This window comes from Triplophysa dalaica, chromosome 14 (assembly GCF_015846415.1).
Source record: "Triplophysa dalaica isolate WHDGS20190420 chromosome 14, ASM1584641v1, whole genome shotgun sequence".
In the NCBI taxonomy this organism is placed as follows: domain Eukaryota; kingdom Metazoa; phylum Chordata; class Actinopteri; order Cypriniformes; family Nemacheilidae; genus Triplophysa; species Triplophysa dalaica.
In genome coordinates this window covers 19931941-20076119 of record NC_079555.1, presented here as the reverse complement: position 1 = coordinate 20076119, position 144179 = coordinate 19931941, and the positions used below count along the sequence as shown (strand labels likewise).

The 144179-nt window shown below is 39.6% G+C and overlaps 4 protein-coding genes across 5 annotated transcripts in view; all 4 read right to left on the bottom strand.

Annotated features, from left to right (window-relative positions):
• Positions 1-37087: 37087 nt before the first annotated feature.
• On the bottom strand, positions 37088-95572 carry myo5aa (myosin VAa). Its single transcript, XM_056765926.1, has 39 exons — positions 95394-95572; positions 82882-82992; positions 82013-82184; positions 81789-81933; positions 80368-80524; positions 79374-79517; positions 75340-75421; positions 74238-74345; positions 73913-74019; positions 73562-73827; positions 72619-72700; positions 72349-72489; positions 71970-72095; positions 70440-70523; positions 66036-66194; positions 65828-65925; positions 65233-65319; positions 65045-65153; positions 64666-64877; positions 64417-64573; positions 62249-62488; positions 61500-61748; positions 60181-60274; positions 59703-59851; positions 58663-58773; positions 58428-58565; positions 58133-58189; positions 55979-56206; positions 54961-55061; positions 51808-52006; positions 48678-48771; positions 48450-48593; positions 46658-46812; positions 46322-46411; positions 43471-43621; positions 43105-43387; positions 42754-42928; positions 42236-42316; positions 37088-41741 (listed from the first exon to the last, which is right to left on the bottom strand). The coding sequence occupies exons 1-39, from the start codon at positions 95418-95420 to the stop codon at positions 41589-41591; spliced, it is 5466 nt and encodes a 1821-aa protein (XP_056621904.1). The 5' UTR covers positions 95421-95572; the 3' UTR covers positions 37088-41588.
• A 1423-nt stretch (positions 95573-96995) lies between these two features.
• On the bottom strand, positions 96996-100146 carry arpp19a (cAMP-regulated phosphoprotein 19a). Its single transcript, XM_056765930.1, has 3 exons — positions 99988-100146; positions 99020-99139; positions 96996-98598 (listed from the first exon to the last, which is right to left on the bottom strand). The coding sequence occupies exons 1-3, from the start codon at positions 100030-100032 to the stop codon at positions 98428-98430; spliced, it is 336 nt and encodes a 111-aa protein (XP_056621908.1). The 5' UTR covers positions 100033-100146; the 3' UTR covers positions 96996-98427.
• Positions 100147-102440: 2294 nt separating this feature from the next.
• Positions 102441-129327, bottom strand: atosa (atos homolog A). The gene is made up of 12 exons (XM_056765927.1): positions 128717-129327; positions 109624-109808; positions 109132-109334; positions 108925-109050; positions 107022-108609; positions 106807-106929; positions 105396-105484; positions 105121-105217; positions 104762-104920; positions 104476-104547; positions 103992-104191; positions 102441-103262 (listed from the first exon to the last, which is right to left on the bottom strand). Exons 1-12 carry the CDS (start codon positions 128811-128813, stop codon positions 103109-103111), a joined length of 3093 nt encoding a protein of 1030 aa, XP_056621905.1. The 5' UTR covers positions 128814-129327; the 3' UTR covers positions 102441-103108.
• An 11730-nt stretch (positions 129328-141057) lies between these two features.
• onecut1 (one cut homeobox 1) overlaps positions 141058-144179 on the bottom strand; it is a 9829-nt gene continuing 6707 nt past the window's right edge. For both annotated transcript variants that reach the window (XM_056765928.1, XM_056765929.1), the window contains exon 2: positions 141058-144179. This exon is cut by the window's right edge and continues 2166 nt beyond it. The gene's annotated coding sequence lies outside the window, so the exon portion shown is untranslated.

Genomic DNA, 144179 nt, shown 5'->3' with positions numbered 1-144179 from the left:
GTTCAATCTAACACCTGATTCTGAATGCACTCAGCACGTATCACTAATCAAGAGTGGTAATATTAGACTGGAAGCACGTTTTAGACAACCTCTACCCCGCACAATAAATCTGCTACTTTATGCTACATTTGACAGTGTTGTTGAGGTTTCAAATCGTCGTCAGATACTAGTTGATTACTATTAATACACCAAAAATGAATACTATACAGCTTACGACAGTGATGGATAAAATCTCATTCAATCAATTTTCTGGGTGTGCTACCGTACGACTACCTACCCAAAAATCAATAAAAAAAAACTCCAGGGTACCAGTCTTGATCTTATCCAACTGGCTTTGTGGTACTAGAAACATCTTTTCAGCATACTCCATCATTACTTATTTAGAAGTAATTAAACTGGTAATGAATGGCACTGCGACGCTTAGAACAGGTAGGAGAAATCCACCGTGCTGATTGATTAACCTTCTTTTACTTCTAAATCCAACCTGTTTGTCCGCGACAATTTTGATTTCATTTTTTCTTCTCTTCAGCTTCTGATATTGCTGTGATGTAAGTGGTACGTTACCATGAAGTACTTTTAGAGCCACTTCACACAATGTTAAAATGAACTCGTCTGTGGCTTCCTCTAAAATAATGCGTCTTTGTTTAGGTGTAGCTTTTAATAACAACTTTAAAAGAGCCAGGTTTCTTACAAGTCTTGCAGACATCTCTAATTACGTCAGTGTGTTCTTTTCTGAATGTAGACAACTGGATTTTGTGAGAGCAGATCTGTTCTGAGACGATATTGCTCTGGTGTTTTCGATTTAAAGTCGATCATTAGGTAATCAAAAGGAATGCGGGTAGCATCTTGATAACAATCCATAAAAAACTGTGTGCTTCTAGGATACATCTGTTTGGCCAGAACATTAATTTGGGTATTGTCTCGGGGGTTCTTGAACAATACCGGGTAATTTGTGTTCAAGCTGATTGTCCTACTAGCCTTGCCCTGACAGAACAAGTTTTGAACAATATACAATGCACTCAGATTTTTGTGGTGAACATAATTTGTGAACACTCTTTCAACTTCAGAATTACCACTAGCATCTTTCATAACATCATCCAAAATTTAAAAAAAAGATTTTGTTGGGTGGAAAGAAAAACGATCATTGTTAAGACTCTGCGGGATACCTTCTATAAATTTAATGTCATACATTTTAAACAAATCATCATACAAAGGTTGCCAGCAATCATATATATACACAATATTTTCAGTGTTTTCAGAAATCAGACTCTTGGCATTTTGTAGCAACATTTTGACAAAATACGTCTTCCCAGAGTTGGAAGGTCCACTTATTACACAGGAGAATGGGTGTTGAAATCTGAAATCAAACCCCTCTGTCTCTTGCACACCCCTATACCCAAAAACATTATTAGTACCCATAAGGAAGAGTTGTGTAATCAGGGAGAAGCTGTCGTTTGTTATAAACCACCTTGAACCTTTTAACAACTGATTTGTTTCTCAGTTTAAAGTTCTTTTTATTCCGGACAATACTGTCTGTGTGGGCGAGGAGGTGTTGAGTGTTGTCAGATGATGTCACATAGCTGTCAACAAGTCCAATTAAGGATTCGAGTGTAATGACTTTGGAATTAAGCGAGTTCAGCATAATGCCTTTACATTTCATCGTAACTTTACCCTTAGAAGTCCTATGGCCGTAGGTTTTTTGGCCTCCAAAAGCTACTTCTAAAAGAAAATCATCCGAATCAAGTTCATTTGTAAGATCACCTAAATAAGGCCCCAGCGGCGGTTCCCAATCTCCATCTCTAGACACGTAGATGACACTATCCGTATCACTATACAGTAGCCTATCCCCCAACCTGTCCATGAGGTTGTACAGCTCCAGCTGAGCATGCACTGTAGTAAACGCCCCGATGAATACAATAACATCGCGAGTCTCGTAAACGGCCCCTTTTAATTTGTTAATTGAACGTTGGGCAGGGTTGTGATAGATTTTTTGACGATCCAACTGTATTCCCTCTTTCTGATGATAGTCGTCGATGTACGCCTGTTTCTCCTCCTCAGTGGTTACGTCTGAGGGGTAGCCTGAGGCCTGCTGTTTAAAACGCAAAAATGTTTTCACATAACCGCCAAACAGACTATTCGATTTTTGTGGAAAATGCCATACCTCGAAAATTTTCAAAACTACATAGTTTTTCTCAATAGCTTTCAACAATTCAAGACTAACCCATGTCCCGGAAATAGATCTTTCCTCATCAGTGTGTGTGCAAGGCATAACTTTGCTTAGCTCTTCTGCACAGGTGCGACAAAGGGGAAACATGTGTTTTCCTTGACATCGGTAAGGTAGCACGGGATGGAGTAACCCACGGGGTGGAAGGACCTTAGCTTTGACTAACCCAAAATAATTTTCAATTTTTTGAAAATCCTTGAAGATAATTTCAGGGTGGCCAATGGGGTAGGGCCTTCGAGACTGAACAAATGGATACAGACTGGTAAAATCAACATACCTAATCTTGTCTCCCTCTCCCGCTTTGTGAAAAAGCTTGTAAGAAATTGTGCGGCCGCCAAACAACGAATCACATGGTTTCAATCTTTCAGGTGCAGAGTAAGTGGACATAAAGTGAATTACATCAGGATCAGTTCTCTTAAGCTCCCTCAGACGACACTCCCACATGACCTCAACATCAAGATTGTATGATTTCCTCAAACCCTCAAGCCTATCATTAAACATTCTCAAATGTATTCCATATGACAGTTTGGACTGTGGATTGATATCATCAGCTCTGAAACACTCCCCGTGGCCGTGAAAGTAGCACCCTGCGAAGTCAATTGCTTTCCTTACACCAGATTGTTCATAATAGACATCTACATAGAAACTTCCAAACTTCATCTCACCATGTGTCAATGCGTTGTGAATGTCCACATCACGTATCTTTTTCACATATTCAAGCCACTCAATCGAAACATTCGAGAATGTCTTGTGCTGGTGTATGTATGCATTATTATGTGTCAGGGCTATTGTGTCAGGGATGAGAAAGTGTGATTTGAACACGCCCATACAGCAGGATGCTAAAGTTGTAAAGCTGAATAGATCTACCTGTGTACATTCAATGAACTCCTTCCTGTACGTAATGCAAGCCTCACGAAGTAAAACAACATCATTCATGCAGTACAAACCAATCTCCTTCTTGAAGTCAAAGATCTTTCCTTTGCGTGTGTCATACCACTGGTCAAACTTAACCCTGGCACTGTCTGACATTGTCGAGTAGCCATAGTAATGTTTGGATGGATAGGGACCCTGATAACATTGATTCTCTGTCCGGTTAAAGAAGTGGGGAAAGTAACCCTTCTCTGTGGTTGTCAAATTAAATATGGCAGGTGTCTTTGCTAGGGCCATTGGCATAAATGAGAAACTGTCAATGTAACGTTGTTTGAAAGTCTCGTCATACATGAAAGTTAATCTGCAACCCTGAATGACTATATTAAGCAAGAGCCCCTCCTTGCAGAAATATTCTCGGATTAAGAAGTTATCAAAACCCGCACCATTGTGTGCCACAAATGTGTAGTTTTTATATTTTGGACGTCTAAACTGCTGGACGAACTGCTTGATACAATTCTCACCACCCCACTCAAATGCCTTGCCCCTAAATGTCATGGCACAAACATAATTTGCAATGTGTTTACCAGCATCGCAGCGTGTTTCAAAGTCATAAAATATGTATTTCCCTTTAATCACTTTGAATGGAACAGGTTGTATGAAACATTCATGTGTGCCCTCATGGCCTAGATCCACCCCGCAATAGAAACAACAGAGTGCTGGGCATTTATGGGGCATGGGTTTGCTTGTGGCTACATGATAATGCCTACCGCATTTGCTACAGTATTTGGTTGTGTCACAAGCTGATCTACCAGATCCATCACCAGAAGCCCTTTTATGTGCATCAAAACAATACGCTGATTTACAGAATCGCAAACGGTCTGGACAGTGTATTGACCTTTTAATCTGTTAGTAACACTGAATGTCATTGCATACAGAACAATTATATTTACAATCATGATTCAGTCTGCTTGTATTCCCTTTGTAACAGTAACTGCACACATAAGGCAAGCCAAGAAATGCCTTTACACATTCTATCATATGATAATGGCAGTCGTGCAGGTATAGAAACACTGTCTTATCATGTGGCTCTTCATGGGTTTTGTGCATCTCTAACTTTCCACCACTAGCCCTGTGAAACACCACTATCTTCAGACCTAATACCTGCTCAAACCTTGCAACATGATCGAACCCTACACATTGTTGAGACGTGAGACCTGCAGCAGTCTGTATATCATCAGCCCTGCTTTCTAAAACAGCATGCTCTTCCATGGGATCGAGAAAATGTGCTAAACAAATAGCACAATAACACAATTTGTTAGTCATGTTACTGGGTGAGAATAAGTGCATTCTTTTTCTCTTAAGCACTTCATCATGGGCTATATCAGGTAACTTCCTACGGGTCTCCCCACCATTACGACTTCTAGCTATGGATATGTGTTATTGCAAACTATCATCAGCCATCACCTGAACATTACTTTGTGCAACAGTTTCAAACTGATCTACAAAATGCCTATCGTCATAGTCATTACCGGGGCACAATAAAGCGTTCACATCCGATTTTAGACTGGGGCCTCTGAGGCTGATATTGATAAAAGATCCCTCACCTCCCAACTGTCTGGAAACCGACACAATTTCAGACAAAGCGTCTTGCACAAAAACAGTGTATGCGGCCAAATCTGTGGAAGTGATTTCCCTTAAATTAATATTTCTGTGAATCTCTAAACCATTAAAAAATGGTCTTGGGACAATTGTATAATCAGCTACATTACCCCCAGTACACCTTAGCATATCTAAATCATTCTGACTTAAATCCAGAGGGTTATCTGGCACCTGCTCTGCTGAATTATTAATCTTGCCATCACCGGTTTGTAATATATTAGATCGTCGTTCAAAATCCAGATTTTGCATCTGAATAATTTCCTCAAGCATTTCACATATTTTAGGGGATGATGGCTCATCTATTTCCTCTGGGAGATCCGGACTTTGTGATACCATATCAAAATTTCGATAGCCCTCCCCAAAAACTTCGATTTGCTGATCGATAATTTCTTGTAACTGTTCAGTTAGAGACAAATGCTCATTTCTACCTCTGAAAGTCCCTACGCAGGTATAAAACAACGGGTGGTTGGTCCCCCGCAGACTAAGACGTAGGGTGAGAGTCCCTACGCACATTTATTAAACACGGGTGGGTGGTCCCCTGAACTGAAGGAATTTATGTGTAATATATGTGTATTTAATTGCGTGTTGGAAATTATGGAAAATTGGAAATAATATTTTGTTTAGAATAATTGATAGAAAACAGATAATAATAAAATAATTGATAACTGTGTAATTAAGAGAATTGAATAACTTAAAAAAAAAAAAAAAAATGGAGGGAGGGAGAATTTGATAGAGAATGTGATGAATATGGGTGTTTGCTAGTGGAAAGCCAATGGGGACATGTGGTAAATATGGTGTTAGCCCAGACCGAGGTTAAAAATCAGTAAAAGGAAAGGAAATTGTTAGAAGATAAATGGAGTCAGATGTGTATTGAAAACGGATGGGTAGATCCGGAAAAAATGTTGGTTAGATTGGCGCCAAACGTTAGAGACATGTTGATGAAGAAAAAAAAAGAAAAAATATAAAAAAGTGGTTAGAAAAGAATAAACATAAAAATAAAGAAGTTAAAATGAAGGAAGAATTAAGACTATGGATATGCATTGCGCTTACGGAGACTGCTCTGAGTCCGGTTAAAAGAGAGGGGGGAGAAAATGTACAGACTAAGAAGTCAGGAAGTGAAAAGGGAGACACCTCTGAACAAACAGCATATTCCCCACCCCCAAAACTATATCAAGACTTGCAACTATTGACAAAACCACAACCGTATGACGCAAAACTGCAGCAAGTTATGGTAAAATTAAACCAAGGAAACGTAGTAAAGAATTGCCTGACACAATGTTTGATATAAATGAAATAAGACAGCAATTACACCAACTAACAAGATTAGTCAGTGGAACAGCACAACAGTTAGCCACCGAGGGAGAAGAACAGGGAGAACAAATTCCAAAAGGGGAGGGGGAAGAGGAGTGTGAGGAGCTAATAAATCACCACACACCCCCTGTTTCATTGCATTGCCAACAGAGTTTAGATAGTTCTGAAGGAACAATTGCAAAGTGAAGAGAATGAATCTCACTCTGAAACTGAAATTGGCTTAAATCTGTGCACAGACAAAATTGACCTGGTTATCTGCACTCCCTCTAGCATTAATGTCTGTACGTTCTTCTGTTAACAGGATTTCAGGCTTACACCATTTAAATTGCTAACAGGTCGATCTTTTCCAGGACCAACCACACCGCTGAGACCAGACACCATCAAACCGTTGTCACATTGTGAATATTTAGACAAACTAACTGCTCTGATCTAACACTTTTCCCAGCAAGTCACACCAGGACCTGAACCAGAACCTATTCCACGACCCACGGAGTGGGTACGACTGAAGACCTTCCGTAGGAGGTGGAGCGAACAACGGCAGGTCTCTGGAATAGACGGCTGTGGACCTGAGATCTCAGGTCCAAGAGAGGGAGGGTGTTGAAGGTGAAGTATAAGGGAGCGCAGAAAAAGGAACATTACAGGTCATACACAAGAAAGGTGATATTTTTTCAAGTCCACCATAGGAACCTCTAACGCACTGTGTAAGTGAAGATTGTGCATACGGGACAGGTATTGCAGTAACATTTAACAGTAGATATGGTGTAGAAAAAGTGAGAAAACAAAACAAGAAACCAGGGGAATGAGCAGTAACTCACGAAGAAGATGGTAGAACAATTTTCCATTTAATCACAAAAACAAAATGCACCGATCTCCCAACATATGAAGACTTTACAAACAGTTTAAAGCATATGAAAGACTGGTGTGTACAAAATAAAGTAAAAGAGTTTCAGTAACAAGGTTGGGGTGTGGACGGGATAAACTAGACTTTCAGAGGGTACAAAACATTTTAAGCAAAGTGTTTGCGAAAGAGGACATGGTGATAACAATATACTGATTATAATCAAGTTTATACCATTATCATTGGCCATTTCTGTTGTTTACTTAAAATCATTTATTTTGAGTCATTTATTCCAATTTTTTTTTAAACGAGTGTATTATAAAAAATTAACCATGAGGCGGAAATAGAAAAAAACTAAAACACAGCTGCTAAAAATCCAACTGGATTTAGCAATAGCCAATGGCCCGAAAAAGACCAAACAAATGCCTCAACACTCAACAATTGACCCACCTACCCCATCAGTTATTTCCCCTTACTTTGGGTATGATCAGGGAGGGAACTACCAAATAACCCCTTCACCAATGGGTCCCTGGGGAGGTTATAGGGGACAGAGGGGAGGTAACATGGGAAGTAGGGGTAGAGGGCGTTCGAAAGGTGCATGTTTTGGGTGTGGGGGCACTGATCATTGGATAAATGAATGTCCCATGGCAGGGGATGGTCAGTTTACGGGGCCACTTTGAGGGGGATGGGGTCCTCAGCAGGGTGGACCCAGTGGTCGTGGCAGGGGACCACAAGCCTCACGATACCCGGGGCAACAAAATCCGTCTCCACCCAGTTTTCAGGCGCCCATGCACCCAACATGGGGCCAGGGGGAAGACGCGGGGGATTGTTGAAGGGGCCCACAGAGACCCATCATGAGGGGAATGGCTGAGCCCCTAATGAACATAGTGGTTAACAACAGACCACTAACAGCTCTGGTAGATACCGGAGCAACATACTCCACAAGAGGCACAATCACTGACAAAGACATAAGTGATAAAACAGTGGGAGTTATGGGCTTCTCTGGTGGGTTAGAACACTGGCCAATGACTAAAAACCTTACCACTAAGGTGCCAAATCAGAGACTTTCACACTCATTTCTGTACTGATCTAATGTCCCGGTATCCCTACTGGGGAGATATTTACTCATTAAACTTGGAGCAAGCATTTTATGTTCAGAGGGGGAGTTGTGGTGACAGACGACTGTTCACCAGAGTACCAAAAATAAATAAATAAATAAATAAAAAATATATATGTTAATGTGCTATAGTCAGGCTAGGAGCTCCTTTAACATTAATAAGAGAAAAGGTGGTGGAGTTACAACAACAAGGTATAGGAAGTTTAACAAAAAGAAGAAGACACCACGTGTTGACAAAACGAGCTGCAGCTATCATTGATTTATCAATAAAAAGTCCCACATATATAGATGCCATAGGAGTTCCATGCGGTGTCCCAGCTGAATATTATAGCTGTTATCTGTAATGTGTTTATATAGTAATTAACTGTAATATATTATTTGCGCTATCTCATGTTTCAGTAAAATACTGTTTCCCAATGTTATTGCTAAACACTGCCTATTTTAAAGTTATTTACCCTGTAATTTACAGCAAGGTTTAACAGTGTACAGTTTTAAAAACATGGTTACTGCAGCACTTCTCATAAATGAGCCTTGAGTGATACATAAATGATTGGCATAGACAGGTAAAAAAATTCTGCTGCTGCTTCATGTCTCTCTCTTTCATAGACAACTCAAGATGAAGAATTTTCATTTTGACTTCATGTTCTTCTTTTAAATATTGTAATTTACGTTCCTGGAACTCTATGGCAAGTTTCTCATGAATGGTCACCCTTTTCCCTCTTGACCTGCTGCCTGGATTAGAGACTGCTGGATGCTGACTAATGCTACTGCAGGAGACTGGATGCTGCTGCATGTTGGTGCTGGCTGCTGCTGGATTCATTGAGCATCTTGACTGTTCCCTGCGCCCCCCAAGTCCTGTGTCAAGATCAGGTCATTTTTGTATGGAAAAAAATGTAGCATTACATTTGACTTCAACAATAAAGGTCCTTACATAATTTTTGTTACAACACATGACTTGCATTTAATTATGTTGGTTGGGATAGCACATGTTACTGTAAATGAGACATGTCCTATCAAATGAGTCTTTGAAAGATTCCTCACCTGAACTGTCCAAATGGTCATGATTTGGAATACCTTCCAGGGGTTGCTGACTTTCAATAATCCCAGCCAACAAGTCCCCCAACTCCTCTGTGTCTGGTGGAACTGGGAGTCCCCCACCTGTCTTGAAACGCTCTTGACGCGTAGCAGCAGTTGTTTTTTTCAGGTTTATTTTTATGTTTTTTCCACTGGACAAGATAATATATACTCTGAAGTAGGAGTTCACTTACTCGGGTGTACTTGCAGCCGATCGCACACTCCACGGGACTGTGCTCGGCGAACCGACCTCACACCTCGTACACATACGACAGTTGTCACCACTCTCAAACCGACAGTGCGTGCCGTTGTCCCGCAAGGCAGGCAAAAAGGCGGAGCCAACCTTCCCTCCATACGCCTCCATACTTCGGGTAGAGGTCACCACCCTTCTGGCAAAACAGGTATCGAGTACGTCCCTCAAAACCAAGATGTTCTGTGGGTCACGACCTTCACTTCATCGTTCACAAGAAAGACGGTGGGTTGTGCCCCATAGGTCTGCGTACCCTGAACTAAGCACCTTCACCAGCTGCTGTTCAGGGTGCTCACGATTGGTTCGTGGCAATCGACCTCAAGGACGCTTACTTTAATGTCTCGATCCCCCTCGACAGCGGCCGCTCCTTCGGTTCGCGTTCGAGGGGCGGGCATATCAGAACAGAGTCCTCCCTTTCGGTCTGTCCCTGCTGGTACTAAACTATCTTGACGACTGGCTTATCTTAGCACACTCGCGAGATCTTTTGTGTACACAGAGGGACCTGATGCTCCGGCATCTAGATCGATTGGGATTTCAGGTCAACCATGAAAAGAGCAAACTCTCCCCAGTGCAGAGCATCCTCTTACTCGGTATGGAACTAAACTCTATCACCATGACGACGTAGCTGTCCGCAGCGCGCACCCAGTCAGTGTTGACCTGGAGGCTCCTGGGACACATGGCATCCTCCACGGGGGTAATACCCCTCGGGTTGATGCACATGAGACCGCTTCAACACTGGCTACAACACAGAGTTGAGTTCCGAGGACAGCGTGGCACACCGACAGCAGGCGCATGGTGATGTTGCCCTGCTGCCCACGCACCCTAACCCCTTGGTCTTCCATGACCTTCCTCCGGGCGGGATTCCCCTCGGGCAGGTTACGAGGCACGTCGTGGTGACGACCGACGCTTCGCTGCAGGGGTGGGGTGCAGTGTGCAACGGGCACGCAGTAGCGGGGCGCTGGCGTGCAATTGCCTAGAGTTGTGGGCTGCTTTGGTACTCCCTGACCGAGGCCCCCCTCGGCACGGATGCCCTGGCGCTCAGCTGACGGGCGGAAGCACACCTCCCCCCCTAGGAGCCTCCTTGCACAGACACTGTGCAAGGTCAGGGAAGAGGAGCACCAAGTGTTATTGGTTACACCGCACTGGTTTAACCACACTTGGCTTCAGAGTTGATGCTCTGGACAGCGACTCCCCCTGAACCATTCCCCTGACAGAGGACCTGCTCTCTCGGGGGAAGGACACGTTCTGACATCCCAGATCAGACCTCTGGAACACCCATGTCTGGTCTCTAGACGGGACGAGAAGATCCTGAGATAGCTACTCCCCCTCTACGGCAGAGACCATCACCCAGGCTAGGGCCCCATCTACAAGGCGGTTACACGCCTCTAGATGGTGCCTCTTCTTGTACTGATGTCTCTCTCAGTGAGAAAGACCCACTGAGGTGCTCGAGCAGGATTGTGTTGTCCTTCTTACGAGACTGGAGACTAACATCTCCTCTCTACACTGAAAGTGTATGTAGTCGCTATCGCCACTCATCACGACTCAGTTGATGGAAAGTTTCTAGGGCAACACAACCTGGTCACCAGGTTCCTAAGGAGCGCGAGATGGCGGAATCCGCCTCATCTCCACTTCATACCCTCTTGGACCCTAACGTGGGTCCAAGAGCTTTTCGGAGGTTCCGATCCTCCTCACCTGAGTAAGACGGCCCCCCTGTTGGCACTCAAGAGGGTAGGGGACCTCCGAGCATTCTCTGTGTCCCCGGATTGCCTTAAATTCGACCCTGGTAACTCTCACGTTATCCTGAGACCCAGACTCCGGATACGTGCCCAAAGGTCTCACTACTCCCTTTCGGGACCAAGTGGTTAACTTGCAGGCGCTCCCCATCGGGGAGGAAGACCCAACCCCATCCGTGTTGTGTCCTGGACCGCACGCAGAGCTTTAGTAGCTCTGACCAGCTCCTTGTCTGTATTGGAGGACAGCAGAAGGGGAAGGCTGTCTCCAGGCAGAGGCAGGCTTGTTAAGAACAGGCATTCCATCCATCACTAAGCAAGCACCCCCCGGGGGTTTGTTGGGCAGAGCAGCCTTCCCCCTTAGGCCGGGATACCATATGAACTATCACAGATAGCTCTAACCGGACCTAGTGCTATCGGACGCAGTAACACCCCCCCGTGGGCTGTTCCGTCTTATATATCCTCATGGCAACGGTTCCCACACATGGTAACCCATGAGCTTCCCCACTGGGCCTCCACCTCGCGGTTAACTAACTAGTCCGCACGTTCCATGCGTTCTCCTCCAAGGACGAGACCATACTTATATCCACCATATTCCTCCCCATGGGTAGGAGGTGGCCTCTGCAGCGCTTCTGTGATTAAGAGCTGCGCTCACCTGGTGTAAACCCGAGCTGGACGGCCTCACGCCAGTAGAGAGCTAAGGCCCCGTCCGTGAAAGGTTACCGGTCAGGGCTGTACCCATCTTTCTCCAAGAAAGCTCTGGGACCCCCCGACCACCACACTGGAAGGTTACAGTTTCACGAAAGCTTCGAGCTGACACGCCCAGGCTTGTTACCTTCGCTTCGCTGAGATTGTGACGCGATACAGTGTTGTGGCGTTTTCCATAGGCAACCCCATCTGTCGTTCTCGACACAACGTCGAGAGACCGACAGAAAGGGACGTCTTGGTTACATATGTAACCTCAGTTCCCAAATGGAGGGAACGAGACGTTGTGTCCCTTATGCCACAAACACGTATCGCAGCTGCTGCAGTCGTGAGAGGCTCTCAGGCTCTTCAGAAAAAGAGGTAAATGAATGCTGCACGCCGGCTTCCTTTTATACCGGACAAATGGGGGCGGAGACCGGCATGCAAATTTAATTCGCCAAATTTAATTGGCCCTTTCTATAGTAGTCAGAGTTGATTGGTTCTCAATGGCGAGCCCCATCTGTCATTTTCGACACAACGTCTCGTTCGCTCCATCAGGGAACTGAGGTTACATACGTAACCAAGACGTTTTCCAGCCTCTAGTTATACTGAAACTACTCAGAGGGGTTTCCTTTCGAAACCAATCAGGTAAATTCCCGCTATCTCTTATTTTTTATTTTTTATTATCCAATTGTTCTTGTCTGCCACCATTATTTCTAGGTAACATGTTTGTATCTAATGGTGGAATTTTAACCTTTACTCAGTTTTTTTTAAATAAGTTGCCCTATAAAGTATCATAATGTCACAGGCCAGGGTGGCCTCCTCCCATGTCTCACACCACCCCTACTGAGCGTACCACCTTGAGGAGAAACCCAAAGACACCACGAGACCAGACAAGGGAATCAGTATAAACCGTTGTATTTCAATGAATTAAAATAGGCTAAATCCTAAAATAAAAAAGCACAGGCTGATCTGACTCTCTTCTTCGTCAGGCTGCATAGGAAGTTCACACAGCAGTTCCTCTTCGGACAACCAGGGGTAAGTAATGGGGCAGGCACTGGTAAGGAACTCGCACAGCAGTTCCTCTTCGGACAGCCAGAGGTAAGTAATTGAGCAGACACTGGAAAGGGATTCACACAGCAATTCCTCTTCGGACAGCCTGAGGTAAGTAATGGAGCAGACACTGGAAAGGGATTCACACAGCGATTCCTCTTCAAGTTAGGCAATGCATGAATATTCAACAAATCCTCTTCAAGTCAGACAGGATTGAGCTGTGCTCCGGTACAAAAAAGTGAACTCTGAATCAGTAGGGGGAAGCTGCCTCCAGGCATCGTAGTATTCAATATCATGACATACATTAATAAGCACCCTCGCTTGTTTAGAAGGGGGAGAAATTTCAGATGGAAGTTTATCAAGAGAGGGATTAAGGTGACAATTGAAATCTCATCCCACAAAAGAGTCCCCAGATGCCCGTTACATTAAAACTGCCAGAGTCTTGGAGAGAAAATCAGGGGAGTAGGGTGGGGGACAGTATAGATTCATAAATCTAACTTCTTTTCTTGCAAGTATCCCTTTGACAATTATATACCGGCCCTGGGAGTCCTTAACACAATCAAGAATCCGAAATACAAGCTTTTTACTAATTAGAATGGCTACACCCCTACTGAAAGAAGAATATGAAGTAGCGAAAACGTGCCCCACCCAGCCCCTCTGCAATTTAGCAGTATCCTTGTCCTCCAGATGAGTCTCCTGGAGAAATGCAATAGAAACATTTTCCTTTTTCAAAAATGACAGTACTGCCATCCTCTTGGCAGGATTCTGGAGGCCACGAATGTTCCAGGAACAAATCTTAATATTATATAAATCAGACACAAGACACAAAACTCTTTTTGCCATGAGGGGAGAATAAAAAAGGCAGAGCTGACTTACACTCATCCTGTACATCCCACGACCCATATTGTCAGATACATTGGACAGCTACGTTAAGCAGGAATAGAAAATGCCACACTGATACCCCAGATAAATCTTAAACACCTGCCATGTCCTGAGATAAACACATGAACTATATTGAACAAGCATAACAAATGCTCAACAGAAAAAAAAAAACCTAAAGGTCTTCCCCCAAATAAACAGGGCCTGTTCACCATGCAGACACCGTTCAAATTCACCAAGAAAAATCCTCCCTTATGGAGTGAACAAAATAAGGTAGAAATGTAATATTCATGTTATGAGCAGCCGCACCCCTCGGTTAGGAATTTTTTATATGTTCAAAGTCCAGAAAAAGCATTACATACCAGCCTGAGTGAGAGAACTACAGCTGACCGCAAAGTCATCATACAGGCAGAGAGTCAATGAAAGTGCGCGCCTCCTCCGGGGTGGAAAACCTCTTTTTGGATCCTCTGTGCATCACCTGCAGAGAGGCCAGGAAAAGCAGAGCATACTGCAATCCTCGCTCTCAAAGCCGCTGTTTAATCACGTCGTATGCCTTGCGTTTTTTCATCACCGTCAAAGAGAAGTAGCTGGAAAGAGAGACCCTGGATCCGTTGTAGATTATGCCACCGTCCTGGCTCGCCCGGCGTGCCGCTTCCATTACCCTCTGCTTCTCTCTAAATGCGTGGAATCGTAGCATGAGTGTCCTGTTGTTCCTGTTCTGGTCCGGTTTCGGTGCGAGGTTGTGCTGGGCTCTCTCCAGTTGTATGCGGCCGGCCATTGTGGTCATTTTAAGAACGTGGGGTAGCCATGACTCGAAGAAATCCACAGTCTGCCCAGTCTCCGAATCCTCCACCTCTCCGACGACACGAATGTTTAGCTCCCTGCTGTAGTTCTCAGCCATGTCTAGACTCTCCCTGAGGGCGCAGACCTGCTTCTCCAGCTCCACAATCCTTGTTCTTCAACTGCCAGTAGCCTCTGCTTCATCTAGTTGCTTGCTAGCGGCCTGGAGCTCCATAGCATGCTTGTGGAAAGGTCTCGGCCAGAGGGCTAAATTTTTTCATCAATAACTTTAATAATGTTGGAGCTCATTATGCTCCGTGCTTTAGCAAGGGCAGGGTCAAGCCCGTCTGCTCAACTCAACTCTATTTATATAGCGCTTTTCACAATTTTCATTGTTACAAAGTAGCTACACATGAGACACATTGACTATAAGTAAAACAACTAAGGCCATATACCTGTAAAAACAAGAAAAAGGTGAAAACACAAAAGACAGACATACAAATGGTCCACACACACAATATGCATACATACTTACACACATTGACATAGGTGCAAACACCCTTGCACACACGCACAGTAAAAGCACACATTTGAGATTGTTACACTGTACTTGTATATGTGTAATGACAATAAAGTTGAATCTAATCTAATCTAATAAAGGAGAGAGAACCACAGGTCAAATATCAAACGGAATATAAAATTCCTATATGCAATATTAATTATATTATATATTTATATTTATATTTAGTAATTTTTATCCAAAGCGACTTACAGTGTACTTATTACAGGGACAATCCCCCTGGAGCAACATGGAGTAAAGTGTCTTGCTCAAGGACACACTGGTGGTGGCTGCTGAGATCGAACCAGCAACCTTTTGATTTACCAGTTCAGTGGTTTAACCCACTAGACCACCATCTCCATGATGTGGAGAACTTCTGAATTCTAAAGCAGCCCCCCCGGCCAGGCAAATAGTGCAAAACAGTATGCAAACGGTGGCGAGGAACCAAAAACTCCAATCGAGAAAAAAAAACTCAGGAGAACTCAGGCCCAAACAGGGGATTCCAGTTCCCCTCTGGCATAAGCTGCTGCCTATCCAAAAGCTCAACAGTGCTTGCACAACAAGGCTAAATAAAAAATAAACAAACTTACTAATAAGGTCAATAATAGATTTAAGATTATCATAAGCAATCTAATAGCATTTGAAATTTTATAGTGAAATCGTGTCAAGTCGCCGCGTCCTTTATCCAGCTCTATCATCTCAGCTCTTGTCAGGTCACCGCTTCCCATTCTCAGCTCTGCCATCAGGTCTGGGAATGAACTGCATCCTGCGGTAACCTTGGAACAAAGAGACAAGACTGGCTGAGAGTAGAGTACTGTTCTGCACTCTTTGATGCACCAAGTACATCATTTGTTGTTGGATGTGTTCCTGTTCCTAGGAAAAGGATCTACCACCTGCACTTGATTTTGAATTCTAGGTCCAACTGACAGGACGCCTGAGAGCGTAATGCACGTGGAGGACTGTAATACAATAGAAGTTCACTCGAATACTGCGGCGCTAGACCATCTAGGGCTTTACAGGTAATAAGCCAGATCTTAAAGTTAATGCAATGCTTTATAGGTAACCAGAGCAAGGTTGTTGGAACCGGGGTTATATGCTCATACTCTTTTGTACGTGTAAGAACTCGAACTGCCGCGTTTTGAACCAGTTGGATTTTTTCTAATAGACCTGCAGGGCAACCACCTAAAAGAGCATCACAGTAATCTAGTCTTGATGTCATGAATGCATGACTTAATTTCTCTGCATCTGACAGTGAAAGCATATGACGTAGTTTAGATATATTCTTAAAATGGAAAAATGCAATTTTACAGCTGTTGGCGACATGGCTCTCAAATGACAGATTACTATCGAATACAACGCCAAGATTCTTAGCTGACGACAAGGATTTTATGGAGCATCCGTCAATAGTTAAGCAGTATTCTTGGTTGTTACGTATGGCGGTTTTCAGTCCAGTAAGTAACACTTCTGTTGTGTCCGAGTTCAGTAGTAAAAAATTGTTACTCATCCAGTTTTTTTAATCGACTATGCATTCCTTTATACGATCGAACTGCTGGGTTTCATGAGGCTTCGAGGAAATATAAAGTTGAGTATCATCAACATATCAGTGAAAGCTAATTCCGTGTCGCTTTATTATATCTCGTCGCTTTATTATTCTCTGTGAGAATGTGGATTTCGGCTGTGTCCCTTACATAACCTGAAATGTTTATATGCTTTGTTTTAACACATCTGTTCTGTCTCATGATGAGCAATACCCAAGAGAGATGTCTGAACCGGACTGGATGACATGAATCCGGCCACCATGTCCCTGAATGTTCTAGATGATGGAGAACAGGGAACTAAAATATATGCTGTCTTGACAAAATAATATGAATCCGAGGTCTGGTGACTTTCCATGACCGAATGTTACTTCCTGTTTTATGCTTATAAATATTACCCATTTATACAATAAACGTTGGACTCTGATTGAACTCGTGTCTGTGTCTTTCTTGGTCTCCGGGATCCTGAAAACTATGAAGGCTCAATCGACTCGACTCTTCGACCTTAGAATAATGAAGCTTAGATAGGGGGACAAAAAGTAATAATCTTACAGGTAGCATGTATAAAGTGAAGAGCAGAGGCCCTAAGACTGACCCCTGTGGTACACCGTACTGGACTTGCGATTTGCAGGACACCTCATTGTTTATTGCTACAAATTGAAAACGGTCAGATAAATAAGACTTAAACCATTTCAATGCCATTCCATTAATGCCGACGTACTTTTCGAGTCTGTGTAGGAGTATGCTGTGGTCAATGGTGTCAAATGCAGCACTAAGGTCTAGCAGCACCAATGTCATAAATCTCCATAAAATGGAAGGAAGGAGGCGGGAACCGGCAAACATTTAAACATTTAATAACAGAAATAATAAAAGCCGGCGGCCCCTCACGGACGACCGCCGGCGAACAAAACATGAATATAAATACAAAACACAAGAACATAAATGTAACCTTAACATAAGTTCGGGCCCGGTCCTCTCTCTTCGACGGTCCGGTCGCTCGTTCCTTTTATATGCTCCCTATCTCCTACGAGATTCGAGCCCGGTGTGCGCACAGCTGACGCTAATTCACAATTACTCACCGGACTCCAACCACGTTCTCGCCCCGCCTACTCTACTACATACCCCCATCACCCCTCACAGGCCGGGGAGTACCCCCGCGACTGTGCAAGCTCCCTCCCCCTCCCTCGGGGGGTGGGGTGGGGGGTATGCAGCGACGAGACGAGACAACGGAGACGGGAGCCCTCAGAGCGACCGGAAAGAGAGAGGGGAGAGAGGGAAAAAAATTATAGTCCGGTTCCATGACATGCTGCCGCTCGTTCTTCAACCAGTCGGAGTGCTCTTTCGCGGTGCCTTGCGGTGGCCCTGGGACTTCGTTGGACGGCACGACCGTCCGCCCCCTGGCGGCCGGCGGTGGCTCCTCCTTTATCTGGGAGTCGGGGCGGGTTCCCCGTCCCCTGCTCCTCCCCCTCGGGTGGACGGACGCAGGCTCCGGCCTCTGGCAGGCGGTGGCCGCACTCGGCACTTCCCGCCTCCTGCTCCTCCCCCTCGGGGGACGGACGCAGGCTCCGGCCTCTGGCGGACGGCGGCAACTCCCCCGCTCCCGCTTGGACGAAAGCCACCCCACCTCGACCCAGGGGTGCGGCAGCAAAGGTCGCCGATCCACCGAAGCTTTGACGGTGGCCGCACTGTGCACCCTTCGTCCGCGCTGCCCGAACTCTCCGGCACCGCGAGGCCCCTCGTCGGCGAGGACTCTCCGACAGCATGTCTCTCCTTCCTCCCGGGTTTCGGCACCAATGTAATAAAGCTCCATAAAATGGAAGGAAGGAGGCGGGAACCGGCAAACATTTAAACATTTAATAACAGAAATAGTAAAAGCCGGCGGCCCCTCAAGGACGACCGCCGGCAAACAAAACATAAATATAAAACACAAGAACATAAATACATATACAAACACTTGGGGCCCGGTCCTCCCTCCTCGATGGTCCGGTCGCTCGTTCCTTTTATATGCTCCCTCTTTCCTACGTAATTCGAGCCCGGTGTGCGAACAGCTGGCGCTCATTCACAATTACTCACCGGACTCGAACCACGGTCTCGCCCCGCCTACTCTACTACAACCAATAACTAAATACAGCCACAGTCAGACGCAAAAAGAAGATCATTTGTAACTCTGATCAAAGCAGTCTCTGTTTTTTTTGACATGCTCGAAATCCAGACTGGAATTCTTCATTAATGTCATTCCCATGGAGGAAGGAGCATAACTGAGTTGAAACTACTTTTTCAAGAACTTTAGATATAAAAGGTAAATTTGATATGAGCCTGTAATTCCCTAGTTCTCTTGGGTCGAGTTTGGGTTTTTTGACAAGGGGCCTTATAACAACCACCTTAAATGCTTTAGGCATATGTCCTAATGTCAGAGATGAGTTAATAATTCAATTCAATTCAAGTTAATTTATATAGCGCTTTTCACAATGTGTATCGTTTCAAATCAGCTTTACAGGGGCAAACAGGAAAAACAGATAAGTTAGAACACAGCACAGTGCATGGTGTTTATACAACGAGCAAGATCATTCTAATAAATAATATCTAATTTCTAAATAAATAAATAAATGAATGAATGCAATCTCCCGGTGAGCAGGCCAACACTGCCCTGCTGTGGCGAGGAACCCAAACTCCAATGATTGATTAATGGAGAAAAAAACCTCGGGAGAAACCAGGCTCAACCGGGAGGGCCAGATCCCGTCTGACGTGTCATAGCTGCACTCAAACTGCTGACATGTGATTAAAGTTTAGCATTTAATACCAGATATTGTAACTTCAGCATTAATAAGACAAATAGTCCGTCTTTGCTCTTGGTTTGGGATGTAGTGGTCTGAGCTGGGATGGTCTGATGGTCATATTTCTCTTGGCTGGTGGTGGAATTGCCTTAGATGGAGCTGGGATGGTCAGTCAGTCTGCAGCTGTAGCTGGCGTAATCTCAAATTGGGGATGGGCATCTGTCAGTCGTCTGGACATGGTGGAACTTCTTCCTACCTCGGGATGGGCATCCCGAGGTAGAGGCAGAAAGAGAATAAAGAGAATAATTAGCGTAGATGCTGTTCATTACCTATGCATTAAGTGCATAGTTATGCAATTTTAAAGACCTCTAATTGGGTTTGTTTCCATTTTCGCTCCAGTTTATGCGTTTCTCTTTTTAGGGCGCGAGTGGTGTTATTATACCATGGTGCTGTGATCTTTTCATTTATCCTTTTTGACTTCATAGGTGCGACCGCTTCTAATGCATTAGAGAAAATGGTGCCCATGTTGCTGGTCATGTCATCGAGCGATTCTATATTAGTTCGAAAGGTTATTAGAGGAGTCAGATCTGGCAAGTTCTTTACGAAACTATCTTTAGTAGTTGAGGTGATTGTTCTACCTTGTCGATAACGAGATATACAACTGATTTCTGCAGTGCGCAGTGTACATGTTGTAAGATGGTGATCGGAAACATTGTCGCTTTGTGGTTTAATATCGATATTGGTTAGATCGGCTCCGTGAGATATAATCAAGTCTAGGGTATGGTTAAGGCGATGAGTAGGACTATTGATGTATTGTGTTACACCACAAGAGTCTAGTAGCTCTTTAAATGCCACAGCTAATGGATCGTTAGCAATATCTACGTGGATATTAAAATCTCCAACAATCAGTACTTTATCAACATAAACCAATAGATCCGATAAGAAGTCTGCGAACTCTAACAGAATATTAGTGTAATGCCCAGGGGTCTATACACAGTAACCAATGTAAGAGAGACCAATGATTTTTTACTTTTGTTTGGAACTGTTATGTTCAACGCAAGCATTTCAAATGATTTAAATGTATGCATTGTTCTCCGAGTAACGGTAAGAAAGTCTCTAAAGATTGTTGCGACCCCACCACCTCGACCAACTGGACGTGGCTCATGAATATAACCGTTGCTTGGTGGAGTAGACTCATTTAGACCGAAGTAATCATTTGGCTTAAGCCAGGTTTCAGTGAGATAAAGTATATCAAAACTGTTGTCTGTGATCATTTCATTTACAATAACTGCCTTTGGATTTAGTGATCTAATATTAAGTAGCCCAAAATTTAGGCGTTGGTTTTGCTCATTAAATATATTGTCTTTTGGTTTAATCATGATACGATTTTTTCTCAGACTTTTAATTAAATTATTATTTGCTTGTATTTTTCGGGGGACAGACACAGTCTCTATGCATTTGAAAGCAGTTACATTCTTAACAGTAACATTCTTAACAGTTGGGTGAGAAGAACACAGACTATGGTTAAAATTTGTACGTACTGGTCAAATGGTGCGTAGCGTCTTTGAGATGTTGTCAGACAGAATTTCCGCTCCAATGCTGCTGGGGTGCAGCCCGTCGGGGCGGAAGAGCCTTGGTCGCTCCCAGAACAGATCAAAATTATTTACAAAGAGCAGCTTCTGTTCAATACACCATGACTTTAACCAATTATTACGCGTAAATAGTCTACTGAACTTTTCGTTCCCTTGTCGGTAAGCAGGAAGCGGCCCTGATACGAGGATCCTGGCCGTGGGCGATGCGTTGCGAACAGTGTCGACCAGACTCCTGAAATGCCTCTACAGGATCTCTGACAGCCGCATTCTCACATCATTGACCCCCGCGTGCAGAACTACGGCTCCCACACTTGCATCCTCCTTCAGAATCGCAGTTACCTGCGCAGAGACATCGAGAACACGGGCGCCAGGAAAACAGTGAGTACGCACCTTACCTTCATTGAAGGAGGCGCGTACGTTCCGGACGATTGAGTCTCCGATGACCACAGCGTTGGATTTCGTCTCGCAGAGGGCAACATAGCGATTTCTCGTAGAAATCTTGAAGACCGGTGGCGGCGGTGGGGGAGAGTTCATCGCTCCGGTCCTGGATTTCGCCTCTCGCCGTGTGTGTGCAGGTGCAGGAGTGAAGTTCATTTCGGCTCGTCGTGCTCTTGAAGCCTGGGATCTGTGCATAGAAACACACAGAGTAGAAGTGATAGGAGTATTACAATCACGTCGAGCACTTACCGCAGCATTGCGCGCTTCAGCCCGGGATGTTTCCAGCGCCATTTTTCGTTCTCGCAGACGTGTTTGCCTCTCGAGTAGGTCGTGGATCTGCTTCTCCAATACTTCCAGTTCTGACTGAAGTGCGAAGAAAGATTCATCATCTGCACTCAAAGGTAACGTTAAACACATATCTGAATCATTAGCCATTAGTGGTGTCATAATGAGAACAGTGAGTTAAGCAGTAGAGGCAATATTCAGAGACTAAAGGCTGGGAATGCTAACAGCCGGAGTGCTAATGGCGAACGGTCGTACAAAACAAATTTATCTGTGCGTTATATGACGATATTTGGTATGTGATACAATTAAGGATAGGTTTAACCCTCTGTGAGTTATCAATTTAGAACATAAATATTAAGAAATAACAGGAATAAACGATATATTTAGAAAAAGTTTGACGGAGCTCTGTCTCAAGCCACGCTCTCTCAGCAAACAGGTCTGGATAATAATACTAAGAAGAGGATCTATAATTTCCGGGAGCATTTCTTTCAGTAGTTTTGTAGGTATAGGGTCTAGCACGCATGTTGTTGATTTGGATGATCTAATGATTTTAGAAAGTTTATCGTGATCTACTGTAGAAAATAATTGCAATTTCTCCTTAGGGGTGCTGTAGTTAGTTTGTTCAGCGGGTTTCACTTCTGGTTGCATTGTTATAATTTTTTTCTCTAATATCTTGGATTTTACTAGTAAATTCATCACTGTTATGCTGATAATCAGAATCTGATGTCGCTGACGACTTATTTTTTTGTTCATTTAGCCACTGTATTAAATAAAAACCTAGGGTTGTGATGGTTTTCTTCTATTAGTGATGAAAAGTAGGCGGATCTAGACGTTTTTATGGCATTCCTGTATTTTCGAGTACTATCCTTCTATGATATACGAAAAACCTCTAAATTAGTTTTCTTAAAGTCTGCTCCATTTTCCGGGTCGCTTTCTTTATAGCCTGAGTGTGTTCATTATACCACGGTGTTGGGCTGCCATTTTTAATCTTCTTTAAATGCAGAGGAGCAACTGTTTCTAATGTTTCCGAGAAGGTGGAGTTAAAATTAATGTCAAGATCATCAACGTTTTTACTCATTCTAGAGAATTGAGACAATTCAGGCAGATTATCGAGAAAAGCATCTTTGGTAGTAATCGTTCTACCATATTTGTAACAAGGAGTTTTATATGCAGCCGTAGGCCTGTGAAGCAAACATAATATCAGATAATGATCCGAAATGTCTTCACTCTGCTGAAGGATTTGAACATCGTCTACATGTATACCGTAATATATGATTAAATCTAAAGTATGATTACGAAGGCGATTGGGTCCTGACACATGTTGACTAACGCGCATGGAGTTAAGAGTCTTTGAAAGCCATTCCCAAGGCATCTGTATCATTATCTACATGGATGTTAAAGTCACCAACGACAAGGACTCTATCTGCGGCCAGTACTAGTTCTGATAAGAACTGATAGATCCAACTATGAGATATGGCTTGTAGATTTTATAGGTCTAAACTTTGAGTCCAGTTTCACTAGATCTCTCTCCGTCAGGAACAAATTACACCTGGAGATATCAACTCCATGGTGAGTCAATCCTTTAACCCAAACAACAGGGAGATATAGAGCTGAAGGGAAGAACAGCAGGCAGGAGACGAAGTGATGTTAAATAGACAGACAAATGATTTATTGAATAATCTCAGTTGTGCGTTGATGCTCAGTCAAGCTCTGCCAAACTTCGTCTGACTAGAAACGGTTTCAATATGTGTTTTTAACCATTCAAGATTACAGTATCAAAACATTGTCTCATGACATTATTATGAACCTTGAGATGGAGACCAACGGATACTCATATCAGCATAAGACACAATACAACTCCAATGAGGTTGAACAACAGGAAAGTAAGGAGCAAATAATATGAATAGAAGTGATTAATAAAATAAAGGAATGAATATATATGATGAAGATTGTAATAAATGGGATAAATGAAATAGAATAATAAAATGAAATAAACAAGAAACAAGTGTATGTTTCTATCCAGATCTATCATTCCCCCCTCTTAATCAAATATGAAATAATTAGATTGTGTATGATTATAAATCTTAATGATTAAAAGCAAGCAACCTCTCATAATCATGACGAACCAACAACAACAACAAGTTTGGTTGATCAGGCCATACTTTTCCCTTCTCCGTGCCCTTTAAATGGACAGGTCATTTTCTCTTCCATACCGCATACTAGCATGAGAAAAGGGGGTGTGTCTAGTCTCAATGTGCTGTCGTCTGACCAGCATTGTACTTTTGACAAAACAAATAACTTCCTCAGAATTGTCTGGAATGTAAGAACAACACTCAGTACCAAATATTTACAGGCTCCTCCCTGAGAGGCTAACATTATATCTAAAGCCATTCAATTTTGTAGAACAACTTTTCTCATTGCATACATTTCAACAGAGATGTTGGCGATAGACTGAAGAGTACTGGTTGCTGTTTCCTCAAAAGCTTCCTGTAATGCCTGCACTTCAGTTTGTAGATCAGTCACTCCAAGGAATGGTACAAATCGCCCTAACCACTTTTCAGCCTTGGAAAGGGAACGCCTAGTACGTGTCAGGATTAAATGATGTCTAACATAATCTTCTGACACCACTCGAACTGCTGGTAAAACATAAGCCAAATAACACCTTCCTCTCCATCCCTTAGGAAGGAACAGATAGGCTTTGTAACCACAAACAAAGTGTGTGCCATTAGGAGCAATGAGTGTTGAATTTGTGATAAATGTCATATTACATTTAGAAACCTGAAAAGTCAGGTTTGGGTCAGACTGACTCCCTGCATTCCTTTCAAAACACCAGAAGGAAATGCCCTCAGATTTTACATTGAGTGCGAATTGGGTATTGGAGCCAGTATTATCATATTTAGGCAAATGCCAAGAGTTGTAATGTGGATAAGAGCAACCTATGTAGTAGCACAAAGTGCTTGTAACCTCTAGGTGAGTATTCCAAGGAAAATCGACCATCCTAAAGAAACATCTGTGAGAATTTAAAATTGTTAATGGTCTAACAACTGTGCATTTAGCACCAGCTTTACCTTATGATTTGGAACAATTGGAATTTCCAAAAACTATAGTATACGTGCACCCATTGAGGCCCCCTGTAGTGGCTGTATTTCTACCTCTTCCAAATATAACACTTTTGGCCATATATTCTTAACATCATCTTGATGTTTCAAAATTAAATAATCATACATTTGCAACAAATGAGCCGATAAAGTTTTTGATTTGTCAGAGGTTTTCGCTGCCGGCGGCGAGTTTGTATCCTCTGACACTTGCTTCACCTCACATTTGTTCCTGGTCTTTATATTAGTGTATTTTACTATAATTACCTATCATTGTCGTTGCCGACTTATTTATAACTTTATTTTGTAAATCTATATTAATTGAAGCGTAACACCGCTAGCATATTAGCGTGTTAGCTTGCCTTCTGTTTACATTGTGGAATATCATCTCCCCCTATTTGTCTTGTGTGCTAACTGTTTCTCTTTTTAAGCGTATATACTAAGACTCATCAAGCAACCTTGGTAAGTTAGGATTGCACTTCATACCCAGTGAGTTATGGCTTCTATTCCTATTGTTGTTACTTGCACCTCATGTCATATGTTTAGCTTAGCCTTCTCTGTCAGCGGTGAGGGTTTTACATGTGATAAATGCAGGGAAGTAGTTAGGCTGACGGAGAAGATCTTAGAATTAGAGTCTCGCATCCAATCTTTATTTGAGGATAGTAAGAGTGTTAGGACTGTAGAAAACACTTCGGATGCGAGCAATGTTAGCGCACACAGCTCGGTTCCGGTTGAAAATCCCCTGCAGCTGGGAAACTTTGTGACGGTGAGACGGCATAGTCGCAGGACAAAACATCACTCAACCGTTCCGAGTCTCGAACAGGTTTGCCCCACTCAGTGACGCACCGACTGAGAAACCTGCTGAAAGTGCCCTAGTGGCTAAATTAACAAGAAATAAGTCGTCATCGACGTCAGATTCTGATTATCAGCATAACAGTGATGAATTTATGAACTACTTCACGAGTAAAATCCAAGATATAAGAGAAAAAATTATAACAATGCAACCTGTAGTGAAATTCGCTGAACAAACTAACTACAGCACCCCTAAGGAGAAATTGCAATTATTTTCTACAGTAGATCACGATGAACTGTCTAAAATCATTAGATCATCCAAATCAACAACATGCATGCTAGACCCTATACCTACAAAACTACTGAAAGAAATGCTCCCAGAAATTATAGATCCTCTTCTCAGTATTATTAACTCATCTCTGACATTAGGACATGTGCCTAAAGCATTTAAGGTGGCTGTTATAAGGCCTCTTTTAAAAAAAAACCAAACTCGACCCTAAAGAACTAGGGAATTACAGGCCTATATCGAATTTACCTTTTATATCTAAAGTTCTGGAAAAAGTAGTTTCAACTCAATTATGCTCCTTCCTCCAAAGGAATGACATTAATGATGAATTCCAGTCTGGATTTCGAGCATGTCACAGTACAGAGACTGCTTTGATAAGAGTTACAAATGATCTGCTTTTAGCGTCTGACCGTGGCTGTATTTCGTTATTGGTGCTGCTAGACCTCAGTGCTGCATTTGACACCATTGACCACAGCATACTTCTACAAAGACTCGAAAATTACGTCGGCATTAACGGAATAGCATTGAAATGGTTTAAGTCTTATTTATCCGACCGTTTTCAATTTGTAGCAATAAACAATGAGGCGTCCCACAAATCACAAGTCCAGTACGGTGTACCACAGGGCTCAGTCTTGGGGCCTCTGCTCTTCGCATTATACATGCTACCTCTAGGAGATATAATAAAGCGACACGGAATTAGCTTTCACTGTTATGCTGATGATACTCAACTTTATATTTCCTCGAAGCCTAACGAAACCCAGCAGTTTCATCGAATAAAGGATTGCATAGTTGACTTAAAAATGTGGATGAGTAACAATTTTTTACTACTAAACTCGGACAAAACAGAAGTGTTACTTACTGGACCGAAAACTGCTATGCGTAACAACCAAGAATACTGCTTAACGATTGACGGATGCTCCATAAAATCCTCGTCATCAGCTAAGAATCTTGGCGTTGTATTCGATAGTACTCTGTCATTTGAAAGCCATGTCGCCAACACATGTAAAATTGCATTTTTCCATTTTAAGAATATAACTAAATTACGTCATATGCTGTCACTGTCAGATGCAGAGAAATTAATTCATGCATTCATGACATCAAGACTAGATTACTGTAATGCACTTCTAGGTGGTTGCCCTGCGGGCCTATTACAAAAACTGCAACTGGTTCAAAACGCGGCAGCTCGAGTTCTTACACGTACAAAAAAGTATGAGCATATAACCCCGGTTCTGTCAACCTTGCACTGGTTACCTATAAAGCATCGCATTAACTTTAAGATCTTGCTTATTACCTATAAAGCCCTACATGGTCTAGCGCCGCAGTATTTGAATGAACTTCTATTGTATTACAGACCTCTGCGTACATTACGCTCTCAGGCGTCCTGTCAGTTGGTAATACCTAGAATTTCAAAATCAAGTGCAGGTGGTAGATCCTTTTCTTATCTAGCGCCTAAACTTTGGAATATTCTTCCCTGCACGGTCCGGGAGGCAGACACACTCTGTCAGTTTAAATCTAGACTAAAGACTAATTTTTTTAATCTTGCATACACTACACCTCCATAATATTAATCCTCAGAGGATTTAGGCTGCATTATTTAGATCAACCGGAACCAGGAACACATCCAACAACAAATGATGTACTTGCTGCATCAAAGAGTGCAGAACAGTACTCTACTCTCAGCCAGTCTTGTCTCTTTGTTCCAAGGTTACCGCAGGATGCAGTTCATGCCCAGACCTGATGGCAGAGCTGAGAATGGGAAGTGGTGACCTGACAAGAGCTGAGATGATAGAGCTGGATAAAGGACGCGACAACTTTGTTTTTCCTACAACATTTCAGATGCTATTAGATTGTTAATGATAATCTTAAATCCTTAATTTTTATATTTTTATTAAGCCTTGTTATGCAAGCACTGTTGAGCTTGTGCAGAGGCAGCAGCTTTTGCCAGAGGGGAACTGGAATCCCCTGGTTGGGCCTGGGTTCCCCTGAGGTTTTTTTTCTCGATGGGAGTTTTGGGTTCCTCACCACCGTTTGCATATTATTTTGCACTATCTGCCTGGCCGGGGGGGCTGCTTTAGAATTCATACTTGTATTCAATGTGTCTCATGTACAGCTGCTTTGTAACAATGAAAATTGTAAAAAGCGCTATATAAATAAAGTTGAGTTGAGTTGAGGTTTTCGGGTCTCCAATTTGAGCACAACACATGGATTTAGGAATAGGTGTTTTTTGTACTAAATTAGCCAAAATCTCACCTATTTCGCTCATGTCATCTTGTTTAGCAATAGAGATCAGATCAGGTAATAGTAATGGATATGCTTGCAATTGCCATGAAGTAGCAGCTTGTGGAAAATATTGACATACCCAGCATTCAGATGCATTTATAGTTCTGGCATAGACGTTAGCCAAAGTCATTGCTGAATTGACTTCATTCTGAACTTCTAGCTCTGGATAATAGACCGAATTTGGACTAATACTTGGTAGGAAAACCAACACAAAGAACAAAATCCCTGCCATTTTAAATTGGGTTTATATCCTTCAGTGTGATAATTAAAAATCATCCATTTACCTGGCTTTGATCTAGATTCTGCTTTAAATTGTGTATGACAGTTATGTGATTTAAATGTCAAAATCCCTGTATCTGGATTAATTGAAGGCCAAAACAAATATTGAGTGTCCAACTTGGTCTTATTTCAGGATGTTGTTCCCATTGGTCAGCTTGAGTTGAAGTAAAACCTACAGCCAATACAGCATTGTCATATGACAGCAGTCTCACATTGCTAACAGTGGTCTGTGTAGTTCAAATTGGCTTTGTTCTTGAAATGCAGACACATAACCAGAGTTCACCAACTCTTGATAACGTGGTCTCTCTGTGTACTGATCTCGAGGTTGAAAAATAGAGTGACGCCCCACTTATTCAGTCTGCAGGTGGTTGACGCCACAGAGTGTTCTCTGTATGATAAGGCCTTAATCTCTCTGCAAACTGCTTGAAGGCTGCTGACAATCTGTAAAAACATAAAGAAGAGAGAAAGGAGACAGAGGAGATCCACATTCGAGGAAACACATTTATGTCAGCAAACGGTGTTGAAGCGTTGACCTTATTTTAACTATTTTGACTCCCTTGCAAAAATCAAGCAGAAACCGGATGACTAAGCTGTAGTTTGGTGTAAACTAATAACCCATCACCCTCCCCCTATGTTCATCGTGAGGGTGGCCCCCAAGTCAATAAAAGACAAGGTTCTTCTCACGACTCCATCCTACAGTGAATCGCCAGCCTCATTTTGATTTTTGGGAGTATGAGCTAAAGCTAATTAACAGTGACTAATGTTTGTCCATTTAGTCTTGCCTAATAATTTCACTGCAGAAGGTGTAACCAGTAAGACTACAAAAGGACCATCCCATCTTGGTTCTAAGCCTGAATGTTGCAGCTTCTTGACATAGACCATTTGCCCTGGCACAACACTATGCCCCCCCCCTCTTGGGGCATTTTCCAAGCTTCCTGAACCTGTTTTGAGCCTTTTGTATAGCCCCTTTCAAAGTCATTGTAGCGGAGTCGGCAGGGCGAGACCGTGGTTCGAGACCGGTGAGTAATTGTGAATGGGCGCCAGCTGTGCGCACACCGGGCTCGTCGAAGAGAGAGGACCGGGCCCGGACACATGTTAAGTTTATAATTATGTTCTTGTGTTTTGTATTTATGTTTTGTTCTCCGGCAGTCGGCCGTGAGGGGCCGCCGGCTGTTATTATTTATATTAAATCTTTATTTTAAATGTCTGCCGGTTCCCGTCTCCTTCCTTCCATATCTTGAATCGTGTTACAGTCATGCGGTACATTAAAAGTGAATCCGACATCAAATGCACATCAGCCTCAGCAAGATCCTCAACATTTTCATAAGCTTTTCGTTTCCCTCTGCTAATCTCATCCCAGTCAACCTTTTGCTGTTGTGCTTTTCTGCACCAAATCTTAAGCCTTTTCCATCATTCTATCTCTGATGTAGGGTTTGCCATGCCCTCATCATTCAAAACATCACCAAGAGCTTTCTTCACATTCCTTATATCTGCGGCTGACAGATCTTTTCTCACATCCCCAACCTCCTTTGACCATTTAAACACGTCTTTGGCGTTTGCAGGCACATAGTTGTAATGAGCATTAACACGTTTCCGTCCTTTTTTTTCTGAATATAAACTTCAGTTTTCTTTTGGCCGCTTTTAACATCAACCCTCAAGTGTCTGAGTCTTGCCTTTGAATCCCTGAAATTCATCAGAATCAGTGTCTGTGTCATAATCAGTATCACAGGATTTAAGGATTTTCCGTTCTCTTACAGAAGGAGGTTTTTGCTTCTCTTTCTCCTTTTTACTCTGTTCAAACTGATCTTCGAACTCCTTACACCTGTCCTGTAGAGTTGTTATTTCTACAGTCATAACTTCCTTCTCTTCGTTACAGTTTTCCAACTGGGATTTTAAATCATCACACCTATCTTGTAATCCCCTCAGTTTGCTTTCCATAACATTCTCCCTGTTATGGGAGAAGTAGTTTGTTGCAGTTTGAGAATCATCTGAAAGTCGTAAGTGTAATCGATTAATAGTGTGTGTGCGTCTAATTGAGTCTAACGCAGTTTCGTTCCCATTGTGTGCGTCCGCTGAGTCACGCTGAGTCACGTGTTAATAGTTGCGTTTGTTTTCGCGTGATATTGGGAGAAAGTGGAAGGCGTGTCCTGCTGAATTCAATTGCTAGACTAAACAGGTATATAAATAAGACTAACCACCGAGTGCAGCGGTCGCGTGCAGCCCTCATCGCGTGAAGACCGAAGAGAGTGAAGACCGAAGAGAGTGAAGACCGAAGAGAGTGAAGACCGAAGAGAGTACAGACCGAAGAGAGTAAAGACCGAAGAATGTAAAGACCGAAGAATGTAAAGACCGAAGAGAGTAAAGACCGAAGAGAGTAAAGACCGAAGAGAGTAAAGGCCGAAGAGAGTAAAGGCCGAAGAGAGTACAGGCCGAAGAGAGTAAAGGCCGAAGAGAGTAAAGGCCGAAGAGAGTAAAGGCCGAAGAGAGTAAAGACCGAAGAGAGTAAAGACCAAAGAGAGTAAAGACCGAAGAGAGTAAAGACCATCGACTCTACCTGTGCGACTCCACCGATCAAGGACACCGACAAGGCACTTGAGTATTACTGTTTTGCGCTTATACTATTGCACCTTATTATTCTCTTTATTCTCTTTTCTATATTTGTCTTGTAAAATCCTTCATTTTTCACTATGTGTTTTCAAATCCCCACTGTCATTACAACTCGTAAATCACCGGTAACACGCAGAAGGCCACGCATGGCTAATGCTACAAATCTACGCACTCTTTCAGCATCCAAAACTACCTCCATTACCTTTCCTATTGGTTTATGGAACTGCCAACCTGCTGTAAACAAGGCAGATTTCATCACAGCTTTTGCCAAACATTCTGGTCTTTCTCTTTTAGCACTTACCGAAACCTGGATCAAACCGGTGGACACTGCCACACCGGCTGCCCTCTCCAATAATTACACTTTCTCCCACAGCCCACGCATATCAGGGAGGGGTGGAGGAACCGGACTACTTATTCCTAATGACTGGAAATTCCAACAGCTGGCACCCTCTTGCAACAACACCGCCTTTGAATCTCATGCTGTTACTGTCATCCACCCTGTTAAAACACATGTTGTAGTTATCTATCGTCCACCACGGCACCTTGGACTTTTCTTGGAGAAGTTGGATGCGCTTCTGTCATCTTTCCCCGAGGACGGTACCCCTCTGGTGGTCCTTGGAGACTTCAACATCCACCTGGAAAAACCACAGGCTGCTGACTTCAACAACCTGACTGCGTCGTTTGACCTCAAGCGAGTCCCAACTTCAGCGACTCATAAATCTGGTAATCAACTTGATCTTATCTACACACGCCATTGTTTAACCCATCAATCCCTGGTCACCCCGCTGCACAAGTCAGATCATTTCCTCATCACTCTTGATCTCGACTTAACTTCTCCAGACACTACACATGCTTCCCCACTGGTCACATTCCGACGCAACCTACGATCACTCTCTCCCTCCCGCTTATCCTCTGCAGTCTCTGCCACTCTCCCACCCCCTAAACACTTCTCTCTCCTTGATGCTAACTCCGCCACCCACACCCTTTGCTCCACTAACCTCCTGCTTAGACATCTTATGCCCTCTCAGATCTAGGCCATCTCGTGCATCTCCTTCTGCCCCCTGGTTATCTGATGTTCTCTGTGAACATCGCGCCTCTCTCAGGTCTGCTGAGAGAAAGTGGCGCAAATCCAAAGAACCTACCGACCTCTCTCTCTATCAGTCTATTCTCTCTTCTTCGTTCTCTGCGAAAACCCAGTACTACCACGCTAAAATCAATAACTCTCCTGACCCTCGTACTCTCTTTAAAACCTTTTCTGCTCTTCTTTGCCCACCTACCCCCTCACCTCCATCGGACTTAACAGCTGACGATTTTGCGTCGTTCTTTGTAAATAAAACGACCGCCATCAGCAATCAATTCTCTGCGCCACCTGTAGATTCATCCGCTACAATATTAGGAAAGTTAGACCCTTCCTATCGGAGCATGCTATGCAAGTCCTAGCACAGGCTCTGGTCCTGTCTAGACTGGACTACTGCAATGTGCTACTGGGTGGACTTCCAGCTTGCACAACCAAACCTCTACAGATGATCCAGAATGCTGCGGCAAGAGTTATCTTTAATGAACCGAAGAGAGCACACGTCACTCCTCTATTCATTAAGCTACATTGGCTCCCTATAGTCGCTCGCATCAAATTTAAGACTCTGCTCCTGGCCTACAAGACCACCACTGGTTCGGCACCACCTTATCTTAACTCGCTACTGCAGACATATGTACCCGCCAGATCCCTACGCTCTGCAAACGAACAGCGTCTTGTGGTGCCAACCCAAAAAGGTAAAAAATCTCTCTCGCGCACCTTCTCCGGATCTGTTCCACCTATGTGGAATGATCTGCCTGCTGCTACAAGATCTGCAGATTCTGTAGCCATCTTTAAGAAACGTCTGAAAACACAGCTCTTCCGTCAACATCTGACTGATCTGTTCTAACTCTATTTTCTTCTGAAAAAAAAATGAATGAATGAATGGTTCTGTATACTGTGTTGGGTTATATGAGACCAGCCCTCTTTTTTTTGATTGCACTTATGCTTTTGTTGTACTTATGCTGTCCCAATTGCTTCTATTGCCTACCCCACCTGTAAGTCGCTTTGGATAAAAGCGTCTGCGAAATCAGTGGTTCCCAAAGTGGGGGTCGGTATTGGAGGGCGGGTGGTCGCGAGATGATTTACAGAAACTTAATTTAAAAAAAAAATTGTATATGTTAAAAAAGGTAGTAATGATGCGAGTATAAATTTAGGATAATTAAAATAAACTGGAAATAAAACTTCCCGACCAATATGACTGGATAAGGTCACCATTTAATGTAACCACGGCAAATAATCTGGCGTCAGATATGGAAGATGCGCTGATAGAACTTTCATCCGATCGAATCCTGAGGACGGCATTTGACAGCAAGACGCTGGATGAGTTCTGGGTTTTTGTTGCGCTGGAATATCCACAGTTGTCGAAAGCCGCATTGGATGTACTCATGCAATTTGGCTCAACGTATTTATGCGAAAAGACATTCTCCGCGCTGATTTACATTAAGAATAAACACAGTTCACGGCTTAACGTGGAATATGATCTGCGGGTGGCGATCTGCTTTGCTCCGCGCACAGCGCCCATCCATCACATTAGGGGTTTTTTCTGAACACAAAGTTATTGTTGTATGCGTGTTACAGGCAGCTTGTTCGTATTCTGTCTTTAAGCATTTCACAGTTATGGGATGTATTTGTTTTTGTCCATAATTTGTTAATAAAATAGCCTGGCTTAGAGATTGTGTTCCTTTTTGTTTTAGCTCTGTCAGTATGTAACCAAATCGCAAATCCTTACAAGCTGTCGGAGGAAAACACAAAGAGGAAAAAGGAGGGGGAGGAGGGGGGGTCGCGGGTCGTCAGCAGTCTAATATTGGGGGTTGTGGTCTGAAAAGTCTGGGAACCCCTGTGCTAAATGACTAAATGTAAATGTTATGGTTATCTTGGTCTATTTTCATTTCCCATTTCCTGCATTTAGACAAGGTAACAAGAGTCCAAGGAACCTGCCTTGAATCTCTTTTCCTCATTCTCTCAATTTTTTTCCATACTGTCCTGATGTCATTATGCTCCCAAATGCCACCTTTCTGAGCTTTGATCTTAAATGTTTCAACTATTTCTGCCTCTGTTTGTTTAGTGTCAAAACATTCAGATAATTTATCTGACAATTCCCCAACTATTTCGTGTAGTCTAATCTCTGCATCACCCTTACATCTTTTCGTCTTTAGTTTTGTTTCCTGACATTGCCATACCCATAATGAACAATTAGAATCAATCCCCTAACACACACAGTGTTAAACCACGTTACCGATTTACTTTTGATTCTTTAGATGGAGATGACAAACAACCAACTAACACTGCTGTAGGCGCGCCCCAGTTGCAGCAGCACGATGAGAAGACCTGCAGGGATTCCCTTCGTACCTCTCGTCCGTCCCAAGTCCGGTTGTTCAGCTGTCATTCCATCCTGCCGACTATGCCATATGATAGATCCAACTATGAGATATGGCTTGTAGATCTTATAGATCTAAACTTTGAGTCCAGTTTGACTAGATCTCTCTCCGTCAGGAACAAATTACACCTGAACATATCAACGTTGTGAGTCAATCCTTTAACCCAAACAACAGGGAGATATAGAGCTGAAGGGAAGAACAGCAGGCAGGAGACGAAGTGATGTTAAATAGACAGACAAATGATTTATTGAATAATCTCAGTTGCGCGTTGAGGCTCAGTCAAGCTCTGCCAAACTTCGTCTGACTAGAAACAGTTTCAATATGTGTTTTTAACCATTCAAGATTACAGTATCAAAACATTGTCTCATGACATTATTATGAACCTTGAGATGGAGACCAACGGATACTCATATCAGCATAAGACACAATACAACTCCAATGAGGTTAAACAACAGGAAAGTAAGGAGCAAAAAATATGAATAGAAGTGAATAATAAAATAAAGGAATGAATACATATGATGAATATTGTAATAAATGGGATAAATTAAATAGAATAATAAAATGAAAAAAACAGAAACAAGTGTATGTTTCTATCCAGATCTATCAGAACCCACAAAATTATTTAATAAAATCTCTGTGGTGCCCTGGAGGCCTTTATACAATAGCTTGAATACATTTTAAAAATGTTTTGTCCTTGGTACAAAACTTGTTGACACGTGAAGTACCATGACTTCAAAAGAATTGTATTTAAAATTTGACTTCTGAGAGATGCTAAAAGAATTATTGTGAAGTGCAGTGACACCTCCCCCTCTACCTTTTAGACGAGGCTCGTGTTTATAGTAATAATCTTGGGGAATGTATTCATTTAGAGTAATATAATCATCTGGCTTTAGCCATGTTTCTGTCACACAGAGCATGTCTATTTTATGATCGATTATCATATCGTTAACAAAAAGTGCTTTATTTGAGAGAGATCTAATATTAAGCAATCCGAGTCGTAACAGTTGATTATCTGTATTTTGTTCATGTATGATTTGTTTAACGTTTATTAAATTACTTTCAAGAGGTTTACGCATTATCATATGTTTGCTAATCCGTGGGACAGACATTGTCTCTATTTTATGTTGTTTGTGAGAAGGGATTATTACATGTTGTATATTTTGTGTATTCTGTAACGTGAGACGGCAAACAGACAGTTGGTTAAGCCATTCTGTCTCCTTCCTGACCTGGGCCCCAGGTAGTAAGCCTTTAGCATTATTAAGTCAGGTCAGGTCTGCCCTCAAAACTCTTCCAGTTATTTATAAAATCTATATTATTTTGCAGGCACCACTCAAGACAACCAGCCATTTAGTGATGATAATCTGCTATAAATCTCATCACCACGGTAAACAGTGAGGGGGCCAGAGAATATTACAGTGTCTGACATCATGCTTGCGAGCCCACACACCTCTTTAATATTATCTTTAGTGATCTCCGATTGACGGAGTCTAACATCATTTGTGCCGACGTGTATAACAATCTTACTGAATTTATGATTACCCTTAGCCAGCACATTTAAATTTGACTTGATGTCAGGCGCTCTGGCTCACGGTAAACATTTGACTATGGTGGCTGTTGCCTCAATGTTAATGTTCCGGACAATAGAATCACCGATCACTAGGGCACTTTCAGCAGGCTTCTCAGTCGGTGGGTCACTGATCGTGGCAAACCTGTTCGAGACTTTGATTGGAACGGTTGAGTGATGTTTTGTCTTGCGACTATGCCGTCTCACAGTCACAAAGTATCCCAGCTGCAGGGGATTTTCAACCAGAACCTAGCTGTGGGCTAACATTGCTCGCATCCAAAGTGTTTTCTACGGTCCTAACACTATTACTATTTTCAAATAAAGATTGAATGAAAGACTCTAATTCTAAGATCTTCTCTGTAAGCCTAACTACTTCCCTGCTTTTATCAAAAGTAAAACCCTCGCGTAATTCAGATCGTCAGCCAGTCATTGTTATCCACACACTGAGGGAATGATGGCTTGTACTGTAGTTGGAAATGTCTATCAGGCCTTTCCACACTGCTACAAGGTTGTTGGCTGAAAACAGCTTCTTCAGCTTTTCAGAATAGCTTCTCTTAGCTGCTCTTATCTTCTTTTTTTCAGCATGTTTTTGGCCTGTTTATAAAAGATTTTGTCCTCGCTTCCTTAAGTATCTTCTTTAGCCTGATGAAGCTGTCTCAATTTCATTGTAAACCATTGTTTGTCATTGTAGTGTTTTAATTGAGTCCTGTTGGGAATACAAATGTGCTCTGGAAGTCACAGTGTCAGTCATCTCATCCACAGGCTTTTAGGGCCCGTTCTATTTCCGCATATCTTTGCCGTCGTTGCTACAGGTTGGCAGATTTAAGCTTCTGTCTGTAGGTTTGGGAGAAGATGAACCAGGCAATGATCTGAGAGACCCAAAGCTGCTCTGGGAACAGAGTCGTATGCGTCCCATATTGTGGTGTAACAGTGATCCAGTATGTTGATATCTCTGGTTGGGCATGTAATGTGCTGCCTGTATTTTGGCACCTAACGGGTGAGGTTTGCTATGTTTAAGTCTCCAACAAGTCTATAATCAATGGTCCAACCGTACGTGATTGAATGGAGGCGGGGACTCATTTCCATAATATATAGTATAACAATACTTTAATCACTCGTCCAGCAAATGCATCAATGATATTATACATTTTACATTATCTCATGGCCATAAGTAAAGTGACTTTACCAAACAGGATTTAGAGCTAAGGTAGCATAGATCGAAACACAGTTTAAGTGATCAAGCTTTTGAGCGTGAGCACAGAAAACCCATCACAAATGAATATATGGTCGTTTATTAAACACTACTATACATGGTAAACATAATGACAATCGCATAAACAAAAATAAATACCTTAAACACAAATGCGCTAGGGAGCGCAGAGAGAGAAAGAGAGAGAGATAAAGTGAGTGAGAGAAAAAATTCATCTTTACAAAGAGGTACAAACTTTAGGCAGCTATTCTACAAATAGAAACGGATACTTGCGAGCTCTGTGCTGGACCAATATCCGTATGCCCTTGAAGAGATGGAGAGTTCAAATGATTCCAGAATGCTGTCCTGCTGAAAGTTGCGGGCCTCGTGACCGCGTGGCTCATCGAGGTGTGCGAGGCAGCAGAAGGGGGAGGTGAGAGGAAAGGTCCAACGATGCAACTTGAGGAAGATTAAAATTTAACTAACTCACTGTCTGTGTCCTCGTCGATATTTAAAATTCATGAAAGGGCATTCTCTCCCAGTTTGTATGAATCCAATTGTAGTTGAGCAGGGGAAAGGTTCTTTGTCCACTCAACAGCTAATTTGCACCTCCAAGTAACTTTACAAAATACCAGTCCAAATTATAACATAATGAGTGTAAGGTGTTCTATGGTCACACAACGAAGAATTGTAAAGAGAAACATTTAGATATAAAAAATGGGTCATGATTCATTTGAATGTATGAAAACAAACAAAGCCTGTATTAAACTGTATGTCTAACAGTTACATACTATTTAAAATGGCACGAGCGCCAACACACAACCTAGACATTTACATACATTTATAGGAAAGGACAGTTTAATCACATAAATTCCTATTTGTCTGAGAAGTTTCTCTGGTTAGCCTCAGATGTTAAGTTAGAGGTGAGCCAGAGAGACTTCTCACCTATACTTTGAAGCTTAGGAGTCGTAAATATCCCACGGAGAAACCAAAGGGTTATCAAAACTCTCAGTGAGAGTTCAGAACAGTAAAACCAGACCCCTGGTTCCAGGTTTTGCTATGGTCTTTTGATGATCAAATAGCCTGAACCAAAGGGAGTCTAGGGGTTTTATAGTGCGTCTTTCAATGATTCCGACCATTTGGCTTATGCTTAGGGTGTAGAGCTACAACCAAGTCCTTTTAAAACATAAAAAAATTATCATCACAGGAAAATATTTTCATATGCAATTTTAATGCTTAAAGAATAGGTGTTAGTTATCAACTGCAGTGGGACTTTAACGTAAACATTGGAGCTTGACACTATTTTTGTACAAAGATGACATCAACATTCAAAATGTATCTATTACAAAGTGATCACATTTTTTTAAAACATTAGTATTAAAACACATACAGACATTCAGTGGTGAATTTATTTATTTGACTTGAACAAGTTTTCATATTGTATATCAATGAAACTGCATCAATGAACAGATGAAATAATTACAGCTACAGGAATTACAAACCCTCTGGGTCCTTTAGTAAACATCCCCTCCTGAGACCTCGATCCACTAAGTCATGTACCAAACAAAGGAAACGTTCAGTTGATCTGCATTACCTACAGTGACTAACAATGTTTGTTTAAGTTGCGCTTTTCTACAAGCAGGAGACCAGGGTGATCATGCCTGACTCGATAAGCATCTGGCTGACTCCCATAACAATGATGTGCTTGTCATATATGACAAACCAATCAAAGGTACAGTAGAAGACAGTTCAGTTATCTGAAGTTTGACCAGGGCTGCTGGCGGCAAGATTAATATTAAAATCAAAAGATTTTTGGAGAAGGTAGGATGAAATACAGAAGAATGTGTGTGGAGAGGTTTCTACAATAAAAATCTAAAAATTACATTTCTGAATTTTCCATTTTATTTCAACATACGGTTTTATAGCTAGTGAAAAGAAAGAACACACAACACATAAGAACAAAATGAAACTGTTACAGTTACATGTTGTCCACTTTAGAGGTAAGGCTTAAATATAACACTGTAAATAAAATCATGTATAAACTAAAACATTACCATTTTACGTTCAGTTGTTTGTGTTCCAATACAACATAATAATCTTCTTCAGACTCAATTTGTAAATCCATTATTCTTCTATAAAAACGCAATAAACAACACTATACAAAGTAAACATCGCCTCAGTACACATTGGGTCAAATCATCATCATAAAGTTTAACAAATTATTCTTGCTAGTGATAATTTGCTTTTAAGTGATTTATACACATACACAGACACAAAAATCCCTTTTAGTGTCTGGTTTTGTTTGGCTAAAGAAAATAAAGCCTGTTTTCAAAGACAGTTACATTGTTTTAGAAAATTTTCATGAAACTTGCACAACCATCCTACATCAACAAACATATCTAGCCTACTGTAGATACATTAACTGCAGAAGCAAAATTGTGTAAGATTTTTATGTCTCAAATGGTTAATTTGGCTAATAGTTTTTCTTGTGCTAACCTTAATACACTGAAAAAAAGATTTATGCAAAAACCTTTTTGCCAATGAAATTACTATACACAAGTTTGCTTCTCATGTATATTTATTTAGCTTAAAGGATGTAACATTATTTTACAGGTTTTTTCTGCAGTGTAATGTATCCACACACACAGTTTCAACTCTACAATCACTGATCTCTTTCATACCCAGGACAGACATGACGTTGAAAAGGTCAAATTGAAGCTCCGAGTGTGATACAGGAAAGCCGGAAAGTACAGTGAAGTAAGGCATGACATGATCAGATGACAGCAAACTACAGTGGAGCGACATAGGTCCAACGCAGTGTGTTAATGGCCAATAACACACTGAACTAGTTTTAAACAACATACTGAACACAAAGTATAGGTTTTTGATGGGTGTTTAGTGTTACATTGACCTGATCCTGAACCATGTATTACTTATGTAAATGGAGTAATGCAGCATGACAGAGTATTTTAGTGTATGTGGAATGGACAACATGAGTGTAATAAGGTGACTGCTGTAACATCAAAATAAACAGTTTTACAATAAAAGCTGTCTGACATATTCAAGTAATACTGATATCCTGTCAGACATTAACACAAAAGACAGACGTCATATTAAATCAATGATATAACAGCACATGCTATAGAAGTAACCGTCATTTCTAATCGTTAAAATCATACAATAAATAAATAACTGAAGACTTCTATAAAACCTCTTCCAGTGATGGTAGCTTGGGGTTACTTAATAACTTCTTGGGGGACATCCAGTGTGTTGAGAAATGTCCAGGTCGTGTTTAATATACAGCCTTGACACAGCTTCACGAGATTCACCCACCTTGAGCATGGTGGAGGCCTCAAAAACCTCATCTAGGCACTAAGATCCCACACACACCATGCCCTGGGTCTGGACTGTATCATCTTTTGAAATGGCCCGATGATGTAAACTTTAAGAAAAAATGAAAGCTCACATAGAAGGCTCTGGGACAGCGCATGGATGCAGACTTTCATCCTCCTAGTTACACCAGACATACCTATTTTACAGCTAATAAACATTACGCACTACTTACAAATGAACATCTACGATAATGCAGTCAGCTGAGCTCAAAGGCTTTTTCTGATATACATAATAAAGGTTTTAGAGTACTAGCTTTGCAACTGGATATCCACATTAGCTAATAAAAATATGTGATGGGGCAAAGCACTAAAGAAAATACCCTAACATCATACATATTCATAGATATTTAATATGTATATGATTTTACAGCCCCGTGACAGTATTTTGGTTGTGACAGTGCTTAAAGACATTTGTGTCATGAGCCATTAACATCCCTAAAATGTCATATTTTAGGAGTGTTCTTATGAGAAACATGTCCTTTATTTCTAAAAAAAAAAACTATCTTTGTACCATTAAATGTATAATAATATAATAATGCACTCCTCTCATTTAGTCATCACTGTAATGGATCCAGATATTTTAGGATTTTTTTTGTCAAATTCCGTTCCTGAATAAGGTTTTACATTAAAGCATTTTCAGCATTAATTAAAGCAGTGCAACTGCCACCATCATGTATAAATAAATATCTTATAGTATGATATTTAAATATCTAAATGAAATATTGCATTAAAGAATAGCAGGAGGGTGCTTAAATCACAACAATGGACATGGGTTTTACCCGATTTCTTTAGATTTTTAAGGTCAAATATGACAGACATGTTTTATTGTGAGATTAAGCCTTTGATAGGATACATAAACTATGTGTAAAGAGAGAAATGGATTGGTGACAAAATCTAAATTGCATTCTCTTTGAGTGTGTAGTTTATTAACTTATAATTATTGATTTTATTTCTATATTTTGGTTCTTTGATCCTGCCGTGTGATTGGTGAGGTGATGTCTACACACGAGTAAGAAAGCCTATATTGAGACTGCCAGGGATTTGAATGGTTTCCAGGGCCAGTGAGGAAGGGTTAAAGGGGAAGGTTACGGGGTAGATGATTTTGGTGTCCATTAGCAGCTGAGGTGACTCCTTCCGATCCCTTAAACGGGTCTGAGAGAGGAAATCATGGCGTTAAAAACTGTAAGGTCAGGTATTTTGCTATACTTGTTATACTATGGTAAACATATACACGGCTGTCAGAGGACATGACGGCTTTGCATTATTTAAAACATTTGAAAATCCCAAACAAGTAAAATGAAGGAAGAACTGTGCTTGTTTGACACAAGCTCTTTTAAAATATATTCCTGTGCTCTAAAGGGGCTTTATCTGAATAAAGTAATATGTTAAAAAATAACTCACCCCTGCAATAAAACAACGGCTTGTAAATGCTGCAAACAGCGTTTACTTTATTGGGGGAAACTTACTTATATTTTACTATTAAATTTTTTATAACGATTTTATAACTCATCTTATCTTTTAGTGAGCCCTTTTTTCCATCAAAACTAAAAATTGTAATAGTAACTGATATCCTAACAAGAATCACGTATAAGGATATGGGATTTTTGTTACATATTTCTTATATCGGATCGATTTCTGATACATACCTGTATTGTTCTTATGAACAGTACTGTCACTCGCTCTTCAAACGCATTGACTGGCGTGTACAAGTTCAGCACTTTTACGATCTTAACAGAGAAAGACATACAGACATAATGAGTAAGTGTGTATGTGTAAGGGAGAGAGTGTAAGCTAGTATTTCTACACACCGATCAAAAGCTTGATGTCTGAATAATTGAACTGTGGCATATGCATTTGATTACATACTGCCACTTTTAGGAAATAAAAAAACTTCATATTTATTAATAAAACACTATGTTGTCAAGTTGGCAAGCACTTTTGAATACCTTTATTGGTTAAATATTTGTAAAACCAACAGAGAAACATTAAGGATGACCAATAGTAGTGATTTTTTTAAAAAAACTTTTAGTCTAACAGTGAGATATGTCTTAATCCACAGTTTTGATGAACTCATCAATTATTGTGAAATTTGTAAAAAATTAGTCAGTTAACCTAAACTTTCGACCAGTTAGGGCGAGAGATAGATATGGCTAGTGTGTGTTACCTGTGCTGTAGAGAGAGCGTTACACATGGAGCAGATGGCCTCTGCATCTTCATCGGTTTTCTTCTTTACCTGCAGCAGTTGTGCGGCCTGAATCAACGGCTCCAGAGTTTCTTTAGCGCCGCATGTCATGAGGTTCTTGTCTCTTAACCATTCCTCAAGCTGACTCACATTATACCTGAACACACACATACACACACACACAACTCTTATAATTGAGCAGAAACACAATGAAATATGACCAACAATTGAATCCCAAACTAAAAGCACATTATTATTATTATTATTATTATTATTGAGCACACAAAAGCATATCTGACCCTTCGCTAAAATGCAGTGTAGATCTATTCTCACCTGATCTGCATGCCCTTGCTCCAGGAGCACATGTCCTTACGCAGCAGCAGGTTGTTGAGCGTGACGGCGCCGATGATGTAAAATTGTTGTTTGACCACCTGCTTGATGAGCTCCGGGTCAGTCCCGTGCTGGCACATGATGGAGTGGAAGGTGTTGAGCTGGCGTACGATGGAGTCCAGCGTGTACGTGCCCTCGTCAGCAATGCTGGAAGTCCTCTTACGGAGACCCGTGGGCTTGACCCCTGACACGCCCTGAATGGTTTCGTGTTCTAGCATGCCGGAAACTGAAGCGAGGTAGACAGGCATAAGTACGTGGGGAGAGAGGGATTCGGAAACACAGAGAGACAACAAGAGGCCACTTTCTCACCGATCATAGGCTGCAGGATGTTCTCCATACTCTTGATGAGCTGCTGGTAGATCTGAATGGCCAGGTCACTCAGAACCTGCCTGTACTCAGCCAGGTCAAAGTTGGAGAGACAGTGTTCGTTCTGTTTAGGGGTATTATGCTTCATGAATTGCTGGAGAGGGAAGCAGACAAGAGTGTTTGGTTATTAAGACGGTGGCAATATGCATACAGTCTCTGAATAGGGTTGTCAGGCCACATTTGAGTGTTTTGTCTACAAAATATGCATTTCTAACAAGGCATTGTTGTCTTCTGGTAAAAATATTAACATATTCTTAAATCAACATACATTTACTCGACAAGGAAAGTGACCATACATATAGGGCCCTATTTTAACAATCTAGACATTTTTTTTACAATTTTACACTTGGTTATTTATATTAAGTCAAAAAGGGATGAACCCAACCATTGGGCTAACTAAACCCAGCAAATGGTTTAGATTTGACCCTACAATGGGTTAAAATAACCCATCATTCTGTGTTGAAACAACCCAGCATAGGTTAATTTACAACCCAGCGGGTTGGGTTCATCCCTTTTTGACCCAATGCTGGGTTGAAAATAACCCAGCATTTTTAAGAGTGATAAGCACATGGTCTGAAGCGCATGGCGAAGGGGCACTTAGGGCGTGTCCGAATCCACTTTTGCAAGTTTAACTGTCCAAAAGGGTTGTACCTATTCTCTTTTAGGGATAGCTCATCTAGTCATGATTTACTCACCTCTAAGGTTGTTTCATACCTGTATAAATTACTTTGTTCCAATAAACACAGAGAAAGATATTTGGAAGAATGATAGCAATTTGCAGTCGTGGGACATCATCCACAACATTTATTTATTTATTCTGTGAACACGCAATGAGATATTTTGAAGAGTTTAAGAAAACAACCCAGATAGCAAATTTTTGCGGCCCACATCTGGCCCACACCTTACTCCCCATACTTTACTCATCTGGCCCACATACGGCGTGGAATGATGGCACTTGTGCGGTCCGCTCCTGTTTGCCAGATTTTGGCCAAAGGCATGCCAAAGCTATGCCACATGTCAAACATCAAAACAAATAAAGCAGAGCTGAACCAAATATAAACAACAGTTTATTTCAATTCTGACCCAGATTTGTCCCAAAACCAACACCTTTCTGTGCTCCAGTTTGACAGAATTTGTATTGAGTTTCATTATTATTAAAGTGATGATTGAGTTATTAGTGATGAACATCTGCTGTTAACAAACAATCACTGCAGAAAAGTTCAAAAAAAGCTACAAAAAATTACCCAGAGAAACATAACAACTACAACCTGAAATACAACCTGAAATACAACTCAGCTAACAAAAATGTGTTATAAGAACGTTCCTTAGAGGTTTTTCAGATGTTTGATGTTCTTTTAAATGTTTTAAGAATGTTACCATCATGGTGATCAGTGTTTCCTTGGGTTGTGCTCTTGACACCTCAGCAAAATTTTGACTTATCTGCTGAAAGTGGGTTCTTATAAAGTGCACTTGTCATGGCAGAGCAAATGTGAACCTAACCAAATGGTATTGGTGGAACCACTGTGGAACCACTGTGGTGTTATAATGTAATTCTCTCATTTAGTTTGAGTGCTCAACTGTAGATCCATAAAGAACATTGTAAGATCAGGAAGTTTGATTGTATTTGGATATCTAGAAAGATTTGTGAAAAACTGATATATTATCAAACAACATTTTGGAATGACAAAGACATCAAGAATCAATGTATGAATCTCAGCAATGGTGAGAAACAACCAACTAACTCAGATAAAAGGCTTAACCGCAATGCATGCTGGGACTTGTATTTAGTTTCACATTATTCTTGAGTATCTAATTAAAGTCTATTTTTTGTACCTGATAAACATAAACTAACGTCATTCTTATATTTCGTTTCATAAAACAAGACATAATATCTTATGTCTATCTTATATACCTTCTTCGTTAATTAAATGTATCTTGATCTAAACATTTTTAGATACTTGTACTAGAAAACAAGACAAAAATGCTTAGTAAGAAGTGCAAAACCACCACATTTTTTCACTATATCCTTACATTGGGTTGAATGACTGCACAAAGTCACTGCACTTATTAACAAACTTTGTAAAAGCTCGTCTCGAACATTATGTTTCAAAGAGAATGTTCATTGCTATCTGTATTAACATATTTTGATGTGTGTGCATGACATAGTTTAGTTTTTTGTCAAATCGGAAGGTTATCGTCCTTTTAATCAAGCTATAGTAAAACATGTGATAAACAGATGACATCTCTAAATATGCTTGAAGAAATCCGATCACAAACTGTGGATCCAGCCCTATTCACTAGTGATCACCTCCCTGAGACTACACTACGTCTATTTGATCACATCTGGAAGACATTTGTAATACATAGTTTGCTCATCTGCAATATGTCTTGGAGACCTCTGCTGTCAGATATCATATTGATATCTATAAGTCTTAACGTGTGCTAGCTGGGCTTGGACAGATCTGATGTACAACATTCTACAAAGCGAATTAACTCCCTTAAACCCCGTTTTTGTTAAATCTGTGCATTGTGTACGTGAATGAACTGCATAAGTAATTGTACAGCAGTCTTTAGTGTCTATATTATCTCCATTATATCCTGTGCTCTATTACAGTTACACATTACAGTACAGAGAGGTTCAAATCCGCAAAAAAAACAACAACAAGTAGCAATCTAACAACCACAAGTCACCAAAAAAGCTGTAATATATATATAATATACACTACAATATTGATTCAGTCTCAAAGATAGATGCCATTGCCACACAAGTCTGTGAACAAATGTGAAATCTCACCTCATCTCCACTGTACTGTTTCAGGCAGTGAAGGAAGCGGCATGTGTTGGACAACCAGAAGGAAACCGTCTCAAAGTCATCGCCTCGTTTCTGCAGACAAACAAAAGAGTATTGAGAAACAAAACTTTTATTTCACAGTGATGAAAGTGAAACCCCTTATGAAAACTAACCGAGTTTTTTTTGCTGTAAAAGTGTAATAACCATGCTTTGGTGTATTGATTACTAATGGAAAAACATGTTTTTCTCTAGAAATTGTAGTAAAACCATATACCATGGTTAATTTTCGTAAGGGCTAGTTCTTGAATGATGTGTGTGTGTGTCTCTGTGTGTCGAGACCTTCAGGATCTTCTTAATGCTGTTGATGGTGGAGGTAAGTAGAGATCGCACTTTCTGGTCATCATTGACGTAGTCGGAGTGGCGCAGACACATGAAGAGAATATACGCAGGCAGACCCGGAATCAGATTGACCGCCACACCACGAGGCTTCAGCTCTTGAGATAATCACACATGCACTGATCAGACATGCAATGTTGAAAGTCGCATTTGAACTCGAGTTGCCTGCACCAAAGCCTAAATTGCATCAGTGTGTGTGAAAAGAGAGTGTCTAAGTACGTTATGCATTCCTTTTGAACACTATGGGGTGGTTTCCCGGACAGGGATTAGTTTAAAACAAGACTAGGGCTTAGTTAAATTAAGATATTTAAACTGTGTTTAAAAACATACTTCACAAAAAAAATTATTGAGAAAAAAACAATCACAATGATATATTTTCGGATACATCATTTCAAGTAGCTTTCGCCACCTCTAACATTTAAGTTAGGCTATGCTTAAAACCTGTCCGGGAAAACGTCCCTATATGTTCTGTTTAATATATGTTTAATCAAACCTAACAAACATATATTTTGTGAAATGTTCTGCTTTAAAAATGCCCACTTATTTATTTTTTTCAGAAACAAATTACTATTGAAGTGTCTTTTTAAACATTTGTGTAATAAACGGACAAGAACCAGCAGACTAGGAAACAGCTTTTTTCCCCAGAGCTGTTTCATTATTGAACTCTGTCCCCCACTGATTCCACTACCCCTCATAACTTTATCTTAATGCTGTTATTACATTGCTTACATTGCACTACAGGGCTGCCATGCATGACTGAACTGTACACACCAGTACTTCTTGTTATCTGTTCTATCGGACTGTTTACACACACATAGCATCATTTGCACTCTATACTGCTCACTTGCACACCAGGAATATTACACTGAATGCTCATTTGCACTAATGGACTACTCATATAACGGCATTACCTCATCTACTGCACTGTAACTTTCTACTGCACTGTAACTTTCATAACTGCATTACCTCATCTACTGCACTGTAACTTTCTACTGCACTGTAACTTCAATAACTGCACCAACTTCTCTACTGCACTGTAACTCATCTATTGCACTATAACTTCAATAACTGCATCTACTCATCTACTGCCCTGTAACTTCAATAACTGCACTAACTCATCTACTGCACTGTGACCTTAATAACCACATTAACTCATCTACTGCACTGTAACTTCAATAACTGCATTAACTCATCTACTGCACTGTGACTTCAATAACTGCATTAACTCATCTACTGCACTGTAACTTCAATAACTGCACTAACTCATCTACTGCACTGTAAATGTATAACTGCACCTACTCATGTATTGCACTATAACTTCAATAACTGCATTAACTCATGTACTGCACTGTACCTTTAATAACCGCATCAACTCATCTACTGCACTGTAACTTTAATAGCTAATGTCTGTAACTAATGCACACTCAAGTCACTTGCACTATTGTATAGTCTATATTGTTATCTGTTCATAACCACCTGTACATTAATGTTCACAGTATATAGCCTTCTGTTTATATTGTTCATAGTACATACCGACTGTCATATTTTCATAGTACATGCCCATTGTATAGTATTTTACTAATATTGTATTCTGTATTTATTCACACTGTATATCCTGCACTTGCTAATTGCACTTCTGGTTAGACCTAAACTACATTTCGTTACACTGTACTTGTATATGTGTAATGACAATAAAGTTGAATCTAATCTAATCATCTAATATTCTGTGTATTACCAAGTATGAGATTTTTGACCAGTTTCAGCTCATCCTCTTTCTTGTACTCGAGCATTCCCTGGAAATCTTTCTCTCTGCGAGGAATGTTCACCGGGTGAACAGGCTCATCAGTCGTCTGTCCTGGAGACACGTCCATCTGACCACCTGTAAGAAACACAGATTTACGTTTGCTGTCCTTAAATTTAAAGGACAATTTTAAAACACGCTGTCTCTAAACACGTGATGCACCTTCCAAGTCGTTGATCTTCTTGGCAAAGACTTTCAGCTGTTTCTTTAGCTTACGAACTGTCTTGTCCTGTTTCTCTAGCTGTTCCATGAGGTCCTGCAACATCAGAGACAGGAATCATGTCACTCAAGACACAATCATTCCTTCAATTGAATCTCTCTAACAGGAGGGTGAAAATAGGGTTGATTTTAGTAAATAAGTCAAAGCAGGTAAAAAGAGGATCTTCCAGTTCTGCGAAAGAGCAATCTGCAGTTAAGAGATATGACTTTTGTCTGCTCATGCAGGCAGAGAAAGGAAGAGAAAAAGAGGTGGGCAAATCACACAATTTTTTTATAAGAAATAAGTAATATTTAAATACTATTTTTATTGTGAAATCATTTTTAACACTACTCAATACATCAACCCAATTTCTCAATATGTAATGCAAAACAGTCACTGCTGTAACAAAAATCATCCAGTTCAGTTACAATGATTCATTTTTTTATGAATTAATTATGGGGTTTATTTACAGCCCCTCATATATTAATTATCAAAATATCAGTAATCAATTGAAATGGATTTGCCTCATACATTTAAAAACAGACTGACAAACTTAGTGCACCAATAATTCTTGCACAATATAACAAGAAATCCTTGTTTTAAGAGTAAATGTCGTGTTAATTTAAAAATTCAGTGCAACTACATTAATTAATAATTATTATTATAAAAGCCTTATATTATTTACAATCCTTTTTGCATTACAATAGTGAATTGAGTACCTAATGGGTGGTTTCCCAGGCCGGGCTTAAACCTAGTCCAAAAAACAACATGCATTGACATATCTTAAAATATATCAGTGCGATTGTAATGTTTGCTTGAAAAGTATGTGTTTGAAAACGACTTAAATAACTTTAATTTAACAAAAGCCTAGGCCTGGTTTAAACTAATAAACTGTCTGAGAATCCACCCAAATGTGATTTATTCCTAATTTCTCACATTAAAGTCCCAGTGAAATAAAAAAAATGAATTCCTATTAGTTCATGAAATATTTGCAGCATTTATTGTAAATAACTTGTCAATGTAGGTCATTCTCTTTTTTTTATCTTGTGCCCTGATAGAATCTGAAAATGCATTTCCGTCTTCTAGTTACTATCCATCTCAAATGATGTAAATATGGGGCATCCTATAACTCCCCCCCTTCAACTGTCAGTCTGCTCCCAGTTCCGTTTCAAAACGCAGCGACTGTTTTCATACATCAAATCGCAGTCAAAAACAAGCTACACCCACTATTTTTTCTCATTCGAAATTCAGTTTTACTCTAAAATGCGTCAGAATACGGAAGTAACAACAATCGCGACTTCCAGTTACTTCCCTGGGATTTTAAGTAATGATAATATTATCACATAGAAGAAATTATGTATTTTCATTTATTTTGGAGTTAAAAAAGTCAATCCATAATGTTCTTGACAGGTTTCGAGAGATTCACCCAGACAGTGAGAGAAAGAAAGATTGTAAAACTGTGCTGCTGTGCTGATTCACAGTGCTATGGGTTAAACGCACACAGTTAGAGCTGAACACACCAGCGATTCAGTGTAACACACACCAGTGTCTGTTAGTGGTCAGATACATGCGCACACGCATACACAATCCTACATACAACCATCCTCCGTAACATGCTGACTCTGTAGGCTTTGTACTCCTTTGGGTCGTCAGAGTGGAGCTCCTGTGAATAAAACATCTACACATCAGATGAACCGACTGAGCAGATGATGTTGTTACAGAAACCTGCCGGTCAGGAGTTTTTATCCACTTGTCTAGTCTGACGTCACACACCACCATATATGGAAGGTCATTTATTGTTTCCGTGCCCAAACGCCCAATAAGATGCTATGGGCAAATAACAAAAAATGCTAATATACGCCAATGGCGATCTAAAAAACCATTGGAAAAATGTGATCCTGACCTTTATCTTCGTAAGGAAATCCCACATGGCCAGTCAGTGATTTATGTTACATAACTCTTTCAAATATTGATGTCGTAGATTCCGTGAGTCTGGTCACTGTAGTGTATACTTTGAGTGAATAAATGTTTCACTTAAACATGTAATATGAGTAAACAGCGCTAATAAACAGCTGTTTAAGTTGTAGCCCCGCTTGAAATTAATAGACTAATAGACCCGAAAACTGTATTTCTTACCATGACCACATAACAACCGAATAGATTGAAGGCCTGTTTACACAAAGAATTGTAACTAGATAACACTTTTTACGGCTGTCCGTTTTTTTTTAATCATCATCAGCTGTATTGTTTTCATTATAATTTCTATTCTCTTAACTCTTTCACCGTCATTGACGAATTATCTCGTCATTTAAAAAAAAGAGGTTCCCCGGCAAAGACGAGTTATTACGGCAATCAGTGGTTGTACTGTTGTACAACATGTGGCGCTATTACACACCACTGGGAAAAATTACAGAATCCCAGAACCTAGAACGTATATGTTTTAGCGGTTTTTAATGATTGTTTCGAGTGTAATCTGTGCGGAATATTTGACAAAAAACGTTAATTATCTCCGCTGTTTAATCAAAATGATGCATTTTTGAAGAAACCTACCCACATCTACGGAGTGATAAAAAACGAACAAATGAAGATAGTATAGGGGGCAATTCTACCTATTAGCTGGTTGTTATTAGCATGTCTATTATTGGCAAATTGGCTGTTTATTAGTACTTATAAAGCACATAGTCTGCATGACCATACACTACATCTCTAATCCTACCCAATACCTAAACCTAACAACTACCTTACTAACTATTAATATGCAAGAAATTAAGCGTTTATTGGGGAGAAAGTTTTAGTTAACGGTTTGATAATAGCGAGAACTGACCCATATACTGAAGTGTGACCAAACCATATTTTCAATGAAAAGAGAACACAACATATTAACAATGGATTATGTCCATGGTTTGATGAAAAAGATGTCAAAAGAAATGATTCATAAAACCAACCATAGTGTGATGGGGATCAATTTAGCTGATGATGAATGTTTATTAGCTCACAACGTATCCCAAAACACTGGAAAGTCAGCGTCCAACAGTCACACACCATGTGTGCGTGTAAGAAAAGTGTTGCATGCCGTGTACTGTATGTACTGACCAGATTTTCGTTGGTGAGTCGCGTGATCTCGTGCTGTAGACTGGCCTCGATTCTGGCCTCTGGAGGAAGCTGAAGGTTCTGAGCCAACAGCTGCTGCTGACGGTTATTCTCCTCTTTCACACTCTGAAGATCTCCACGCAAAACCTCCACCTCATTCTCATGAGACCGTCGCTGAGCCTGGAGCTGAGACTCTAACAACCTAAAGACAGACAGAGATCCTGACTTTTAGTCTGACAAACAACTGAAATAAAGTGCCAGTTCATCGGACTCTGTTTCAAGACTTCAAGCTTTTAGGATAGTTCGGCCAAAATTTTGTATCTACTATAAAGCCATTATTTCCCCATTTATTAGGCACTTACTCAGTACACATTTTTGGGTGAACTATTCCTTGAACAAGAGCATTATCTAGCAGAATCTATTGTTTGCCATCAATAACAGCTCCATTATGGCAGTCATAATTCCATGCAGTTGTGTGTTAAATGTGGTGAGTATTTGCACTAAAAAACGTTCCCATTTCTGATACCATAAGGCAGTATGTGTGTTAAAGAGAACATTCTGCAGGCAACAGTGTGGAGGAAAACAGCAACAATGTTAGAAGATCGGGTCTTTATGACGTTGAAGAAGCAAAATCAGCGCACAAACGGAGGACGGAGAATATACATCTCTACACGCTCTCTCTGTTCTTTAACCTGTTTGTTTCCTTTAACCCTTGATATACCAGCCACAGTTCCCCATCCTCATTCAGCTTATGGTAGTCAGGGAAGGGAGATCTGATGGAGTGGATCAAAGAAAGAATTACGTTTTGCTGCAAAAAAATGTAGCCCTCGGAGGTGTGTAATGACACTTAAAACTACAGCATGGTGAGAGGAAAGTGTATCAGTGGATAAATGCATACAAGTAAATCAGAAGACTCTTTGATGAATATTAATACTGATTATGCTGGGAAAATGAATAAAACAGTGCACAGAACGGAATAAAAGCAAAATGATTGATAGAGAAATAATGTGGACATAGAGGTCAAAGGTGTAACAAAAAAGAACAAATGTAAACAAGAAATAAGTTGGTCATCCATTCGTAAAAAAATCCATTTACGGAATTTAGGTCATCAATAGCATTAAAAGCAGTCTGCCAAACGCCCCATATGCAGCTTCATCCACCTGAAAGCATCATTCACCTTACACCACATCACAGGACCCAGTGTGGCCATCACAGTCTGGTAAACCAGGCGCAAAGCCACTGCCAAATACCATCAAGCTGTTTTGCATCTGTTGTTAAAGGCAACGTCGCGTGCTTTACTCCCTTCATGCATATTGCAAATAAAACTAGAATGCCCTTTTCGAGAAATCCAATAAGAAAGATCAATAAGACCACCTGACTGCAGCGCAGCATCTGTCAGGATGCACAGGTTTTAAACTGCTTGGAAACTAAATGTATATTTTCTTTAGAAATATTAAGAGCCATTCTGAGGGAACAAATTACTGGATTGTAGTGTTTTCTTTTAGATTTTTTGGGGTTTATTAGACACGGCAATGGAGAGATGACAGGAAAGCACAATACTACGGAATCAGATAATCATGGCGAGGGGTTTTTGTCAACCATCTAGCTTCTCAAAAATTGTTTAGGTCAGGATTAATGTTCTTTGAAAAATTGTCTGGACACAAGAATGAAGCAGATTTGACCTTCTGCTCTGAGCTGCAAAAGCATGCAGTAAAAGCAACACGTCATGCCTGTCCATCTGTTACCTCAACCTGTTCACAAGCTCATTTACTTCTGTCGGCCTGCGTGTAAACCTGGGTGATCTGTGTGAGACAGAGATGAGCATCAACACAAACAGAAGCAAAGACAGAATTTAGACAGATGTAGAAAAAGAGACAGAAAACAAGACAGATAGAAAAAAAAGAGAGACAGACAAACAAAAAGACAATGAGAGAGAGAAATACAGAGAGATAGAAACAAATAACAGAAAGACAGAGAGACAACCAGATAGCAAGTCCTAACAGTGTATGTTGTGATTAACGCCCGTTTCATACCGCACGCGTATGCGTAATGGGATTGGAGCGTTGGGAGAGCGTTGGAATCACGTGTCCATTGTCCTTTCACACCGGCAGCGTATGCAAAAATGCAATTTCGCATTACATTATTTTAAAAACATCACTGAGCAAAATATCTTCCAGAACTTCATCAAAATGCTTATTTTATGTAGATTGTATAACTTTCCTTACCTAAGGAGAGAGCTATTGACTTGTGACGCGATCATTTTTCTCTTACACATGTGTTCTGATCATGTGCATTTCATCTACCTTAAATTATATCAGGTAAGTGAAGTGTACACAATTACAATGTAAAATTATAATCACGTCTAAATGAATTCTTGACTACCATTAGATGCCCTCATGTCACAACATATACATGTAGTTTACATCCGGTTCTTGGTGAGCAGATGACGTGGTACGTGCGTCCACTTGGAACGATAATCTTAATATTCTCCTGTAGTTTGTGATGCGCCAAGAGTTTTAAATCTTTTAGTATGAGCATGTTAAAGATTTTAAATAAGATAATCTGTCAAGATTCTCCTTATGTGTGTGCTGCAATCAGATTTCTTAATCAGTCAGGTTTTTAAAATCCTGCAGTCTAAGGGCAGCTTAAGACCGCCCAAATATATACGCAAGCAAGGTGGGCGTATCTTTCATTACAATTGCTTTGGAAACTGATGTTCCAAGTACGGTAAGAGGCGTTACATTTCTGCATACGCTTGCGGTATTCGATCAATCACTACATACTGGTTAGCTGGCCAATCATAGCACACCTCGCTTTTCAGAGCTATGAGCTTCGTAAAAAATCTGCGCGTTACAGAGAGGCAGAGCAAAGAGGAGATAAAAAACATGCATGGTATGTGGAAAATACAGCGTTTTTGGACCTTAAATTGTGTATACACCTTGCATTACATCTACTTCTGCTCCGCGCGCATGCGCTGCTTACGCTTGCGGTATGAATGCTCTCATCTGTTAACCTGTGTGTCAAAAAATAAGCGCTGCTTATGCGTGCATTGTGAACAAGCATAAGGCTACAGTTATATGATAAGAATCCCATGATGAAATTCATGTTTTGGAAGAATGATTGGGAGTCTACGAGATGCATAGGAAGGATATGTACCTGTTGGTTTCTTTCAAGCTCACGTAGGCCTGTGAGATCTCCTTGGCATCAGTCAGCTTCTGCACATCCTCAATGTAGGGCAAAGGTTCAGTCATCGTCTCCTACACACACAGGACGAGTACATTAACATAATGACTGCATCCAACTCTACTAATTTACTTGGGTGACAATCCTGTCAGACACTACTTGTTTGTTCTTGTGTTTGTATGTGTGTGTGTGTGTGTGTGTGTGTGTGCATTTATTTACAGGTAATATTTTCAAGCCAAATTTTTTCTTAAAGGGATACTCCGCCCAAAAACAAAAATTCTGCCAAGAATATCCCACCGTTATCCCGAACCTGTACACATTTACTTACTTAATGTTGCTTAATGTCAGCAACTGACATTTGCTCAAAGGTGACCTAGAACAGTTTGCTTTCCCTTAATTCTTCAAAATATTTAATTTCATGTTCAACAGATTAAGAAAATGATACAGTAATTTTTCCTTTTCCATTTTCCGTTTCATTTTTTCTTTGATGATGATGAAAAAAAATTGGTGAACAATGTTACAATTATTACATATACAGTAATAGAATTTTAAACATATTTTGAGAAGAAATCAAGAAATCAAGGATTTGATAATATTTTGGGTCAGGATACTCAACATATTCGCTTAATAGGATTAGTTGTTATAATCCCATTATCAAACCCACTAAATCAACCTATGAATGGTTTACCTAAATAAATAGATCAACAGATTTCGCAAACAATGAACAATTTTCATATTTTAAGATTTTAAAGGTCTTTTTAGGAGGAAGTCTGACATATCTTAAAATAGAGCTGAGCTTCTAATCTTAAATCAGGTATCAAACCAACATACCTTTTCATCCTGATGTGAGTGAAGAAAAAAAGACAGAAGAACAAATGAAGTTAGAAATGTTCTGATTTATGAAGAGAACACTGAAGGTAAAAGATATTAGTGCACAAAGATATGGTTAGAAGCACATCAGTATGTTCATGCAGGAGTAAAGGTTTCGAACCTTGTGCTGCATGGCCTCTTTCTGGCTGACGAGTTGTGATCGCAGGATGAGCACCTCCTCTTTACGCACATCCAGCTCCTCATTGGAAGCATTCAACTGATCCAGCAGAACCGTGTACGCTGGAGAACCCGGAGCGGCAGAACCGGCCTCGCCGCTGCCTCGCAGAGACTGACGCATCTGATTTAGATTATGTTTCAGCTTCTTATTTTCAGATTCCAGCTCCTGCCGCTGAGGACAAACCAGACAATCAATTCATTTATTTTAATCAATTATTATTGACACTTTATTTAATTAAATGCAATGCATATTTTTTGAAGTTTTAAGTTGAATTATTTGTATACACAAAAAGCACAAAAAATTTCTTAATATCAACATTACTACAATGTTCCAAGTACTATTCTACAGATGATATCTTCAAAAATAGATGTTTTCTGACATTTGATCTTTTTTGATATTACACCTTTTTGATTTGATATTACACCTTTTTAATTTGATATATTGATGTTTTCATTGTCTTCACCGTTGGTACAGCCAATTTACTTGTATATTACAATAATACCATATCTTAAATATTTCATACAATATTTTAAATTCTTGTTTGGTCTGCACTTCTCTGCATTGACAGGAAAGCTGGTTTAAAATAATGATCAACCATTGTTCTCTGGTTGGGCCTGGGTTCCCCTGAGGTTTTTTTTCTCGATGGGAGTTTTGGGTTCCTCACCATCGTTTGCATATTGTTTTGCACTATCTGCCTGGCCGGGGGGGCTGCTTTAGAATTCATACTTGTATTAAATGTGTCTCATGTACAGCTGCTTTGTAACAATGAAAATTGTAAAAAGCGCTATATAAATAAAGTTGAGTTGAGAGTTAAGTTGTTGATTTTGACACCAATTATTTGCATGTTTATGTGCCCGCTATTCAATATGCAGAAACAAATTTTTTATTTATTGTTATAGACCGTTTCATCGGACACGCATGCACCTGACCCCAGTTAACTTCCGGTTTGTGTTTGGCTATTGTTTAATAATATAACTTTATACTTTATTTAATTTATGTTAATATTGATTTATATTATTATTGTGTTGTATAATAATTGTATTTAATTAACTATTCGTTGAATTTTGTTGTATGTTCATATTATTAAATACATTTTTTTGAATGGGTACTGCAGCGTAGTCGCATTTAAACAAACCGTATGTTACATTGACATCTAGCGGTTGAACTTGGAATCGCAGTCCAAAATCTAAATACTGGGGAGACAATTTTAGCCAAGTAAAGGTTCTTCTCGGTTTCTTTTGATTGTTTGTTTTGATTGCACTTTATTGTTTGTGACTGTGTGTCAGAAGTTGAGGTAAGGGTCACAAAAGTGTGCATCCGCAGTAACGTTCGTTTATGTTGTTAAGATGAAACCATCTATACTGTTTTAATTTATAAAGAAGCAGGAACACTACTATTGAAAATAGGCAAAATAAATGTAGAAAGTTTTAATGTTTTAAAAGGAATCATATCATTATGAAATGCCTGCTGACACAATGTGGGCCATGAGGTAAAAGTTTCTTGAACACAATCTTAAGTAAATCAGATGTGAATTTTAGAAACCAGGAGACACTTGCAGTCACAACAGCGATGGAGTTGAACGGAACTCATCAGATGGCATCTTTTAATGGAAAATGCACAATGGACTGTCTAATGAAATGTGAAGTAATATATCTAAAGTATATAAATATAAATATTTTTCCTAGTTCTAATGAATGCTGTTTAACAAAGCCCTGTCATCACAAATAAATGTGAGCAGATGTGAACATATTTGTATGGATAAACTGCATATCAGGCATTTATGTAACACATCTCATTTGTGCAAAAACGGCTGTAATGTTTAATCAAGTTTCTTAATTAAGTAGGTCACTGTTGTTGTAGTCTTGTCTCCCTTCAGACATGTATTGGTGAATCCGATATTAGAAAAAAGATAATTGATTTTAGAAAAATGCTTAAATATCAGGAAAAACACAGTAAAACAATACATCGGTCAGTCTCTACTTTTTAAACAATGTAATATTGTAAAAAGCTCAAGAGAAATACTGTAAGGACCTGCAGACTGGAGTGGTGTGGGAGTGTCATTGGGCTTGTGTTTGAGTGTTTATCTGTTTTCTTTACCTTGAGAGATTCATACTCCAGCTCAGCACCACGAGCCTTCTTATGTTCTTCATCATCCTGAACGAAAGTAAAACATAATTTCAACCTTATGAACAACAGCATGTGTTTGTTAAATAAATGTCTTCACAAAGACAGTAATACCAGTACACATTTTTAAGATGAAACATTTTAAGGTCCCCATGAGCAATTTAGTTTTTTCTGTAGGATACAATATACAGTTAAGGGGTTGAGGATAGAATAAATAACATTTCATAGATAACAAGTCCACATAAGACCAGCATATCTGTGTGTTTACCCTGGCTCTAGCCCGCTGAAACTGCTCCTCTCTGCGATCGAGTTCGTGTTGCAGTGACTGTTTGTCTTGCTCTAGTTCAGACACTCTCTTCTGCAGCTTTAGGAAGAGCGACATGTCCAGTATCCCTTTTGAAACATCCTGGAGAGACAGAACAAAATGTATACAATATGGTACAAATTAACCATTTACAGAAGAAACTAATGAGAATAAGTATTAAGAATGATGTTTGTCTCACCTCCCCCCCGCGGGACCCCTCCTCTGACTCTGCAAACTCAGAGTATGTGCATTCGGATTCGTTGCTGCTGTGTGTGGAGTCTGTGCGTCTGTGGCCGGGTTTGGGAACGTTCTACAAGACAGACAGAACACATCAGAGGGCTGCTTCTGTACATCAGTAATTCTATTTCAAGACTCGCTAGTTTAATCATGATTAAGCTTATGCCCCCAAATCCTCACTGCATTCGTTCTTTAAAGAGTAAATATTTTGTGATTCTTAAGGTCCTACTTTGGTTTATGTAGTGTCCAACAGGAAGTTTATGTACATACACGGTGTACAAACACTTTCATTTCCTAATAATAGGCACTTATTATTAGCTTACATCTTGATCGACTCTCAAATGATTCATTCGGTGATTCATCTGTCTAAACCCCTGTTTTCTTTCAGCCTACTCTGATCTGATTGGACAGATCGTCTAGATTGCTGTGATTGGTCTAACGCATGCAGTGTTGCAAATGGAAGGTAGGCGGGCATTACACAGAGTGACGTAAATCTGACCCGGAACTGAAATTAGAACGACAGACGAGTCGAATCGTTCATGTGATTCTGAGTTGACTCCTTTTTTTCCCAAGCCAATAACTTTGTAATTCGTTCACTTTCGGCTTTACAACTTGGCAGACTGCTTACAATCACACACAGCAGCATTACACACAGCATGAAATGTTATTTTAAGAACATTAATATTTACTCTTTAAAAACTCTTTTCTATGAGTCTCTATCTGCTATTGGTCGTGAAGAACCAACCACTTCCAGTGGAAAATCACAACAAAAATACTACAATACAATTCTATTTAAATGCAGCTATATTAGCACAACAACTACTACAACGATGAGCTAGTCCTTAAACATTTGTGGTCATATGTCCCGTGTAAAATGTATTAACTGTCATGAAAACATTGCCTCGATATACTTTAGAAAATCTCAAAAGTAATAAAATAGGTCGGTGATATATGACCCAGACATCTCAGTTGAATGTGTGTGTAGTTGAAGTGAACGCTCACCACAGCCAGAGTTATCTCCTCCTTCAAATCGTCGTATTTCTCCTCCAGTCGCAGATGTTCTGTAAGCAGGTTCTGATAGCGAGAACGTTCCTCATTTAAATCGCTTTCTAATTGCTGGGTTTCCTCTTTTAGAGCCCTCTGCATTTTGTCTACAAAACACAAACATTGTGTGCTAAACACCATAACCAAACAGTGTTTACACTATCATCCGACAGACTCATCATTTGTCATATCCATCCCGTTCCTGTCACAATATCAATGTTGTACATATACATTGTAGATATAAGACATTTGTATTTCGATAAAACAGTTGCGTTCGGAATGGTTTGCTATCCATGAGAGCAGAGTGATAAAAGATCAAAAGGTTAAACAATAAAGACATTTTTTTCACAGCCTTTCTTTGCGCATGTTACCCAGGGTGTCAATTTTAGTAGAGGCCACCGTATATGACAGGTTATATGGCTTTATTAAGCTCTACCTGTAAACTGCTGGCTCTGCTCCTGGATCAGTCGGTTAAGGTTGTCTTTCTCGCTCTTCAGCAGGTGATTTTGCTCTTTCAGTTCTGAGATCATCTGTTTCAAACAACACACAGGCACAATAAGTCTCTGGGTTGACATTCAAAGTCTAGAATATTTGGTGTGTAATAATATAGGGCAGGACTAAATGTTGTTCATCAGGATTTGACTGTAAGGTGGGCTCAGAAGTATGCTTAAATACCCCACCCACATGACTCAAACCCCAGACACGTATCTAAAAAAAGAAAATATTATATTTGGAAGAAAGACTACAAAGAAACATAGTTTCAGCTATCATCTACCATCACTAAAAATATAACTTGAACTCATCCATCAGTCATGACAGTAATGTACAGACACTGTAGAATAGAGGTGTTTTAGTCAAAGGATCCTGGAGGGCTCTTCTTTTTCTAGGCAGATGACGGCAGGTTATTGACGTAATTGCTGTGTGTGGATTTCTCTATGTAAACAAACTCTGTTTGGTATACTGTAGATATTGTGTGAAACTATTACAAATAATACGTTTTTAAAGGGGGTATTATTAAACATTATATTGTAAGTTCATTGTAAACAATATATTTTTGTTATCTTACTGGTCAGATTTAGTTTTATGGTTAATGCTGCTAATAGAGCGTTGAGGTTTAGTTTGAACAATAAACCAGCACTCACATACTACTGACTTACATACAAACACACTAATTTATTATCAATATATAAATCAAATATAAAATAATGTCGGATTTGCGCATGAGGTGATTCTTTTTAAACCGATTCATTATCGGCATCGAATCATTAAGCATTTGAAAATCCCTCAACATGATACAACCAAACAATCATTTTACTAACAAACAAAACAAAAAAAATCTTGCGGAGGGATTTCCGGGAACACTGTGTGATGACTAAAAGGAATCAGTTTTTACTCGGCTGCTTGGTACACAGATGATTAAAGACTCAAAGGAATCAGTGAGTCATTTTAAATCAGCTCATTTAAATGAAGTACACAGATGAACCAATTTTATCTCAAATACTGTTCAATACACTGCAAATAGTGGTCGTCTGCTTTGAAGTCAGGTCAAGTGCAGGTTTGGCTTATGAGCTCATTGGACTCAGTGCGGGAGCTCATGATCAATAGTATAATTTATAAAATGACAAATGAGACACGTTTTACATGTTGGGACATGTTTTAGTTAAGAATATGACACTACAAGTCCATGAAGTGGCATTTGTCAGGTGAAGGCCCAGAGCAGAACCAGGCACATGTAAACAAACACACAGCCCTTACCTTCTCCATCTCATCCTGGTATTTTTGTGCCCAGTCCTCGATGGCCTTCTTCTCTTTCTGCGTGATCTGCAGGTCTTTGCGCAGACGTTCCAGCTCCTCCAGAAGAGTTGTGACTTTGTTGCCATTGCTTTTGGCCTCCTCCTCTGCCCCTCGCAGACGCTTGAGCTCTGTGCGCAGACGTTCGGACTCTGTAGCATGACTGATCTCCAGGCCGTTCAAGCGCTCGCTGAGAGCTCGGTTATCCTTGTTCTAAAATGAAACCGAAACAGGACGTCAAAGATAATGGTGTTTTTTTGTCATCTTCGAAAAAAATATCCGGCTGTAAATAATCGTCTGACCAGCTTCGATAAGGAAATTGTATGTATGTGTTGTTTGTCAAAGGGCTTGAGATACATATAAATGTTAAAGCCAGGTAAAGACTGCATGATATTCTTGTAATTTTCAGATATATTATAACAGCGAATGTTTAGACCAAGAGAAATCTTTTTTATATCTGGAATTACTTAATTATCCAAGTGGAAAAGTTATCAACGCGAGGAAACAACACCCCCTGACACAAAAGAGTCCCTTTTACATTACACTGACATCTGCAAACAATGAAATTTATGAAGTGCATTCTGGGAAGCTTTTTAAAAAGAAGCTCCATGCTGGACACTATCATTACAATACATTATACTAATCCATAACTAAAATCCAGCGTTAAAAAAAAAGCCACAGCATCCTCGCCGTGTTAGGTGTCAGAGTGGTACCTGTTCGTCTACCCTCCGCTGCAGTTGCATGATCTTGTTCTCCATGCCGATGTTGAGCTTCTTGAAGTGTTCGACCGATCGGGCCTCGATCTTGAGCTTCTTTAGCTGGCGTTTGGCATGCATTCGACGGAAGCAGCACTGAAGGTACACAATGGCTTCGAGCGACCGCTTGTACCACTGACGAGCCAACCAGCCACGGACCATCTTCTGAATGAGGACGGCCTTGTGCTCTCGCAGAAGCTACACAAAGACAAGACAGAGCATGAGGAAAAGGAAAAAACACACACTTTCACTTTAAGTGAAAAACATTCACTTAAAGTGAATTAATAGAAAGTAATAAAGAATGAACGTCAGTCCAATGGAATGTTCTCTGAGTTAGCCACCTCACACCTTCTGCCTTTTTAATCTGCAGATATTACACATCCTGTTTCTACAATCCACTGCTGATCAACAAGTACAGAGACAGAAGGAGGGAGAGAGTGCAAGAGAGAGAGAGAGAGAGAGAGACTGAGCAATTGAGCGAGCAAAATAGAGAGAATGATAATATGAGTCCAGCTGCTGTGGTCCATCAGTGGGACAGTCCCTACTGGAACAACCCGCTCACAGTGAAATCACATGACCACACAGAGAGATGAGTTCATCACAAAATCTCACTTTGTTGATTTGGATATTTGCACCCCAACAGTAAAGAGGAGAAATCTAAAGTGACATGACGTGATTGATGCTGTGTATCAGACACATGGTCTGAAATTTGCAGATATGATATGACTCTAGTCTGGGCAATCTGAGCTTGACTCTTACTTGTGGCGCTTGACACATTGTATGTGTTCTGAAAATATAATTTTGACCTTTAAATCAAAAATTATATTTACAATAATAATAGACATACGTCTAAATGTTTCCCCACCAGTTGCCAGTCAGCACCAGCTGATATTTGTATCATATTGACAAAACCTTCAAGGCCCCCAGAATATGTTGTATAAATAGGCAAATATTTAATTTATATTAACAGTCAAATAAAAAACTATTTTATAAATAGGGTTAAAAATGTTGTTTTTTGTTACCATTCCAGATTGGAATCAGATCAAAGATATAAAACAGATAAAACTTGTTTTTGATCTGTAGATGCTGTACTGTTTCAGAAAATGTGCAGCAGTGCCCCCACTATATAAAAGAGAAGTGTTGTAATTAATGACAAGATCTTGTCAACAGCAGGAAAAAAGTTAAGGCCAGTTTCCACCAAGAACAATAACTATAAAGAAAAAATAACAATATTAGCATCCACACCAACAAACAATAACGTTACAGTTAATTTAAGCTTGCATACTGTAGTTTCACATTTAAATGCATGAGTCTTTATGATAGAATATATTTGAATGGGCTGTCAATGTTTAATTGTTACTCAATAGTTGTAGTGCGCATTAATCATTTTAGGTTTTATAGTTCAATTGTGTAGTTATTTATAGTTCATGGTGTGAACAGTAGTACAGCAACAGACACAAAGTGCACCGAGTGTAAAACTTTATAAACTGTAGAGTACTGTTAGGTTCTTTGGTGGTAAACCATTAGCATTCATTTCTCCAGGGATGCAGCTTTCAGCAGTCATGTGTCTCATGCCTGAAATAATTCACTGGTTTCCAGTGTGTTAATTATAAACTGTGCTGCTAGCATCATGTGTAAACCTGCTGTATCTTTATCTCTCAGTATAGAAACCTAACCTCAACTTAATAATATATGCAGAAATGGGGTGTCCCAATATAGTTGTATTGACAATAAATATGATACTAAAAAACATAATTACAACAGTACTCTGTTAATAGGATTGTAAATAATTCAGCTCATGTTTAAAATGTTGCTTTAATAGCCACAACGGTTACAAACTCAATCTCTCAAACTCCCTACACTCTTATTTGAAGAATTATTCATAGTGCAAAAAAAGAAAACGCAAAATAAACAAAAATAAGGATGAATATGACTGATAGCATTATTTATTCATAAAAAAACACATTTTAATACTGTGATAATATTGGTATTGTGAAATCTTTGCCTATGGTAATCATGTAGTGAAAAGTTGATATCTGATAAGATAAAAAACAGTAATGGGGAGTGTGTTTGTGACTGCTGCACACATGTCTATAAGTTTGAGAGAGTGTATTCATATGGCTCACCGCTTTGTAAAGCTGTCTGGCCATGTACGCTCTGAGTATGCACTGCATGGCCAGAGCTGCAGCCTGCTTGCGCCTGTAACACGTCTTCTGAACATACATGCGCTGGTACTTCTGGATGACGATTGCGGCCCGTGTGCGACGCAGGAACTTTGCAAGACTGAAAACAGAAAACAATGCACATGGTCAACACATGGTCAGGTGCTTTTACAACACTTAATGGCTGGCCCCGCCCACTATGACTCCTCTCACCAGCGGGCCTGGTATCCACGGACGTATCTCTGGATAGTTGTGGCAGCGTGTTTCATTCGCAGGTACTTCTTGCGTGCCAGCCAGCAGCGGATTGTCTTCTGGATGCGGATGCAAGCAGCACGCAGCTTGTCTGCACGCAGTTTCTCCAGGTACGCAACCTGCCCCGCTCGGAAAAAGATCTTGGTTTTCCCGAACTGGTACTTATCCGGATCCTATTGGAAAACCAAAAAGTAAAGTCACAATTATTTAAGGCCAGCTTAAGAACAACTTTCAAAGTAACTCTTAGCAATAGAAAAAGTGTAAGAATTAAAGTTTACTTTAACAGAATGTTGTATTTTTTACTGGTGTTTCATAGGAAGAGATTGCTTATGCACAGTACCTGCACCAGTTTCTCCAGAACATTTTTGCAGGTCATCTTCTTATCTGTCAAGACATCTTTCTGTTTCATCAGGACACGATACCTGCTGAAGAACTCCTGATAGGTCCACCTGAAATAGGAAAACACGAACAATCATGATGTGCATGACAAAAGCAATGCAGTATGATGCTGTATGGATGTTCTGATACCTGGATGGGAAACCTGTTGCAGAGATTCGGATGGTTTCCAAGACTCCACATGCACGCAGCTGTTGCACTGCCCTCTTTGGGTCAAACCTGGAAATGTGCAAAAGCAGACCAGAACAATATCAGACTAGAAATATAAGCACGTCAAAACCTACATAGATAAACTCAGCTCAGAATCTGTACAATGATGACAGATTTAATCATGTTGAGTGATCTTTCCCTTTAAAACAGTTTGAACAAATGCAGAAATTATTCTCAAACCAGTCTTTTGTGAGATTTAATATCAAGAATTTAGACTTTCACTATGTTTATAAAGAATACATACCTATATGCATATTACTACATATATGGTGGAGACAAAGCCTTATGCTGTCATTTTACACTGAGAATTTACTTTCACTGCCCCCAAAATGTATTTCTACTGTATGCTATGTGCTGAGTAACTGTTTGTTGGACGTAACCCAAAGTGTAGTTGACATGAAAATAATTGATCACTATATGAATTCACCTCTACAGGTATATACTATTTTAAATTTTCAGACCACATTAGCACTATATGATGTGTGTGCTTAAAGAAACAGAGTGAAAAGACACTGACGTGAAGGCAAATTTGTGATCGTTGGGTTTGATGCAGCGAACATAGTGTGGTGTAGTTGCATTCAGTGTTTCCATTAGCAGCTGAAGAGAATTGCGGAACTAAAGAAGAAGAGAAATTGAAACAATATTCATTCTTTAAACTTTTCAGCCTTGTTGCTTTATTTGTGAAATAAAAAAATAAAAACAGTTTGATAATAAAAGGCCATCACCTGCAGTCCGACCGTCTTCTTGTGCTCTTTGCTGGCCTGGCCGGCTTTTTTCTTGTCTGGTTTGACGCTGAGACGTGTTCGTCCTCCAGGAGCCAGAGGAGCACCAGTCGGACTTGTGGCTTTCTCTTCATCCTGGAACAGCTCCACCAACAGGTCAAACTGGGAATTACAGCCAATACAAACTTCACAATCAAGTCTGGTGGACCAACGAATGCTCCTATAATATTATTAACCAAACTCTTTTTGACTTAAGCCCCGTTTAGACCTCCAGTGACAAAGCGAGGCGATGTCATTCATTTCAATGGTGACAGTGACCGTTGGCGACAGGAAGTGGGTGTCGATGAAGTTGAGATTTACAGAAGGGGAGCTCACGTCAGCCGTCTCTCGTCTGTAACTGCAGGTTTCTTTATAAATGTTTCTAGGACAACCAAAGCTATGGAACGCTTTCTAACATCTGAACGCAGCTTTAGTTTAAAAATGAATCAAGAGACTTCTAAGTGACTGTCATTAGATATTACAAATATAATTGAAATATTTCAACTTCATTTTAGTTAAAGGGGTGATTTGACAAACCAAAAGCGAATATTATTGTTTGTTTTAGATGTAATGCAATGTGTTTACATGATTTATTGTTCAAAAACGCCTCAAAGCTCAAAGCTCATCGCTCTGAAAAGCGTGGAGTGCTATAATTGGCCAGTTAACCAGAACATAGTGATTGGTCGAATACTGCAAGTGTGTGACAGGAATGTAACGCCTCTTACCATATTTGAAATATCAGGTTCCAAAGCAATTGTACTGACAGGTACGCCCACCTTACTTAAGTATACATTTGGGCGGTCTTAGTCTAGTCAAACCACGAACTGACGTAGATTTGTCGGGGTGTGATTACACGAGTTGTTTCAGGCAGGTCTGGGTGAGGATTCGATTTTAGATAGAATGCATCTTTTGTTCCGACACTTTCATTTTTGCAAATTTACGTGTTTAATGTGTTTAATACATGCATGGGCAACTTATAACACACCAAAAACACAGAAAAACGCGTATTTGCGCCATATGACCCCTTTAAGAGGCCACCTAGAGTTTGCTTATTTATAGGAGTGACGTGCGCATTTTTCAAATAACTTCTACCCCATGTCAGACACAAAATAATCAAACAAAAAAAGAAATCTCTTCCAAATAAGTCAGAGCGGTGTGTTTAGTCCAAAGATATTAACTAACAATATGCGCCACTGCCGTTACAATGTGTGGCGAGGAATGCAACGCTCAAAATGGCCGCTTTAGCTAAGGAAGTCATGCCTTCCAGTAAACGAGCCAATCGTCAATCAGCGAAGACTGACGATTATCTGGGGGGGGGCTCTCGTAAGGCGCTTGCCAGATCATGTCATGTTTAATTACTGAGAGGAAATATGCTGGTTAATCGTGATTTGTGATACGTAAATTGCTGCCCAGAGGTGTGCAAACATGGCCGCCGGGTTGCACGACTTCAGTAAACAGACTTTGGTGCAGTCTTTCTGCGATTGTGGCAACCAGCGTCCAAAAACATTATGTAACTGAGCTTCTATTTATGTGGTGCCATACATCACACCTAGTTAGGACACCGTTGTTAACTGTTGCCATTCATGTTCTGCTACAGGCACTAGATGCTGACGGGTTGTCACTCCAAAAACTTCACAGTGTTTAAAAGGCCTCTGATAAGTGAACTGTTATGCTTTGTAACTTGTTTTAATCCAAAATAATAGGGAAATAATCAGAGCATTATTGACTATGCACACAAAGACAAACAAATCATTATAGAGTGGGGGCAGTATTGAAGAGTAAGGGCCTGATGCATGAACAGTTTGTTCCCAGAGAGATGAAACAGCATACAGCGGCTGCAGGCAAAGCAAAATAACACAGTCTTTATGTGAATGACAGCTTTAACATAAAATCCCCACACACTTCAAACAAACTCCAGCTCAACACAATGCGGACGTGTTCGGCTGTAGCATTTTATCAGCATTTTTAAAGAAAATTGTTTGCCTCGAAAAAAAAAAAACAGCATTAGAACCCCCCAAAAAAATGTTTTTTTGTACAATAGCGTCCACACTCCTCAAGTTTATAAAAGGAGAAAAAAATCATAAGTATTGTGTGTATTACGTCATCATGACTTCACATGAAAATATGTATTACTTTTATGACACCTTTATTGTAGCTTGGGAAAAAGCTGTATTAGCCCCATTTCAAATTTCGCATCTAAAATCTGCAGAAAATGCGTGCAAAAAAGAAACGCCCTTTCTCTAGTCAAATAACCCGCGGTGTGCGCAACCTATTAAGTTGAACAATAATTGATTTCGATGCAAACCGTATATGCGTGTCTACATTTAAAATAACAAAATTGCACCCGCAAAAGACATGAAATGTGAATCTCCCCTTAACTCTTTAAATTTCTCCTCCATTTTAGAAAAGAAAGAAACCGATTTTGTGGAGAAAGAGTCCTAAAGATTGATCACTATTTAAAAGAAAAACTGCTGGTCCAAATGTGTGGCAGATATTGAGAGCACTGTGGTCTGTTTGATTGACCGGCGGATCTCTAGAGGCAGATTTGATTTTCTTGGATAGTCAATGCAGTACTGAGATTGTGTCCCTCTCATCAGAAAGCAACGGTTTGAACATGCTGAGAAATGTTTGTCTCTCTCTACACACATAGAAAAGGAAGGGGGAAGTACAAGACTGATGGTGATAGATGTAAAATGGTTTGTCAACATTGTAACTACACACAAGCATGCCAATAAAGTACCTTTGATCAAATTAAATGAATAGAGAGAGAGAGAGAAAGAGTGAGAGAACCTAAAGCATATGCTTAAGTTTACCTTCTGCAGTGGTACCGGTTGTCATGGGCACAAACAACACATAGACAACACAACACAATGAGAAAAAAAAATTAAAGATACACAAAATACATCAGTCAGATGTGTAAAATGAACTTGATGAATAGCAAACCAGCTTAGACACCAGCAATGACCACAGATTGTTCTAAAAATTATCATGAATTGTCAAGTTCTACTTGTAGTGTTATTTTAATGTCACAACATTTAATAAATACAGTACACGGGGGTTCAGTAAGTCTATATACAGTAGCCTATTTATCTCCATTTAAATACAGTCACAGTATATTATTGTTTATGTGGACTCACTTTCCAAATACAAGTAACAAACGGTTCTTACTGTACTTTCTTTTAACACTAACCTTATATTAACGTAACCCATCTATTCATGTATATCAATTTCTGCCTAGGAGTCTGCATGTAAAGCCTGTGTTATCCCTCAAACCTTCAACTTTTAAACTAGATCAAAACCTGAGGGAAAGGCGTTGTTAAGAAAACTTTCATGTGCACATATTGACTGAATAACATCATATTTTTAATGAGAGTGAATATTTAGCTGGTGTCTGGTTGTATAATAATTCACAAACATACAAATGAACATGGCAGATGAATGCACAGGTCAGAACTGTAGATGCATGCAAGTATGATGATACAAAATGATGACCAATGATATGAACCAAAGGAACGACAGAGGCTGACTGTGACCTGTGTAACGAAAAGATCTGAATGAACCACATACACACTGATCTTAATAAGCAGTTAAGTTGAGCCTCATGCTCATATTTACTGTTAACTTGACTTTAAAGTCGAACCGTATCTTCTTGTTCGAGCTGTTATCATTATTTCAGGATTAGTTTGCTATACCAAACATGTTCTGCCTCGCTCTAAAGAGAAAAAGTGTTTGAGAGCATAAGAGACATAGCATGTAATACAGTAAATTTTTTTTTTTTTGGAAGGGTTATCTGGGCCACAAGTCGGTCAATTTTTCTTTTCTATTGGGTCTTTCATGTAATGTATGAGTGCCTGTCTTGCAAAATTTCTAGAAAATCCAATAAACACACCCACGATGCCTGGAGGGCACAGCTGACAGTGTGAAGTATGCAGCAGGGTTTTGTTTGAACCGGCAGACATCTCGGGTACTGTGGAGTCACGCTAATGTTGTGTCAAGACTGCAGAAACAGACTTTATCTGTAAACACCTCAACTCAAAACTGTAAGTGAACTAAGTCCTAAAGAGACAATGCAGGGGACAGATTTAGAAAGGAAAACATATTAATCATTTAGTCATGTATGCCGTGTGGACTGTGATATATTGCACCGATTATCTATGACCAGGAGATGGCATCCTTTCATTGACCTTTACAGACTAAACCCAAAAAGTCAAAATCTCAAAATAAAACACCCGAGTAAGATTCTCCTTACAGGTGATGTCTGTGGTTCTATACAGTTAAAACCATTGACATCTCACAACCTTGTGTTTAAGCAGTGTGTGCTTGAAACATGAGAGCAGGACGTGAAGATTCAGAGATATGTTTACTCACCTTGCTGGCCTTCAGAACATTGATCTGCTGCTCATTCACTGTGTCTTTATTCTTCTCCAGAAAACCGTCACACTGATACTCAACCTGAGACAACAAGGGATTTTTTATAGCAAAGAAAAAAATTAACTCAGACTCTTTCACATCTCAAATGTTGCTCTTAGACACCAGAATAGCAGATGATTAGGCTTTCTGCTGCTCAGACTCCTGGGAATTTTACTGTGTGTGTGTTTGTGGACTTTGTGGTTTTTATATGTTAGTGGGGACCTAAACCTGAATGCACATTGACTCATGGTGACCAAAATTGAGGTCCCCACGGGCACAAAAGTTTATAAATTGTACAGAACGATAATTCTTGAAAATCTAAAAAGGCAAAAAAGTTTTCTAGGATCTTTAGGTTTAGGGGTTGGGTAAGGGGTAGGGGATAAAATATACAGTTTTTACAGTATACAACTGATTATGCCTATGGGCTGTCCCCACAGAGATAATAAAACATATTTGCGTGTGTGTGTGAATGTATGTGAAAGGAAACTCAGCCGAAAAATAAAAAATCTCCCGTCAAGTTGTTCGACAAGCCTTTCAGTTCATCCGTTCATCTTCGCAACGCCCAAAGACAGCAACTTAACTGAAATTCTGTGCTCAGTTACGTTGCTGTCTATGGGCGGGTCTAAGAAAGCTTGCAAATCTCATTAAAACTATCTTAATTTGTGTTGCGGAGATGAACAAATGTCCTAGGCTTGTCGAGCGGCCTGAGGGTCAGTTCTAATTTTTGGGAGAGTTCCCCATTTAAATCTCTGAATGTGTCTCACCCTCCTTCCCCATCAAGGTTTCCTTACACAGATATCTGATACTGCTCTTAAAACAGATCAGTACATCACTGCAGCCAGCATGAGCTCATGTGAGGACATCACACAAACAAACATTTTCATTAATATTAATATAATATTAATGTATGAAAGTCTGCATTTAACACACACTGGCTCAGTTTCGAATTGTCCCGTCCAAACTGAAAGAGAATCTCATATCTAACTTTCATATCTAAGACTTTAATCATAGCTAAGACTTTAAATGAAAAGATTTTATTGTCTGGTTTCACAGACAGGGCTTAAGGCTAGTCCCACACTAAAATTAAAGTTTAAGCTATCTTCATTGAAAATATATATCTTAAAATATGTCATTACCAAGATGCACACCAGTAATGTTTTTATTTAGGACATTTTAATAAAAGCGACTTAAGTATCTTAAGCCATATATTCATGTTTAAAAAGTATAAAAAAATTGTGAAAAATGACTAATCGGTTCCCTAGACAACACCTTAATTCATCGCCTCGTGTCATTTATAGCCTTTTGGAGCTTCTGTGAAGCTTTTGTAGCGTATAGCGTGTTCCCACAATGCTTTAGAATGCTATCTATGTAGGCAGCTCACTAGGTTTAGGAGCAGAACCTTTTCATTTATGTTGATGAATGAATATAAATACACCATGTCGTCAAATATGCTGAACCAGCCTCAGAGTGAGAAGTGTGTGTGTGTACCTTATCTGCGAAGTGCTGAATAATGAAGGCTTTATTGGACATCCGAGGTTTCTCAAAAAGTGCACACGTCTTCAAATGAGTGTTATACAGCTTCTGAGCCCAAGAGTCATCCGAACCCTTCGGCATCTGGTCAGAGAGAAAGAGGCTCAGAGTTAATATGCTTTTGCTTTTTATGAAAATGAACTCAAACATTTCATAAATGAATAACACAATAAAAAAATGCACATACAAATACTTCACACTGAAAAGCAGTGTTCTGGGATCTTAGGATCTTCGATGACTAATCTGACAGATTGAGATTTACAATTTTTTTTTTCCAATCAAAAATATTATATGAATCCAACCAGTCATGCTTGTATGAAATACAGTTTTTCACTACCTTGCACTCTTCATCCAGCAGGTCGAGGATGCCCATCTTGGCCTCGATGAGGTTGATACAGGGCTGGTTATCATAGAAATCGATGAGAGTCCAGGGAATCTGTTCTCTCATGTATTCCTCTTGTTCCAGCTTAAAAACATGCTGTTCAGAAAACACAGAAAGAGGAGAGAAAAAGACTGATGTATCACAAATCATTAACATAATCAATTAGTAGAATTAAACATATTCAACTCAGATCTGTTCTGATAAGCAGTGGGGCAGGACACTCACCATGTTGAACTGCTGCTGGAGTTTCTCATTGGCATAATTGATACAGAATTGTTCAAAACTGTTGATCTCAAATGTTTCAAACCTGGAAAAATATAACAAAACTACATCAACATCCGTACCTTAACCCTGTCCTCTACTACTGTATCCAAACTTAAACTGCTAACCGAGCATCACTTTTATCCCTGGGTTTATATAATCCTACTATACTTTACCACTGCTAGTGCAAAATGCTTAACACATGTAATATTATATAACAGTTATATTAGCAATATCATTAAACAGCATGTTGTTACTATAAGGTTAGGACTTAGTTTAGTGTTGGTTGCTTTTGATTACCATCATCTACAGTAATTACTGTATTTGATTCATATATGTGACCCTGGTTCACAAAACCTGTCCTAAGTAGTACGGGAACATTTTTAGTAAAAGACAAAAATACATTGTATCGGTCAAAATTATCGATTTTTCTATTATGCCAAAAATCAATAGGATATTAAGTAAGGATCATGTTCCATGAAGATATTTTTTTAAGTTTCCTACCTTAAATATATAAAAACTTTATTTTTGTGAGTGCATGGCCTGCCGCAGTGCCCCTGATTAATAACTTCTAAGGCAATTTTCTCAATATTTTGTTTTTTGAACGCTTAGTGCAAAAGTGCAAAATCTTATTTATATAGCTTTCAGATTATGTAAAAATCTCAATTTCGAAACATTTACCCATAAGAATGGTTTTGTTGTCCAGGGTCATATATACTGTATATAACGTGTTAAATGAAGTGTTGGGGTTAGGTGTACTGTACAAAATAGTTTACATTGTAAACAATGTATTTGTCTGATCAGTTACCCTTAATTGTACTTGCATCAGCTCCAAATAAAACACCTTAATTCAATTATTCAGATTTAAACTATCAAATAATTGTTCTTCTCAGAGGTGCAGACACACCCGTAAATGTCCAGGACTCCAATGAAAGAATGCTGTTTGACTGTTGAATGCAGTGCTTTGTTCACATGGTCAACGATCCAGTTGAAGAGTTTGGCGTAGATGTGTTTAGCGAGAGCATCACGGGCGTTTATGGCCTGTAGTTTGGGAATGGGTTTTATGTAGGTCTCGGTTGCCGTCTTTAGCTTCTTATGACACAGCCAATGAGACATGTCCTGATATGTCACGCCCATCAATTCACAAAACACGCTCAGGTGAGCATTATTTGGCTGGTGGGAACAGAGGGAATAGCATCTTTAAATGCATGAAACTAACTTTAAACTCTTTATTGTGGGTGATTTTGGAGAGACTTACAAGAATAATACTGCTGTCTGAATCTTTGTCTTTCACCTCCACATTCCCCAAGTGCAAAATTGATGCAAGAATCTGAAACAAGCCCATCTGATAGGACTCATTCACACCTGAACAGACACATTAAAGTTGAACAAAATTAAAGCTAGTTCAACATATAAATAAACCGAAAACAAAACTATAATAACTCTGAAAGGGACAGTGTTTATAGTATTTGGGTAAATTAATATCTCACTTATAATTGACTCATTTGCATTTATGAAGTAGAGTACTGTAATGTAAATGAATATATTATGAAATGATTAAAAAAGACATTAAGCTGTCTGACCGAGCAGTGTGAAGGCGTTTCTGGTGGTCGACATCTCCTTAGCATCATCCACCCCATCTATTACTGGGTTTCTGCCCTGTTTCGTGTAGTGAAAATCATTGGCTGTCCCTGTAAAAACATAAAAATTTGGAAAAAAGAAAAATATTTTTAGGGGAAAAAATGGTCAAGTTAAACATGGATCTAGAAAAACGTGAATATGGGTGTATTCAGACTATCTGAGTACAGAAAGCTCTCGAAACTGTAATGGTAGAAAACCTGAGGTATTTAAAGAATTACACAGGCCCTTATTTTACTCAAACCAGACATCACTGACGGATTTAGACATATATCCTAAAATACAATTCCCTCTTCATAGATTAAGGGAATGATACTTTGTTGCTTGGCAACAGAGGCCCATAAAGAGATCCGCACACACACACACACTTGCATTAGTGGGGTGTCAGCTGAGCAGGAAGTCAGCTGAGTCTGCAAACAGCAGGAGAGAGCACAGAGCCAGCAGTGTGTGTGTGTGAACCAAAAAGAACAGATGATAGCGAGATGTCCAATGTCCCATGTAATCATTGTATACACTATACCCGCACATGTGTATTTCTTACTGAAGTTAGATGGACTGATGGTGGTTCAAACTCTCCTCGTATTTCTTTTAGTCTTGTGCCTGTCATTGTTTACATGCGCAGGTTTGATGCGATAAGCAACATGTAGTTTACAACACTGAAGGAGTGTGTGGGATCAAACGGTTACATTTTTCAGTTTACACAAGGAAGGTTGAGTGTGTGTGAGTTTGCAGAGAATGTTTTTACATGTGTGTGTATTCAGATCTGCACAGACTGGCTCTCAGCAGGACGACTCTGATAGACATGCTGAGCCAACATGAACACACTCTAATAAGACACCTTACTAACATACACACTTGGCTTTTGAAACATACTATTAGCTTCTTTATTCATTATTATTTTTCTATATTATACTATATTGTATAATATAGTTTAACAAAACAAATCAATTTCCTTTTTTTCTGCACATGAGTCAGATTTAGCTGTCATGAATCATTTTGAACCAAATTGTATGAAATGTGCCGTGTGTTGAGTGGTGTACCGCTTACTGAGTTTAAGGGCTTTAAACTCGGGCAGGTGAGCAGAAGCACACAGTTGATAGAAGATATGATAGTTCCTCTCCTCGTCTGCCTATGAATGAAGGGATGAAAGAGATAAAAGGCAATGTCAGCATAAAGAGGTGGTTTTATGTGCACAGTAAAGAAAACCACACACGAGAAAACCAAGCAAAATCTTTCTAGAACTGAAAAGAATGATATACTGAAGCTGTGTGTGCAGACACATGCAACGTGTGTAAGATGCCCTCAAACGTCACGTGAACCGACTTCTTGGGCTCAGCTCAGTTGATCTCCTATTGCACCAAGAATGTGACGGTCAAATACTGATGACTTCAAAGCCAACAGGTGTAGCCTAAATGCAGCAAAAGCACTTAATGATATGTTTGAATTCGACATATTTTCTACAAGAATGTTGTTTACACACAAACCCTTATGATTTTATTGACCATCACATCACTGCATGGACATTAAAGCAGTAAGCAACACTATAGAACCTTTGCTCACGGGTTCCCCCATGTGGTTAACAAGCCCAATTGTCTGTTACCAGTGTGGTAAATAATGTCGCTTTATAAGCTTCCCTGTGGGGAGCTTAATACAGTTTCATTTCTTGACTAAGCAGATACGTCTAATGCAGAAACGCTTGGAAACCATTTTGCACTCTTCCACATGCAAGGGATGGGCGGGTTTGTGTGTACAAACCTGAAGACAGAGCTTACAGAATGTGGTTGTGGCAGCTATGAGGCTGCTCAGGTAACAGCGGGAGTACAATTCATCCAGTTAAAGCATGACATGCTTGTATTAAAACGCGGAATTTAAACTTTAATGTAAAAGACACAATTTGTATAAAAAGCCGCTAGAGGGCACACATTCAAAACAACAACAAAGTGGCTGTGAAGGATCATAATCAAGTCCACCGCTTACAAACAATCAGAAATCACGTTTATGGATGATGTAAAGTTATAACGTTTTATAAATGTTGAGTTTGATGACGTGATTTTCTTTCATTAGAATGAATAAGGTGTAATGCATGAAATTAAATTATAACTGTTTAGTCAGATGATCTAAAAATTATTACTGCTTGTTAAGTAAATTTATACATGACATGACAAATTAAGAAAAAGCGGAAACAGAGGGTAATGCCAGAGACTGTCCCTGCGTTCAAACTGGGATATATCGCCCTCCGAAGGGCAAGGTAACGCGTAACGGTTTACATGAATCATGTGAGGCACCTCATTCAATCATATAACAGTCTCTAGTCTGCTTTCCTGCATTCCTCGTTTTTCTGACTAAAGGTTGCAGGCTTTCCATCTAGTGTCTTTGGTAAAGCGAATATAACGCCATTGACGGGCGACTCCCAGACATGGGCCCTTGTCACTGGTTAAAAGAACAATTTCTTCACGATATAGAAATAGTCGGAAACATTTGAGATATTGTAAGTACTCAAATGAACAAAATATATAACACTAGCCAAGTGTTTTTTGGATATTTTACTGCATAATTGTTACAAACTGTATCTTTAATGGTTACACTATCTCCCATCTAGTGCATTATGTGTCATTCACCAATGGCTGATATGAGGCGCCGTTTCTGCAGCTCTCATAGTGAAGGGGGCTGGACTATTCTGATTCTAAAGCCGATTTTTATTGGACGAGAACTTTGACGAGAGGCTGAAGTGTAGAGTGATGTTATGGAATTTCTAGATTTTAGAATCAGTTTATTGACGTCCTTTAGGCTAACTCATTTTTAATAAAAGCAAAAAATAAATTCACTGGGTCTTAAAGAGTTGTTCTACCGCTGAAATAATTGATATTACTTTGAGGCTTAAAAACAACAAAGTGTTGCTTAAAAGCAAATATCATTAAAAAATGATCGCTTCTCAACTTAAGACAGTTTCAATATAAGATTGTCTATAACACGCATTTTATATCTAGCTAACCATATAAAAAACATGATATTGATAAGCAGTCCTCTGCTTTTTTGGCAAGTACAATGGTTTGTTTCTGCTTCAAACCTGTACACTCACAATCAATTTACATTTACACGTATGCATTTGGCAGACACTTTTATCCAAAGTGACATGCATTATACTATACATTTGTTTCTGAGTATTTGCAATCCGTGGGATCGTATCCATGACCTTAGGGTTGCCATGCTCTAGGCACAGAACTATGGCTGCTCGATTATGACAAAAATCATAATCAGGATTATTTTGACCAATATTGAGATCCCGTTTATTTAACTTGATTACTCACTAACTTTTCAAACAGCAATTTTTTTGTTTAAATAACTTGGATTTTAAACTGTGAATTCAACTGAAAGATAAAAAATAGCACAGCTGAACCACTATAGAGGAAAGTTGTGCGCTGTGGTTTTATACCATAAGCAAAGAGAGGATCCTTGCAAATTGGAATATGCAGCACAATAATCGTTTTACCTCGATTCTTTTGTCTTTGTAATTTTTGAAGGTCGAAATTGACAATTACAATTCATTTCCGATTAATTGCACAGCCCTAAATTGAACTACAGGAAAACATTTTATAAATGTTTGTATCTGCAGTGTGTATACTTCTCACAAGCCTAACATGTGTTACGTAATGCTAACCAGACATGTTTAACTCCATTATCCTCATTCTTGACCTGCTTTCTGACTTGTATCTTTTCACCTGAGCGAGGTGCTGTGATTTGTTTTGGGCGAATACATTTGTACAGCTACCCACATGTTTAGAAGACATCTCTAATATGCTTCAAATTGTGAGAGGTCAAAGCAGCACACAGAAGACTCCACGTTGCTAAGCCAATGTGTGTTACTCTAGCCAATATAAACATTTTTTTTTTTAAATCATTCACAACCATTCTACGTTGTGCCTTCTCTCTGTAAAAACAGGCGATACCACCTTGGTTTAACACAAGACGTACTTTTAAAGGCTGATATCTCAAAAGGGTTGTTGGAATAAAAACAGCTCTTTGAATAAAATCTGTGCAGTGTTTAAGAAGCTAAACTTAGAGCTGGCATGAGTCCATCATGTTTCATGAGGTGTGGCGGCTGGTTCCTCCTCTATGTGTTTCTTATGTCATTTATTCAGCCGGTTTTATTTCACATAGCAGAACAGATGACTCATTCATTCATGGCATAAATTTGCCATGTCATTATTTCCTCACCTTTATATTCCAAAGCCATTTCCTTAGTGTAAAACGTTACGCAACAGCTATTCATCGACACCCATAAAATCTCAAATATTGTTTGTGCAAATTTATACCTCGTTTCCTTTTTTTCAGCTCAACAGTCATTGTCTTATATACTTTCATTGTATAGAAAACAACAGCGTGTGTGTCATTACATCAAATCATCTCTCTTGGTATTGACAAAGATGAAACGATGACCTCGTTTTAATTTTGGAGTAAGCTACATCTCTCACAGATCCTGGAAGTTTAACTTCTAATGTGCATAGGTAAAAATGACACATCTTTCAGCTACTGAATGTAATACACAGTTCTTCTCTATATAACCAGGTGTTTGATAACATCTGGTGGTATTGCTGTAACACAGTAGGCTTTGGCCCAAAACGGGAGAAAATAAATACTGTAGCACATTCATTCATTCAGCATTCTAGAGGGGGAAAAAAAAATTATGGCAGAGAGCAAGAGAGAGAAATCAACTTTTTCATCTGCCAGGCCTAAAGTCTTTTTACCGTATTAAACAACAACAATCTGTCATTTAAGAGACACAGAGAGTTCCATGTTAAGAGTCATGCCACCTTAAACAGTTTTGCCGTTTTAAATAAGACCTTATATACGGAAATGATTTGTCCACGAATTAACATTAAGACCAACAATATAATACCTTTGCAATATTTTCTTCCATATATAACGCCATTTAAATATGTTAGCCAATAAGAACAGAGGTCATTAACATGTGGAAGGTAAAGTAGCACAACAACAAAAACAATAATAGATGACAACACAAAGTGATCAAAGGGCATCAAGTGTTTAAAGGGACAGTCAATCACACATGCATTGTCCTTTACCTGAAACACAACTCGTGATTTCTCCAGCAGATATGTCCTCATGTTCGCCCCGATGATGTGATACCTCCTATCAAAGCCAATCTCAATGTACTTCCCGAATCGACTGCTGTTATCATTCCTGGTGGTCTTAGCATTACCTATGGACTGGACATGAGAGAAAATACACATCAGTTTGAGCAGAAGAACTAGACTGCCCTGTGGCTTCATTCATTCTTATAGTGTGGTGGGGTTGAACAGGGTTAAAGGAGTATTGAATTAAACACAAGGGCAGGAAGAGTTCCGTATCTCTTCTAAGGAAGTTGATGAGAAACTTTCTCACAGCGCAGAACCTGGTGAGAATCTGACAGCTGGGTCTCTGGAAAAAAAACATTTTTAAACCCTACTAAACATTACAATAAAACAAAATTGTTCACAGGACAATCTCAATTTATGAGTTCTGATGTTTTAAGCATGACCTTGTTTGTGGTGGGACAACCACTGTTTGACCCTACAATGGAAGACAGGATGGACTCATCCATCTCTTGCAGATATTAAAACTGTTAAGCAACAAAAGAAACTACTTAAGCATAAATAGTCCATGGTTTACATTTACAAAAGACTGGAAGCTTGTTGTTTAAAATAGTTTTAGATGAAGTATAGGATGTCACAACTATGTTTGTAAATTTGAGCAAAATAGTGTGATTGTGTCTGTTTTTAAGCATGGACAGCAAAGAAGGTCATATTAGCTTTGTGGCAGAATTACACAAACACACGCAAGGACACACACACTGGCTTTCTCAGCCGCTGTACCGACGGAAATAAGACCTGGGGTGATCTGGAAATGAAGGGCAGAATAAGTCACAGCTTTACCCTCACGTCCGGGACCAGAGAAGAGCTTTTAGTGTATGAGCCTGAGGGTTCTGGCTTTCTCAGATAGAAGCGTCTGTATTATTAAAAGGCCTTCATAAAAACAAAGAGCCCGAGTCTCAGACCGGATCCAGGAAATCGGGCCTACCTCCATGATGGGGTTGGATGCCAGAACCTTCACCTCCACGTTGGCTTCGCTGGCAGAGCCGCTGACTGTGGCAAAGTAACGCATTGCATACTTGGCAGAGACCGTTTTACCCGCCCCGGATTCTCCGCTCACAATGATGGACTGATTCCTTTCATCTCTAAATGACATCAAGAAGACAAGATAGACTTACATGAAAATATTCACTTTTTCATTTTATTATAAAGTAAATAATCAAAAGTATTTAATGTTAATGGTGTTTGTCCTTGTAAAACTCAAGGGTGGGCTATGGTTGCTAGGGCATTTGCTAAACTGTCGCAAGTACAATGCGGGTGGGGTATTCTGAGAAGTTTTCTCAATGGGCACTGGGGTATATGTTAGGGTGCTTTGGATGTTATCGGGCAAGAGGAGGGGTGGTTTAGAAGGGCAGCCGGAGAACAGAATGCTGGGATTGGAGCCACTGTGACTGCTACTGCTACTGCTTTTGCGTTAGGCCTGGGACACACTAATCGATTTTTAAATATCACAGAAACTCACGTGATAAAATGTGACTTCATAAGAAAAACACATATGGAAGATGATTAACATTATGCACATTATAAAACATTACATAGACATTAGTACTATAGACAGAAGTCATGCTTGAAAAATCTGATGTCGCTGTCATTCAAATTACATCATTTGGTTGCTATGGTGTTACACATGTTTGTTAGGTGGTTGACAGAGCGTTTTGGAGGCTTCTAGATTATTTCTTACTGGTTCAAATGAAAAGAGGATCGCAAATGGGACTATTTCGGTTGTTTCCTTTTTTTTTCATGTAAAAATTGCTATCAGTCACAATGATGTATTAATCACAAATAACAATGTATGTATTTATTGTGTTATCAGCCATGTTATGTGAACACCACAGAACTGTACTTCCAATGATCCATTTATTAAAATGGAGAAGGAGCGAGAGGACAAGGGAAATGAGAGAGAAACATTACCATGGTGGCTCTATTTTTGGCTGGGCTGCAGTGAGCAACGTCCTGACCTACAAACCCACACTTGAGACCGAGTAGCTCACATACATGCATATAGCAAACTGTCTAATAACATACTGTATACAAGTACTCTATATCAACTCTAACCAACAATTAAAGTGGATGTGCTCCATCCCATTGTTTTTGTGCTTGTTACAATGGCAGAAAAAAACTTAACCCATAAGATTACGTAATAGCTTTTTTACTTCCAAATATATGTTAAATTAAACCTGACATGTTAGTACATAAATAAGTAGCTACAAAAGTGTTTTAAGGACTGGAAGAAGGGTTCTCTTTAAACTGCTGCTTCACTCTGAAGAAGGTAGTAGCTTCAGGTGCAAGACATATTTAAGACATGAAATCCAGTGTGCATTGCATTCATACACAACTGTAAAGCACTACCTGGCCATCTGTTTATAAGCTTCCTCTGCCACTGCGAAGATATGCGGGTCCATGTCGCCCATATTCTGCCCACTGTACGCATTAATGATGTCACTTCCATAAATGGGCAGCGTCTCGTATGGGTTGATGGCGACAAGTACGATACCTGCATCAAAAAAAAAGTGATTAAGCTACATCACTTCAGACAAAGTATTTGTGTATGTTTGTCTGCATTCGGTGTTTACCGCAGTACGTGTAGATGAGCTTGGAATCGAAGAAGCGCACTTTCAAGTTGTGTAACACGGCGGGCTCGTGCAGGTAGCTGAGGGCCGTTAGGTCGTTCTCTCCCACCAGGATATCTGGGTTACGTAGATGCGGGAGGTTGTTTGTCTTGGGGTCCAATTTGTACTCGAGTTCCTAAAAAAAAAAAAAATCAGGAGTACAAGAGTTTGAACACTGAAGAGATTCGGGTTTGTCGTTTAACATTAATATAACAGTCTGTTTTATGTTGTGTGTATGATTTGTGTGCTATATTACAAGATTTTGAACAGCATTATGGTGAAAACAATAATGAAAGCAACATCATTTGTGCGTAAAATTTTCCTTTACTGGCTTCTACATTTCCAAAAGTGTATTGAGATTTGGTTGTGATCTGGTTGTAAATCAGGGCAACAGGGTTGATGTCGGCTACATTTCATACAAGTTGGTTGGGTGTCGCTTGCTCACACTACATGACATGCATTATTCAAGCCTAGTACTGTTTTGGTTTGAAAAATATTCCATATTTTTATTAATAACACAATGTGTAAATTGACTTGTAGAATGTGTACAACAAAATACTAACAACTTGTAACCTCTTCTATAAAACACAAACCAGCCAAAGAACATATGTTATATGTTATGTTATATACTAAAGAATCATACTATAAGAAATAATAAAAATATCATGACAACCCTTTTGCTGGATAAATCCAGAAAGCAAGAGAATATAAATGTGCTGTTTTTGATAAATCATCTGCAAAGTCACAGAATCAGCCACTCGGATGCATCTTAGCAAAAGGGGCCAAAATGGCAGCATTGCAGTAAAAAAAATGTTTATCAGACACACACTGACCGTTCCATCCTCGAGCTGCAGATTCAGAACTCCATCTCCTTGTTTGTAATCCTTGATGAGCTCTGCTGACTTCCAAACTTCCTCCACATCCGGGATCCAAACCCGGGCATACTGTACACAAAAAAACAAATACCAAATAAACAATGTCTTCTGTACACAAATATGTCACTCACACATTTAAAAAAGTTTCCTTAATATATCCCTGTTATTAACACGCTATTAACACTTAACACTACAAAAATGTTTTTACCTTAGTTTAAACTGAATATTAAATGAAGATTGAGAGAATGTAGAGACAGTAAAACAAAGACCTGCAAAAACTGATTTAAAGATGTGCCAACATCAAGTATCACTGGAATTCAGAAGGCAAGCAGGAAAAATTCAGAATATTGTTTAACATTATTAATAATAATTAATACTGACCCTTTTTAAGAGTGGCCATAGTTTATTTTTTAATACGTTTTTAAAGATCCTGTACAAGCACGAACAAAAATTGTGTACGGTACAAACATTTTTTTTGCCCACTTTGTGAGTACACAATGTTATACATCAGGCCCCTGGTGGTTTCAGAACTTTTTCACAATCTATTGCTGAAATGCCATCCAGTTTCAATGAGCAACATCAAGTCTCAAACTACATTGTTTTGAAGCCTGATAAATACTTCCATCTTTAACTAATATGAGAGAATGAAGAAAAAAAAAGCAAACACATCAAAACATGTCTGAGCAGTATCCTGAACATGGACTCAACCAACAGCGTGAGGTTTCAGCGAGTGGAAACAGCGATGTTATCCTGTCTGATCTGCTTCGAAAGCCAGAAAAGATAATCAGGGTTTCAAGCTTAATAATCAAGACTGTATAACTACTGTCACGACAATATAAAACAAACAGCATATTTCATCTGAGAAATCAAGCCAATAATCCAGATTGTACAAACCTTTGTTTAAATAAAAATGTAGTTTTGTAATGAAAAGAAGCTAATATTGTGTTTCAATAATTCTACTTTTGTATACAACAGTATAGCTTTCCTGCAGCTCAGTGGTAAGAACATTGCGGTAACAACGCAAGGTTGTGGGTTCGATCCCAGGGGATTGCAAATACCTATGTAAAATGTATAGGATAAAGCAATGTAAGTCGCTTTGGATAAAAGCGTCTGCTAAATGCCTAGATGTAAATGTACAAAATCAATTTCACACCTCCAAATAAGAAAAAATATGTTTTATTTATAATGAAAATAAACTCTTAGTTAATATGCATTTTTTAAATACACTGCATTACCATAGCGATTTGTTGCAGTGTGAGAATGTCGAGGGTGATGTAACAATACAGAGGTAGGAACTATACTGAAGAAGGTGGGGTTTATGTATCACCCTGAAATAAAACAGTGAAAATCTATTTTATCTTGTGCAGCATTCTGTATTCGCCTCACTGTCACTCTATCCATTATTTTCTCATTTCGATTTTTAATTGCTGAACAGAGACTTAAAAAAAACCAATAATAAAAAAATGTCAACAGAACGCACTCTACGCAATGTTTTATTCAACCAAACATGAAGTCACGATTGACGGTTAGTGGGCAAAGCCTAAAAAATTACTACAGCATTGAAACAAACACTCAAGGACGCTGTGTTTAACATGAGTCTCTGGAGGAGACCGTCCCAGAAATTAGCTCCTAGCAACAGAGACACGGGAGCAAGACGAGAGGGTATAAATAGCACCTCAACACACACACACACGGTCGCTACTGCAGACACACTCTTATATCTCTTTTACAGGTTACATTAAGACTCAGTGAGTATCATCATCAATAACACCAGCACACCGAGGATTATGGGTCGGCATGAAATCAGAGTCTGCATATGTGTATGTGTGGAGAAGATAATCCTCATGTGACACAAGCACATGATTCAGCAGCTCGAGAAACACACACACACAACTGGCCTAAAGACGTCAATGAAAGCGCATCTGTAATGTGACATGATGCATAAGCATGTGGTATATTAAGCACAAACGTACATATGCCTTGATGACTGCACAAAAATACTCCACTCTTATAGACAAAATTCATGTTAAGTTTCAGCAGAAACAACCACATTAACTGGAGCTATTAGTCGCCCACATTGTCATTCCAAAATGACCAGTGTTGATCCTCGCAATGTTCAGGTATTTGTTGGATGTGAATAAGAAACATTGATGGCAACAGTTTAACCCACTTTAGTTTAATCTAAGCTTGGCCACTTTTGAAAGGAATTTGTTTCAGTTCCTTTTAATGATACGAATAAAGTACAGGACAGCTAACAGTTCAAATTTATATTTAACTGAAGAAAGCTTAAACAATAACCTGAATAATTTATAAGTAACAATAAGTAACAATAAATGTAATTTACAATATTTGTATATGAGAGTCAATGTGAAGGTGCAGTCATACATTGTGAATCATGGGTTATTCAGGGAGAGAAGCCTTTGGAATTAACCCAGGTTTAGATGAGACTTATCCTAACCACTGCATCTCTAAAGTTTACAGCTAATAACCTGATCTCACATGATGTATCGTCTCAATCTCAGTTATCTTTGCATTCAAATGCAACAATGATCTCTAGCTCGGCTTTATCAAAACTGCCATACAGGCCACGTCATTAACTATACACCAGGGTTCAGGAATTGCATTGGTTTGTAAGTTGTTACACTGTACATAGAAGTTGTTTCCATAACAAACAAAAAAGTTAAATTGCAAAGAAATGTAAAAACCTTAATGTACAACAATAATCTGCCATATGGGAAACCCTGTATTAATATAGAAAATATAAATATAAAAAAGTTTTAAGTACTTTGTATTGTATATTGCAGTAATATGAAATGTTATCATTTAATGAGATGATGAAAACAATTAAAGCACACTACATCTCAACTAGTGAGACAAATTCACAATGTTTTCCTGATTCTGATTTGTCTGTTTTGCTGTTACACTTTTATAAGCGTAAATAAAAATAAAAACAATACCAATAATTATAATGAACAAAAGGATAACAACAATAAGACAATTATGAAATATACTCAAAAATGTCTTTTGAGTTTTAAATCTTTATACATTTATTTTGAAATGGCATCTTAAATCAGCCCTAAATTGTATCACAATAGATTACTTACAAAATGTTACAAACAAGGAAATTCAGACACCGTGCCTAATTTACCAGGACTCAACAAGGACTGGACAACAAGGATAACATTCTGTTAATGGACTAACTATGCGTGTAAAAGAGGGAGAGGAGGTGACGAGTGCTTTACACAAGGTTTATAAATCATTTCACAGCCAAACAGAGATTAAAGAATTAAGCATCTCCACTCCGAAGGCTCAACTTCATTTCCTCTAGAGTTGTACCCTCTCTTCAGTTGTCCTCTGGATGACAAACAGAGATTTGTGCTAAATCAAGTCAATAATGCACCCTAAATCCTTAGAAGAGGCCACACTTCTAGAGGAGTTGTTTCCCCTGGCACATAAACGCAAAGGCAACCCACGTGCCTCACAGCGCAGAGAGGTCACATCCCAGACCCATTGCTTCAGTTGACTGAATGTGCCAGTGCACCCAGAGATTTACATTAATCCTAAAAGCCAAGACTGGACACAATAAATGAAGCCTTATTTGCTTTGGCAACTGAAATGCCAGAGAAAAGAAAGCTTGAAGCATCACAGACTTAGTGGTGGAAGAAGGCACCTTCAGGTCATAATCTGATATAGAACTCCAACACACAGTGGTATCTTCATTTCCACAGTATGTCTGTCTAGCACCACCTATGAACTCCCTGAATTATAAAACCAACTCAAACAGGAGATGTGAATACAGCAAACATGGGGGCATCCTGGTGATTTACCTAGCAGACTACCAGACAGAGCAACTGCCCATAGAAACAAATGCTAATGCAGCATCTTGTTATTTATATCACTTATTAACCATTGACTTAAAGTGGACCACCACTGTAGTGGTCTCATGTGTAGCAGGCCTAAAGGTATAAAATATAGGCCATTTAGCAAGATGCAAAAATGGTCCAGGAGCACTTCCTTTTTTTTTTTAACAACACCCAAATGTTAGAACATAATACCACAAAAAAAAACCATTAAATTGGAAAAACTGAAACAGGAAGTATTTCTGTATCAGTTATTTTTAAATCCTGTGAAAATAGACACAACAGACTGGCTGACTGATATGCCCCGGTCTAAACTGATGTTGCCATTGCCAAGGCAATGGTCCTCCACTCCACTCCACCTCCACCAAGACCCCTCTATCCTGATGATGCTAAATGTAAAAAAAAATCTAAACAGAAAAAGTCCTTATACCGTTCTTTGTTGATGCATAAAGCAGACATGGTAGGACTTTCAACTGTATATCGATGCTGTTCTTCTGAAACCTCGGATGTCCAAAATTTTCAGGAATGAAACAAAAACACAGTAATGTTTAAATCACTAAACACTGTATTGTCAAAAATGAGAATACTTTTTATTGGTTAGATATTTGCAAAACCCAGTGCCAAACATGAATAGTGTCTAATAATAATGATTTATGGCAAGAAATAAAAATCACGAAATATGGAGATACAAGGTTTCAGAAGTACAGCAGTTTTAATCACAAAGATGCAAAAAAGAGTTACCAAAAACATTTATGGACAGATTTACTAACAGTGACAAAGTGAAAATAAGCGCTGAAAATGCGTGGACACAGCTAGTTTTGTGACCGACCTTATTTGTTGGAGTTTCCCTGTTTTCATTATCAAGAACCGTAAGTGAAATGGGAAAGTGTTAATGGACCTTAAATGTTCTTTATGGAACCAAACACTGTAACCTAACAAAAATGAAAAACAACCTTTATTTTCAAGTGTATGTCGATATGTCAGCTGACTGCGGTCTGTGTGACTGAGCTGCATTTCATGATTCAAAGCTGCTTGACTTTCTTTCCTTGTTGAATTCAAAAGATATTTAGTAGAATGTCATCGCATCCATATCCACTCAAAGCCATAGAAAACATTTGTGTTAGAAACAGGCTGAAAATCTTATTACAAGCCTGTCTGGAACACCTAGAATGAGTAAATTAAAACAAAGTCATCATGTCACCGTGAGCTATTAAATGTTACAGTACATGATGCCCTGGGATTTTACCTTAGGGAGAAAACAAGGAGATTGAGAGAGAGCAAGCAGAACAGACCATCACATGACAGACGCTCATGTGAAAATCGGCTGTTTCTCAGAGTCTACATTCACAAGCAAACTCTTCACCCATTAAGCATACTTCAAGGACTGCACGATAAAAGGATCAAATGAATTATTTTGCTCAGAATTTAAATCACGGTTCATAATAATGATTATTCTGGCAGTTTAGGACATTTTTAATTCACTTCCACTTATTTAATACACTTTACAGTGTGATTAAGACATTGTATTATAACTTCTGACCTTATCATAATGGTGTTTTGTGCTTGCTATTAACACATTAATATTGCAAAAATGATTGATAATTATTGTGGGAGGCAGAAATCTTTATCACGGTTAAAGTGCAATTAATCAGGCAGCTCTACATACTACACACCAGCTCTTGAACACACTTGCCAAAAACCTACATAATCCAACAAAAACCAATAACTGGAGAAACAACTACTTTTATGCTTACATACATTGGTACAGAAACTCACGAGACACATATTTTTGGCCAGAGACGCCTATCTTCGTCCAATAGTCAATTCACGTCATGAAGAATGACCACAGCAATAGTGGATCTCATTCAAGTGAAACGAGGCAAGAAAAAATTCAGTGGAATTAAATGGAGATGAGACACTCACACGGATCATAAAACCAAATGATGTGACACTATGGCCCATTTTACACAGGCCACTGATCATCTCCCTTATAAACAATCATTACACAATTCAATCTCCATCACTTCACACTGATGCATATGGAACGGAACAAGTTAAACATGTCCATGCTTTTCCAAAATCAACACTGTAGTGATAGTTCACCCAAAACTGACATTTACTCACCTTGGAGTTGTTCCAGATCTGTATACATTTCGTTGTTCTGATGAAGACAGAGAAAGACATTTGAAACATATATCTTGCCCCCCATTGACTCCCATAGTAGGATAAACTTTATATCCTTTTTTTGCTGTTCTGTTGAACACAAAAGAAGACATTTTGAAGAATGTAGGACAGCTAACCGTTCTGGGGCACTTTTCTACTATGGGAGTTAATGGGGGCAAGATCTATATGGTTAAAAGAATTCTTCCAAATATCTTTCTCTGTGTTCATCAGAACAAAGAAATTTATACAGATTTGGAACAACTACAAGGTGAGTAAACTAAGACAGAATTTTCATTTTTGGGTGAACTTTCACTTTAATATAAGAATTACTCTTATGTTTACTGTATTGTATTTCTTAATTTTTATACCCATAGGCCCTCATTTAAATCATCTGTGTAACTGTTTTTTGTTATGTTTGATGGTCTCTGTGTTGTTGCTTATTCTGTGTACTGGATGCTCCTGTCACCAAAACAAATTCCTTGTATGTGCAAACATACTTGGCAATAAAGCTCTTTCTGATTCTGATTTCTGATTCTGAATTAATAAGGAAAGACAGGTACTTTTGCTACTTCATGTTTACACTGACCTGCAATGAGATTATAAAAATACATACAGTTCGGCAGCATCTTAAGTAATACGATCAAATAATAGCAAAATAATTGACAAAATGTGCTGTCTGTCACACTTGAGCAGAAAATATCATAGTGCAAAGGTATTTTATGCATATTATTACACTTAAAGGAAATAAAGAAAAATGTAAGTTTCTTACCAAATCAAAGAGAACAGTGATAGATAACAGTTAAAAGCCCTCCTCACCAAATCATAAAAATTACCACTATTTACCATCACATTTTTTTCTGAATTTCTGAGTTTCCTTTCTGACATAAAAAAAAATGTTTATACAAAAGCAAATCATAAGCAGTTCTTCTCTTAAAGAAGGTCATAATATAATATTACAACAATCATATATTTTCATTAAAAAAGACTAGTCCTCTACCTCCAAAAGTAAGTACAAGAATGCTGCGATCAAAGACGATCAAAAGAGGCAAAGCAACATTAACACCAGTACTTACTTTAATGAACATAAAATCCAACTCCTGATTCATGTTTAAAGCATTAACTGCTCAAGTTAAAAAATCACATCTGTCCGTCTTCAGTAGTGAAATACGCTGGGGATAGCTCAATACTTCTGATTGGATCCCTGATCTGGTCGGATATATAATGATAATAACTATGACGATGCTCTTCCGACTGGCCGATGCTCCAGTCAGATGAGTTTTTCAAGCATTGTTGTCTGTACCGTCATCTGTTCTCAGAACTTCCTATGTCACATGATGAACAGCAACAGTAGAATTCTTTAAAATTACATCATTCTGCAAAACACGAAAAAACTGCAGGAGGGAGAACTCATGGGAAAAGAAGCTACATTAGGATGCAGCCGTGAGCCGTGAACTGCAGTTAAAGGGACCGTTCACAAAAAAAACTCATGTTGTTCAAAACCTTTATATTTTCATCATATTTTTTAGAACATATAAGAAGATGCCTCAGTGGTTTTGTGTGCAATTGAATTCAAAAAGGGCCTGTGTTGTTTGGTTAACAACAATGATTCTTTATTCTTTAAAATAAGTTATAACTATCCATTAAAAGCACAGTGACCCTTTACCTCATTTGCCGTTATAAAGACCTTACTTCCCTTCCAGTAATGAAATGCACATGTTGGCAATCAGTCATGGGCAAAACAAAAAATAATGTTTCAGATAACTGCCTAAAAGGAAACAAGGTCATTTTGTATTCATGCTCTTTTTCTAAAATGATGTGACTACTAAAACATATTTTGGCATTCTAACATGCTTTAAAGGGGCTGAATTTGGAGAATGCACATATATGAAGTAGTCAGATTTACTGTGTCTAAAATAATAAACTGGCAAACTTGAAGGAAGTTCCACCAGCAGCAGATTTCTGTGACGCTGCTGAAAGAACAGACCCTTCCCTGCATCCATGCAGTTTTATCCACAGAAACACACAATGAGCAGCGTGTTCCCAGGTTGCCTGAAAACACAAGTAAACTGTGACTATGACCTACAGGATGTTGTGACCTTTAAGTGAAGATACAAAACCTCATGCTGTCTGCAGACTGCCAATGAAACATGCAGACATGAGATCATAGCTATCCTGTAGCTCAGTGGTAAGAGCAAGTGGGTTCGAACCCACTTAACAACGCAAGTGGGTTCGATCCCAGGGGATTGCAAATACCTATGTAAAATGTATAGGATAAAGCAATGTCAGTAGCTTTAGATAAAAGCGTCTGCCAAATGCCTAAATGTAAATGACATTCAGAATCATTTTAATAGTGCTTTGTTTTCCTGTTGCAGCCTTTATGCATCCTGTCAATTTAGATAGCTGAAAGGAATTATCTGGTATTGATGAGATATATAGCGGAGTATCATCAGCATAACAGTGGAAACTAATTCCATGTTTTTCAATAATGTTGCCAAGGGGCAGCATGTTTATGGAGAATAGCAAGGGTCCTAAAACCGATCCCTGAGGTAATCCATAAACTACTTGCATTAGATTTGACGATTCCCCATTTAAATGGACAAATTGATATCTGTCTGATAAGTAAGATTTGTACCATTATAGTTTCTGTCCCTGAATACCAGTATAATTGTGTAAGCGATCTAAAAGTATGTTATGGTCTACAGTATCGAACGCAGCACTAAGGTCAAGCAAGACTAGGAGTGAGATGTTCCCATTATCTGATGCTATAAGAAGGTCGTTTGTAATTTTAACAAGCACAGTTTCAGTGCTATGATGCAGTCTAAAGACGGATTTTTCGTGCATGTCATTATTTTGTAAAAAGAGCACAACTGAGTGGACACTACTTTACTTTAGTATTTTAGACAGGTAAGGGAGATTTGAAATCGGTCTTTAGCTTCCTAGTTGACTGGGGTCTAAGTTTGGTTTCTTAATAAGAGGCTTGATGACAGCCAGTTTAAAGGGTCCTGGGACATGGCCTAGATTAATTGACGAGTTGATAATGTTATAAATGGGCTCAAATGCAACAGGTAATAACTCTTTTAATAATTTGGTTTGTGTGGGGTCTAATAACCATGTTGTAGGTTTAGATGTTGCAAAAATATGAATTTAATCTTCCTGTTTTATAGGTTTAAAACACTGTAACTTTTCTTGTGGGGCGATGGTTGATACTACATCATAGGGCAGACTTAGAGGTTGAGTTTTTACAATTTTGTCTCATATGTTTTCGATTTCCTCAGTAAAAAATGAAATGAATTCATTTCTACCAAGGTACGGCGCAATAACCAGATCAGGTGATGTCTGTTTGTTTGTTAATTTAGCAACTGAACTAAATAAAAACCTTGGATTGTTTTTGTTAGTTTCTTTAATGTTTCAGAGGTGCCCAGCTTTTGCCGTTTTTAGTGCATTTTTATAACAGTGTGCACTCTCTTTCCATGCATTTTTAAAGACCTCCAATTGGACTTGTTTACATATATGCTCCAGGTTAGAAAAAAAGAGAAGCGTTTCTCTTTTAAGGGTGCGAGTGGTGCTATTGTACCATGGCTTTATGTCATTAATCTGAAGGTCTTTATCTGGAGACCTAGTACTGCATTCGATACTGTAGACATACTTTTAGATCCCTTACACAATTATACCGGTATTCAGGGACAGGAAGTACAATGGTTAAGATCTTACTTATCTGACAGATATTAATTTGTCCATTTAAATGGCGAATTGTCAAATCTAACGCAAGAAAATTATGGATTACCTCAGGGACCAGTTTTAGGACCCTTGTTATTCTCCATATACATGCTGCCCCTTGACAACATTATTACAAAACATCTAAATAGTTTCCACTTTTATGTAGATGATAGTCAGAAATATACAGTGAGAGAAATAATTATTTAATCCCCTGCTCATTTTGTAAATTTGCCTGTTAACAAAGAAATGAAGGGTATATAATTTTTATGGTGGGATTATTTTAACTGATAAAAACAGAATATAAAAAAAACAGGGGAAATATGTTATATAAAGGCTATAAATTGATGTGCATTTCAGTCAGTGAAATAAGTATTTGATCCCTGAGCAAAACATAACTTTGTACTTGGTGGAGAAACCCTTGTTGGCGAGCACAGAGGTAAAACATTTCTGATAGTTTGTCACCCTGTTTGCCCATGTGTCTGGATACATTTTAGTCCACTCCTCTGTAAATCTTTAAGGTTTCTTGGCAGTCGCGCAGCAAATTGGAGTTTTAGCTTCCTTCACAGATTTTCTATAGGACTAGGGTCTAGAGACTGGCTAAGTCATTTAGTATGCTTCTCCTTAACCCAGTATTTGGTTGTCTTGGCAATATGTTTTGTGTCTTTGTCATTTTAAAGGCACCTCGGTGACCCATCTTCAGTGATCTTGTTAAGGGGAGGAAGTTCTCGACCAAGATATTATGGTACATTGGCCGTTCCTTAGCCCCTCAATGGAGTGAAGTCATCTTGTGCCCGTAGCAGAGATAAAAAGCCCTTAAGTATAATGTTTCCAACACTGTACTTCTCTGTAGAGATGGTGTGCTTGGGGTCATAGTCAACATTTATCGCCCTCCAAACACAGGAGTCCATTTTGGTCTCACAGCAGTGCCAGCACTTTCACCAAAGCCTTTTCTGAATCATTTTGATGTTCATTGTCAAACTTCAGATGTGCCAGGAAGGCCTTCTTGGGCAGAAGGACCTTGAGGGTGCTTCAGGATTTCAAATCTATTGTGGCATAGATTGTTACCAATGGTTTGCTTGCTAACTGCGGTCCCAACTGTCTTGAAATCATTAACAGGCTTCTTCCATGTAGTTGGTAAGGGATCAAATACTTATTTCACTGACGGAAATGCATATCAATTTATAACCTTTATATTAAAAAATCCCCAGATTTTGTTTGTATATTCTATCTCTATCAGTTGAAATGAACCTACCATAAAAATCATCTTTTAACAACCTTCATTTCTTTGTAGGCAGGCAGACTAACAAAATCAGCAGGGGATCAAATAATTATTTCGCTCACTGTATCTCATCAAGATGTCTGCATTAGATCTGATTTCTGTCTGATATCGATCACAAAAATAAGACCAAATTAGAACTAAACAAATGTAATTTCCTAAATCACAACTACTAAGCTCTCCGTTATTCATAAACATGTACATTACTGAGTGCAGATGTGACATGTAAGAGGGGACCTGGCCCTCCCTGCTTTTCTTTTTCTCTTATTTTCTCCTGTAAAGCTGCTTTGGAACAATGCATAATTGAAAAGCGCTATATAAATAAAATTGAATTGAATTGTTGCATAAACCAGGATCTAAGAGCAAAATTACAATATTCAAAACTCCATGCGGTCAATAAAGCTAAAAGAATCAAACAATACTAAGAAATTCTGAACGTTGTGTCCTACATTTGTAAGAAGCAAAATAAAAGCATCTTGTCATTGTATGTAGCACAAAAACTCCACAGATATTAATTTGATCTACTATTTGGTCTTCTGTAACCCCTTGTTAAGCCCTGAGATCATGCTGTACATGTGTAAGACCTGATCTGAATAACTGCGCTTTGCACTAGCAGCATTCAAAGAGATCTGTCAGTTCATTTACAATAGGACAGCTGCATCATGGGGGATGGGTGGGCCTTCTCCATCACTCCCCTCTCTTCGGTACAACCATCCAACCATTCTCAGAGATTATTATGACCACATATCTGTGATGATGTCATGCCTCGGCTGCTACGTGATTGATTTTTTCCCCCAAAGAATCACGCCTTGATGTGAGCAGACCGGCCTACAGGCCGCAGCAGAGGACTGAAAACAACGCAGCATTACTGTCTGCATGGGATGATGCCAGCATCTCTAACATGGTGCTCGCAGCAGCATCAGAGCTGGTTGCATCATTCCATTCGGGCAGTGATGCTCCCATCAGCACCGCTCGCATCCCACTGACTCTCTGCGGTCAGTCATCCCCTCACAATGTGACCCATATCAATAAATCACAGGCCTTCGAAAACGTTTGCTTGGCTGTCCATTGCTGAATCTAGGCTGTTTCTATCTAGTATTGCTAGGGTATTATTATAGTAATAATAGATTAATGTTTAGCATTTCCATTGTTAAAGGGCAAATTGCTTCATTACTTTAAATGGATCTCTTCATACAAACGAAACACATAAATGGAGATAAATATATTATAATGCAACAATGTGCATCTATTCATTCATTCAAAGGGCAATAATGACAAAATATGCTCAATGTAACCGATGAATACACCATCAGCAGCAATAATTTCAGCTTCAATGCATTCACTGACATTACATCTGAACGTCGAAACCGCATTGATATTACAGTCTTTTAACAATAGCACATAATCCCCTCAAGATAAAATGCAGGTATGAGATGCTGAGTATGTGACTTTACCTTCGTATATAATTCAGACGCAGCCATGATAATGGTCGCACAATCACAGTCAGCTAAACATCCGATCAGTCCGATCACGATTTCTCCAGTAGATCTCACCCAGTGTAGCCCGTTTGAGAGAATGTCATGAGGACAGGGTCCGATCGTGTGCTCCTCGACAATCTGATCGTGTTTATGGCGTGTCTCTGTCGCGATCAATGCACAGAATGAGTCAATGAAAACACGGTTGCCATGTCCCAAAGAAAAAATGACACGAGAGTGCGCTCTAGTGGACATATGTACACCATCACACACTGGCATCCCACCTGATAATAATAAATTGTACTTTCAATCGTTATACAATGAATATTTTTTGGTTGGAAGTCTTCTTTTGTACATGTTAAATTAAAAGGAGTATATGATGAAAAAAGATTTCAAAAAATGTCATGAAACTATAGCCCTCAGTTTGAGAATTGATGGAGCCTAATCTAATGTCTAATTTTATTAAATCAATTTGATATATGTTAGATCTCAATTGAACAGCTTCACTTGAAGCATCAAAAAATAAGGTACAATTATATTTGCATATTTTGTTGAGCAAGCCGGAGAAAACTGTGGCTTACAATTCGATAGCACGTAAATAAAAGGGGGGTCTGATTATTTCATTTTTATTATTATTCTTTCATCATTTACTCACCCACAAGTTGTTCCAAACCTGTATAAATTACTTTGTTCTGCTGAACTCAAGGAAGTTGTTTGGAAAAATGTTAGCAATTTTCAGTTTTGGGACACCTTTGACTTTCAGGAAAAAAACAAATGACAGAGAAGGTGCCAGAACTGTTTATTTTCCTAAATTCTTCAAATATCTTATTTTATGTACATATACCGTATATATGTTTATATTTTTATTGTGGTAGTCAATGATGTCCCAGAACTGAAAATTGCTAACACTCTTCCAAATAACCTATCTTTCGTTGCCTTTAACAGAACAAATACATGTATACAGGTCTGGAACAACTTGAGGGTAAGTAAATGGTGACAGATTTTCATTTTTGGTACCCCTTCAAGCAAAGTAAAGTATTGAATAATTATAATAATTAAGCAACTCATAAAATATTTTGCTATATGAATAACCTTTTGTACACAACAGAAAACATTGGACCCATCTATTGAACATTTCCTGAAAATGTCTTCTTGTGTGCCACAAGAGAGTCGGACATGTCTTATATTACATGAGGGTGAACACATTTTTTGTTGTGTGAACTATCCCTCTTTCACTCTTGATATCTCTAACTTATTGTAAGCTATAGGGCCTTTTTGTTGCTATTCAAATTAAGCTTCCTGTCATGTTTAAATAAACCGCATGACATAATTGCATGCTATGTTTTAGATATGTTGGTCAGATTATTATTATTTGATATGGTTTTCATTTTTGCATTTAAGGCGTAAGTGTACAATTTAAAGGCAAAAAAAAAGGCAAGCGGACATATGAATTGAATTACCAAATGAAATGTGAATGTAATTATTAACAGGGACTTTTCCCCAGAAAATCCTGGTTTATCACATAGTTCCTCCTATAAAACAGACAGATTTGTTTGATAAAAGACATTCAAAAGAACAGAAGGTTTGTAAAACTATTTTATTTACAAGTCAAAATGGCTCAAAAGCGACCACAGTTTATACTCATGCAGACCGTGGACATTTTACTGTAGTGCTTTGATGAAGCCTGAGGAGTCGACATAGAACAGCCTTCCTCCTCTGCATAGAAGATACAGGAGATGTCATGGAGCCAGAGGGTGGAGAGGCATCCTCACTGTCTGGTGTCCACAAGCATATGATACAAACGTGTGGTTTTCTAGAACTGCTTGCCAATCCGTGTAATAACACCACGTGATCTTAAGGCTTTAAGCACTATGATACAAAGCAAGCTGACCGCAGCCTCAAAGATCTGCAACACATGCTGTCAAACATCACTAACAGAGTGTCCTCCAGGCAAAGCTGAAACTTTATGAAGAAAAGAGCATTCTCAAAAAAGAATCAGGGTGCAGGTCAACATTATTACAGCTTACTTTCAATTCAAGCACACAATTAAGAGTAAACCTAACATTTTATAATCCCATTTACTCATCCGACTGTGTAGTTCCTGCATCCTGACTTTCTTTCTTCCATGGAAAACACAAAATGTTTTATTAAGAATTCAGAGGTTGTTAATTATGACACAATGACAATGTAAGGGTCCTAGGCTCTCACACATCAGAAGACAAAAAACAACCATTAACAGGTCAAACAAGTGTTTTATACAAAGTCTTCTAAACCCCCCAAAATTCTAAATCCTAATAATCACAAAAACAAAACAATATGTTTAAACCTCACAGCGGGTGTTCAGTCAAAGTCATCAAATACCACAGATTCTTGCATGTTTTGAGAACGAACACAACAAGGCATATTTGATAGTTTTGAACAGAACAAGCTCAAATTTGACTTTAGAAGACTTACAATATACAGGTATATAAATCCTATCGACTATATTTATGGAATTTAATTTAGTCCTTTTGGAACCTTTACAGCTAGTGTCCATTTCGTTATTTGTTGGACAAAGAGCACCCAGGACATCCTGCAAACTTCTCGTTTTGTTTTTCACAGAAGAAAAGAAGTCAAAAAGGTTTGAAACAACATGAGGGTGAATAAATGCTAACAATTATATGCATCTCTTTAAGCAGTGGGTAATTCAGGAATGGCTGAAATTAAAATGTAAAACAAATGTAAAAGGCTGTTTGCCCTCTATCAAATATGTAAACTTTTAACTACATATTACAACACATTAAAATATCACGAAACCTTTGAGAACTTCACCCTGTTCAGAGCCACGACCCAACCCATCTCACAGTGTGGCTTCAGTTCTTAGAGCTCTGTAACATCTGCAACCCTATGAATATTCAGTGTGTTTTCAGAGGACAGGAAATGAGAAAGGATGAGGGCAGGAATGCAGGATCAGAGATAAATGTAGATGAAGAAACAGGAAGTGGGAGTGTGGAGTGAAGGAAAGCAGCAGGTATCAGCCGGCCAGTTTGCTGGCCACCAGAGAGGGTTTCCTCTGCGGCAGGTCCTGAGGGGTTGGGATGTGGTCTCCGGTGATCTCAGCCTTCTCTGTCTGTGCCGCAGGAATCTGCTTGTTCTTGATTTTAGCCTTTGCCATGTTGTAGTCACCCGAGTCAAAGTACTTTGGCTGGGAAAAAAGAAGAACGTGTCAGCACGGGTGAATTATGGCACAGTTATTCTCCATAAATCTGTTCTACAGAACAGAGAAAGTAAGAAACCATTATTTGTACACTGTACATGTTTATGCATGCTCATGCCAATAGAAGGAAAGGACAATGTTCTAGAGAAACAAAACAAAATTGAAGCAACGGTGTCTCCTATTTCAATTTGCCACAATTAAACCATTTGGCGAAGTGGCAGTTATGTGTGTGCTCATTATGTGTCGCATTTGTCTGATCCATGTTACACACCTTGTAAATATACTTGAATTCACAAATGTCAAATGTCTATTTAATCTGTGCCAGTCTTACCACTTAAGGCATTCTTCTCATAACAGTGTTTCATTGCAAGAATGAGCAACATGTAAATCAATGAAGTAACAGTCTCACCCCCTTCTGTAGTCTCTTCCTGAGCAAATCTGATCCTCCAGGCTTATTGCCCAGGTGAGGGTACTTGGCCTTCAGTTTGGCTTCCTCTAGTTTTTCTTGGAAAATCTTGTTCTCGTCATCCTTAGAAAACAGATAACCAACTCTTTAAACATTAAATCTGTCAAGGGCTGATTGCTTACCATGACTCAAATGATAAATAAAGACCAAATACCGAAATAAAAAATCAAGTACTTAAATGACAAATCAAACGTTTAAACTATAATTCAAACTTTACATTTCAATCATTTGATAAATCAGACATTATTGCAACTTGATTTCTTTCTTACCATAAACTATACAGAAACAATGGAAATTATGTTTTAAACATAATTTATAGGAAGAAACTATGTTGCCATGATGATGCGTTTTATAATAGGTGCTTATTTAAAATAACACCGTGTTAAACAATTCCTGTCATTTCTAGTGTAATTCTTCTGCTACGTAAACAGTGGTTATGAGATACATTATCTGTATATGCGTTTTAAAAATTAAAAACACATCACAGTTCACATACAGTTAGCTTCACATGCTAACTGCTAACTAACACAGTACATCTTAATCCAGCGCAAAACAACGAAAAGTAAATCGTATCTCAAAACGTATGCGTTTGCTCATCTGTCAGGTCACTAAATCAAGCTGTTATTTCTTAGATTTCATTATAAAACCTCTAAAATAATGGAGAAGGCCTTTATGGAAAAGTGAAGAGCAACTGAGATTTAAATCATGTTACAATATAATCGGACAGAAACTGAGGTACACATCACATTCATCAGCGATCCTACATTAGGTTTAATTCATAAATCGTCTTTTATTCGGTCTGGTTTCTTGTCGACGTGATTTATCAGTCCCTGTAAATAAAGCTATGTAGCGGAAAGCTTAAATGTGACAGAATGCAGAGATTTGACTACATCATCTTCACGTTTTCTTACTTTCTGCTCGTCCACATTCGTCTCCTCGGGTTTCGTGTCCTCCATTTCTCCTGATAAAACCACTTTATGTGGATTTATTGATGTAGAAATCAAAGCCTGTGCGAGCCTTAGTCTACGTACCGCCCACGAATGTGTCAATGCTACTATGGCAAAGGACCATCTTATGAATATTACAAACGTTTCGAGAAGGGCGGCCAATCGGTGGAGCCGTTTCGTTTCTTAGGGGTGTTACACATGATGCGGTGCTGCGCAGACAAATTCATCTTTGACATCAAAGATTCTAACTTAGGAATCAGTTTGCTCTCAAATCGTTCTCACGGTACTGTTCGGTCTTGCGCAGGGCCGCATCAAGTCGAACACCTCATTTCTTTAGCTTAAATCTTTTATATTGAGGTAGTTTATTATGAAAATTTAAATATTTGAACTAAATGTTAATCAATTAATTCAATCCTCAGATGAAGGCTAACTATACCTGCAAACGCTTGTTTGAAATCCCTGATAACTAGCCTCTTAAAACCTGTTATAACCAAATATTGATTTACTTTATGTTTAGGCCTTAACACAATGGGTATATAAAATCATAGTTGAAAAGTCGTGTATAGATTAAAGTCACTATGAAACTGAAGATGAGATTGACTTCTTGTCCGAATGGTGACGTGTATGCGAGTGAAACGGTTTCTTAAATTATACAATGCTTTAGGCTGGGGCTTAATTTTGCCCTTCCCTTTTTGATTGGTTTGTTGCAAATTGGGCCTGGAGGGGAGGGCTGACAATGCCTGGTCATTGGACAGTCAGTATAATTGTCCTTCTTCTTTTTTTTGCTGACCTCATGTGGTGAAGAGTTTTTGTTGTGAGGTGTAGAGGAGCGTTTTGATTAAAGATTACAAGTGCAAATTAATAAATAAAAAAAACAATGCTGTGCACGGATAAATAATTTATAATAATGACTTCAACACTGTGTAAAACACTTAGTTTTCCTGTTTGATTGCATGGTGACTAAATTTAATCTAAACATTTTTCACTTTAATGACAATAGGGGTATGAAGCAAGTCTGCTTGTCATTTGATTTCACTTAGGAATTTATAATAACAAAGTCCTTTGCATTAATCGTATATAATAAAGAGAGAGAAAAGAGAGTATTTCTGGGGCAGCATTGCATTGACTACCATAGTAGAAATTATTATTGTATACATATATATAGTGTTCTGTTGAACACGTTCCGAAGAATGAAGAAAAACAAACAGTTCTGTGACAACAATTTTAATGGTCGTCAGTGGTACCCCAGATACCTGTTGCTAACAACTTATCTTTCTTTTTGTTCAACAGAACAAAAAAATTGGTAGAGGTTTGGAACAATTTCGGGTTGAGTAATTCATAACAGAACTTTCTTTTTGGGTGAACTCTCCCTTTAAGCATGATTCAAAGATCTCATATAAGCCATATAAGCACAAAAATATGCAAATCTTCCTTAAATCCCCCAAATCCTGAACATTCTGACATGGATGTAAAATGTCCATCAAACAGAAAAATGTCCTTGTTTAAACCGCTGTTTTTCCAATTGGCTGGATTTGACAGAGCAAACTAAACTTGATTTAAAAAAGAGCTCTACATGGCGATTACTGTAATTTTTTAACATAAATGGGAAGCCCTTCTAATATGGTCCAGAATTGTGTTTCCATGACCAGAGGATTATATATATATATCTGCAAAAATGTCACAATTCTGTGTTTTTCTGTCAATATGGGATGCTGTGTGTACATTAATGAGGAAAAAAAGGAACATAAATGATTTTAGCAAATGGCTTCAATATAACAAAGAGTGAAACATTTTAAGGGGTCTGAATACTTTCCTTACCCACTGTATATGATCCTATTTCCTGTAGTAGGGCTGGGACGGAAGAAAGAAATATATTTTTTTGATTTTGAGAATGTTTGATTTTGATTCAGTGATTCCTCGGCACCTGTGACCTTATGGGATAGAAAAATATCCATCTGATACATTTAAAAATCTTAGAAGCAGTAGAGCCTCCGAATATTTATATTAAGAATTTGGACATACTACTCATTTTGAATAGGGGATTTGTCGACACAGGGTATGACTTGATCACGGACGTTGTTTTATGCAATAATGAACCAGTAAAATGTCATCTCATCATTCATACTACTATCAGGTATAATTAGTCTCCTATTGACATCACATCTAAAATCTTGGAATCAAGCAACACTGCTGTTTGTTTATCACTTTGTAACCTTTAGTGCAGCGTTCTCACGCTTTTTGACTAACGAAATGAACTACCTTTGTAGTCATTCACGATAACTGGGTAAAGATCATTTTTAAAAATTGATTTCAAAGATTACACAAGGTAATGGGTAAAGAGTTTCACTTTCATACATTGAAATCAGAACTGACAAATTTCCTGATATTTCCTGATTTTCCAATGAAAAACAAAGACATAAATGCTTAAACATAATTTTATAGATATAATATATAATTCTTTTATTCATTAAGATCTGAATTTGAAAGACAAAAATACATGTTGTGATTTAATCTTTGCACTACATCATAATGTTTTGCACAACAGGCATCACATGTGCAGTAAATGAAAGTAGAATTTAAATATTAAATAACTGATGACAAAAAGTAAATATGTAAACACTAAGCTAGTAAGATATTTGTTTTTCTATTGCAACACTTCCGATTAAAGTGGTTTGGTAACAGTACAAAGAAAGAAATTGATGAACAAAACTCTGTTCATTCCAGTTGTGATGAAAAAACACAGTGCTCTTTAAACACCCCTTCCAGCTCCGTATTTGTTTTTTGTTTAAAAAATGGTCCATGGATTTAGGTATGCGACATTGTGTTTTCTTAGACCATGCTGAATGTCTAGAAATCAACCTGGTAATACAAAAAATCCCAATCGTCTGCAGTTTTAAATCTAATAACATTTGCTAATAACGATTATCTGCTGTGTATTTTTAGGAAAGGGGCGTTGATGGTAATAGTCCTGCTGTGCATTTGGTGTGTTAGTGGGCTTCTTTTTTTTATTTCAGTACAAGAAGATGAAAGAGTTTGATTCATTAAGGCCCCTATGTTGGATTAAGTTTAGACTAGACTAGATGAATTAGCATCTGGGAGAGAAAGGGGGATCGGCAGGTGATTCCGTGAAAGATTTGAGCTCGTAGGCAGCACCACTGTCCACTTCCATGGATTTACGGGAGAAAAGAAACCGGATGTCCCGATGGAGGTAGATCTTTCCAGATTTGGAGCTCTGGAACCTTAAGACAGTGAAAGAGACAACCAAACCATGAAAAGTAAAAATCGTCATGCATTCAACAACATATGTTTAGGTATTAGTGTCTTAACCACCATAAGGTACATACAGTACCACTGGATAAAAAAATAATTTTAATTTTTTAGCAATTTTAGACAAAGTTGTCCTCAAGGGGGCGCTTGACATCTCTGTGAAGGACTTTTCTTTAGCCTCCCTTTTACAGAATTTAGCTATGCAAACTTACTTAGTAATTCCAAAGTATAAGACAAAAAAATAATTTCAATGCTTAACACAGTGGCTATAGAAATAAAGTTGTTTGTCCCTAACGAGTCAATCGCCCTAAGCGCCCCAATTATTTTTTCGAAAACTGTTTCAAAACTAAATTTGCCATGTAGGCAATATCTGAACTTTTTGACATTCACATTTTGTATAGAACAATTGATTCAAAATGCAAGATGGGTCTCAAGATGCACTGATTTTACGTGAAACAATTTACACATAAAAAAAAAAAAAGAGTAAATTTTATAGATGTGAAATCAATGAATGTAATATAATATATAGTTAATTGAGCTGTTTATTGCTGTGATATTTACCAAGACAACATAATTCTTTTTAAAGTGTGTTTTCTTGAAAATTTGAAGCAGCACCTTTAAACATGACAATGCATTAAAGAAGGACAAAAACAACAACCTCAGTTAATGAAAACACTGATTCACCGGGTTGCAGTACTGACCTCAGGTGGATGAGGTAGCGGAGGGTTCGTCCTTGGCCCAGTGTGGGTGGCTTTTTGTTGTTTTGTCCATTGCATTCGCGTTTAACTGGGACCGAGAAGGTTCGCTGCCGCAGGAATGTCTGATGGCCGGCGGGCATTTCCCTCAAATCGTACATCACCACAAACATCTTCACCACTGTCTTATTAGGATTAAATAAGGTCTGACACACAGAAACAAGACAAAACATCTGCTGAGCATCAAAGGTACATAATACCCGATCAACTCGTAAACGTAATTCGAAATAGACCCAAATAATTGGCAAGTAAAAAGTATCATAAAATTACTATTTAAATTCACAGTGAATCAGAATAATTTGATCACGACTAATGTGACTCAAATGTTTATTAAGTAAGAAAGGTCCTCATGTGCATTATGCCTATTACACATAGCCAACAAAACAACCAGATAATCATGAATGTGTCCAAAATAATAAAAGCTTTTTACCACTTGAATGGTTCCTGATGGAGGTACTCGATATCCCCTCCCCTTACCGAGAGACTCCAAGTTTATAACACCCTAAAGAGAAGCACCGGAACGCTGTCTTAGTAAAGTAGAAGCCCTTTAAAACATGCAGGTGGTAGTGCATAGATTTATGACTTCATAGTTGCTTAATTTAAACAAGACATCTGACCCTTGTCCTACAATAAACGTTAATACACCAAAGTAACAAAACACTCCAAAAATTGAATTATGCGAATATGTATATACCAGAAAAATGTGTGAGAATTACCATGTACGGGGAAGGTGCATTATCATCCGAGACGCTGTAGAAGGACACGTCCACATGTAAGGTTGTGTGACCGGGGCAGAAGGTTCCACTCGCACCCACCTCAGCTGTAAAACCCTCAACAGTGCCCAATGGCTCCAAACGATAGTTAAGAACACATTCCTACACACACACATACAATGAAATACAACAGAATAATACCTATATTTCATGCCTGTATGTACAATTCATTGTTACAAAAAATGAATGACTCAACTGCCTAACTGTTCTGTCTGTTTCATCTTTCTTAGATATAAAGTATGAACTGCAAGTCTCAGTTAAATTCATTTGTGATAAGGAAACTGAACTGATAGCGTGTCTACCTCAAAGTTTCCTAAAAGGCTGAGGCTTGCAGGAGGAGCGCTGGCACTGAGGATCTGCTGCTGAGACTCATCACAGTCTTGTGATCTTTTCAAAACCCTACAAACACAGACACACAGTTGTGTCAGCCATTTTGTGTTCTCAACAGATGAATTTAGTGTATGTGTGCGCACAGCAGATGGCAGTGTGTGTAGGAAATCCTCAGTGAAGAAAGGGCACTGTGAAATATGGAACAATGACATTACAACGGAAAAAAAGCGAGGAAAGAAGGTCATACCTCTTATTGGCAGCCCATGGCACACCTTTGCAGTGAATCAAAGATGTGTCCAAATCAAAATATCCTGTCTGGTTTTTTCTTTGCGGAACCTGAGGAAGAAAAGGAGGAAGTGGGTGAAAAGTTTTTTCACGCAAATAGTCACGTGGTAACTTTGTGTACAATCCGATAGTTATGCCATGGTACTTTATTACTAATAATGATATTAAATGATTTACTTTTTTTAATTATGGTTATTAAATTAATTGTAAATTTAAACTATTAAGTAATTCATTTATTATTGTTAAATTAAAATTAACTTTTTAGTACACCTGCAAATGTCAAGAAAATAAAAAGAAAGTGTACTGGCCATGGACATTTCACAATATTTCAAGTCACCACTTTTCTTAAAGTTCAACTTTAAATGTTGTATTTTCCCCAAACAATTCTATGCGAAAATGTTACCTGCCAACTAGTAAAGCAACTTTTTTTCTAAGCATGTACTTTAAACTTAAAATCTGATCAATTAATTGGAAGATGTTTGCTGTTAGCCCTTTAAATGTCAATTCGTCATATCACGATAATTGAGATAACTTTTATAGCTGTATCAACTCTTTATTTGGTTGGATTACAAAAACTGGTTAGAGAACGTCAGTGTTGTCCTCTCAATAACAAATTACACAAATAATAAAACAGCTCATGCCTTTATTGCACTTTAGTCACTCTTGTGGCATGTCTGTTTCATTCATGCTCAAAGCATCCTAAAGCATTTCATTTAGATACTTCTAAAGTAATAAATCATGGTATTTTGAAGTATGCAAGATTATATTACTGGGCACAATATTTTGTATTATTGAATACTAGCTAGGATGCTGATGCAATAACTACCAATACAATAACTTCTACTAAACAACATGGCACTATGAGTAATTTTTGTGTTAGTGTTTAGTTATTTTTGTTTAGCCTGCGCAAGTCTGAAACGCTGATCTAAACTGTTCAACTGTTTGTAACATCAATGAAAAACCTTTTAATCACAGAGCACAAATTACATCTGCCTGTATCTCTAGAGAACGTGAGCAGCGCTCTCCTGGAGTAACAGAACCGGACACCCACACAAAACAAACTGCCTGAGTCATACAGCCCTCAGGGTACAGCTGCCACTGGTAAGACCTTAAAAACACTCATGGCCCAATAATAGACAGCATGACTAAAAACTGCTGGCGAGGAAGTGCCTCTACTTTGACTCATGACACTTCATTAGTGTATCATCTAAGAAACTATAAAGCTAACTATAAGAAACTATAGCTGCTGAAGTTTACACAGCATTTGAAACAAACAAGAAATGATTCAGAGCTGATGAGTCACAGGCACACAAACGCACACACACAGAGAGACTGTGTTAATAATTCAGCAGAGGATGTGTCGGTGCTCTTACAGGGCTGGAGAGGAGAGGTAGGCCTGTACAGGGATGGAAGGCTTTCGTTGCGGTTCCATCTATGGAGTGACGATTCTGTTTTTTCCAGTTACGGCATGGCTTAAGAGGGGAGGGGGGATGGATCTGTTTGCAAAGACATTTGATTACAACCAGATCAAGTACAATTGCACACACTGTTTTAGACATTATGACAAATTCACTTAAAATTGACTCACCGTATGGCTACTCTGGGTGTAAGAAAGGGCATGACTGGTGGAGTTGTGGGTAAGGTTGGCTGGTGTGCTAGAGTAGGACGTCCAAGGCTCCTGGTTCTCATCCTTCTCGGGACTATTGGACCCATCCTTGACGTGCGTCTCCGTTCTTTTCTCACGGATTGCGTCTTTTGTCGTGGTTGGTTCGAGGTGCCCAGTCAGTGATAGCCTGTTCTCCTGAAGAGATCTGTCATGGCTAAAGTTGTTTTTCAAAGAGGAACATGACTCTCTTTTGGCATTCTCTCTGTAATTGCTTGTCGTTAACAAACGTGATTTTTTGCTGCTATGGTCTTCAAGTTTTGGGCTGGCCACATTTCGTGGCCTAGTGAAACAGTCTTGCTGGCTTTGAGTAGAGTCGGGAGGTGTGCAACATTTTGTTGCTTGAGAAACAGGATGGTCTGTGCTTGCTGCACCATTGGTTACGTTCAAGGGCTTTTTTCTGCTCGGTGGTGATGCACAGCCGTTCGTCTGGGCGCCGTGGCTTGTGCCTACCTGTTCGGTTTGAGGAGCCTTACATTTATATGTGGCATTCAGGAGACTGTAGGAATGTTGCAGTCGCTCCTGAATCAACCTTGAAATGTCCTGAACTGCATCTGCGATAAGGGAACCTTCAGCAGACTGGTCACTAAGTACCAATCGCCTACATGTCGACAGTTTTGGGGAGGTTTTGGATTTGCCGTCCTCTCTGCCTAGCTGGGTTCTACTTCTGGGGCTCAAAGGGGTGTCAAAGAGAGAAGACCGGCTCCTCTCTGGCTTTTCTTGGCTGGTTCCATTGTAAGATGGAGTTTGGGGGACAGGGAAGAGGGACTCTTTGGGTTTCTTCAAACGCTCCTTGTTTTGTGGCGAGCTCCAGGGAGTTTTGGGTCCTGCAGGTTCATGAGGTGGAAATAGAGCATCAGGAAGATGGGGAGCTGTAGGGTCACAGAAATTTAGCCGCTGAGCAATGCGGGCGATGACTTCCTGTCGCTCCTGAAGCAGGGAGCCAATGAGAGGGTTGGTTTCACCTGAGATGGAGTTGGGACTCGGACTAGGGGTCAATAAAGGATCAGTGAGAGACAGGGATTTAAAAGATCGAACTGGTGACTCCACTCTAGATGTCTTTGGGCTCTCTGCACCATTAGAACACGAGCTGTACACCTCTGTAGGGGGGATGTCCACATCGCCATTCAGCCGAGAGTACAACCACTTGATGCCTTTGCCAGGTGAGAGAGGGGACACAGGGCGAGGGGGACATTTACGAGAGTTAAGGGGGCTGAGGGGAGATGGAGAAGATCGTAGAGGCCTGGAAAGGAGTGGAGACCTTGGCAAACGGAGGGAATTGCGTTTTTCACCAGCATGTGTGCCCCCCTCGCCACGCTCCAGGCCTTTCTTGCCCAAAAGTGCTAGACCTGAGTGGATGCTACATCGAAGTACGGGGTATTTGGGCTGGCGGGGCAGAGACTGAACCCGCACTTTCAGAGCAACACTGTGGGATACATTTGGAACGGGGAACGCATGTTCAGAAGGTGTCTGGGAGAAGTTCCATATCAGTTCCTCATCTGCTGCACTTATTCTGCAAAATACAACCAAGAATCCCCATCACCAAATGGGATCAGCAAACACAATGTGGGACAAAAATATAAACACCAAAATCGAGTAAGCTGCCTGCATCATATACACTTTAAGTAATTTTAGGGCTGATATTTTATTTTGTTCTACAGTAAATGGAATGTGGCATTGCATGTATCTACCATAATGATGCCAATCCCATATTACAGTTCAATTAAAAATGATGATTTGTACGATTCATCAGAATGTTGCTGCAGTCAACAGACAGTAGGGCTGCTCAATAAACTGTGAATGAACTTTGGTGTGTAGGGCGCTTCACCTGTAAAGAATGTTTCTAGGTACAAGTCCATGAGAAGCACTGAGCCAGGCGCTAAGCTGCGAGAAAAACACATAAGACCGCACAGCCAAAAGCAGGGTTTTCTCCTCAACGAAGCGATCTCCACTCCTGAAAAATGCACCAGAATACATCAGGCTGTTATGTTTGCAATGTAAAATCTCAAGTGGTGTATTTGAAGTAGTGTCTTACTGTCTCGGTACTGGTTGTAAGGTCCATCTTTCCAGTAGAAGAGCATCTTGTTTTATTGCTGGGTCATTAATGTCCGTGCAGTCAGTGGTTGGCCCTTCATCGCTATAGCAACAATCAGGAAGAAGCATCACTTCTATCATGATGGGGATGTGATTGCGCCACAGTAACATGACCTCTGACCTCGTTCTCCTCGCCTGACGACACTGTATTAGGAACAGCTTCTTTTAACATCGAGCCATTAAAGGAGTGTTCACACTAACAATGAATACAGCACTCAACAAGAAAAACCTAATAACAAACAACAGCGCAGGGACCTGGAGACCAGCAGCAATTGAATGACTGTCAGTGTGAACGGAGCTTAAAAACCATGAAGTTAGAGATCTGTTTTCTCAGTGTGGTTACTCATTTCATTAAATCAAATAATCTGACAAATTTCTACAAACGTAACTGAGTAACTGGTCCACCTTGAGCATGGCAGATATGGTGTATTACCTGGGGTATTTTGTCGCTGCATTCGTGTTTGGTTAGGACAGGCATTGCAGACTGGGCAGGTGGGCAATGAAGCCCTTCGGTCCGCCCCTTTACAGAACATTCTGGAGTCCGTCCCTCAGTAATTAGGAATGTCAGGAACACCAGCAAATCCTCAGCATCATACTCAAAGAACTCCTCAGCTGCATCTAAGCAGGAAACACATATCAAGTTTACAGTTTAGGCAGCTGAATACCTCAAAAAAGAGTACTTTTTCATTTGCAATGTGTCAGTTATGCCTGGTCCATGTTTGTAGTCACATGGTAAGATGGACTTCTTTGATTGGTGGCTTATGCTACATAGAAAATTGGGAAAATTAGCCTTTTAAATGAAGTTGAAATCATACTGACAGGAACATGTGTCATTGTTTAACAACCACAGAGCTCATGGAATCAATTTCTTTGCGGGGAAAATGAATGAGATTTTAGCCCTCACAGCCCGACTCTTACATTATAATTACAAAACAAATTCTTGTAAACAAACTTTGTGTTTTCAGGCTCAATTTATGGTTTACTTAGGTGACACACTTAACCAAGCTTTAAAATGTGTTAAGGAATTACCTTTAACATCTGCTTTATAATACGAAACACAGCTGGTTTCGTCACTCCAGGGAAGATAACAATGTTTATCCATAGCAAACAGTCTTTGCTCTATTTGCCAGCTACACAAACTGGGTTAAACAAAAATGTGCCACATCATCTGACCAGGACCAAAACATACCTGATTCACAAGTTAAGAAAGCAGCTATTTATAGTTGCAGGGAATGTAAAAACATGTATTAATTGCGATGTTGACACAGTCATTTCTGAAGAAATTCCTCAACGCAGTTGGATCAACAGCCCCAGCCTATTTAAACACCACAGTTCTGTGCATATAAATAAACCTCACAATATTAACAAAAAAGATTGTTTGTGTCGTAAACGTCGCTGGAAAACCTGAGCTGCAGGTGGATCCACATAATTCCATATTAATAGAAGCCTGTGACGTCTACAGCTGACACGTCATGCTGGTTATTATTCCATGTTTGCTAGATTTACTGGAGCAGAGTGGCTTTACCCACAGATTTGAGTCAGAAACAAAAGGGTCTACATGGCAGTTGAGGTCTGTTACAGACAACCAATGGGTCTATTGTTCTGACAGGGTTAGAGACCCAGAGAGTGTCTCATCTCATATCGCACACCATTATTCCTATCTCTCTATTATCATTTGGATCTAAGGGTGTGTGCTTTATTACCATTACAAAGGGTTTTACATGATGTTACCTACATGCATACATCTAAATGATTATCAGCAGCATCACAAAGTCATCAGAAAATCAAGCCAGTTAGCAATAACACACAAAAAATTGCATGCATGCTTTTCTGTTGCTGTACACATTGGCATATTCATATGATGTCAGTTTCTCTTCTATAGCCTTGTAATGTAATATTATAAAAATATTTTTTTTTCATAATGTTGTGAGGTCAAAACACACCACAAACAAAGAATGAGACACTGGGTGGAGGACACTCAACTGAGCTCAGCAAATTGAAAGAGTCCATTCAGAGCCTCAGCTTTTGGGTTGTGTCAAACAGTTTGAAAACCACATGCTGCAACAAGGCCCTCATGGTGACTGGGTGATCATGCATGAACAAAGTCTATTTGCCAGTTCCATACTGGTGATAATTTTAGCCAGAGCAGGTCAGCTGGTCTTCACAAGGCGAGTATACAAACTACACTCGCCTTGTGGCTAAAATAACAGTGTGCATAGCCTCAAATACCATCCTAAAAACCAAACGGGTGGAGACACGGCAGAACCGCTGGACCACTGGGTCAGTTTAATCTGGAAAAACAACAGATCCCTGTGCAGACCAATTCTCTAACCCACGTATACAAGAACAGGTTTACTGCTTTTCCTGTTAAAAAAATATCAAAACAATAACTCTTCTGTGCATGTCAGAGACCGTAAGGATGTTTACTTGCGAATACATATGACAGTTCTAAGAAACTGTTCTAAGAAACTGTCAATTTATGATGATAAATGGAAAGGAGCAATCTATCAATACTCAATCTATCTAAACATTCTTTAATCATAATATACTTACTTGAGAAGCAAAAAAATCCAAGACATTTGTTTTTTGCTTTCTGAAGAGAGCTTTCTTAAAACACTGCAGTGTGTAATGTTGCCGTATTTGAAAGTAAGCAGTAGGCCAAGTTGAAAATCCGAAGGTAAATGAATAACAAAATTATTGGCTTGGAACCAAGGGAGACGACCCCGAATCACGCAAACGAGCCGTCCCTAGTCCGATTCGCGAACCGCCACGAATGTACGTCACTACATATAGTCCCCGCCTACATTTTGCTAGGACTGCCCCCGAAAACTTCACTTTTAGCTTGTGAGTAGACAATTCGCGGTAGACCAATTACTGCAGACTAGACTATCTGCCAATCACATCAGACTAGGCTAGCGGAAAGGAGGGGATTAAACAGATGAATTGCGGAATGAATCATTTGAAAGGTCAGTCAAGAAGTAAAGTAAGTAATAACTGCCTATAATAACAAAATAATAGTGTTTTTACAACTTCTATGTACATAAACTGTTGGACACTCCATAAACCAAAGTAGAACCTTCAAAATCCCTAGTTATGTACTCTTTAATAACAGGCTAAAACTTAATTTTAGTTAGATTTTTACCCTATTATTAAGTAGTTAACTAAAGTTTTTTACCCCGTTGGAAGATTTGTTTTGTTCAGATGTATAACATTCACTATTTAAATCAAATATGAGTTTTTCAGCAATCACTGACGTAAACTTTAATCAGTCCCTCACACTACTGTATGCAGAAGACTCAAAAATATATAGGACACAAATGATTTAGTCAACATGTAAATTATAGAACATGTTGAATATTTTGCAACATGTAGCATGAAAGAAAGCAGGTCATTTGCATTTTGATTTTTGTCTGAACTACTCCTTTAAATATTTAACATTTTATTTCCAGAGAATTATTCTGAAGAGAAAGTATGTTGAAATATAATAATCGGCTAAACAAGCGTATCTTTCAGGGACAGATGGGATCATCAAACCCCAGCTCTGGCCTGATCTGTAGCCTTGTTTTGTGTGAAGAGTCGTGGATGCTGACTGATTGTGCCATGTTGTCCTGGAGACGTGATGAAAGCTTGGTGGCAAAAACATAAAAGCAAAAGGAAAAGTGTTGTTGGGTTCTGCTGGCAGCAAACGATGTCTATTTTAGAATAGAAACAGCTTAAACCCATTTGGATATATTTATCTAAGGTGTACCAGTTTTGCAGCCCTTTCTTTCATCATTTACTGAATTTCTGGTTTTATGTACAGGCCAATTAAATCTGTTTAAAACACAACTAATGACCCAAACTGGATCTTTTACTGTCATGTAGGCCATATTTAAACTGTTTAGGGGTTCAGCAACCTTAATAATAATAAGCATTTTTTAGATCAAAACATAAAACAACATGGTACTGGTTCTAGGCATAATAATAAGCTTCAGTTGGATTAAGTGAGGACATGCAAGTTATTTGGTCCATTATTCAAACCTTTGACTCCTGCGTGATATCACTACTGATTCACTAAATATGTTTGACTCAATAATTTCGACTCACCAAAACCACACAAATCCAGCAATTCATTTACAAACTGGACAGTGCAGTATGCTCCTGTTTGTGTGCATTATCGATACATTATGCTGGGACACTCAGTTGAGACATCAGATAAAAGGGTGTGCGTGGGTGGGGGACACCCTTCACTAGAATAAAACAGCCTCTTCTTTACCACTGATATGAAACTCAACTGAGTGTACATTATTTATAGATATTAAACACATATCAAAGAGTTAAACTAAGTAACAAATATAAATGACGTAGTGCCCCTTTAAAAAAAAGTATCTCAGAATATGGAACAACAGGGTTATAAGTTCTGGAACTTTTTCAAGAGAACATTCTGGTTGTCCTGGTTATACGCTACATCATGACATCAGCCTCCTGTACACCTCTAAAGCTCTATGAGCCAGTGGGAGTGACAAGAGCATTACTGCCCAATCAGAACATCCCAAAGCTCCTGCCAATCAGACAAGGCAGCAGCGGGGGCGGGGCACAGCCACGTGCAGAGAAAGAGTCGCCCCTAGGCAACAGCTGATGTGTAATCTCGCGTGATTTCCTGAAACAAAGAGGCAGATTGGTCACAGCTGATAATAGTGTTTGTTCCTGTGTCCACATTTATCCTACTTAGTATTTCCTAAATACAATCTTACAGAAGTACAAAGTGTCTCAGCGAGTTTAGCAGGAAAAGTTTATGCCAAGCCTGTTTTTCACTGCACGGGCAGCATTTTCATATGCATTAGTGTGCGTGTGCAGGGAACTCCACCCATATGAGCACAGCACACGGAAAAACAGCAGACAACAGAGAGAGAAAGAGAGGGGGGTTGAGGCCGCCAGCTGAGAGGGAGGCGAGAAAGACAAAGTTTTGTCATGTAGGTTAAAGGTAACGTTTCAGCCGAGGAGGACAGAAAGAACACTGGGTTCATAAGAGACACAAACAAGAAAAGAAAAAAAATCACACAAGAATAATACGTAACTGGGTTTCTTTCTTGTTATGAGTAGACTCTCATAGTGTAACATTAAAACACAACACAAAAACAAGCAGATGTAACTTCAAGCTTTAACTGTTTGTGTGCATAGGGTATGCTTTAGTTAATCTAAAGGCCTCTCTCTCTCTCTCTCTCTCTCTCTCTCTCTCTCTCAAGGAAGAAGTCACTCTTTGAGTTATTCATTAATTCAGCTCATTTCAGACCATGCACACACAAACCAAAGTGTTTCCAACATGGAGGTGTTCCCCTACACAGACTTGCTTGCTGTGTGCAAATATTTGCATATATTTGCCCTCACATGATTCAGAGCTTGAGTAAGCAGCTGTGTGTGTGTGTGTTGGGTCAGAGATAGTGTTTCTAATGTAAGACAGACCTATTTCAGGCTCTTGTGTGCTTGTATTATTAGGATGTGTGTTTGTATGCGCATGTGCAAATACAAGAGAATGAAACTGGACACTTTAATGGATTGACTGTTTATAAAGGGAATTGTTTTGGTTTTGATAGAAAGTATAATTGTGTCTATTGGTATATGATGGAATCTGTTGGTGGGATATTAAATCCTACTTGAATAATGCCCAAAACACACTACAAACAGGAATTTTGTAGTGGTTTTAATGGAAAAGCTAATAATGTTTTTTTTAATGGAAAGTTATTCTTATTGGGTTTTTGCAGCAGGGATGTTACGTGAATGTTTCTACAAAACACATTATTTTATTTTAAATACCAAGAACAAATATGACTTCTTCAGTCCGTCATTTCAAAGACAAACCACAGACTGCACACCATACTAGACTTAGATGTGCTCATGTCCACGGGTCGTAAACACTATTCCTGACCCATATTTACACCAAACTGCAAAAATCAATCTATTCCTGCTGTCCTCACAACCAAACCCCATAGTAAAGGATTGTTTGGTTTCCTCTGCTGCAGAAGAATGTTCAGCTGTACGTTTATATAACCAACAACCACAGAGATAGATTTCTGTGTGTTTACAGCTAACACACACACGCTTTAATGGTGTTTATGGTCACAGTTCTGTACCTTTGGGCACAAAAATCAATTGTGACGTCCTGTACCTGCACGGGCGTGAATGCCAAAGAGGCTTTATCAGTCCACATGGAGTCCTGCAGCAACATCAGATTACAGCTGACTCCAGCATGCCAAATCTGCTTACAGCCTGAACCAGAGAGATCAGTTTAAACACTAACACTAAGCCTTCACGTTCCTCTGCACGAGGATGAAAAACTATAAAATAGTACTAACAACTTAATTTATTACTACTTATATCGTAGCTCTGACCCAATCGACATATCTGTCACTTAATCTCAGTGACTTCAAATGACTTAAACCAGTGACTTCAACTGGGATTGGTAGGCACAGCCACGCATATGTCCCAGTGACCTAAAAACTCAACTCAAGTTATCTAATTACTATATTCATACAAATTGTTGGTTTATTTAGTGCTGAGGGCAAAACGCAGTGGTTTGACAGCATGAGTACACAGCAAATATATTTAGTTGCTCGACACAGACAGTAACAGCAGGCGGGAGGTCATACTGCTGGCTGGAGGTCTCAGTGACATCCACACACACAGCCTCTCTTAACACAAGCAGACTGTTCTGAAATTAGGTTGACTCATCACAAGACTGTCCAACCAGGAGCTCTCAAGTCACAACCGTTGCTTTGACCCCGCCAAGTGTTCAGGGTCACAGATTTATAACGTAGTGGCAATTATTCAATATGTGCATTCATTTTCCATTTGAAATGCTGTTTTTGTGTTCAAATCACTATAAGTAAAGAAATAAACCACTTTAAAGAACAAGTCTCAACGTTATTAGTTATTTTAGAGAGTAGCGATTACCTCGCATGTGAAGTTGTAATGTAATGTTTCTCAAGATCTCAACATTGATTTTGTGTGGTAAAAAACTCAAACACACAACTCACGAATGCACAAAACTATACACATAACACGCATACAAAAACATTAACGAACACGGACATATATCTGGTGTTGGCAGGGTTACAGTGGGTTTTTAGGGGGTTACAAGGCTATATTTGTACCATCAGGGGCAGAGAGGAGGTCACTACCTGATTTGGGAACATGCAGGACACTTCAAACCTGCATCACCATATGGAGCGTCAGACACACACACAATCACTTATTAAGGCAAGAAACAAGTTTTAAGAAATGCTCAAGGAAACTGATAGATCCAAGCCTTTGGTCTTTGTAGCACGGGGCATGTTTATTTTCTCAGGGAATTTTTGCGAGACAAGCAGAACAGACCCACTATGGAGATTAGTTTCTCCAAATCTCTTCCTGTCTCTCTATCTTTTTGTCTTTTCTTTCTATCTTTCTGAATGTGACTTTAGTCATTACTGTCTTTGCTGGCCAGAACAGAATGGAACAGAACAGAGAGGAATCTATCACGAAGACAGAAAAACAGAAAAAGGGAGGGGAGAGAAAAGGAGGATGATGTCAACTTAGAGCATAGAGTATATCAGCAGTACTGCAGTGTGTGTGTGTGTGTGTGTGTGTATTCGTATATGTGTGCAACCTGGCACTGATCTGACTGGCATGCGGTGGCATTGCTTTGAATCTATTGACTTTTACACTTACAAAACGTATAATGAGGTCATTGGTCTGATGTTAAAAGTTCATCAGTGATTAATTATTAAAACAGGGGGAATAAGACTGCAGTGAACGAGATTGGAAAATCAAAAACCAACAATAATATTGCTTTAGTTTTTTGTGTTCCAGTTCCCACAAAAAATAGAAAAAAGTCAGAAGCGTCTTGGGCTATTTCTAAGACGTTACGGGAGTGATGAGGAAGGCCTAAAAGTGACAGAACATTTGAGATTACAAAGTTTCAATGGTTATGTGGCAGAGAGACACAAGATAGTGAAGAGTCCCCAAGATCAGAAATATAGAAAGAAATATAACTAGAATACTGTATATAGGGAAGTACAGCTGGCGACCAAGGAACAACAGAAATCCCAGAATGCATGTCAAAGACCATGAAAGATATGGCTATTCTGGAAATATGCCTAAAAACACTCATTTATTCTGCAATTGAAGTGATGCTAGTACATTAGGAATAACAAACTTTAGATAGTTCACACACAATTAAGATTCCTTCATTTTTTACTTGCCCTTATGTTATACAAACTTCTCTGACTTTCTTCTGCACAATAAATAAGATATCTGGAAGAACGCTGGTAAACAAACAACATTGACTTCCATTGCTTTTAACAAAATATCTTCTTTGTCTTCCTCAGAAGAAAGAGGTGTTCACAGGATTTGAACAATACGATGGTGAATATTTTGGGGTGAACTATTCTTTTAACATCAGATACAAAATTATATACAGTTAAATGAATTAACCATGAACTAACTAACACAAGACATACCTATAAGCTTCAGTCTAAAGCAGGACTGATGCAGTAAGTGAATGTTGGGTACAAGACAAAAATAGAGAGAGCGAGAGAAGAAAGACAGGCAGGTCAACCTTACTGGCTGATGAAATGAACCCCTATAATTACCTCCTTTCACAGACTGTGAATAGAAGCTGGCCACACCATGACATACATCACAGCAGATCTGTTCCTTAACGAGTAAAGCTGCTTTACTATTTACCGTTAAGCAATCTTCAGATTCCGATATTTGCATTCCCTGTGACAGATATGTAACTCTGCCTAAGAATTTTACCAAAGCGAGATATTGTCTTAAGCGGAAGGTAGTTTGTGTGTGCCGTGTGTTGTAACTGTCAGTGCAGTTTTTCCATTAGCTGACATGAAGTCTTTGTTCTCTGTTGTAAACACAAAGAGACTTTATCCATTCAGGGTTTTGCCTGCCTTCTCCACGCCTGCCTTTCACCAGATCAGCCTCCATGTAGAGTCCCACACAAATCTCAAATGCTTGGCAGCTATTGACTGTATTTCTCATGGGAGGTGAGATGCTGAGTTTGGGTTGTTTTTGTTTGAGGAACCGCTGCAGAGTTTCCTCTTTCCATCTCTCCGGTGAGAAAAACTGCGATCAAGTCTCATTTGTCCAGTAAACGTTCACTTGGATGTGGAACCTTCACCCTACAGATTAACCTAGCCAAAACTTTTCTCCCAGAGTTAAGTGGGGCAGACTCTAAACTCACGTAGTAACAAGCTCTGTGCTGTGATTGGTTAGTGGCTTTCTGCCAAGTTTCCTGTCTGTGGGCCAAAAAGAGAGAGAGAGCAAAGAGAGAAAGAGAGAGTTGTTGTGAGGATGTACACCGAACACACGCATTTAATTTTTTTGAAAAACCACAAAAGAAAAGATGCATAATCTTACACAAACCCAGTTTTGGGTTTATGCGTTACTTAGGAGACCTGAGCTGTGTGACATTGTGGAGATCTCTTCTAAAACTCTCTGCCAATAGTATGCCAGATTTCTGGCATGCAGGAGACTTAAGCAAACTAGTGCTGTCAAATCGATTTTGGTTTGGCAGTTGGTTTGTTTTGATTTAAGACATGAAAACTAAAATAATACACATAACTAACACAATAAAACGTGATAAAAAAACATGATTCTTTTATTTTATTTTATTTTTATGGAAAAAATATACATACATATTAAAGATACACACCCAAAACTCATTATGGAATGGTTTCCTGGACTGGGTTTAAGCCTAGTCTCAAACTAACTTTAATGTTAGAGGAGTTTTGATTGAAAACAACTTGCACTGACATATCTTAAAATAAATCAGTATGATTTTCAAGATGCACACAGTAATGTCTTTTGTAAGGTATTACAAGACTACTTAAATATCCTAATTTAACCAAGGCTTAGTCCTGTTTAAAATAATCCCTATCCGGAAAACCGCGGTGAGGGTGCGAACTGCAACCAATTGCTCATTCCACCCCTCCCTTTCAAAGCACTACGGTGACTGACACAACATGATGAATGAGATGCAAGATGCAGTGTATGTAGATCGAAATAGTTCATGGAAAGGTAATATAAACATATTACGATTCATTATGTAAGGTCCTTTTACACACAAGGTCGCTAAACACATAGCACATTATGTTGCATTTCTGTCAATATCCTCCAAAAAAAGTATACACAGTATGTTTAAGGGAAGACACATCAAAACACTTGACAACAAACACAAAGATTTATCATGCACTTAAAAGAAGTTGAAATCAATTTAGACTGAGCTTTTTTGTCACATCAATTGATACATCACAGACGTTATGATCACAAAATAGAGACTCTGAGCCTAGAGCTTTAAAATATCATAGTTTATACAATAATCTTTTGCGCACGTTTATGTTACTTCAAACCTGTAATACTTTTCAATTAATAGCTCAACAGCAGCAAGAGATTTCTGTAAAACACCTCTTTTTTGTGTTCTGAAAACACGAGTTAGGAACAGCATAACAGAGTCAGTACACATGTATGGCCTCCTGCCAGGACTGTATCTATCTCAATGAAATCCAGAGCAACTTGACATTTCATCTGAAAAACTATGAAATATTACAGTCCTCGTCTGTGTTCAGAACATGAACTTGAGTCAGTGAGGCCAAATGTGGCCCACTCAGATGGCACCCATTGATCCAACCGGACACATGAAAAGAGAGAAAAAAGGGATGGAGTGAAGAGATGGGTGATGCGGTGTGAAGTTCACAATTAATCGTGTCTTATACGGTGTTGTTGAGAATGTACAGGATTGATTAACATCCATAACACAAGAAAAAAAACACACACAAAAGAAGACAAACAAAGACTGCAGAAGTGAAAAAGAGGAGTGTGTAACACAGACATCATCATAGAGTAAAACTAAGATGAGGTCAATTAAAGCCAAATGATGCTCTTAAAGACTTTTTAATCCAAATAATTTAGCATTTTATTCTTTTATATTCAGGCACCAGCAAGGAAAAATGAATGGATTTTTAACTGGATTTTAATAACTGGTTTTTATTGGATTGTTAATGTTAGGCGCCGATGTCACTGGTTATTATTTATTTTCTTGCATACATGCTCTTGAAGTAATTTTAGTGGCACAATAATATATGTATTAAGCAAACATTGTGACTTGTCACAGAAGCATTATTCTAAATGATCTCAGCTCTGTCAACAGCTGCCTGGAGAAATATACGAGTTCTCTTAAGAAATCAGGGCCTTGAAGTAGTTTAAAATGTTTTCCTCCAAACAGCTCTAAAGAGCATTCTGGACTTAACTCATAATGAAAGGCAACAAAGAAAGACTTGCGGATAATTCATGTCTTATGGGTCAAGTGTGCCCCAAACCAGTCTGAGCTCCATGAAAGGCCAAACTGCCTCTAACACCCTGGAAGAACCATCAGCCACCTGTCTGAATACTGCAACTTACAGCAAAGTTCACAGCAGATCACACCAACCACACACACACACACTTGTCTTCCAAATACACATGAGCTTTCTGAAAAACAGAAGCTTTACTCACCAACACAAACTGTAAGAATGGACTTTGGCCTTATAAAATTTGTCTCTAAATCCAAAATGATTAAGATCACAGCCTTGGGACATTCCCAACTCATTCACTCCCATAACTTGATGTATTGTTGTGAGTGATATTAAACAATAAAAAAATGGGAATCAATTCTATAATGAAAAGTAGGGGTTCTATATACCAGAACGGAAGTTACAAAAATCTTTGGAAGCAAATTGTCTCCAAAACAATGAAATAATTTTTATCAAATTAAAGGAGTAGTTCACCTTCAAAATGAAAATTCTGCCATAATTTACACCCCCTCTTGTCATGTCAAACCTGTATGATTTTCTTTCTTCCGCATAACACATAAGAAGATATTTTGAAAAATGTTGGTAACAGAACATCACAGCACCCCAATTCACTTCTATTGTAAACCAATGTAAGTGTATGGTGGACTGTTATCAACATTCTTCATTTTGAAGGTGACATACTGTATTTACATTTAGTCATTTAGCAGATGCGTTAGCATTGAGTTCAGGCTAGGGCAACCATTTTACATTAAACGTACACAATAATCTGATGCACACCTCTTTTTCTGCTTTGAGTCAAAATGTCCTTCCATAACTTCAGATGCTTCAAATGACCTATTGTTCCAAATTAACTGTGTTATGTGTGTGTGCACAGTTTCCACAGCACATGATCAGCTGTTTGTGTGGGACAGACTATTTAAGATGCGGACAAACCAGGCCACCAGTGAAACTGATCCCTGTTGTCAATAGCAACAGGAGAAATGTAAACACCTAGCCATGCGGATCTTCTTATAATTTGTGTTTTAAAGTACAGATTATCACAGGACAGTTATTGCTTGGCAATTTCAGAGGCATAGGACAGACGCACCCTACGGCAAAAAGTCTGAAGAAAACATTTTAAAGACACTCACTGTTAGTCAGACCTGAGTGGAAAACTCATTTAACAGCGATACTGAGGGGTTATACTATGTGTCAGGGCAGAATTAACATCAACCTCATTAAAAATCCTTATTTGGAAGAATCATCCATTGGAAGTCAGGACGTGTACATATGATGACTGTCTTTGTTCAACTGAGGTTTAATAAAGGTTTTGCCCGGGATTGTTCCATGTGCTTGAACTTTTGTGGAAGACCCCCAAGGGACAGAGTAACAGAAGAGAAGGGCCCATACCAGCACAGCCCTGAGCACAAACCCATGAATAGATAATCAGCTGGAGTCTAACACAGATTTGATTTATATCATGAGGGTAAAATAAATCCTTCTGAAATAAATACAAATATAAAAACATGTTGACAGACATCAAAATGTCCTCCAACAGTCAACTGTATAGCAAAACTTCTATTAAAGATTTTTGTTGTTGTGTTAAAGGGATAGTTCACCCCAAAATCAAAATGCTTTCACTCCTCCTCACGTCACTCAAAACCCGTATGACTTTCTTTCTTATGCAGAAAAAATATTTTGAAGAATGCCAGGGTGAATAAATCACAGAATCTTTGTTTTAGGTGAACAACTTTGTTAAATGAATACTGAGAAAAGCAAATAGCAAATATTTCTCTGCCAAACTTATGCCGTTCACAGCTGTTGGTTGCATCTACCACTTTGCATTGTTTTCTAAAACTGAAATAGCATTTCGTACGAAATAGAATCCCTAATCTTCTGTCTACAATCATGCAAAAAATGTTGGGTTATTTTCAACTCAGCATTGTATCAAAAGGGTCAAGCCCAGCTGTTGGGTCAATGCTTATAAAATGTTCTTCATGAAATAATTTTTTGCACTAAAACAACCCATGCAGTATCTGTTTAGTTGAACCAGTATCATGCTATTTATTATACAGTATACGACTGAAAACATTGTTATTAAATGTTAGGGAAAAAATTGGGTCATTTTACCAATTAATGGGAACTGACAATGTGTGTAAATTAATATTTCAAACGAATTCTAATGCTTCGCTGAACATGTTCTTCAAAAATGGTCCTTTCTTTATCTAAGATAAACACTTACCCTCTTTTTAAGAAGGGGGACCGGAGGGTGTGCTCCAACCCCGCCGCTGCTCCTCCACATTGAGAGGGGACAGCTGAGGTGGCTCGGGCATCTTTTCCGGATGCCCCCTGGACGTCTTACCAGGAAGGTGTTCCGGGCATGTCCCACCGGGAGGAGACCCCGGGGAAGACCTAGGACACGCTGGAGGGACTATGTCTGACTATGACTATGTCATCCCTGCTTAGACTGCTGCCCCCGCAACCCGGCCCAGGATAAGCGGAAGAAAATGGATGGATGGAAACAATTACTGTGATTTATCAACATATAGTAATATATCAACATTACCTCAGAAGAATAAACTGTTGCCGTATGTGGCAAGCATTTAGATTGTAAAAAAGCACTTGTGGAATGCAAAACATAAAGGTAACCAATTTTACCAATACTCAATCGATATATTCTCCTCTGTCATGTCAGACTTCGAGGCATGCACATTCCGTTTGTGCGCCGAACACCCCACGAGTATAACGATTAAACATGTTATTTTGGTTTGTCTTTGCATATAAAGTAATTGAAGACAATTAAAGACAATTGAGCCACTATGAGAGGATGGACCAATTTAACGATGTCTTTACTACTTTTCTGGACCTTGACAACAACTATAACCATGATGTCTATAAAGAGGCGTTCAAATCTCTCGGATGTCTCTAAAATATTTTATTTGTGTTCCGAAGACGCACGTCTAAGAACATGTTGAACACAATATTGATTTTGAGGTTAGCTTTTCCTTTAATCGGTTTGTCGTGATGCAATGCGCCTCATCCAGTGTGGACAAAAAGTTTATTTGTAAAAGGTGAGTGTAATTGCATTCTATTGTCTTTTATCGTGTCGCATCTGATGCAGACACAGTGTAATAAATACAGCATATAAAAATATAAGATGGAGTCTTAAAGAGCATGCGGCACAACTCCTTGTCCAGGCCCTAGTATTCTCAAGGTTGGACTACTGCAGTGCTCTCCTTGCTCTCCTAAGCAAGGGTCAAGTCAGCGGGTGTGTTTGACTTTAAGCGGTGCTGAGTGGATTGTTCTCGCTTTAAGAGCATTCACGGAGCAGTCCGCTATCGGGCTGTGCGCATGCCAGTTTGCACGTTGCATCGCGCAGTATCCAGTGGCAAAATTTCTTATGATAACGGATTCTATAGTCATTTGTTGCATCGCATTGTGCGGCTCAGGTGCAAGGACAGTGCAAGGGCTTATGTTTATAATCTGATGCTTAATGTTTGGCAAAAGTGAAGTAAAGTGCGCTTCAGTCAACAGAATAGCGCGTGAAGCTTTAAATTAGCGCAGAATTATGATGCCAGTCCATCTACAATGACGCAAAAGTTGCATGAATTCCGATATGACCGTTCAGACTGAGGTCGCATTGTGAAACATCAGACCTGTATCTGATTTAGGACCACATATGGAAGTGGCTCAGATCAGATTAAAAAAAGATTGGATTCCATCTGGTTTGTCCTGTTCACACTGTCATGCAGTCAACAGATCTGGGTCGCATATGAGCAAAAAATCAGATTTTGGTGGAAGTGTGGCTTAATGCTTGCCTACAGGACTATCACTCCATCTGCACCGGCATACTTTCACACCCACCTACACTACTACACCCCATCAAGATCCCTGCGTTCTGCCCTTATTGTCTTCTCATAAGTGCAGTAAATCGCTTCCCCGCTCACTCTCCTTCACAACTCCTTCCTGGTGGAACATTCTTCATAACTCAGTCCGGTCAACCACATCGCTCACAACATCTAAAAAACTACTTTAAACCCATCTCTTCTGTGAATACTTGGCAGAAAAATGAGGGGAAAAAAACCCTAACCTTTTCTCATTCTCTCATCAGGTAGTGGTCTAGCTTTTGTTGAAACTAGTAACTTTGTATAAGCACCTATTGTATTATTGCTCCTGTACGACATATCACTTATTGCTCCCTGAACTCTTTGTAAGTCGCTTTTGATAAAACTGTCTGCTAAATGACTAAATGTAAACCCACAGAAGCTCATGATCCAAGATATGGAATTTAAGGATGTGATGAAGACAGAGCTTTGTTTCCCACACTCCCCGTTACGCTGTTCTTTTTCATGCCAGCCTACTTCAGATGCGAGCAGCAGCATGGAAATCTTGTCTTAAACCAATGATGATTACCAGAACACACTCACTGAGCTGAAAAATGATCATAACACTAAGTCTTTGCACAGCCTTTGAAATAGTGCTCCATTTAAATACAAATGAAATTCTACGAAAATAACAAGGGTTTTAGCCTTGGTTTTTAGTTTTTAAAAGGGCACATGAACATGTCCCTATGTTTTTAATAATAGCTGTGCTTTTTCAGACGTGCAATGGCCAGCAACATCTCACGTGTCCTCCAAAAGTGCAACATAGACAAAATCACAAGCAGCAGACGCAACTAAGATTTTATGTAACAGCTCTTCATTCGATACAGTCTGTTCTAGTAATATTAGTATAGTCTCAGGTGCGGTCAAGTTGTTTGGGTATACAGCTTGTTCAAGCACCAATAATAGAAACACCCACAGTGAGTGTTTACACCGACAGCTAGAAAAGCTACAGGTCCAGATGGCCCTCACTCCTCACACTGTGTTCACCGTGTGTAAGAGCCCTGATCCAGAAACAGTTTAACCCCTTCAGAACCTGTCCATCTCAACAATTCTGCTTCCAGCACCATAGTGGTCATCATTAAAGATCACAGCCACACAGCACAGGAAGTGATGTAATGGCACTGTCAGCCCCCCAGCGGAATGGGCACATGGTCATTTGAGATAGAGAAGTTACGCAAGACTGCGGACTGTTTCCACAGGTTATACGAGACATAGGTACATCTAAACATGCTTGAAAAAAAAACATAATGGACAATTTTTTTAAAGCACATTTCTTCTTTCATTTCTCACTATATTTTTTATATTTACTCAAATGTATTTATATATAATGGTACAATAAGTTTTATTAATGCATGTTTATTTAAAGCTAGGGTAGGTAATGTTATTTATTTTACAATGGTCTCTTCACAACCTGAACCAATAAGTAAAACGGTCTATTAAAACAGCATTAAAAAAGGAGGTTCAACCAGTCCTCACTTTAAATAAACCATTCTATTACAGTAATTTTTACCTTAATGAGTTTTTGAACTAAGTTTTATTTCATAACACCAGTTTTTAAAGAATACTAATACTAAAAGACACCTGACTGTTACTGTGTGATCACATCAAACACAAAGCATCGTGTTCCTAGCTCTATATCACTCACAGGATTATTTGATTTTATTTGTTTGAGTGACGTGTAAAACATTGCGTGTTGGGGAGTGTCTTCATTTCTCTGGACCTGTCAAACCAGGTGTGTCAACTATAAATGCCATTTTCGCGTGAATTGTGCAGCTCAAATTGGAATTTAACTTGCGCGGAAGGCACGATGGGGACGAATACTTTACAATCGGGCCACTCACTTCGCATATTTTTTGTCGCCTGGCGCTTGTCATTTAAGATAATTCTGAAATCCTTTAATTATTATTGTACACCTACACAGTTTTTCAAACAATGGCAGATATTAGACCTGGTTTTGGGCTGAATTGTAACGGAAACAGTCTCAACCCTGCTAGCCTAATAATGCAAACATGCAAACTAGCAACCATTAACACATTACTCTACCCAGCTCAAGAGAAACTCTGTCATGACAAACAGCATCAGCTGATAGCTGGAGGCCTGATCCAACCCTGATGAAAAATGACATCATTTCTCTCAGCGTTTCCACACAACTGGATCTACAAGAAAGGTTTCAGCTCATGACATGAAAACCAAAACATTCAAAGCTGAAACATCCAAAATCATCAATGCTGAACTACTATCTCTCAATGGGCTGCATACCTGTCATTAAAACTGTCAAAAAAGCCAGCATGTGTCTTCAGTCACAACCCCGGATGAACATTCAGGATTAAGCATTAGCCCTTTACAAAGTGCTGACCACAGTATGAGCACTCAGAGCAAAACGATCAAACGCACTGGTACTGGATCAATAACGTTAAGTAAAACATGTCTTTGTTTACCATGTCAAACAAGAGATGTTTATTGGTATCAGCTACAGCTGAATTGATTTTTAGCCCTCAGAGAATCCAACGAAAGCCACATGATCCTGTTAGACGTGTAAGTTTATTGAGAGGGTCACCCTAGTGCCAGAAACACCCAAAATCCGAAGACAACCGGTCATAGGAGAGGGATCACAATTCTAGCTGTGAACAGGGCCAAAAACACTGACACATCACTTTTGAAATGTGAACAAAGAAATGGTTGGCCCCAAAATGACAATTCTGACACCCTTATGTCACTCCAAACCCATATGTTTATCTTATTTATGAACCCATAGAATATCTTTGTATGAGAACCAGATCCAATATCAAAGTCCCAACCAAACGTCATGACATCCAGCTTGTGGCATATTTGATTTGGAAGCTGCAAGTAGAAGCCATTTATTACAGAATATGCAAACATCCATCTGTTTCTATTGTATGACTTACAGAAGTCATATAGACTACTTTTATGGTGCCTTTATAATGCTCTTTGGTCTTTTTTAGAACTTGATAACATATGGTAATCATAAATTGCTATGGCATTAAAAAGATTTGTGGTGTAAAGATTCTTTATAAGAATATATGCATATGAGTAAAGATGGAAGAGGAAGAGAGAGAACAACTATGCGTGAACAGCCTGCTATTTGCATCAGTGGACACACAGTATGTTCCAAATAACAATAGCACAGAAGGGATATACTCCAAAACACATCTTCAGTCAGCAACCAACACTCTGTGCAAACCAAAACAAAACACATGGCTCCAATCCACGAAAACAAATCCAGCTGACGCTGAAGACACTGACAAAACACAATCAGTCTCTTTATTTTTTCGAAGGATATTTTCCTATATAAGTTGTGTCCCAAGTAAAACATTTTGGGCTAGTCTGGGCAGTCTGTTGGCTTTTGCAAACTGGCAATTGGGCTAGAGATGTGGGGGCAAACCACAGTCTCAAGGGCCAAATTACAACAGTTCCAGCCGGTCCAAGCATGGAAGTGTTGAGTCAAAAGTACAGCAGTTATGTACAGACCGTTCTGCAGCTCCAATATCATTTACATACAGTAGCTATGGTAAAACGTGAAGCTACCTTTCACAAACATCATTATATATTGTGCCCTTTGACATATCCACACAGTACATTTCTTCCCAATTTATCTGATTAATGGGGCCTAAGTCTTGACAAATGTATGGGGGAGGGAGTGAGGACAGGTAATGTCATGCAAATCCACATAGAATGCCTTGCTCACTAGTTTAACTAGTCAGTCCTCAAGTCATCCATTCATTTACATTTAGGCAGACAAAGCGACTTACATTGCTTTATCCTATACATTTTACATAGGTATTTGCAATCCCCTGGGATCGAAGCCACAACCTTGCGTTGTTAACGCAATGCTCGTACCACTGAGCTACAGGAGAGCTACCATTCCACACTGTTCATCATATCCACCCTCACCCAACAAATAACAATGTAGCCAATCAAAACAAACCTGCAAACAACAAAACAAATCAATTTCCACTCAGAAAATAGACATACATCCATTCAAAACAAACTCTCAACTAACAGATAGCACACAATTACGTGTATGTTTACATCTCGTCGATGTGGTTTGCTGTATTATAATAAGTACATCAACACATGCTCTTACATAAGAGTGTGTGAATGTTTGTGTGTATGTCAGCAGGAGACACACACGCAGCTGACCAGGGACGCTTTGTTCCTCTAGAGAGCGCGAGAAACGCGACCGCGTCATTAAGAGAAATAACGTTACACAGGCAACATTCTAAACTCGCGTGCACGAAACATTGTAGCACAGACACATACACAAACTGCGGCGCCATGACGTCATTGAAACACAGTGTTGATAAAGTGTAAGATAATATACCTCTGCTCATAGACACGGTGATCTCCTCCAGCATACCCGTCGGCCGTTTTCCGTCTTCAGATCTTTGTCGAGACTTCAGCACTCGTCCTTTAGACATCTCTGTCGAACTGGCTCACAGCCGTTCATATGAACGATCTGAGCTGCTAGATCAATAATATGCAACAGTCTGATGTGCAGCTAGTCCATCAAAAGTCCAGTTAACTACCTAGACAAATAATGAACACCGATTATCTCTCGTGTCCATCTAGAAGAAGATCCCAGACGAACTCCGGGGAAGTGTTCAGCTCAAAGGAAAGGCCACATCAGACACATCAGGACCCCTGAATGATCCTCACCAGCCCCCACACACGGTCAGATCATACCCAGTATAGATCAGACTATCAGGGAACCATCATGTCCACACTGGAGAAAGGCTATGTGGCTTTGATGAGTCTGTCTCCAATCGAGAAGTGGATCATTTTTATTAAAACTACGTGTCTGATGAAGACATGCTATATAAAGCGACTGACAGAGTAAGACACAAAAGATGTTTGCCGAAGACGGAACGCGATCAGCTCACGCTCTCGATTTCTCTCTCTGACTGCTTGTCAAAACACATGCAGGAGGACAACCTCCGAGTCACGTGTCCCAACAACAGCTTGGCCCGCCCCCCGCCTCCGTCACTTCCTCCTCACGGTACTGGCGTGAACCCGTTGCTGGGCAACGAGCGAATGTAACCTACTTACACAGGTTGAAGACTTTTAGCTGAAGCTACTTGTTTATATCAAAAAGGTTATTCGTCTGTTTACACATGAACCATTTTCGCACAGTAGCTCTGGACAAACTCCTTGATATCCTTATTATTTTTGTATTTATTACAAATGTTTTCATGTTGAATATAAGAACCGCTTGGTGTTTATCTTAGTTCATTGGCTACATGTCAGAATGCTCAAAGATTTAAACTTACAATTCACAAAACTTATGACATAATTGATTGCACACATACTGTACGGGAACAAGTCATGTTAAAACTCTCTCGTCTGATTAACACAATATGTTTTCTTACTAATAGCCCATCATTTACTTCACACAAAGAAATCATATTACACAGGAGTAAAAAGGGGAAGAAAGTCTTATCTGAGCCAAAACATTCTACTGAGATCCAGCCAGCCTGCCCAGACAAATGACGTCAGTTTTGCATAAACTCTCTTTGTTTGACGTACAGAAGATCTGTATCAGTACTGTGCTGTGCTGTCCTCTAGCGGTCATTGTGTATAAATACCACTCACACTGCTTTGTGTGCATGGATACAACTAAACAATCCGTGTATCATTCGTTCTTTTCATATTAAATTGAGCTTCCAAAATCGGAAAATTAAAAAATGGTTTGTTATTTCGTTATTCGTTTATAAATGTAATACCAAAAAACAAAAAACGGGTCATTTTCGTACTTTTGATTTAATCCTCAGTTCAAAAATAGGAAAAAATGGAATAAAGGGGGCACGACCGATTTTGATTTTGATATTTAATTTGTTCGATTTGCGTGAACCTGAAGTTATCTTCGTGTGTGTGTGTGTGTGTGTGTGTGTGTGTGTGCGTGTGTTGCACTTGGAAGTTTGCCGCAATTGCAAAAAGTTAAATGAAGCCTGAAAAACCTCAATCTTGCAGTGATTGACTTTTTTGTAATTTCGTATCGAAACCATGGCCGCACTGGAATCATATGCTGATTTAATTAAAGACTTATTTGATACTGTCAAGACACATAAAGAGATTTCCACTCCGCTGCATAAGATGGGTATCCAGTTCTGCTACGAAATGCTACAATAAAAATATCTGCTTTTTGGCTAGATGTTAGTCATGAATACTGGGTATAACTCCATTGTAGAACGTCTAACGCACCCTCAAAGAAAGTCGAGATATGGCAACCCAAATTGTCCCTATAACCCCAAAATGCTACAGTAAAACTGTCTGTTTTCTTGCATGACGGTAGACATCAAGACAAGGTATAACCTAGCTGTGGAACTTTTAACGCACCATCAAAGACATACTTGTACAAAAACACAGTTCTGACAATAGACATTTTCTGTAAATACAACAAGTGACAAAGTTTACATAAATCTATATACATGTAACTAGATAGCAGTAAAATAATGTGTGTATAATGCACTGGCTAAGAACAACAAGAGTATAATAAATTGTATAAGAGCAATGGATCAGAAAAAAAATCGAATAAGCTTTATTTTCCAATTGTGCACACACAGACAAGCAACGTGTTGTGGTTTCAGGAGCTCAGAATGAAAAAAAACAGTATAGACAAACACAGGAAATGGGAAAAATAAATATATAGAATAAAAATAAAATACATCAATGATGAAAATAATTAATTTACGTAAGAGGTAAGAGGGACAGTTAATTATAGATATGCAAAGTATAAGAAAACTGTGTATGCTTTTTACAAATATACACGTAAATTACTTAATTATGCATAAACCGTACTGCATGCTCTGCACTAGAATATTGCACTTTCAAACATGTAGGTACTACTGGATGTGATTAATATTCATGGTGGAGATAGGCTGCCTTAAAAACTGTTCTATCAAAGTATATAGAGAATGGTAAGGGGAGTGGGTGATGGAGGTTCCACGTGAAGTTCACGGTCTCAAGGGGCATTCAGCATGTCATGACTTAGACAACAAGCAGCAGCCCATCAACTGTGCACTCTCTCTCACACACACGCACGCACGCACGCACACACGAAGATAACTTCCGGTTCACGCAAACCGAACAAATTAAATATCAAAATCGGTCGTGCTCCCTGTATCTAATTTCCTATTTTTGATCTGAGTAAGTACGAAAAATGACGCGTTATTTGTTTTTGGTATTACATTTTTATTTAAAACACAATATTATAAGTTTGTAAATGTGTCTTAGTTTGTAAGTTGGGGTCTAGTTGTCAAGTACTTTACCTTGATGGATGTGTCTTATAAGGTTAGCTTAGGTTTTGTTTTTGAAAATCAATTATTTTCTATAGACACATTTACATTATGGTGTAATTATCCAAAGCGACATTCAACATCATTTTTTATGTGCTCGCTAATAGCCTACCTAAAAGCCTGTTGTATTTTTATGATTTTCATGTGAATGTTTAATTATTTCATTTAACCCACATTTAGCCCTATACAATCTGTTAATTCACAAATTGACAATGACTCTACTTGGAGAAAAATATTGTAACACTTAAAATTAAGTTTAATTTATTAATGTGAGTTAAAGGGATACTTCACCCAAAAATGAAGAATCTGTAATAATTTATTCACCTTTGAGTTGTTCCAAATCTGTATACATTTCTTTGTTCTGATGAACACAGAGAAAGATATATAAGGCAGAAAGATCCCCCAGACCACATTACTAATGCTTTTTGAAAAAGTTAACTTAAACGCAAGGAGGCTGGCCAACCTGTTCGTGCTCACTCACGGGATCCAGGGACCAACTGACAGGATTGCCACCAGTTAAGTGACCTGACATCTTCACCTACCAGACAGAGAAACCAAACGTGTATACTAAAGATAAACTGAGAGCGTATACATCTATAGATGCCAGCCTGTAGCCTAAAAGTGGCAAATGTTAGCAAATGCAATTACTTGAACAGAAACCTGACCCACAACATGAGCCTTCTCATTGTGCCCTCTCCCTTTAAACTAATGCACTTGTGACAACTAAAGAAAAAAAATATGACAAACAGTTTCCTTTATGTTTAGTTTCGGGGGGATAGTGAAATGTAAGCTTCAGCGCAAGTTCTGCCGGGAAGACTCAATCTCACGTCACTTAACACGAATAGATAGACCAATTACTAATCATCACCTAACACTTGGAGTATATAAAATCGCCTCTTACCCTTTGTTTGCGTTCGCAGTTGTAGCAGCTGATATTCACGCGCTCCGACCAGTCGTGATCAAGGACGGTACAGAGGATAATCATGACTACACGGCTATTTGCTTACCATGCTAGGATTACTCGCCTGCGACCTTTTCAGCTCATATATGACTTGCTTTTCCAAAACGTCTGGGTTATTTGATACATTCCGTCACTCAACTCTCATACAGTGATGGGAAGTCAAAAAACGCTACATCCAGCATGTAAAGTCCGAGATGCGTTCATTTTATAGGTTTGAAGTACCTTAATATAAACATTCTACGCAGCGCTTATTCCCATGTGCAGAAAAACACCTCCAAAGCATTATGCTACCACCCCCATGCTTCACAGTAGGGATGGTGTTCTTGGGATGGTACTCATCATTCTTCTTCCTCCAAACACGTTTAGTGGAATTATGACCTAAAAGTTCTATTTTGGTCTCATCTGACCACATGACTTTCTCCCATGACTCATCTGGATCATCCAAATGGTCATTGGCAAACTTAAGACGGGCCTGGACATGTGCTGGTTTAAGCAGGGGAACTTTCTGTGCCGTGCATGATTTCAAACCATGACGTCTTGGTGTATTACCAACAGTAACCTTGGAAACGGTGGTCCCACGCTCTTTTCAGGTCATTGACCAGCTCCTCCCGTGTAGTTCTGGGCTGATTTCTCACATATTTTGGGGCAGATGGCAGCGAGTGAACATCGCGAGGCTCAGCGTCTCTCCAGTTTTAGCAATTATATAGTGTTTTTCTTGCTCATCTCGGGCCTGTTCGTTCCGAACAGTTGTGCATTCATCGCATGAGCTTTTGGATATCGGTTTGCAAATTCCCGGAAGTTATATCAGCAACATTCAACTCGTCCCTGAGATCGCCAAAAAAACCCGATGCTACGCACCCCACACGGCCGGGCGGAAGTGCCTGCCGGCGGCGTCGAGATCTTAAACAAAGGCGGGAGAAGCGCGGAGGGCTAAGAGCTAGGCTAAAGCTAACACCACACCGGCTCTCTTTACCCAGCATTTTCCGTGCTAATGTATGATCGTTAGTGAACAAAATGGATGAGATTCGACTCCGCATCTTCAACAACAAAAGACATTTGAACTGCAATGTCATAATCTTCACGGAAACATGGCTACACAGCGGCATACCGGACAAGGCTATTGAGTTAGCGGGCTACAACACACACCGGGCGGATAGAACGGCAGAGGAATCCGCTAAGACAAGAGGAGGTGGATTGTGCATTTATGTCAATAAAGCTTGGTGCATGAACTCTGTTATTGTCAGGAGACACTGCTCGGCTAACCTTGAGTTTCTCATGGTTAAATGTAGACCGTTTTATCTGCCATGGGAATTCACTTCCACCACTATAACGGCAGCTTATATTCCATCGGATGCTGATGCTAAGCTTGCTATGAAAGAACTTCATGCAGCCATCAGTAAACAACAGAGTGCTCACCCGGAGGCTGCATTTATTGTTGCGGGAGATTTTAATCACTCTAACTTAAAGACAGTGCTCCCTTAATTTCACCAGCATGTTTCCTGCCACACAAGAGGAAACAAAACTTTGGATCATGTCTATACAAACATGGCTGAAGCTTACACCGCAACCCCCGTCCCCCACCTGGGTCAATCTGATCACCTTTCTTTATTCCTCACCCCCAAGTATTCACCTCTCATTAATCGTGTAAAGCCATCAGTGAAGACCATCAAGGTGTGGCCTGCGGGGGCAGACTTTACACTCCAGGAAAGGTTTCTACACATAAACTGGAGTATGTTTGCTTCTCAGGCCACCAGTGGCTTTCACACGGAGATAGACAGCTACACCTCCTCTGTATTGGAATACATCAATACCACCATTGATAGTGTCACAGCTCAAAAGCAGATCACCATATACCTGAATCAGAAGCCATGGATCAACAAGGAAGTGCGCCTCCTGTTGAAAGCACGCAATACCGCCTTCAGATCAGATGATGCACAGGCCTATAGTACATCCAGGGCAAATCTGAAGAGGGGCATCAAAAAGGCCAAGCACTGCTACAAGTTGAAGCTAGAGGAGCATTTCACCAATTCTGACCCTCGACGCATGTGGCAGGGCATCCAGGTGACTACAAACCCAATCACTCCATCCCCATAGCCACAGATACTGCCTTTCTGAACGAGCTTAATGACTTTTATGCACGCTTTGGCACCAGGCTCACACCTTCTACTGACCACCCAATCATCACACTAAAGTCCACAGATGTTTACACTAGACTAAGCCGGATAAACCCACGCAAGGCTGCTGGTCCTGATGGCATCCCTGCTTTCGTACTCAGGGCATGTGCGGAGCAGCTTGCTGGGGTCTTCATGGATATCTTCAACCTGTCGCGCGCCCAAGCAGTGGTTCCAGCATTTTTCAAATCCACCTCCATTGTGCCCATTCCAAAACATTCCAGCCTGACATGCCTGAATGACTACCGCCCTGTAGCACTCACACCCATTGTTATGTGCTTTGAGCGGCTGGTCCTGTCACAACTGAAAGACTCTTTACCATCCACACTGGACCCATACCAATTTGCCTACCGTAGCACAGAAGATGCGGTGTCCATGGCGCTGCACTCCGTGCTTACACATCTGGATAATAAGGACACTTATGCACCCATGCTGTTTGTAGACTTCAGCTCTGCATTCAATACCGTCATCCCTTCCAAGCTAATCATCAACTTGGAAACCTAGGCATTAACAATTCAACCTGCAACTGGATTATGGACTTCCTGACGAACAGGCCTCAGCTTGTTAGGTTAGGCCACATCTGCTCCACCACCATCACCATCAACACTGGTGTACCACAGGGCTGCGTACTGAGCCCCTTTCTCTACTCCCTTTTCACACTCGACTGCAGACCCGTGAATGGACCTAACTCCATCAAGTTCGCAGACGATACAACAGTGATTGGTCTCATCAGCAACAATGATGAGACCGCTTACAGGGAGGAGGTACGGCACCTGGCCACATGGTGCTCAAACAACAACCTGCTCCTTAACACCTCCAAGACAAAGGAGATCATCGTGGACTTCAGGAAGGCAAAAGGAGAAACATACGACCCCATCCACATTAACGGGACGGCTGTTGAACGTGTTTCCAGTTTTAAGTACCTGGGGACCCATATTTCGGAGGACCTGTCCTGGACCACCAACACATCATGCCTGGTCAAGAAGGCTCGCCAGCGTCTCTTCTTTCTGAGGACACTGAAGAAGAACCAACTGTCTTCAACTATCCTGGTGAACTTCTATCGCTGCACGATAGAGAGCATCCTGACCAACTGTGTCACAGTCTGGTAAGGGAACTGTTCTGTTGCTGAGCACAAGGCACTGCAGCGGGTGGTGAAAACAGCCCAGCGCATCACAAGAACTACACTCCCTTCCATTGAGGACATCCAGAAGAAACACTGTCTGCATCGAACTCGCAGCATTCTCAAGGACTTCTCTCACCCCGCTCATAGACTGTTTACTCTCCTGCCTTCCGGAAGGCGCTTCTGGTGCCTCCGGGCAAGAACCAGCAGACTAGGAAACTGCTTTTTTCCCAGAACTGTTTCATTATTGAACTCTGCTCCCCACTAATTCCACTACCCCTCATAACTTTAACTGTAATGCTGCTATTACATTGTTTACATTGCACTACAGGGCTGCCATGCATGACTGAACTGCACACACCAGTACTTCATGTTATCTGCTCTGCCGGACTGTTTACAAACACAGCATCATTTGCACTCTATACTGCTCACTTGCACACCAGGAATATTACACTGAATGCTCATTTGCACTAATGGACTACTCTCATAACTACATTACCTCATCTACTGCACTGTAACTTTCATAACTGCATTACCTCATCTACAGCACTGTAACTTCAATAACTGCACCAACTTCTCTACTGCACTGTAACTTCAATAACTGCACTAACTCATCTACTGCACTGTAACTGTATAACTGCATTAACTCATGTACTGCACTGTAACTTTAATAGCTAATGTCTGTAACTAATGCACACTCAAGTCACTTGCACTATTGTATAGTCTATATTGTTATTTGTTCATAACCACCTGTACATTAATGTTCACAGTATATAGCCTTCTGTTTATATTGTTCATAGTACATACCGACTGTCAGATTTTCATAGTACATGCCCATTGTAAAGTTTTTTCCTAATATTGTATTCTGTATTTATTCACACTGTATATCCGGCACTTGCTAATTGCACTTCTGGTTAGACCTAAACTACATTTCGTTACACTGTACTTGTATATGTGTAATGACAATAAAGTTCAATCGAATCGAATCTTTCTTAGGATCATTTAGACCCCACGAGGTGAGATCTTGCATGGAGCCCCAGTCCGAGGGAGATTGACAGTCATGTTTAGCTTCTTCCATTTTCTAATGATTGCTCTAACAGTGGACCTTTTTTCACCAAGCTGCTTTGCATTTCCCCGTAGCCCTTTCCAGCCTTGTGGAGGTGTACAATTTTGTCTCTAGTGTCTTTGGACAGCTCTTTGGTCTTGGCCATGTTAGTAGTTGGATTCTTACTGATTGTATGGGGTGGACAGGTGTCTTTATGCAGCTAACGACCTCAAACAGATGCATCTAATTTAGGATAATAAATGGAGTGGAGGTGGACATTTTAATGGCAGACTAACAGGTCTTTGAGGGTCAGAATTCTAGCTGATAGACAGGTGTTCAAATACGTATTTGCAGCTGTATCATACAAATAAATAGTTAAAAAATCATACATTGTGATTTCTGGATTTTTCTTAGATTATGTCTCTCACAGTGGACCCCTCCATGATTTCTAAGTGGGAGAACATGTAAAATAGCAGGGTGTTCAAATACTTATTTTCCTCACTGTATATACATATACTGGTGGTATACATATATACATATACTGGTTGTAGCGTATTGATTCTCATCCATAACCATTTGATCATGTTCTCAAATAGGGCCTATCAAGGCTTATGTCTCCATCTCATGGCCTGTCGAGGCCCTGTGTTAATGTTGTGGCCTATCGAGGCCTTCGTCTCAATGTTGTGGCCTATCGAGGCCCTGTGTAAATGATGCGGCCTATCAAGGCCTCAGTCTCAGTGTTGTGGCCTGTCAAGGCGCTGCCTCAATGTCATGGCCTATCGAGGCCTGTGTCTCAATGTCATGGCCTATCGAGGCATGTGTCTCAATGTCATGGCCTATCGAGGCCTGTGTCTCAATGTCATGGCCTAACGAGGCATGTGTCTCAATGTCATGGCCTATCGAGGCCTGTGTCTCAATGTCGTGGCCTATCGAGGCCTGTGTCTCAATGTCATGGCCTATCGAGGCCTGTGTCTCAATGTCATGGCCTATCGAGGCCTGTGTCTCAATGTCATGGCCTATAGAGGCCTGTGTCTCAATGTCATGGCCTATCGAGGCTTCCCTCATCACATCGTGGACTATCAAGGCTTTAGTAATATTGAGGCCCTTGTCTTCATGTTGTAGCCCATCTAGGCTTGTCTCAATGTTGTGGCCTGTCGAGGGCTTCGTCTCAATGTTTTGGGCTGTCGAGGCTCGTCAGAAGGATTGTCTCTACATGGCCTATCGAGGCAGCGGAAATGTTATGGTCTATCGAGGCCACCGTCTCCACGTCGTAGCCTATCGAGGCTCATTTCAATATTATGGCCTATCGAGGCTTTCGTCACACCATGGATTATCAAGGCTTTGTTAATGTTGCGGCCTGTCGAGGCCTCGTCTCAATGATGCGGCCTGTCGAGGCCTCGTCTCAATTTTGAGTCCTGTCAAGGCCTCATCTCAATGTTGCGGCCTGTCGAGGCCTCGTGTCAATGTTGCGGACCTGTCGAGGCCTCGTCTCAATGTTGCAGCCTGTCGAGGCCTCGTCTCAATGTTGCGGCCTGTCGAGGCCTCATCTCAATGTTGCGGCCTGTCGAGGCCTCGTCTCAATGTTGCGGCCTGTCGAGGCCTCGTCTCAATGTTGCGGCCTGTCGAGGCCTCATCTCTTTCCTATGGCTGTTGCGGCTCGTCAGAAGGACTGTCTCTACATGGCCTATCGAGGCCACGGTACTGTTACGGTCTATCGAGGCCCTGTCTCCATGTTGTAGCCTATCGAGACTTGTTTCAATGTTATGGCCTATGGAGGCTTTCATCACCACATCATGGACTATCAAGGCTTTGTTAATGTTACGGTCTATCAAGGCCTCCAGCAAAACGTTACAGCCTATCGAGGCCATGTTACAGTTATCGTCTACAGAGGCCACCTTCACTTATGGTAAATAGAGGCTTCATCACCATGTAGTGACACTTTGAGGCTGTCACTAAGTCAAGATCCATCAAGGCTTTTCTCAATGACTCGTCTCCACACAATGAAGGTTTACTAGAGTACGACGATATTACAAGCTTCACTCAAGGTTCGGCGCCCGTCTCCGCCACTCCGGAACCCGGAGATCTGAACCCGACTCCCTTTCGAACGGCCGGGGGCGACGGAGGCCATTGCCCCGCACTTCCGAACGGCGTTTGCCCATCCCTTAGGACCGACTGACCCATGTTCAACTGCTGTTCACATGGAACCCTTCTCCACTTCGGCCTTCAAAGCTCTCGTTTGAATATTTGCTACTACCACCAAGATCTGCACCCGCGGCGGCTCCACCCGGGCCCGCGCCCTTGGCTTCCGCGCCACCGCAGCAGACCTCCTACTCGTCGCGGCCTATCTCGTCCCTCCACGACGGCCGGGTATGGGCCAGACGCTCCAGCGCCATCCATTTACAGGGCTAGTTGATTCGGCAGGTGAGTTGTTACACAAACAGATCGCCTCTTTCCCTTTGTTTGCATTCTCAGTTTTTATTATTTTGGATATTAACATATATTGTTTAAGTTATACGAACTGATTTTATGCAAATAATGCTGTTAACAACCTATTGATTTTATTTAGTTGCCCTGATAATAATTTGCCAATTGGCTGCTAAATGCTATATGTTCTCGACATTGTATTTTTTTGCATTTTTTGTACGTTTGAGCTCTTCCCATCAGCTGAGGATGTTGAGATACAGCTTCGTCTAACAGACCATGTCGGATAACGTAAACAAGGACTCCTTGTTTCAGTTTTTTTACCAGAACATAAATGGAATAAACGGAATACAACCAACAGAACATTTACAGCTCAATCAAAATGTTAAACAAATATATTTAATATTAAATTATGTCCGTAAGATTTAAAATAAATTAAATCAGGAAGTACATCTCGCGAAGTTATACTTGACAATTGAGCATCATTGACTGAAAAATATTATATATTTAAAAGATATATATTATATTTAATATACCCTTTATTCATCATTTTCTCATGTTTTCTATAAAATACATTTTTCTGTTAATTGTTCCTGCAGATCGTTAATAAATGGTCTTGCCTCCTAAAAGTGAAGGAAAATTTTACGTTGCTTGTGAACAGTAATGCCACCATGTGGCCATTGCAGGTCATACACTTAATGTATTATCTAACCCCACAGTCTTAAGTAAGGTTATTCCATAGAGCGGGGCATTCAATTAAAGTTCCAAGGGTCCGGTGTTTCTATTTTCTTCCAAACGGAGACAATATGTTTTGTGAATAAGTTCAATTACATAAACGTTCCTGAGAGCTCATGTATTTAAACAACCAAAATAGTCCAAACATTTTCAAATGGTTTATTAAGCTATGTCTCGCGATCCGGATGGAACGAGGAAAAGGTCCGGATCCTGACCGCGGTCCGCCTATTGAGGATGACTTGGATAGATGGACCATTTTTGGCTGAATGGTTACATAATTTGCATTATGTAAAAAATGGCACATAAGGCCACCCTACCCTACATAAAGAATCTTCCATATGTGAAGAACCAACCTTTCTGTTTCACAAAATGTTCTTTGTTGTGTAGAAAAATCTTATAAGAACCTCTGAGGAAATTCTTCTTTGGGGAACCAAAAATGGTCCTTTTACAGCTTTTTTTCTCATTTCAAAGTCAATAGCCTCATATCTCTGAAAGTAACTTATTAACTGTTAACTTGCCAACTGTTAATACTATTGAAGCTTAAATTGCTTGCTACTTATTTCCAAAGTTTGATATGAGTCATCATACTAGGCAGTTTTCAAAATGTAGAAAAAATAATAAATCTGTTGTGTGTTAAACAATCTTTTAATGTCTAGACACTTTATTTTGTAGTAATGTCTTTGGGGTGGCCGAGGTGCTATCCCAAAGAACCGCTGAAGTACCACTGAAGCACCAAAACTGGTTCTATACACCACTAAAAGTGGTTCACCTAAGATTACGAGCCAACAACCACTTCAAGCACTATTTGATTTTAGAGTGTGGTAGCAAACGAAGGTACATTTCAAAGAAAACAAGTTACTGAAATGTCAATATTCTTTCTGGTTTTAGAACAAATGAAAGACAAGGATTTCAAAAGGTCTGGTTGTGATGTGCTGGAAAACCCAACCTTTTTATTTTCTACATTTTTGTGACTACAGAAATGCTGAAACATTTTAACACTGAAAAAAGCATGGTGACATCATAACTTGCATCTTTTTTTTTCCTTTTTTTTTTCTTGCTTAGCAAACACAGAAGATGATATTGCACGGCATAGAGAACAGTAGCTAACAGGAAACAGAAGAAAGAGGAAATAAACCAAACAGTTCAATAGGTCAGAATTTGAAATGAAGAGCAAGACGCTTTACAACCTGAGAGTAATACCTACTGCATTCCTCCACTGAAACAGACACAACGTACAGAGAAAACAGGCCGAAAGAGAAAAAAGAAAGCGTTATAACAGAATCAGCTTGATACAAGATGCACTGTCTGAATTGGAACGAGCACTAGTTTTGCAAAAGAAAATGTCAGCAAGTTTATTTTTCAGTTTATCAAAACCTTACTCTTTCTTAATAATAATCATCGCTGGAAGTAGTCCCTCTTGGACCTACAAAAAATAAATATCAAAAAACGAAAACGTGATTTTGTTTTCCAGCTGATTGTCTTAGGCGCTCTCAGTATTATACGGCACGCAGAGCCAAGCCTTCTATCAAATAGGAACTCCTTTTCCACGACAACCAACTGGGATAGGAATTAATGATTAGAGCAATCCCAACATTCACATACATCGAGCTATCTAAGCTAGACACTACATTAGCGGCGGGGTTTACGGTTGGGAAAGAGAAGGGTGTGTTCTGTGCCACTCAACCTAGTGGTGTTTTTGAGAGCACGCGGACTGTCAAATGAACAGCTCTGTGGTTTGACTCTGTGGTTTAGGAGGGGTTCTGGTTAGAGAGGCTCTTGACTCAGGGTAGGGTTTGAGACTCTTAACTATTGTAGAAAACCAACACTAGAGACGTTGCTTCTGTCAGACGTCATTTGAGTGGCATACAAGAAACTCTTGGCCAGCAATCCTAATGCAATAAACAAAACAACTCTGATTGTATAGCACAGCGAGATGAACAGCTCTGCTACCGTGGGCTTTATATTCAATCCTGCTAATGTTAAGGGACGTAATACTGCTTCATTCTCTCAGTTCTGTGATATCCTCCATCCAAAGTGGACACTCACAAACACAGGCATCCAAAGGTGTGTAATTGCTGCGGCACCAAATGGAACTGCAGTCTGTTTGTTTGGTCTAACCAATGCTGTGGGATAAACTGTTTGCCTGAATTTGACGTCATAAAGCAGGGAAAATACATGTGTTGTCATTCTGATCAAACATTGTTCAAGCATTATATAAAAAAACACTATATTATAGTAGATACTTTACAGATGTCTGACTTGTTAGGAGAATTTTTAACATAGTCTTATGCAAACAAAGATGGCAGGGTCACATATAAATCTGGGGATGCTCGCTTGGTAATGCTAATGGACATTTCTTTGAAAACAGTCCTTTTTTTATTCCGCTTGGTGCCGCTTGTTGTGCAGAAGGTCCACACAAAACCTTTTACCTGAAACCTGTTACGTTTGCCCTCCCCACACATGCACACACCGATTCCTGTTTTCGTTGCAGGTTTATTAGACTTTGCTCATTGTCAAAATACACATTTGGACCAAAATTGGCAGGTATCGGATGGAACTGGACAGCGCCACTACTGCCCTGCTTGCGGCAGACCTGCTGCCTTTAGACCCCACCCACAGTCTAGGCTTCACCCAGTTGGTGTCTGACACAACAAAGTGAGCAGGACTTGCAGCCCTCTGTCCCGAAAGCCTCAGATTGTACCATTTAGCAGGATATGCCCCGACAGATTGAACTAAGCTCGTCTATATTGGCCCACTATGCCCACTACTGGTTCATACCCGTGCAGACAGCAAAAGACCTCACAAACGTCAGTGCTTTTGAAAATTACACAACTTTCTCTCTGCCCTCCCATCCCTCCCCCACACACTTTTTGGTTTGTTTTAAAAATCTTTGGATCTGCAGCAATACCCATAAAACAATGATTTGAAATACAAAGGACAAATCATTCAGAACATTTAAATAAAAAAATCAAATTAAAAACATCACACACTGCTTTTCCATCTGCGACGCAGGGAAAGAGGTCAGTCCTCTACGGATCTTGGGCAGTGTTTTGTACATGGGCCAAAGTGCCAGATTACATACAAACAAAGAGTAATGGAAATTGATCCATATATCTACACTTCTGACATAAGGCTGTAACATAATAATGAATGTTCATTTTTGTTTCGTTTTTGTTTCGTTTTTTCCAAAAACCTACTATGTACAAATCTATATTTTCTACAAATACATAAATTAAAACAGAGTTTCGGCATTACAAAATGCAATTAAATTAACAGAAATCACAACACACTAGTAGAAGAAAGTGAACGTAGACACACAGTATCACAGCAGTTGGTTTTACCCTGTAAAAAACAATAGTCGTATCGTAATAGAGAATCGGAATAACACAAGGCTTTAATAAAAATAAGCTTCTCTTGTCCTTTTCTTGAGTTTCATTCTGCTATCACAGAAACTCGCCTTTGGTGACCAAAACTGAGCACTTTAGCCAAAACTGTCAAAATAAATACTCATAAAGATTTTTTCGAAGAAGAAGAATCATCAATGATTACCAAACTAGTTCAGTTCTGCCTTTATGACATAAACTCTCTATACAACAGAACTGTGAAAACGTATTACTATGAGGTATTCAGATATTGGTAAAGACGTGCACGGCCTAATCGGTGGACGCACCCACAAGTGACGTGGCGAGGGGGGCCGGGCAAGTGGCTTAAAAGGGAGGTGGCAGGAGCTTTGGTTTGTCAGCAAAAGAGACGGAGAAAGCAAGAGAAATTCCTTTGGTATGTTTTCATTGCATGGTTGCACTGGCAAAAGCACCATGGTGAGAGAGAAGAGATATTCCTTTTTGTTTCTTCGTCAGTGGCCCTTCCACAGGCTGAGGTATTCCGAGAGTTAAAAGGTGGGAGGTTAACGGCGGTTTAACACTTTGGTTCAAGCAAGGCACTCGTCCTGTGAGTTTAACGCATGTCTGCCGAGGGCGCTGTTATACAAGCACAGATGAGCAAAAGAGAGAGAGAGAGCAAGGGAAAGAGGGAGGAAAGG

Excerpts from the sequence above, each read along its gene's own strand:
- arpp19a (XM_056765930.1), bottom strand. The coding sequence starts at position 100,032 with ATGGAGGACACGAAACCCGAGGAGACGAATGTGGACGAGCAGAAA. Across the intron at positions 99,140-99,987 it reads CGAATGTGGACGAGCAGAAA|GATGACGAGAACAAGATTTT; the intron begins GTAAGAAAACGT and ends CTGTTTTCTAAG. Across the intron at positions 98,599-99,019 it reads GGAAGAGACTACAGAAGGGG|CCAAAGTACTTTGACTCGGG; the intron begins GTGAGACTGTTA and ends CTTTTTTCCCAG.
- atosa (XM_056765927.1), bottom strand. The coding sequence starts at position 128,813 with ATGTCTAAAGGACGAGTGCTGAAGTCTCGACAAAGATCTGAAGACGGA. Across the intron at positions 109,809-128,716 it reads CACCGTGTCTATGAGCAGAG|ATGCAGCTGAGGAGTTCTTT; the intron begins GTATATTATCTT and ends TTTCCTGCTTAG. Across the intron at positions 108,610-108,924 it reads CCTAGAAACATTCTTTACAG|AATAAGTGCAGCAGATGAGG; the intron begins GTGAAGCGCCCT and ends TGTATTTTGCAG.
- myo5aa (XM_056765926.1), bottom strand. The coding sequence starts at position 95,420 with ATGGCTGCGTCTGAATTATATACGAAG. Across the intron at positions 72,490-72,618 it reads TCCAGCAGCAGTTCAACATG|CATGTTTTTAAGCTGGAACA; the intron begins GTGAGTGTCCTG and ends TTTTCTGAACAG. Across the intron at positions 61,749-62,248 it reads AGCGGAGGGTAGACGAACAG|AACAAGGATAACCGAGCTCT; the intron begins GTACCACTCTGA and ends GTTTCATTTTAG.